Source organism: Emys orbicularis, chromosome 15, assembly GCF_028017835.1.
Source record: "Emys orbicularis isolate rEmyOrb1 chromosome 15, rEmyOrb1.hap1, whole genome shotgun sequence".
In the NCBI taxonomy this organism is placed as follows: Eukaryota; Metazoa; Chordata; order Testudines; family Emydidae; genus Emys; species Emys orbicularis.
The window spans coordinates 9,553,445-9,696,422 of NC_088697.1; the positions used below are offsets into that span (position 1 = coordinate 9,553,445).

Below are 142,978 nucleotides of genomic sequence, written 5' to 3' on the forward strand. Positions count from 1 at the left end.
GTCTTTGGATTCATGGGTAATAAGAGCTAAAGTTGCAGCTCAGGAACCAGAGGATCGGGTACGTCGCCCTGCATGCCACTCTAGCACCTTTCTCACATATAGGGAGACAGGTCAAAGCTGGCGCTGATGTTATGACTTCCTTCCCAGAGGGGATAAATCTCTCAATGGTTATGTCTCCACTTTAAATATTGGGAGTATTCTTCCAACGACCTAGCACTGTCTACACTGGGGCTCAGATCAATTTAACTACTTCTCTCAGGGAAGTGGATTTTCACACCCCTGAGACATGGCTATTCTATTATAACTTTTCAGCATAGACCCTGCCAACTGATGTGCCAAGGTTACTTCTGCCCCTGCTTTCCCTCTGCCAGCCTGGGAATCCAGCACCCTGTCTTGCTGAGCCAGACACACCCATCTGCTCCAACACAGACCCAGGGTCTGAACCAAGTGCCCAAAAGCTGCAGGCTTAACTGAAAGCAGCTCACAGAAGTGTTCTTGTCTTTAACACTCAGATGCCCAACTCCCAATGGGATCTAAACCCAAATAAATCCGTTTTACCCTGTATAAAGCTTGTACAGGGTAAACTCATAAATTGTTCACCCTCTATAACACTGATAGAGAGATATGCACAGCTGTTTGTCATCCCCTCTCAGGTATTAACACATACTCTGAGTTAATTAATGAGTAAAAAGTGATTTTATTAAATACAGAAAGTAGGATTTAAGTGGTTCCAAGTAGTAACAGACAGAACAAAGTGAATTACCCAGTAAAATAAAATAAAACACGTAAATCTAAACCTAATACAGTAATACAACTGAATACAGGTAAAATCTCACCCTTAGAGATGTTTCAATAAGTTTCTTTTCTCAGACTGGATGCCTTCCTAGCCTGGACACACTCCTTTCCCCGGTACAGCTCTTGTTCCAGCTCAGGTGGTAGCTAGGGGATTTCTTATGATGGCTCCCACTTTGTTCTATTCCACCCACTTATATATCTTTTGCATAAGGCGGGAATCCTTTGTCCCTCTGGGTTCCCACCCCCACCCCTCCTCACTGGAAAAGCACCAGGTTAAAGATGGATTCCAGTTCAGGTGACATGATCACATATCACTGTAAGACCCCAAGCCTTCATTCCTCCCAGCCTGACTCACAGCAAGGCCTGCCTGCAAACAGAGCCATCTACAGTCAGTCGTCCTGGTTAATAGGAGTCATCAAGATTCCAAACCACTATTAATGGCCCACACTTTGCATAATTACAATAGGCCCTCAGAGTTATATTTCATATTTCTAGGTTCAGATACAAGAGTGGTACATTTATACAAATAGGATGATCACACTCAGTAGATTATAAGCTTTTAATGATATCTTACAAGAGACCTTTTGAATGAAGCATATTCCAGTTACATTATATTCACTCATTAGCATATTTTTATAAAATCATATTGACTGCAACATCACAATGGCTATTCCATTGTAGCTTTTCAGCATAGACCAGCCCTTAGATGGCTTGTTGACCTGAAAGGCAATGGACTCCAGCCTTTTCCTTGACATTGATGGTTGATGATTCCAGCTTACCTACTTAATGGTGCCTTCCCTGAGATCTGTGGGCAAATCAGGTTTGAAGTGTGCCATGGATACAGACAATGTGGCCCAATCAAATTGGAATAAGGCAAACTTTGGCCTAAAGTCAGCTGTTTTACCCCAGAAGTTTTCTTAAAATATCTGTTATTTCAAACCACATTCAGTGTGGATGTGTGAACCCCCAAACTATCAAAATATCAAGAAAATATCAAAAATGAAAGAAAAAACATGGCCAGTTTTGAGGCGGTTTCCATAGCCTGTCCTGATGGTTAAATGGCCATGTTCTAAGAGCTGGCCTCCTCAAAAATTAAAAGGCATCTCAGCACCCATTAAAATAACTGGACACAAAAATTTGTGACAGAAAAACTGCATCATGCATCCATCACCATTCTTAAAAGTAAGTGGAGGCATCTTGTAACAGATGTCATGTCTCTTGTTTGCAAAAAAAGAAAAAAAGAAGAAGAAGTGGGGAACTCAGTGACTTTGCAGTCCAACTGGGTAAAAGGTTATACGACTCATCTCCTCAAGTAGATTTCTTAATAGAAATTGACTTTGAAGCTAATCAAAATAAGTTCCATTTGAAATACAAAAAAATTAATTCTATACTGGGTCAGTATTCTCATATACACAATTTCTCACACACATTCCCCCACCCCAACCTTTGGAGTGAGGTTTTACATCAGGACATTTTAGGCCAAAGGGGGTAAATTACATCAAATTATCTTTTAAGGATTAGTCACCATTTCCTATATTACTAACTAACTTAAAAAAAAAAAAGCAAAACTAAAAAACAATACAAGTTTTGTTCCAGTATAGTTCAGTTTATCACATAATTAGTCTCTCACTCTTTCATCCATAACTTCATGTTTAATTTCATTTTCATTAGTAAGAATAATATACCCAAAGATTTAAAAAAATCTTCTCATATATGTTAGTTTTCTTTTAATCCCCCCCTTCCACCAGTGAACGCTTGAGTATAGTTGTGTTTAGGGATTAAATACAATCCTAGATCTAAATGTCTGTAAGATAACAGACATGAGGTTTCTATTTAAAAATAGCTATTTTTCTGCAGCCATCCCAAACTCAACACTGATTTCATCTTACATACAATTATAGCACCTAAAATGGTGAGTTCAACCAAAACATCACTTCTATTTCCTCCATATCCGAATGGTTAGGGACACCATTTCTCAAATTTTAGGATTAATTTAAGAGACCTCTTGACTTCAAGGGTAGTGAAGCACTGGAATGGGTTACCTAGGGAGGTGGTGGAATCTCCTTCCTTAGAGGTTTTTAAGGTAAGGCTTGACAAAGCCCTGGCTGGGATGATTTAATTGGTGTTGGTCCTGCTTTGAGCAAGGGATTGGACTAGATGACCTCTGAGGTCCCTTCCAACCCTGATATTCTGTGATTCTATGATTCTATGAATTGAAGTATAGTGTGATCATTTGCACTTCAGTTAGTTGCACAGTTTGGGGTCTGCTGCTGTTCACCATTTCAAGTGGAAATTTAGAAACACAACTTTTTCTTTGATAATATGTCCAATAGCTTGGACTATTCTCTCCTGTTGATTGAACTGCACTTGAATTTTTTCCATGTCATCATGCAAGGTTAGGGGAAAAAACAAAACTAAAGTAAGAAATGATGATTGTAGCAAATGGTCATTTGTCTGAACGTTCCTAATAAATCTGAGCTACATTCTGTCAAACAAAACTAATATCCAGTTATACGACCAAACAGCTGTCATGAAAGATAGAAAAGCCATATGACTGTGAGGTAGAAGACACATTCATTTTCAAGTAAAGTGAAATTCCAGCGCCAGTTACATCTGATGACTCAGAATCAGGATGAGAGATTCCCCCATTGCAGTCTCCTCTGATCCATTGAAACCTGCTTCACTCTGTGCTGTCTCATTAGTGTTATTGACAAAAGTTTTAGCATCTTCATAACGTGGGGGAGGGGAACAGCCAACCTTCACAGAAATGGCTTTGCCAATACAGGGAAACTGGAATTTAAACTCTAAATGATCACACTGTACTTGGGATCAATTTTAAATCCCCTTACAGGTCTGTGACACTTCCATCTCCCACCCTAACGATTCTGATTTAGGATCAAAAACATTCAATCACCATTCCCAAGCACAGAGAGCTAAGGACACTACCTCATTGGACACTTTGGGAAGTGAAGGAAGGTAACAGTTATTGGGTGATGGGGAAGTAGTGAATCCCTCCAACACAACCCATCTCTTTGCAGCACCACAGAGGTTGAAATGCCATTTATTTTCCCATCCCTGTCCTGATCTTTATATTTAAATGTAAAAAACCCTCAAAAACCTGCTGTTCAGCACAATCCAGGATAACATGAGAACAATTGGGAATGAGTCAATCTGTCCTCAAAGAGGAACTTGGTGACTCTAACAATAACTTTGCAGTGGGAGAAAGAGTATAAATGTGATGCTCCAGGTTTGTTTAGGCTAGGTCTACACTACCCATCTGAATCGGCGGGTAGAAATCGATCTCTTGGGGATCGACTTATCGTGTCTCGTCAGGATGCGACAATCGATCCCCGAATCGACGCGCTTACTCCACCAGCGGAGGTGGGAGTAAGCGCCGTCGACTGGGAGTCGCAGCAGTCGATTTTACCCTCACAACAGGGTAAGTCGGATCTGATACGTCGAATTCAGCTACGCTATTCACGTAGCTGAATTTGCATATCTTAAATCGACCCCCCCCTGTAGTGTAGATGTAGCCTTAGACTAGGAAATATGATGGAGTTGAGGTCAGATCAGGAGGAAATGTGCTAGATAAACCCAGCCACTATACAGGGCCCATGTCTTTACTGCAAGAATAGTTGTCTTTTTACATCAGGAAAGTGAACTCAAGCTAGCTAACTCCATGGAAACCACAGTGATGAGGCCCAGGTAGATTTTACCTGGATGTAGATCATTGAAGACATGCCCTATCTCCCCCACCTGGAGTGATGGTCAGTCCTGGTAGAGAGGACACATACACCGATGACTCATAGGAAAATGGAGTTGATAGAAGGGACCACAGGAGTTACACCAAAGAAGGGTAAGATTCAAAAGGCAAAAGTGGGCAACTCATCTGTGGGAGTTGAGGGACTACAGTGTGCAAAAGATGCAAAGAGCCTTAAAGGCCACTTACCTGGGAATTGTCAAAAGAAAGACTTAAAAAAAATTGACAGCTCTAAACAAGGTTTTTATGGTGTTTAGCTCCGTTACAAATTCTCTGATGATAGATAAGGCATGAGCTCTGAGTGTAGCTTTTCCCACTCACAGCATTCATAGGGCCTCTCTCCAGTGTGGATTCTCTGATGTGCAGTAAGGTTTGATCGCTGAGTGAAGCTTTTCCCATGTTCACTGCATCCATAGGGTCTCTCCCCTCTGTGTATTCTCCGATGTCTAGTAAGGGCTGAGGTATGATTGAAACTTTTCCCACACACACGGCATTCATAGGGTCTCTCTCCTGTGTGGATTCTCTGATGCGCAATAAGGACTGAGCGCTGAGTGAACCTTTTCCCACAGTCACTGCATTATAGGGTCTCTCACCTGTGTGGATTCTCTGATGTACAATAAGGTTTGAGTTGTGAGTGAAACTTTTCCCACACTCACCACATTTATAGGGCCTCTCTCCTGTGTGGATTCTCTGATGTGCAGTAAGGTTTGAGTTCTGAGTGAAGCTTTTCCCACACACACAGCATGCATAGCGTTTCTCACCTGTGTGGATTCTCTGATGCGTAGTAAGGTCTGAGCGCTGAGTGAACCTTTTCCCGCACTCACCACATTCATAGGGTCTCTCTCCTCTGTGTATTTTCTGATGTGTAGTAAAGTGTGAATGCTGAGTGAAACTTTTCCCACACTCACCGCATTTATAGGGCCTCTCTCCTGTGTGGATTCTCTGATGTGCAGTAAGGTTTGAGTTCTGAGTGAAGCTTTTCCCACACACACAGCATGCATAGCGTTTCTCACCTGTGTGGATTCTCCGATGCGTAGTAAGTTCTGAGCATTGAGTGAACCTTTTCCTACACTCACCACATTTATAGGGTCTCTCTCTGTGTATTTTCTGATGTGTAGTAAGGTGTGAACGCTGAGTGAACCTTTTCCCACAGTCACTGCATTCATAGGGTCTCTCTTTCATGTGGATTTTCTGATGTATAGCAAGGTGTGAGCTACGAATGAAGCTTTTCCCACATTCACAGCATTTATAGGGTTTCTCACCTGTGTGTATTCTCTGATGAGTAATAAGCGTTGAGCTGTTAGTGAAGCTTTTCCCACATATACAGCACTGATAGGGTTTCTCACCTGTGTGGATTCTCTGGTGGATAATAAGCACTGAGCGCCGAGAGAACCTTTTCCCACAGTCACTGCATTGATAGGGTTTCTCGCCTGTGTGGATTCTCTGATGGATTATAAGCGCTGAGCTGTTAGTGAAGCTTTCCCCACACTCATAGCATTGATAGGGTTTCTCTCCTCTGTGTATTTTCTGATGCGTAATAAGGACTGTGCTCTGAGTGAAGCATTCATAAGGTCTGTCTTTTGTGTGCATGATCTTATGTCGAATGAGGGCTGAGCGGTATCTGAAGTTTTTCCCACACTCGCTGCATGTATTCTCTCTCTCTACCCTGAGGATTTTTGCCTGGGATGTGGTTTCTTTGAGTTCCCTGTGAGTTCCTTGAAAATTAATGGGTTCATCCAGTTTCTCCTGTGTCTGGTTTCCCTGATATCTCTCTGGCCTGTGGTGACTTTCACAGGCTCTCTCGCATTCATGACTACTGGACACATTCCCTTTGGATCTTTGTGATAATGCCCCACATGCTTCCACTTGCTCAGCATCTTCCTGCTGAGGATTCTGCACTTTGTTCTTGTCCACCATCCCATAACCTGCTAGAATAGAAAAGAAATCTCAGAATTAGGGATGGAAGGGCAGAGAGCAAACTAAAATAAGTATTGGAGAGACAGAAAATAAAAATAAAAATAAAAAGGGTAGGGGAGAGGGGAGGGGATGAATTTTGCCTCCACATCCCATCCAAACACTCAGTAGGAAAGGAGAACTAATGCCAGGTGTCAGTCATGATCTGTAGGAAGACATGAATGATATCTGCTGGGGACTCACAGAGCTCACAAAGTCTTTGCGGGTAATCCCAGCTGTTTCCCTTGGGCACTTACAGATTCTGGGTTGGTTTAATGTTTCCTCATCTGTGCAGGGATCTCTTAGGATCTTTTTTTCATCTGAACTCTGGAGATCTAGGACCCACAACTCTTCCCCTTCTTCCAGCTGGGAGACCACATCAGGTTTGGAAACAGGAAACCCTGTTCAGGGGTAAGAAAACAAGGGAGATCAGGGGAGTTAATGGGAAATTTGTAATAAAAAGCATTCTATTAGTTTAAGCCCAGTTCGTTTGAAACAAGTAAAATTGCAAGGCTACCTCCACTGATGCTCAACGGTGAAGAACATAAGCTCTGCTTATGAAGCATTTAACTACGCACATCTCTGCTAGGAAAATACACAGCCAGACACTCATTATCAAAGAGGTGCCTAAAACACAGAGAACGGAACTGCATATCCCAGAAATTGAAGACTCCAGACAGAGGACAAGTCCCCCTGGAACTGCACAACTGACAGAGAGATTCAGGGACAATGAGAGAATCCTATGGAAGCTGATAACAGTAAGCATGGGCTGGTGGGGTTCAGTGAAAAAAGGAACAGGAGAGGCAAGGATATCACAGAATGCTGAGCTCAGTGTGGTACAGCAGGGCCAGAGATCAGCAGGAGAGTGGTCCTATTGGGTTGTGAGAAGTGGGTGGGCACAGGCATGGGCTAAAGGACATTCCCCCAGCCTTCGGGGAGGATCCACAAGGTCCATGAACTCAAATAATTATGGGGGACAACCAAAAATATAACAGGGACAGGTGTGAAGGTCAAAGGGCCAAAACTAGGGAACCACAAGGGGACACCAAGTAGAGAACCCTGGACAGCACCCACTGCTCCTCAAAAGCATTGAAGGAGCCAGAGGATGCCACCCAGGGGAACTCTGCCCGGATGTGTGAATGGATAAAGGAATGAAAACAGGCCCCACAGTCGCAGTGCCCCCATCCTCAGCCAACCTCCTTTCCCTGGTGTTGTAAATGGCCACCTTGGCCATAGCTAGGAGGAGGTCGATTTTGTGGTGCCACAGATAGGGTGTGCATCAATAAAAAGGGGCAGAGAAAAGTGCATCCAGAACCTCAATAAGAGGTTCTGGAGCAGCCAGAAGAGTGGCTGCAAGATGGCTGCAGATAAACATGTGCCAGGGTCTCCCTCACACTGCAAAAAGGGCAGGCATCGGGAATGGGATGAACCACGCCAGGTACACGCCCATGCTCATGGCTCCATGAAGGAGCCACCAGCTAATATCCCCAGCAGGCCATGGAATCAAAATGGAGTAGAGGCTGGCACACTGGGGTCCCTCACCCTTTACAGCTGGAAGAAGGTCCCACCACTTGGTGTCGGGGCAGGACACGAGGGTGGTGAAGTGAAGAGTGTGGAGCATGAGTGTGTAAAGATGGTCCCATGGCACGGTTCAGAAGCAAACCAGCTGCAAATCACACAGCCGGCTCGGGGTACAAAGGTGTGGGGGCTGAGAGGGCTCACTGGGGCAGGGGACCAATGCAGAGATCCGGAGGGCCTGGGGTAAGGGGCAGGCAGGGATACCCTCTCGCAGGACCTGCTCGAGGAAAGACCAAGAAGTGGGCATTAAGGCTGCCTCCACCTCCTGAATTACATGCCGGGGGGTACCAAGGCCAGAGAGCCCCATTTGCCAGCCAAGTGCATAGGGATCCACCCAGTCTCCCCAGTCGTAGCCCAGGAGGTCTCCAATCCTGATAACTTCTGCCAGGACCAACTTGTGGTGCACCAAGGGTGACTCTGCCACCTGCACATGAAGATGAGGATTGTGTAGCAGGGGCTCCGCGAGGAGATCTACCCCCTCGGTGGCCACCATGGACGTGGTTGCCGAAACCAGCTTCCAGGTCTGGAGAAGGTCCTAGTAGAAGACTTGAAGCTCAGATGGAGATGAAAAAGCTGCCAGTCATATGAAAGCCCTGGGAGCCAGTGGAGGAAGGCATGTACCAACGTACTCCACGCCAAGCTACCTGAACCATAAAGGAGTCTCTGCAGGGCCTGGAGGTGGAAGACATGGACCTGAGCATGACCTCCAGGGGAAGATGCAGAACCCCCACAGAGACCCAGTGCAGCCCTGGCCAAAAGAACTCCAGAACCAGCTTCTGGAGCTGGGCCAGGAACCCCAGGGCTGGGCACAGGGTGTTGAGCCAGTGCCAGAGCATGGACAGGAATAGCTGATTGAGCACCAGTGCCCTCCCCTGAAGGGAGAGGCACCAGAGGAGTCCTGCCCACTGCCATAGCTGCTCAACTGTCATACCCCATGGCCCCCTCCCTCAGGGGGAGATAGCAACATGCAGTGCTGATGTAACGCTGTTGCAGGCATCGCAAAGCATTTTGGGGAGGGTCAAAGGTGTGAGTGTGCAGTGGAAGGTTCCTTTGCAGGCTGTGAGAGAGGAGCAAAGCAGAGAACAGGTTAACTCAACACTTCAGCTAGTTCAGCCCGAAGATAAGACACTGGCCCCAGTCCAAAGTCACGATGCCTGATGAGAAGTCTGCAGCTGTGCTCATATCTTACCCTACACCAGCAAGCCATGAGAAAAGGAGAACTAAGCTGAACAGGACTGCCAAGATTGCAAAAACAAGGAAGATGGCAAAGGCCAGCAGATGGGGGGTGTGACGTTATTCATATAATCTGGGACCATATAGATCATTGTTGCAACCAAGGTCCTGTAGTGGCACCCAAATCTTGTATAAAGGGGGTCAAATGGGGTGTCTAAGACAAGGTTATGGATTACTGGTTATAATTATGCTGTCTATATGTGTGTATCAGTGTTATAGTTGAAGTTATGAATATTGGCTCTATACTGTCTGTATTGCAAACTTATGCTATGCTTCTGGGTGACATCCCAGACAAGCTGGTGTTAGCTCTGCCTAGCCTGCTTGATGGCCCATTAAGAACCATCAGCTATACAATGTCCTCATTGAGAAAAGGCAAATATGCCTTGAGACTCAGCAAAGTATGCAGGGACTGGCCCATGTGACTCCAGACTCCATTTTGCTGTAATTTTCCACAGTAAGAACAAAGAGGTGTTCTTACACCTGGAAAAGACTATATAAGGCTGATGCCTCATCTCCATTTGGTCTTCAATCCTGCTTCATACCTCTGGAGGAACTTTGCTACAAGCTGAAGCTTTGAACAAAGGACTGAGGACCCATCCCAGCGGGGGATGTATTCCAGAGACTTGATTGGAACCTGCAGTTTGTTCTATCGCTGCTGCAAGCCTGAACCAAGAACTTTGCCATTACTGTATGTACTTGATTCCATTTAACCAATTCTAACTCCCATCCCTATCTTTTTCCTTTTATGAATAAACCTTTAGATTTTAGATTTTAAAGGATTGGCAACAGCGTGATTTGTGGGAAAGATCTGATTTGTATATTGACCTGGGTCTGGGGCTTGGTCCTTTGGGATCAGGAGAACCTTTTTCTTTTACTGGGGTCTTGGTTTTCATAACCATTTGTCCCCATAACGAGTGGCACTGGTGGTAATCTGGGAAACTGGAGTGTCCAAGGAGATTGCTTATGAGACTTGCGGTTAGCCAGTGGGGTGAGACCGAAGTCCTCTTAGTCTGGTTGGTTTGGTTTGCCTTAGAGGTGGGAAAACCCCAGCCTTGGGCTGTAACTGCCCTGTTTGAGCAATTTGTCCTGAGTTGGCACTCTCAGTTGGGTTCCGCCAGAACTGCATTGTCACAGTGGCGTAGTCGTGCTTGGATCCACAGAACCAGGTCAATTAAGCTTTGGGTCAGAACCCCACGCTATCCAAATTTGAATTTTGGGATTGAGAGTTTTGTTGGTTAAAGAGCTGCTGCAATGGCTGAGCAAAGAGCATATGAGGGACTTGGCAAAAAAGCCCTGGAAAATTTGTGTTCAGAAAAGAGGATAAGCTTTAGAAAGAAAGCTACAAATCAAGAACTGAGAAATCTGTTAATAGCCAGTGATCAGGGGGCAAGAGCACAGCCCTTACCTGAGGCTACAGAAGAGGCAGAAGAAATTAGGATGCAAAAGGTGACAAGTAAACTGCAATTTGAGCATGAACAGAAGCTAGCAGATCTTCGATTGCTGGAGAAGCAAAAAATAGCACAATTAGAGAAGGAGGCAGATGAGAGAGAAGAGAGAGCTCGTAAGGGGTGTCTAGAGCTGCTCGCTGCTGAACAGGAGACTCGCAGGATGGAACAGGAGACTCACAAGATGGAACAGGAGACGGCCAGACTTCAGCTCCGAGTAATGGAAGAGCGGAGAAAGTCATCCCCGCCTGGTACTCCACTTCCCCCCCGCCATGAGAAAAACTGGGAAAGGATGTGTCCCATTTACAACGATACTGAGGATATAGAGGAGTTTTTATCTACCTTTGAACGCCTCTGCAATCTGTACCAGATCCCCGAGGGTCAGCGAATGCCTGTCCTGCTGACCAGACTGACTGGAAAAGCCAGGGAGGTATTTAATGACTTGGGGGAACAAGAAGCCTTAGATTATGAGCGGTTTAAGGATTCTGTGTTAAGGCGGTTCAAGGTTACTCCTGAATCTTACAGAGTTAAGTTTAGAGAGTTTAAAATGTCTAAGGATTGTACTTTTGTAGAATGTGCTCATAAGCTGATGGGTTTTGTTAAAAAGTGGGTTGTGGGAGCCAAGGCGCATGGGAGTTTTGAAAAACTGCTGGATTTAATAACTTTGGAACAGTTCTTAAACATTGTGCCTGACAATGTGAGAGCAGCTGTGTGTGATAGGGACCCTGAGTCAGTCCTACGGGCAGCAGAGATTGCGGATGCCCATACCCAAAACAGGGCTCGAGAAGGGTGTAAAACCCCGGGGAAAACTAATCACCATTCTCCCCAGTTCAAGAGGAGGGAAGGATTTAAAAGTAAACCTGACTCTTCTAAAGGAGTTCAAGGGGGCCCGGAGGGTAGGAACTCACATCCCAGGACGGAACAGGTTACATGCTATCACTGTGGTATGCTGGGCCACGTGAGACCAGACTGCCCAACACTGAAGGGCAGCCCAAAACCAGCAACCCCAAATGCCACGGCAAATGCTAACCCTGTTGTTATAAACTCACAGGCAAGCTACACAGAGCCCAGCATTGGTGCCCTGTGTGCAAATGCTGTTTCTGTGGTCTCTGAAGAATTTGACCTTAAAACTCACATTAAAGCTAAATATGGGGGAAATAATGCAGAGTTTATTAGCAGTGCAGAAGTGAATGGAGTAAGGTGTATGGCATGGAGGGACACCGCAGCAGATATCAATTTGGTTAAAGCAAGTCTTGTCAGGAAGAAAGATTATTTGCCAGGTGAAGATGTGACTGTTGTAGCCTTTTCTGAGTATTTTGTCAGGGTGCCTTTGGCTAAAATCCACCTGAAATGGAAGGGATTTGAGGGCACCATGGTTGTGGGAGTAAAAGACACACTCCCTAAGGATATTATGATTGGAAATGATATTAAAGCTATGGTCAGTCAAGTTAACACAAACCAGGCACAGGAGAGGATTGATCCTAAGGTTGTGCCTATGGAGGGTTTCTCCAAAAGTTTGTCTTTGGAAAGTAGCTGTTTGGCTGTGAATGAAGTTTCTGAATGTCTATCTAATGTCTCAAAAGTAAATCTGGAATTAGATCAAGCGAAGGGAGAGGAGATTTTGGATGAGCCTAGGCAGTCTTGTGAGCTGATGGCTTTATCTAGTCAGCAGTTTGGGAAGGCAAGGAAAGTGGAAGATGAGTGTCCCCATACCTTACCTGTTTCCTGTGTAAAAAATAGTGACAGTGAAGGAAATGTGCCTGTGTCTGTCAGGGGTATTGACTTGCCTATGGAGGAAGCTACCCCAGTCTCCAAGCAGTTGTCTGTGAACAGCCCGGTGTGCTGGGACAAGGGAAATGAAATCCCAAACTGTGTGTCTAGTAAAGGAAAATGTGTCTCCAATTCTTTTTTGTATGTGGAGCAGACAGAAGGTGCCTTTCAGCCTGTGATGGTTGAGAGTAATTCAGTTGCCTCAGATTTGGTTCTGGATTCAACTAAAGCCCCGGCAGGGAATGGTCCTAAGTTTGTGTCTGCTGGGGAGAATGGCACTGTAACTAGGTTGCATCCAGTTAGTGTCTTAGCAAAATCCCAGAGACCAGACAATTCTAGTGCTTGTATCTTGCCTGTTGCTCATGTGTGGTTGGAGAAGGGGGTAACAACTCTGTCTAATCAGAGTGATACCCTAGCCAGGGCACAAGGAGAGCAGAAAGGTAATTTGGTTGTGGTACCTACGGACAGTTTAACAACTTGTAGCAAAAAGGACAAAATGCCTAAGCTTGTGTGTGGCAAAGGAAAGGAGAATGCTTCTGACCTTTCATCTAATGAGTCTATGGGTTTGCCTGAAAGGGGATTGTGTAGAAATCTGCCTGATGGGCCAAAGGTGATCCTAAATGTAAGTAAGACCCAGACAGAGTCTGTTGTTGCTCAGGAAAGTGTTCCTTTAGAGCAAGCCCTAGGTGAAGAGGGTAAGGGCAAAATCTCTGTGAGGGGAAATTTGCTGCTTAGAAAGGCTCCTGGGGAAAGGAATCCTCATGGTAATCTGTGCAAGCAGTTCACTGCAACTGAAGGGTGTGAGAGTGATTTAATCAAGGAAGTTTCAGTTCCTAACAGCCAGAAATTTTCTGTTGTGAATGGATCCCCTGACTTTCCTTTTGAAAGATCCAGTGTGGGTAGCTTTGAGAAGGTCTCAGATGAAGTAAGAGCTGTTAAGAAAGTTAAGCAGCCCTATAACCAGGTGGCTGTGTGTGGCCATCTTGTTGGGAAGACAATGGGGTTGGGACAGGACTGTCTCCATGCTAATTCGTTAAGGAAGCAGTTGGTGCTTCAGGGTCTGAGGACAGATTTGGTTACTGGTGTTTCAGAGCAGAACAGTTTTATGGCCAAATGCTTGAGGATGCAGGGGAGATCAAGCAAACTCTCACCCTCAGACTCTTTGAATTTGTGTGGTATCTCTTTAAGACAGAGTCCAGCCTTGGAAATGATAGCAGTTAAGGATATGAAAACTGGTGGACTGGCTCCTGTCTGTGGTAATGCAAATTACTTGCCTGGCTGGGAGAGGAAGGACTTGCTAATAGCTGTTAGCACAGAGAGCCCACCCCATCAGCCAGTGAATTCTGTTAAGCAAGAGAAATCAGGGTTTGATCCTGCAGGACAAGGAGGAAAGAGAAAACTAAATTTTGCAAAGGGAAGCCACAGGTTAACCCTAAATTGCCCAAACTCCAATGGTATTAAGCCAAAGGTGTGCCATGACAAACATGATTGTAAATGGACACTTGCAATGAATTTGTTATTATTGCTAATGGTAATTTTTGTAACAAATGTGTTGCTATTACCACAAACTGTAAAAATGTACAATGTGCCTAATCTTTTGGAAAATCCATTGAACAGGTTAAAAGGAATACATGAGAACACACTTTATGTTAAAAGGCCTTGTTATACTGGTGTTTCACAGTTAATGCCTGTAAACAGTATTGGAACTTTTCACAGGGGAAAAGACATTCCAGACCTAATGTGCTGTATAAAAAGGGAAACTGAGGCACACTACCATATTGCTTTCATGGCTAAAGGCCAAGATTCCTGTACTGTAAACAACCTTAATATCTACATTAACTTGATGTTAATTGGGTTCCAAATATTTGCCAGAGCTTGTATGCATAAAGTAGCTGTTTTCTTTAGCTCGTGGCAAAATCACATGAGACATACAGGAACCATGCTGCAAGAGCAGATCCAATCCACTATTGTTCTAACTAAGTTTTACCTTGAGTTTGTAAAGAGGTTCAATCATGTTATTGAACATGACTTTGATAAACCATTTCTGTTATACACTGGTATAACTTCTAACCCAATGATAGCTGTAGTGAGACAGACCCAAGGATGGGGAGCTCTTGGGATGCAGTCAGTGATGTTTGTGTCATCCCTTCCTGCATCAATTTTGCGTTGGGGGTGTGACGTTATTGATATAATCTGGGACCATATAGATCATTGTTGCAACCAAGGTCCTGTAGTGGCACCCAAATCTTGTATAAAGGGGGTCAAATGGGGTGTCTAAGACAAGGTTATGGATTACTGGTTATAATTATGCTGTCTATATGTGTGTATCAGTGTTATAGTTGAAGTTATGAATATTGGCTCTATACTGTCTGTATTGCAAACTTATGCTATGCTTCTGGGTGACATCCCAGACAAGCTGGTGTTAGCTCTGCCTAGCCTGCTTGATGGCCCATTAAGAACCATCAGCTATACAATGTCCTCATTGAGAAAAGGCAAATATGCCTTGAGACTCAGCAAAGTATGCAGGGACTGGCCCATGTGACTCCAGACTCCATTTTGCTGTAATTTTCCACAGTAAGAACAAAGAGGTGTTCTTACACCTGGAAAAGACTATATAAGGCTGATGCCTCATCTCCATTTGGTCTTCAATCCTGCTTCATACCTCTGGAGGAACTTTGCTACAAGCTGAAGCTTTGAACAAAGGACTGAGGACCCATCCCAGCGGGGGATGTATTCCAGAGACTTGATTGGAACCTGCAGTTTATTCTATCGCTGCTGCAAGCCTGAACCAAGAACTTTGCCATTACTGTATGTAATTGATTCCATTTAACCAATTCTAACTCCCATCCCTATCTTTTTCCTTTTATGAATAAACCTTTAGATTTTAGATTCTAAAGGATTGGCAACAGTGTGATTTGTGGGTAAGATCTGATTTGTATATTGACCTGGGTCTGGGGCTTGGTCCTTTGGGATCAGGAGAACCTTTTTCTTTTACTGGGGTCTTGGTTTTCATAACCATTTGTCCCCATAACGAGTGGCACTGGTGGTAATCTGGGAAACTGGAGTGTCCAAGGAGATTGCTTATGAGACTTGCGGTTAGCCAGTGGGGTGAGACCGAAGTCCTCTTAGTCTGGTTGGTTTGGTTTGCCTTAGAGGTGGGAAAACCCCAGCCTTGGGCTGTAACTGCCCTGTTTGAGCAATTTGTCCTGAGTTGGCACTCTCAGTTGGGTTCCGCCAGAACCGCATTGTCACAGGGGGGAAAACAAAGTTTTGCATCCCTGGAACCGGTGTGTTTTGTGAAAGCTGAGGAGGCCACAGAGACCCGGTTTGGACTGGTACAACAGAGGTCCCTGAACAAAATGCCCCTAAAGAACCCGGGACTTAAAAACCCTCCTGGTAGCCGGAGTAAGTTGGAGATCAACAGCAGACACTGGATGACCCATGCACGGGACCCATCCACCCCTCCCTGTCTTCTTCTTATGTTACACCCAGGCCAGCCTTGGGTAGTGCGGGTGTGAGTATGAAAGTGGGTTAGGGCTTTGGGCACTAACGCTTTCTTCCTTCCTCTGAGTGACGTGGGGAACCCCCAGTGCTCCCCGCTGTTATTTTATTTTATTATTTTAGTAGTAAAGCTTTAAAACTTAGACACTTGGTGTGCTCCGTCATCTCCTCCCCTAATGATCCTGCGGCCTCAGCCTCATCACCTGATGCCTCAGGCAGATTGGTAACAGAAATCTACCACACAACCACCCTGCCCCCCAAATCATGCCAGTTCTCCAGTGGAGAAGGATGTGTGGCAGAAAGATAGACGCCGAGATAGAGCAGTGGACCCACGCCCCACCGAATGGCCTGAAGAGCGGGTGGGAGGGAGCTCGCCTGCCATCCGTCCTTGACCACCAAGCCAGAGCTCTTGACCCAGTTGACCTGGGCAGAGGAGGCTGCCAAATAGATCACTTGGCAGGCCTCCACCCGCACCAGATCACCTGGGTCCTCGACCACGAGGAGCATGTCATCGGCATATGCCGACAGCAAAAGCCGCATCTCCGGCTCATGGAGCACCATTTCCGTCAACCTCCAATAGAGGAGACAAAGGAAGGGCTCAATGGCCACAGTATACAGCTGGCTTGACAGCAGACAGCCCTGCCATACCCCTCACTCAAAGTTGACAGGTGCGGTCAGGGTCCAGTTGAGCCTGATTAAACACTCTGTGGAGGCGTACAGCACCTGGCGAAAACCCATGAACTGGGGCCGGAAGCCGAAAGCCCGCAGTGTGCCCAGGAGATGCCTGTGGTCCATCTGGTCAAACGCCTTCTCCTGATCCAGAGACAGGAGGGCGAACGACAGACCATCCCTACACCCAAGCTCAAGGAGATCCCAAACCAAATAGAGGTTGTCAAAGATGGTCCGGCCCGGGACGATGTAGGTCTGGTCAGGATGGACCATGTCCGCCAGCATTGACCCCAGTCATAGCGAGATGGCCTTCGCCCTGACCTTATAGTCCGTGCTGAGGAGCGAGACGGAACGCCAATTCTGGAGGTCCCTCTTCTTCAGAAGCAAAGTGAGAACAGCTCACCAGCATGACAGAAGAAGGACCCCGCTCCCCAAGGACTTGGCCCAGATGATGGCAAGGTCCGGGCCAAGAACATCCCAGAACAGGCACTTATTGGTGGGCATGAGATGGAGGGCTTCCGAGAACTCAGCCAGAGTGAGAGGCAGCTTCAGACAGTCCTGGTCGCCCGCGCTGACCATTGGGAGTTCATTCCAGAGCACCTTACAAGTGTCGCTGTCGTTCGGATCCGGGGAGAAGAGGTTTGGTGTAGAAGGCCTTGGCCCTTCCATGCATCTCTTCTAGATCCGTGATGTGGGTGACGTCCTCTGCCAAAAGGCAGAAGACATGGTTCTTAGCCCCCCTCCTTTTCTCCAGGGCATAGAAGAAATGGGAGCCGCAATCCATCTCCCGGAGGAGACGGATGCAGGATCGAACAAACGCATCCAGGGCCCACCGGTCCTCGAGGGCTTGGAGCTCCTCCCCCTTCTCCCAGAATGCTCCACAGAGGGATGGATCCCCGGGGCTGGTGACCAGATGCCTCTCCAGCACCAAGACCTCCCGCTCCAACTGCTTTATTGCCGCATCCCTCCACTGGCTAGCGCCCCAGGTGTAGTCATGGCAGAAGAGCTGGGTGCGCACCTTCCACACATCCCACCACCATCACACTGAGGGAAAGACACACCTCTGCTCCTGCCAGGCCAGCCAGAAGTCCTGGAAGGACACTATAAAGCCCACATCCTCCAGCAGGTTATTATTGAAGTGCCAGTAGGCCAGCCCCGGCCTCTCAGAGGTAAGAGAGGCTGTCACAGCCACCAGATGGTGGTCCAAGAATGGGGCCGGCCAAATGCTGGAGGAGTGGGTTCACAAAAGATGATGACAAGAAAAATAAATGCAGTCCTACCAGGAGTGGTGTGACCGATTTTCCTCCACCTGGACATAGGTGAAGGTAGAATCATCATCCGGGTGGTGGTAGCACCAGACACCCACCAGAGAATGGTGATCTACAATCTCCTGGAGGCATCTGCAGCAGCCAGGCTTGACTCAGTCCCCGTGCAGTCCCACTTCTCGAGGATGCAGTTAAAATCCCTGCCCAGGACCAGGCACTCATGAGGATCCAAGGAGCCGAGGAAGGCGGACAACTGCTGGAAAAAAGTGTACCCATTCCAGGCCCGATGTCGGGGCATAGACATTAAGTAGGTTCAGTGTTAGCCCCTCCATATGGACCTGGAGATGCAGCAGGCAACCCAGCATGACTTCAGCAACCCCCAGCACCTCAGGCCGTAGGTCAGGGGAGAACAGGGTGGCCACTCCAGCCGTATTAACTGTGAGATAGCTTGAATACACCCTGTCCCCACACTCCAGCTAACAGAAAGCAATAGGCCTTATTCCCTGTGGACTAGGAAAAGGTTACTACAGGGTAATTGGAGTGCCTGGAGCCAATTAAGACCCTGCCCTAGACCTAATAAAAAACCCTGCTTCAGTCGGACAGGAGGAGGGAAGGACAGCTGACTAGAGTTTGGAGGAGTATTGCTGTTAACCAGAGGACCAGGGGAAGGGAAACCCTGCCCGAGCAGAGGGACTCCCTGGCACAGAAGACTAAGGGAAACCCTACCAAAGGGGAAAGAGGGTAAGAAGCCCGTGAAGCTGAAGGGGCTGGGACTCCGAGTAAGGGGGCAGACCTGGGTCCCTTCCCTGCTCCCCTTCTCTCCCCCACAAGGGCACTAGCAGAGCCCTCGACACTCAAGAATAGGGGCAAGGAGAGGCATCCTGACCTACCACACTACAATAGCTTCTGCTATTTGCCACATCAGCAATATCAGATATCGGGAAAGCCTATTTTGTAGAATTAGGGAGTTTAGTCAGTGAAGTGTAACGGGAGGCAATATGAAAACTCCAGTGTGTGGAGAAAGGTGGCAAATTACATGGTGTAGTTCAGGAGCCACAGACTAATTCCCCTGGAAAAGGAGAAAGTGAGAAATAAGAATCACGCCATATGACTTCAGGAGGGACAAATTCACTAGGTTGCCTCCCTCATTCAGTAAGGGGCCCACACTTTCCTTGACTTTCTTCTTGTTCCTAACATACCTGAAGAAACCCTTCTTGTTACTCTTAACATCTCTTGCTAGCTGCAACTCCAAGTGTGATTTGGCCTTCCTGATTTCACTCCTGCATGCCTGAGCAAAATTTTTATACTCCTCCCTGGTCATTTGTCCAATCTTCCACTTCTTGTAAGCTTCTTTTTTGCATTTAAGATCAGCAAGGATTTCACTGTTAAGCCAAGTTGGTCGCCTGCCATATTTACTATTCTTTCTACACATCGGGATGTTTTTTTCCTGGAACCAAAATAGCTGTTTTATTGCTGACGCTATTGAAATTTGGAAGGCACTGAGAGAGATCTTAAAAAGAGAAATGTGCAATGACAGTGTTAAATTCCAAGCATTTAAAAATGAATGGGACAAGCACTATCTCCAGCTCATTTTCTTGCAAATATTCTCAATACTCAGTACCAAGGTCAAACTTTAACTGCTGAAGAAAGGAGTTGGCTATGACATGGACATCCAGCAATCGTCCCTCCATAATGCCAACTATAATAAACTTCAGAGCTAAGGATGAACCATTCAAGAAATATATGTTTGCTGATGATGTTTTAAAGGAAGTCACACCAGTGAACTGGGGGAAGTAACTTAAGCACTTGGATTCAGAGACTACTGAAGAGATAATCTCACTTTTAACAGCAGTAGCTTCTTCTTCCAGTGTAGAAAGAATATTTTCTTCCTTTGGACTAATTCATTCCAAATTGAGAAATCATTTGGGACCTGAAAAAGCAGGAAAGCTTGTTTTTCTTTTCCAGATTATGAACAAACAGGAAAATAAAGATGAAGACAACTGAGTTAGCTGCAGAAGCCAATATTTTAAGTTTCTCATGTTGACCCAGCTGACATAGTCAGTTTAATTTTTTTTTTAAATATTTCATTTAACTATTTTAGTTAAAAACAATTTTAACAAAAACATACCTGATTTTTAAAAACTTGAATGTTTAACTAAATTCAAAAATTCATATGCTTGTTTTGTTAAAATATTATATATTTACTGTTGAAGAAAAAAATCCAGAATACATAACATTGTTGTTTTAGTTAAATAAAACAATTTAAAATGTCTGTCTGGTGATGTTCTCCTCCTAATACAGCATGGCAAGAAAATCCTCCAAATATTAATGATTAACCTGTTGAATTGGAGATCGTTCACCTCCCAATGAGTTCATAAATATCTGCTTCAATTACCTTTGGTAAATGAAATAACCAAACAATCATTCATTTTCTGATATAGCTGTAAGACTAATCTGAAAAGTTTTCAAAAGAAATCACTTAAAAAATGTATAGTGTGTACCTTCTAAAAATGAAACCTACATTTATCACTGAGTTGTGAAGAATATATATTAAGGTTATAAGAACCAACAAGAATCGAGTCTTCCTGACTATTGATTTAAATCATGATTCAAATAAATTTGATTTAAATTAAATCCGCCCTGTTTTAAAATCCTTTTTTCCGTTATCCTTTTTCCTACCACAAAACAAACACTACTGCCTGTGCCACTTCCCACAGCACTCATTGGCCGGGAACGGTGAACCGCAGCCAGTGGCCGTACCTGCAGACGCTCAGGTAAACAAAGCATCTCGCGGCCCGCCAGGGGCTTACCCTGAAGAAGCTGCGGCCCAAGTTTGAGAGCCCCTGGTTTAGAGGAGGCTGTTTTATCACTGTGCCCCACTGATCCCAGTCTGCTGAAAGGTGTCTGCACTCTCACCTGGCCTGATGGGTAAGCACAGTTGATACACAGGGCATCATGGCCCAGGGCCTGGTCTAGGAGCAGGATAATAGCAGAATTCCACTCCAGGAAAGGGAAAGACCTGATACCTGAGGGGTGCCCTGAGAGAGACCAGGAATGGAATAGGGTGCATCTGGCCCTGTCACTCACTATGACACCCACTCCCCTTCCTCCCATGGCTTTCAGCCCTCCCCTACCTTCTGGGGCCCTGTGATGCTGATCCAGCAGGGATTAACTCCACCCTATGGACCGAGGAGGCCATGCCCCCTCGGCTCTGCCGGGCATGCTCCAGCTGGAAATCAGATATAAAAGGGAGCAGCTCAGCTCAGTTGATGCTGCCTGCTGAAGAGGGAGGATGCAGGCCGACAGCTCCAGCCTGGAAGCCACAGACTCCCCAGACTGTGGAAGCCAGCCACACTGAGATGCAAGAAGATGCCCACGACCGCTGAGAACCACTGAGAACTGCCCGAACCAAGGAACCCTGAGACACCGGGGATGCTAGGACCACCACATAAGGAGACTGGGTAGGAAGTGGCTGTGGGGGTACGACCCATTAGGCCAGATGCTTGTCAGGGCCCTGGTGGAGCCAGGTTGGGTGGAGTGGGTTGGGCCCAGTTCCCCCTACCCCCTGCTGCCACCCCCACTCCCACTCCCACCCCTGGGGTGGGAACCTCCCCACCTTACGCCTAGAGGCTTGTGTTTGTCTGCCATTCACCAGAGTTAGAACACTAGATCAGTGGTTCTCAACCAGGTGTATGTGTACCTGTGAGGGTATGCAGAGGTCTTCCAGGGGGTACATCAACTCATCTAGATATTTGCCTAATTTTACAAAACACTACATAAAAAGTACAAACTAACATTTCATACAGATAATGACTTGCTTGTACTGCTCTATAGATTATACACAAATATAAGTACAGTATTTATATTCCAATTGATTTATTTTATAATTCTATGATAAAAATGAGAAAGTAAACAATTCAGTAATAGTATGCTGTGACACTTTTGTGGTTTTTTATGTCTGCTTTTTAAGCAAGTAGTTTTTTAAGTCAGGTGAAACTTGGGGTATGCAAGACAAATCAGACTCCTGAAAGGGGTACAGCAGTCTGGAAAGGTTGAGAGTCACTATGCTAGACTGTTTGGTGCTCTGACCTGTCTGAGGGCCTGAGCCCCCTGTTTGTTTGGTGCTCTGCCCTGCCTGAGCGCCTAAGTGTAGACTGTCTGATACTTTGCCCCGCCCTGAGGGAGAGGGCCACTATACAGATTCTGGTTGACAGGCCGCACAGTTCTGAGGGAGAGGACAGCCACATTGACTTTGACCACTAGGCCACACCAACCCAAGACTAAGGGTGATCGGGCAGACTTAGCTGTGGGGCTTTAACAACCCTTACCCTACCACAAAAGGGGACGGGGCACACTTGCTCCATGAGAGAGCCCAGGAGCACCCACTCCTTGTGTTCTCTCCTCCCTTCCCATTGCCCACAGCCTTCCTCACTAGAGGTTCCTCCAAATTTCCCACTTCCCAACCATTTTCCATCTCACCTTCCCACTCTCCCAAGTCGTCTTTGCTTCTGACTCCCAGGAATTTCTGCTTCCCTTTCTCCCATTGCTAGCTCCCCCAAATCCTACACAGTCCCTATCTCCCCTTTACTCCCACCACCACCCCTCCCAGCTCCTTAACCCAACTCCCTCCCATTTCTTCTGGTCCTGCATTGCACCCTAACTCTGATCTATGGCATCCCCTCTTCCCATTGCCCCCAGACCTCCCAGCTCCCAAACATGCTGTGCATCAGCGTACCACTGTGGAACCCAAATAGAAAGTTGGAGTGGGGATGAGGCAGATCATTCTAAGGACACACTAATGCCACAACTGGAGAAGGAGGAGGGTGTGACTTATGGACCTCTTGATGCCAACTGGCAGAGGGCAAAGGGTATCTATTGTATTACTGTGATTCCACAGACCAGATACATACATATTAGTTCACCTAAAGGTGGCATGTCAGGTCTCTGTCAAGACCAGTAGCCCACTGCTTATCACAATCATTGAGAAATCTGTGTAAGGAGAACATTTAAGAAGTTATGTAACTATACTGGAAATTATGTTCATAAAAACGGAAACAGATTCCTTTCAACCAGGAGGTAATAGACCTTTCTCTCTCTGTCTGGCCATGTGTGTACTGGGCATCGTACATCTCACAATGGGGGTCTGTTTGTACACTCAGCCAAATGCTAATGAGAACATGAAATCTTCAACAGAGGAAATTTACAGGGGGGAAAATAAAGAGTAGGATCCTGTTACAAGTGAAGACAATGGCATGTTGGGAGACATTTGGGGATGCAGCGGCAAACTCTGCATCTTCCACTGAAGAGGCAAGATGACAGCATGACTCTTATCTCATGAAAGGAAGATCACAGCCAAGCCTGGCTGTAAAATGCTGGAAAGACTTGCATGAGCTGTGCTCTATAACGTGAAAGGATCTAGTTATGTAAGTCTAGGTTCTAGAAAGCATGTTATGATTTTACTTGATGTGTAACCATTTGTTCCCAATACTTCTACTTCCTATCACTTGAATCTCTATTTTTGGTTGAATAAACTTTTACTTGTTTTCACTAGAAACATATCTGAATGTTGTGTGTTAAGCAGAGTGGTTGGCATGTACGGTCTATTGAGACCAGTAGCCCACTGGTTATCATAATCATTGAGAAATGTATGTAAAGAGGACATTTAAGTAGTTATGTATCTATACTGGAAATTATGTTCATAAGGCCTCATACAGGTTCCTTTCGAGGAAACAGACATTTATCTCTCTGTCTGGCCACGTGCATACTGGGCACTGTATGTCTCATAACGGGGGCCTGTTTGTACACTGAGCCAAATGCTAATAAAGAGATTGTGAAATCTTCAAGAGAAGAAATATACAGGGAAAAAAACATCCCAGGAGGATCCTGTTACAAGTGAAGATAATGGTATGCTGGGGTACATTTGGAGGAGCAGAGGTACACCCTGCATCTTCAACCACGGAGGTAAACTGACAGTGTGACTTGTCCCATGAATGGAAGATCACAACTGACCCTGGAAGGACTTCACAGGAGCATTGGTCTATGACATACGCAAGGATCCAGTTATGTAAGTCTAGGTTTTAGAATGCCTGTTTTGATTTTACTTGATGTGTAACGATTTGTTTCCCATACTTCTGCTTGCTATTACTTGAATCTATACATTTTTAAATAAGCTTTTTTACTTATGTTCCCTATAAACACATCTGAGTGGTGTGTGTTAAGCGGAGCAGTGATCTAAGGTGGAACTGGTAAGTTGAGATGAAATTCTTCTTTGAAGGCAGCGAATCTGTGAATACTATGAGTGTCCAGTGGAACGGTGGCTGGACACTCCAAGGAGACACTGGGGGGGGGGGGGGGGGCTCAGTGTGTTTGGAGTGTGTCTATCACTAACCTACTGAGAGAAAGCAGTGCCTGAGTAGGGTAAGATTGCAGGGACTTGTGCTGCTTCTGGCTGGTGGAGTCAGGCAGCTGATGCATGTCAGGCACAGACAAGGCTCCCTCACACTAAGGGCAGGTGGTAGTGAGGACCCTCACCGATCTGGGTAGCCCTGGGCAGCATCACAGAGGAGAGGACAATATTTCAAGAAGAGGAGCATGGTGACAGGCATCAACGAGAGTTGACAGGTCAAGGAGGACAAAGATGGAAGTATTGGGCTTTGGCTCAAAAGACGTCACTAGAAACTTTGACTAAAGCAGTCTCAGTGGAATGCCCCATATCTCTGCCTCCCTGAAACCTTCCCTTCCCACTCGCACAAGACCCTCCCTGCTCCCTAGAACAACCATTCCTCAACCCCATCCCTCCTCCTTCCCACTATCCCTAATGTTCCCCAGTCCCCGATAATCCAGATCTCCTACCTAATCCTCCCCCTCCTACAGAATCAATGCTGGGCCCGCCACCCCTTTTCCTCATTCCCAGTTTCCCACAACCTCTGTCCACCCTAATACCTGTCCCCAGGAGCTCCTGTCCCTGATTCCCTCCCTCCTCTTGCTTCCATTCTACCCAAGCCTGACTGATTCCCTATTGTCCTAATCCTCCAGACACACCTCCCCAGGAGCATCATGTCAGGAACTGGGGCATGAAAGGTGAGGTCCAGTGGTTAGAACCATAAGTGGTCAGACCTGCATGGTCAAGAAAAAATCAAGTGCCAGGGTCTGGCTCAAAACACCAGGAACCATAGAGCTGTGTGACAAGGCAGGGACCAGGAAAAAGGCATGGTCTATCTCAGCAATAGGTCAGGGATCTGCCTTCCTGCATAAACAGCTTCCTGGAATTTCCCAGTTTAAACAGGAAATCTGGATCAATCAGAGGTCATGGGAGGAGCTGCCAGTCATCTCTAGTGTGGATGGCACTTCCTGCAGTGACTGGTCTCCCAGGATGTGCATCGCCAGCAGCTCTGCGAAGGCTGCCCTGTGATGGAACAGAACCACCACGCACCTGGGACTTTATAGACACATATTCGTACCCCAGGAATCTTCATGCACCAGCCCCGCATCACCTTCTCCCAAGGAAGGAACCTCCCACTGTCTCCTATCCGATGAGCTCCCCTGAATGTCACACCCTTCATGCACTTGGGAAGCTATTACAGCAGAGCACCAGTTCTACCACAGTTAAAGTTCAACATTACGTTCTGTTTAAAGGTCAGCTATTCTAATGGCTCTAACATCCCTCTGCTTATGAAGAATCCCTTGAAATTTGTCATGGGGGTGCTGACCAGGGCTAGTGGCCCAAATATGGGGTGATTTGATTGAAAGGGTCCTGAGCTACAGCCCTCCCCAAAGCAGCTTTTCACATTATCAGCTGGCTCTTATAATATGTTCTGGGGCTGAAACCATGCTTCTGATTATCCACCAGCTGACCTCAGTCCCTTGGCCTTTATCTCTGCTGGTACATGGCACCCAGTGCCTCACTGGGGAAGCAGAATCATAAAAGCTAATTAACTGTAGAGGTTGGAATTTCAAATTGGTACAAGGAAAAGTGCCGTGTCAAAGAGACTGAAATGCTCATGAAGTGCAGCAGACTCTTGTTAACAGCCAGAGGATTTCCAGCAATCTACTCCCACAGGAATTGACTGGCTCCAGAGAAAATGTTGTGGCCATTGAACCCGAGCTCCACCCATGCCTTTGAGTTAGAGCTCTGCCATTGATACATTTCAGACAATGTGTGTTGTGCATTTTTCTTGCATTCTGCAGGAGTTCCTCTTGAAAGTTTTGCCCTCTGATACCAAAATTTCTGGTTAAGAGGAATATTTTCAAGTGTTCTAAAACCCACATGCAAACTCTGACCTGGTTTACTCTTAAAAAGTTTTGCCAGTCCAGCTCTGTTGTTTAAGGCTGTGAAAAAGCACATCCCTCTCCTGCCCCCCAACATAGCTCTGCTGGCAAAAGCTCAAGTGTAGGCACAATTATGGTAATAAAAGCATCCATTTTTTTTAAAAAGGAAACTAAATTCTCATAAACTACATTAATGTAGAGTTAAGGTTGCCCAGTGCTGTCTCCTGCCTTACACCGTATGGACGTTGGCTACACTTAAACCTCTCCAAACCAGGAAATGAAGAGTTATTGTACATCCCAACCCTGCAAGGCAACCTTAACTCTGCCCCCAACACATAACTATGCAGCTGGCAAGAACAATTGGGAATGGATACGTATGGGTGGTGCAAAGATTAACAATCTGCCACAGGAATTCAGCTCAGTGCAGCAGTAACGGGATGAAGTTCCATGGTGTGTGTTATACAGGACATCAGAGTAGATGACCTAATAGTCACATCTAGCCTTAAAATCTATGAACCTATAATCAATACAAGGAAGGACTAAGAGAATGTGCCAGTGTTTGTGTTGTGTTCACAGATCGGAATACCAGCATTTATCCGCATGCCCTCCAGCTGTGTGCACTGCCAGCTGTAGCTGTAATTGCATGATGGAGGGATTAGTTGGCAGAGCTGTTACTGTGGTATGCAGAGAGGTGCATGTGAACCTTGAAGGATCAAGTCTGACTCATTACTGTGCTGAGTGTGGCAGGTTGTGTCAGTGAAGTTGCACAAGGGTGTGTTCTTCCCACAGGGATTGTCAGCAGTCCGGTGGCATACATGCTAGTGGTCTGCAGGGCTTAGTGAGGGGCAAGTGAAGGCAATGACTCAGAAGGAATCCTCAAAGTGAGGGCAAAGGGGTGGCAACTTTTTGAAAGTTTCAGGTGGTTCAGTATTGGAGTGAAGGCCAGGACAGGCAGCTTCTGTTTGCTATGGTGGAAATAAACCCAAATATTACCTTAGCAAAGAGAAGTGGTTAAAGTTTGTGCAGTATTGCTCCTGTGCTCTGCTCCCAAAGTGTTCTGTAGCAGGGGAGGGCAGAGGGCTAGCATGTGAGTCCCTGGCATCTTGGGGATATGCTGAAACAGTGCAGAGTAGAGATGGCACTGTGGGGGTAATATGAACATTAACTCTTCATTTCCCCTTCTAAGAACTGAGGGGACAGGAATCCTTACCCAGTGAGGTCACATTCTCATAGTTCTCCTGCATGACGTCCCAGTAGAGGTCTCTCTGAGTGTGGTCCAGCAGAGCCCATTCTTCATTGGTGAAATACACAGCCACCTCCTCGAAGATCACCGGCCCCTGCAAGAGAAAGAGTCCAACACTCAGTACCTGCTACCCCACTCACAGCCCCACTGTTCATGGGGGAAAGGAGCCAATCAAATGGAAGCTCTGAGAGAGAGACAGTCAGCAGAGTCATATCCCCATATTGCCGAGAGCAGCCAGAAGGCATCTGGGTGAGGGAACAAAGAGAGAGCCCCTTGTCTCTCCCAGCAGATCCATCACACACCTACTAGCCAGAGGCTGATACAGGAGATGCGAGCCCCCAGTAGGGTCCAGGCACAGCCTCATGGTAGGAATCCCAGCACCCTCCTCACTGCCAGCAGCTGGATGTGAGGAGCCGGGGCATCTTCCCCACACCTCCCTGGTGGGTGCCCCCTTTCCATGTCACACCAGCCTCTGGCTAGCAGGTTGAGGGTTCAGCACTGGAAGTCTGGTCAATTTTCCCAGCCCTGCCCAGAGAGTTGGTTTCTCTGTTTCCTGTTTCACAAATTAGGGAATTTTCTCCCCCAACACCCAAGCATTTGTTCTGAGGATCTAGGCCCACGTTAAACAAGTCCCAGCAGGTTTGTCACACTCTGTCCCCCTCCCTTTCTTCACCCAGCATATTCCCTGCCCCCCTGCAGACCTAACTCCCCAGAAGTTGCCACCTTGTCAGTATTTACTGCCCCTCTCCCTCCAGCAGGAATCCACCAGCAGCCCCCTGACAATCCCTACCTGAGCTGGCTCCACTGCAGCCATTTCTCTTCCCTGTCCCATGGGAGGCTGGGATGAACTGGAGTGAAACATGGACATCATTCTGGCAGCCTGGCAGGGCGAGAAGGGCAGTTGTGGAGGTTTCAGAACAGGCTTTAGTTCATTTCATGTCACGATTCCCCCCAGGCTCTTTCCCTGCAGACACAGATTGTAGATTCTGCCATGGTGGGAACATGCTCAATCCCTATATTGCAGCACAGACCTTGCCCCTGTCCCCCCGTGCACTCCCCCAAGCAGTAGTAACAAACCAAGATATTTTCAAACCCTCCCAGCAACAGAGTGTGAATTAGGGTGACCAGATGAGGTAAAGCATCTTGGGGAGGATTAGAGGGGTGTGAGTGGAGAGTGGATGTTTCCTTTGTAGGTACAAGAGGCCGAAAGGGAAGGAGAAGAAGAGCAGAAAATGGGTTAATTCAACACTGTAGCTAACGAACTCAGTCCGAAGATTAGACGCTAGCTGCCGCCCAAGGACATTGCTCACAGCCAACACTTGCCTGACAGCTGAGAAAGACGGGGCTTGAAAGTTGTCTGGGCAACCATGAGAAAGGAAGATTCTCAACTGAACAGACACAGAGCTGTAGATAACAGCAAACACAGTGAAGGCCAAGACAGAAAGAAAAACAATCTCCAGAGCCGGGATTTTTTGGGAAACCGGGGAGGCCACAGCAACCCTGTTTGGACTGATAAATGAGCACCAGGAACAGAGGACCTGGGACAAAAACACCCCAAAAGACGCCCAGGACTTAAAACCCTCCCAAGAGCTGGAGCAACTTGGAGAGCACAACTGATTCTTGGACAGGCCTGGGCCCAGGACAGCACTCCCATCCACCTTCCCCCTCCCTTCTTCTGACGTTACACCCAGGCCTGGCCCGCCTGGGTAGAGTATGTGTAAGTATGAACGTGGGTTAGGGCTTGGGGTTCTAATGCTTTCTTTCTTCCCCTGAGTGATGTGGGAATGGTCCCAGCACTCTCTGCTGTTATTTTATTATTTTGTCAATAAAGCTTTTAAAATTTAGATCCTTGGTGCGCCTCGTCATCTCCTCCCCAAAAAATCCTGTGGCCCCAGCCTGATCAACTGACGTTCCAGGCAGATTGGTAATGAAAATCTCTCACAGTTTTGGTGGAGAATTGCGGAGGGGGGGAGCCCTGCGGCACGCGCCAACGGTTCTACCCTTGGTATTTCATGTTTGCTCTGTCTGGCACTGTTGGTATTTCATGTTGAGGATTTATGATTACAGGTGTGCCCACTCTCAGTTGTAGCATAGCTGAGAACCGGAGAGGGGTTTAGCATTCCGCTCTCCACCCTGGTCGGCGGGGAAAGGGTGCTGGTGGGTAAACCCCTGATCGTAGGAGTGCTGGGTAGAGGGGGACTTAGAGATCCTCGCTCCAGGAGAGAATCCTTGGTCCGTACGCCCTCAGTCACAGAAGGGCTGAGTGAAAGAGGAGAACTTAGGGTTTCTCGCTGTGCCCCTGGGAGGGGTTTGTGTATTTGGTGTGTGGACCCTCGGTGGTAGAAGGCCGAGCAATATGGAGGGAGGCTTAGCGTTTCTCCCTCTGGCTCAGTGGGGTAACATTGGAAGCCCCGGTGCCAGCGTGAGCTACATAAAATCTCAAGTAATTAAAAAAGTTTCAAGTTGTACTGAAAAACTGTAACAGCATGTTCAGAAAACAAAAGAGCACAGCTGTGGACTCGGAAGTCCCACAGTCATGGGTGATGGTATCACCGAGGGGTTCAAGCCTGGACATACGGGCATTAGGGAACATGGGCACGGTCCAGCTGCCCAGTTAGCTGGCGTCATGGGAGGCTGGTGAACCTAATGCTCGGGCCTTGGGAGAGGTGGCGCAGAGGGATGGGACCCTGCTTCCTCTTTCAAAAGGGGGGGATGATCTCTCCCGGCTGGAGAGGGCTCTCACCAGGGTGGGATACAATCCCTGGGCTTCCATGATGGAGTTTCAGAGGAGGGTACATTCTTGGCAAGATTTGTTAAATGTGTATACTAAGTATGAAAAGCAGAAGAGTAAAAACCTCGGGGCAGCTGTGGGAGTAATTTGGACTGCAGCTGCCATATGCTATCAAATGCTGTCAAAACAAAAAAATATTTGAGAAGAAGGGAGGAGGTGTGTACCTGACAGCTGGGGGGGGGGAAATAAAAATTAAGCAACTAAAAGCACAAAGTATTAACCAGGCTGCAACCCAAGCCTATGCCCAGGACAAGTTGCAAGCCTTAAGACAGGACTTCCAGGTGAAAAAGGCGAAATGCACCTGCCTGGAAGCACTGGTTAGCAAGTATTGGTCCTTCAGGGACTCATCAAAAATTTGACCATTCGTGCCCAGCATATGCTGCAGTGGCAGTGTGCTCACCATAAAAACAAAATCAAGCAGTTGAAATGTTAATTGGCCCTGTGTTCGGTCCAGGTGGTGAGTCTCACGGGGGATGAATCGGGTGACCCTTGTGAGGGCTTTGACCTCTCCCTTTGGAAGAATCCTCAATTTTGGGTGGAACGTTGTTGCACCCTGATAGCAGCCCTCATTAAGACTGAGGAGAGGTCCAGCGGGTGAAGGGGGGGAGAAGGTTGTATATACGGCACCCCCAACTATGAGGAAAGCACCCTGTGGGGTAATTACGAAAAGGAAAGGGACCAGGAGGGATGTGGGCTAGTTAAGGAGCCTACCCTCCTTGCTGAATTGGTAGTGGAACAAAGCCTGTGCCCATGGAAAGAGACAATACAGAAAAAAATTGGGCCCAAACAAGCAGGCAAGCAACAAATAAAAAAAAATTAAAAACAGACTTAAGAGCATAATGGCAAAAATAAAAAAAATTTAAAAAGTACTAACAAAAAAATTAAATCTCTAAAATAATACTTAAAATAGTAAAATCTAAGTTAATTAAAATGTCATCTTAAAAATAAGCAAGTAATTTAAAAAAGTTAACTCTGCAAAAGTTAAAAAACAAAGCAATAAAATGTTGTAAAAATGGTTTTAACAAAAATCCTTGGTTTCTTTGCAGCTATTCTAAAGGAAAATGGGCCCCAGGGTAGCACACTCCTGCAGCAGGGGAAACAGGGAGTCAGGGGCTGTTTTTTCCTCTCTCTGCTCCTCACCTTGTTCACAGGAAAGTGACCCTGTGCAGGGATGCTGCAGTGAGTGTGCCTGGGGGGTCAGAGATCTGGAAATCTGTTCCCACCCTCTCATTTCTCCTGACACCCTCTTCCTCCTCTTACCCCCCGGTTGGGAGACGTGGTCACCATCCCATTCTTGGGGGCTTTCTCTCTCCTGTGGCTGGCCCCACTGTGCACGTGTAGGGAAGGGGGTACCAGTCAGGAAGACCTGCTTTATCCACACAAGTTACTGGACACAACAGAGAGCCAGTGGGAGCAGGTCAGACTCGCTGATAGAAGGATCCCTTCTGGCCTTAATGATGGCAGCAGCTCTGGGATCTCGGACACCCCGGGAGCGGAGTGGGGGGGCACTGTGCAGAGTCAGTTACCTGCCCAGCCCCAGGGTCTCAGTCACCTGGAGTCTCAGCTCGGGAGTTGCCGTCAGCAGAATCCGGGGCGATTCTAGCCGGAGAAGGTCCCCCCCAGGCGGGCACGGAGGGGTTAATGCCGGGCTCTCCCCAGCACACACCCCGCTGGGGGAGCAGCAGCTGCTCAGCTCCCAGGTCACGATGGAGGCAGCAGCGTCTGGTCTCTCAGGAGCTGCCCGGGGTCTGATGCTCTCGGTTCTTTGTTCTCCCGGCTCCTGCCTCCTTCCTCCCGGCACCCACCGCTCCCAGCTACTCCAGCCCCTTCCTGTGCCCTGCAAACCCCACCCGGGCTGCAGCGCTCGCCGGGGCTGTCTGCAGTGGCTGGGACTCGCCCCCCAGGACAGCCCCGGGCTCTGCTGAGCCGGGTCCCCCGGGGGATGGAGAGAGAGCGGGGGGCGGGCGCGCTGGGGGCAGGCAGGGAAGTGACTCTGCACAAGCGACCCCTCCTCAGCCCGTTTCTGCTCCCCTGCGTCTGTTTCTCCCAGCGCTGCTGGCCTCACTGACACCCCCCCGGCTCTGGCTCCCCGCAGGAGGGGCCGATCCAGCTCCAGGAGAGCACGTGCCCCCGGGGAACGGGACAGGGATCAAGCCAGAGGGGGAAGGGGGCAAAACAGGAGTCTTCAGGCTGGGGGTTACAGTCCCCAGTTATGTGGGGGGTCACAAGCCCACCCAGCTCTGCAGGCAGCAGCAGCGTAGAAGTGAGGGTGGCAATGGAGCACGAAGTCTGCTGTGAAAAGTGATATTGACAAATGTCTTCGCACCCCCAGTATTAAACAGTAACTATTAAAAAAAACCTTTTCTGCTTCTAATAATAATTCAATTAAAGTGTGTTTTAGGCTTAATATAAAAGTGGTGAGAAAAGGTAAATTCATTTTAAAGAATAGATTAAAGAATAAATTAAGCATTTAAAATCAGGTTAAATATAAGAAAGGTGTTTTGAATTGATAAGGGGGGTCACACTCAGAGGTTTGCTTTGTGCAAAGGGTCACTGTCACGACTCACAGATCATGCCCACTCTTGGCCCCGTGTGGGGAACCCCCTTGAGTGAGACAGCCCTTCTCGGGGGTCCACTCTCTCACGGGGGTTAAGCCCCTCCACCTCCTGGAGCCACACCTCTCAGAGCCTTACCACGCCTGTTTCTGCCGTGGGCCTCCAGAGGGAGTCCACTTGCTCTGGACACCCAAGGCCTCCACTCCCAAAGGGAATAATGCAACCCTGATCTCTAGACTGGAGCTGCTGGCTGGTGGTACCTCAATTTCCCCCACCTTGGGATGGAGGCTTCGGCCCAGCCCTGTCGAGCGCTACCCTTGGTGCTTCGGTCCCCCCCTTCAGGAGGTCCTGCGTCCCTCGCTGGCTCTGGCTCCAGGTAAGGACTAGGGCGCTCTGAGTGCCATCCGGCCAGTTCTCCAAGTCATTACCTATTAGCACCTCAGTAGGCAGGTGATCATGCACTCTGACCTTTTTGGGTCCCTCCTTAGCCCCCCATTTCAGGTGTATCCTCGCTACAGGCACCTTGACCCCTCAGGGTCATGTAGGCAATGGGCACTAGCTGGTCTGGGCCCACCACCTCAGACCACACCAGTGTCACCTCTGCACCCATGTCCCATAACCCCTCAATGCATCTTCCCCCCACCTCAATGGGGATGATTTGGCAACTGTCCCCCGGGGCCTGTCCCATGCTCACCCAGCAGATTGAGTATGGGCGCTCTGGACCTGGAGCCCCACCATCCCCTGCTGGCCTGGCCTGGTGGTCCCCTCCCCCTAGCATAGCCCTATCGACTGTGGCCCCCTGGACCAGCAGTGCCCCCTCTCGGTGGTCTTCCACCCAGTTGACACCCCGCCAGGGCCGGCTCTAGGCACCAGCTAAACAAGCTGGTGCTTGGGGCGGCACATTTTTAGGGGCGGCATGGCCGGCGCCAGAATGCCGCCCCTAAAAATGTGCCCTGGCCGCCCTAGCTCACCTCCGCTGCTGCTGCCGCTCGCGCACCGCTACTCGGAGTCTCCCCCTCCCTCCCAGGCTCTCAAACCTGGGAGGGAGGGGGAGATCCCGAGCGGCCGTTTCGCACGCCGCTGCTCCCCCTCCCTCCCAGACTTGAGGGCCTGGGAGGGAGGGGGAGAAGCGGCGCCCGCGCCGCGGCCACTCGGAGTCTCCCCCTCCCTCCCAGGCTCTCAAACCTGGGAGGGAGGGGGAGATCCCAAGCGGCCGCGGCACGCGAAACAGCTGTTTCGCGCGCCGCTGCTCTCCCTCCCTCCCAGGCTTGAGAGCCTGGGGGGAGGAGGCAGGGCTGGGGATTTGGGGAAGGGGCGGAGTTGAGGCGGGGCCGGGGGTGGGGGTAATTAAAAAACGGGGGGGGGCGGCCAAAATTGTTTTTGCCTTGGGCGGCAAAAATCCTAGAGCCGGCCCTGCACCCCACAGGTTCTGCTTGGCCACCATTTCCTTTATCTTCAGGCATTGCACCACCTTCTGTCCCTTTTGGCCACAGTAATTACATTTCAGGTCCCTCAAGTCCCACAAGGGGGGTCGACCTGCCCTGGCATTCCCGGGCACCCCTGAGCTGGGCTTCCTGGAGTCCCACCTTTGACAGGTCTCTGAGTGACTCCCCTTCTGAGTCCCCGATATGGGTCTCCCTCCTGCCCCTGATCTGCTGTCCACAAACTCATCCACCAGTTCACCTGCACTGTGCAGATCTTTGGGCTTCTGGTCCATTAACCACCATCTTCAGGTCTACAGGGCAGATGTCATACAGCTGCTCCAACCCCACCAGGTTATACACGTCCTCTGTGGTAGTGGACCCTCTGCCCTTCCCCCACTTACAGAGATATTCCCCCAACAGGTTGGCGACCTCCTTGTAAGTGACACCTGAGGTCTTGCATACACCCCGGAATCATTTACTGTACCCCTCGGGGGTCAGTTCAATCTTCAGCAGCAAAGCCTGTTTGAACAGGTCATAGTCCCCCGTCTCAATACCATCCATTTGGCTGAATGCCTCTATGGCCTTGGGACCCAGCAGGGGGGTCAGACAGTGAAACCTGTCTGCGGGGTCAATCTGGTTCAGGTCACACGCCTTCTCAAAGGCTGTGAGGTAGACATCAATATCCCCCCCTCCTTAAACTGGGGCAGCAGTTTGGTGTCGAGATTCCTCACAGCACTGGCGTCTTGGGGCCCTTCCCCACTTACCCCCCGGCAGGCCCTCTTGGCCCGCTGCTCCTCCAACTCCAACTCATGCTTCTGCTGTTCTGCACAGTCCACCAGCCTCCACTCCTCCAGCTCCAGCACCTTCACTTTCAGCTTCAGCTCCAGCCTCTGCAGTTCCTCCAGGGAGAAACCTGACTTGGGTCCCCCTGTGCTGACTGGGGAGTCGGGTCTGATACACTCCCGGTTGCTACACAGTCTGCCCCCATGGCTACTCCCCAGCTCCCCAGGCACCCCAGGAGCCCCCCTGGGGTCTGGAGTCTGTTCCTCAGACTCATCAGTCTCTACAACCTGAGCAATCAGCTGCTCCTTAGTGAGCCTCCCCACGCTCAGCCCTCTCTCTCTGCACTGATGTGCCAGGTCCTTCTTACGGAGCTGGTTCTAGGCCATTTCCATGCTGGTTCTTTTCAATGCCCTAGTTTTATCACTGGCATCCACTCACTGCAAAGCACCTGCACTCGCAGCCAACCGTCTACAGGGTGCATCCACCAATTCTCCTCTGCTACCACGTTGTCATGGACTCTCCTCTGCTACCACGTTGTCACGGCTTGCCCACTCTTGGCCTTGTGTGGTCCGTGGGCGGAACACCCTTGAGTGAGACATCCCTTCTCGGGGGTGCACTCTCTCGTGGGGGTTAAGCCCCTCCACCTCCTGGAGCCGCACCTCTCTGAGCCTTAGCATGCCTGTCTCTCGCCGTGGGCCCCCTCAGGGAGTCTACTCACTCTGGACCCCCAGGACCTCCACTCCCAAAGGGAATAATGCAACCCTGTTCTCTAGACTGGAGTGACACTCAGCCAGCATAAAACAGAAGGGTTTATTGAGCGTTTGAACACAGCATAGGAAACTCTCCAGGCTCTCAGGCCTGTCCTCCTTCAGCACAGCACATCCAAGTCTCCCTTGCATCCAGGTGGGCTCTGCCTGCTCTGCCTCTCCAGCCCAGAGCCCCCCTGCTTCCCAGCTGGGCATCTGACATCACTGGCCCTAAGCCCCACCTCTGTCCATTGTCTTCTCTCCAGGTAAACAGAGTCGCCTAGGTCTCCTCTCCCCTCTTCTGTCCTCTGGCCCCCTCTGCCTGGAACCAGCTGGTTAGGTCACCGGGGTCCTCTCTTTGCAGCCCATTGTCCTCCCACGGGCTAGAACCAGTTGCAACTCCTGAGCTGGTCCTCCGGGTCACCAGGTCACCAATCGCTGGGGTCTCCATTGTCCAGGCCATTGGCTGGGGTCTCAAGTTCTCTTGTTGGTCCTCTGTAATGACAAACTCCCTCTCCCCTCACCTAATTAAACCAGTAATATTCAGCGAAACTGAGTCCCAACCCCCTGCATGAAAACCATTGGAAAAAAACAAGAAAATCCCCCACTTTGTCAAATCCAGGAAATACCACACTGCTCTTCCAGGAAAAAGACCCTGCTGCAGAAGAAACCTTGTGACTGGGGTCATAGTTAAGGCTATGATATAATTACAGGTATTTTTAGTAAAAGTCATGGACAGCTCATGGGCAAGAAACAAAAAATCATGGCCTCTGACCTATATCATATATACCCCTGATTGAATTTTGGGGGGGGGGGTGGAAGCCCAGGGGGCCCACAGCACCACCTGCTAGGTGGGGAGGGGGAAAGCCCCAAAGAGACAACTGTGCCACTGGGGAGGGGGAAGCCCTAGGGACCCACTGCCACTCTGGCCACTGCTGGGGGGGAAACCCTGTGGGGTAGGGCTCTGCTGGTGGGTTATTCCTTCCTTTAATCGCTGTGGAAGCACAAACAGTGAAAGAATTTGCTCCTCTTTTCTATGCAGAACAAATAAAGGCAGGCGGAATTATTTCCAGGGCTGTAAGTAATAAAACACAATTGAGCAGAGAATGGTTTTGATCTATCAACCTCTGGGTTATGGAACCAGCACGCTTCTGCTGCATGGTGTGATACTTGCAGGATCTATTCATAGGGCAGCTGAGTAGGTTTTACTCCTGAGGGGTTTCTGCACCAAAAAATAAAATAAAGTAAAATAAAAATCCTGTGCACAATATTTTAAAATTCTGCAAATTTTATTTGTCAATACATGAATATGGAGACTCCAGCATGGTAGTGGGGAGCACAGGCTACTGGATGCACGGAGATGGGAGATCACCCTGCAGCCCCCTCCCCCAGAACATGAACTCAGTGGTGAGGCTACACCTTTCTGCTGCCTACTCCAGGGGTCCAAAATGACATGTCTGCGCTGTTGGGGAGGGGTGCATGACCACTCTTGTGGCTTCCCTTTGTTTCCCCATAAGAAAGTCATTCTTTCTGCAGGGAAACAAATAACTCTGTGGGGGACATGAATTCTGTGCTTGTGCAGTAGTGCAGAATTTCCAAAGGAGTAAGATTTGAATCTTTCAGACGGCTTGTTTTAGTTGCAGAGTATTAATAAGGCTGCCTCTGCTCAGGAACTGTACTGCTCCTCCAGGAAAAAAAAGACCCTGCTGCAGAAGAAACTATGTGATTGGAGTCATAGCACATCTCTCGCCTTACAGGAGTGGACTCTGTGGGATAAGGCTCTGCTGGGGCTTTCTTACTTCCTTTAATCACTGTGGAAGGGTAAATAGCAAGAGAATTTGTTCTTTTTTTCTATGTGGAACAAATGAAGGAAGTCTGAACTATTTCCAGGGTTGTAATAAAACACAAGCTAGCATAGAATAGTTTTGATCCTTTGATCTCTGGGTGATGGGCCCAGCACGCTTCCCCTGCGCCATTCTGCTGGGGTAGGGGGGGGAGAAAGAAGCTTCCTGCAGGATGTATTCACAGTACAGCTCACAGGCTGTGCACTGGAGAGTTGTGCCCATGGGATTTAGACGCTTTAGCGGAAGGTGATTGAACATGTGTCACATCTCCAACGCTGAACTGAAATGTGGTCGCTGCAGTCTCAGCCGGGGTCTCCTTAGTCTAATGATTCAGCAAAACCAGCCCCTTCTCCCCTTGCTTTTCTCCTGGTAAGATCCAGCCAGTCTCCTGCCCCCCCTCCAGGCGGAGGAGGATTCCCCGAGTGTCACAAACCCCCTGCGAGGGGCCCGGCAGGGCAGGGCCAGGCCCGGGGAGGAGTCGCCCCTTCCTGCCCCCCCCCAGCCCGGCAGCCCGCCCCTTTGTGTTGGCAGCCGAGCCATGGCCGGGGCCGGGAGCGCAGCGCGGAGGCTGCTCCAGCCCTGCAGCCCGCGGGGCAGCGCGGTGGGTCCGGGGGCAGCGCGGAGTGGGCAGGGCCCGGGTGGGCGACAGAGACACGCGTGGGGCGGACACGCTCCTGCCGGGAGGGGGCGGGCCCGGCTGCCTGGTTCGCCTCCTGCCCGGGTGGGTCCCTGAGCTCCCCGCGGCCGGTGAGGGGCTGCGGGGGGCGAATGTCCCGGGCGGGGCGGAGCAGCCCCTGCTGCGGGGCCGGTGCGATGGAGCCCGGGAGCGGCTGGGCCGGGAGCTGCAGGAGGGGCCCGGAGCGCGGCTCGGCTGCAGAGCTCGGAGCCAAGGCTGGGCCCGGGAGCGAGGGGTTGGGGGAGTGGATCTGGGGTGTCAGAGCCGGGCTGTGGGGTGGGAGGAGCGGCTGGTGCTGGGGACTGTGGGGCTGCTGGGAGCTGGGAGTTTGGGATGTGCTGGGTGGTCAGGGCTGGGGATTGGGGGATATCTGTGGGGCTCCATGTTCAGATCTGGCCCTGCGGGAGCTTTGGGGGCTGGAGCTGGGGAAAGTGGGGGACTGTCTGAAGTTGGCTGCTTGGGATGTGGCTGAGGCCTGGGGATGTGGGGAGCTGGGGGTTGGGCTGCACCTCTGTCACTGCAACTTGGGGCCCTGCGTTTTCTCTGGAAAAGCTGCTCCCTGTTTCACCCTCTCCGCTCAGTCTGAGTCCCAGCGACTCTGCACAGGAGTCTGCAGGGCAGGATGGGCCCTGAAATCTGGCAGCTGGGAGGCCCGTTTACAGCAGTTTCTAACCCTCCCTCCCCTGCTTCTTCCAGGAGGTACCAGAAAAGCATCTGGCCCCTCTGGGAAAAGAGAGAGAAGCAGCCAAAGCGGGGGAGGAGCAGCAAAGTGAGGAGCTGCTGGTAGGTGCCCAGAGCTCCCCGCCACTTAGGTTTGCCTGGCATAAGAATGACATGGTGAATGCAGGGCCCACCCTGCCAGCCTCAGCCAGGGAACCATCTGCACTGGAGCCCAGGGAGAGGCAGGGTCAGACACGTGGGTAACATGATGCCCTTAGGATGCAGGAGGCTGCTGGGCAGGGAAGGGTCAGTCTGTGTTAGCCCAGAGACCTGCCCACAGGCTGTTTGGATGTCACAGTGACCAGGGATCCTTTCTAGCTTCAGAGCTGCCCGGAGGGGGGGCAAGTGGGGCAATTTGCCCCGGGCCCCACAGGGCCCCCCACGAGAGTTTTCGGTGGGTCTTCGGCGGCAGGTCCTTCAGTGCCGCTGAACACACCCGGAGCGAGTGAAGGACCCTCTGCCAAAGACCCAGAGCTTCTTCCACTCCGGGTCTTCGGCGGCAATTCGGCAGCGAGGGCTCCTTCCGCTCCGGGTCTTCAGTGGCAATTCGGCGGCGGGTCCTTCACTTGCTCTGGGACCCACCGCCAAAGTGCCCTGAAGACTCGGAGCGGAAGGGCCCCCGCCGCCGAAGACCCCAGCCCCCCTGAATCCACTGGGCATCACTGTCTAGCTCCTAGGGGGGACGGGGAGGAAGGAGATGAAATGTGGGCTGCAGAGATGGAGGATTTGGCTCAGTGCAAGTTGATGAGGTTTTGGGGAGAAGTGTCCCTCCTGGTGGTGATGTACAGCTCACCCCGGCCCTGAGCCCTCCTCCCTTCTCAGGATAAATGAACTTCCCATCACTCACCACAAGAGATCTTGTGTTCTGGTAAATAACTCTGCCATCGCCCTGAGGCGCATTTATGATTTTCTCCAGTTACCGAGCAGATGAATGTCAATGTTGATAAATGCAAAGTAATGCACATTGGAAAAGATAATATCAAATACACATAAAATGATGGGGTCTAAATTAGCAGTTACCACTCAAGAAAGAGATCTTGGAGTCATTGTGGATAGTTCTCTGGAAACATCCACTCAATGTGCAACAGTTGTCTAAAGAGCAAACAGAATGTTGGGAATCATTAAGAAAGGGATAGATAATAAGAGAGAAAATATCATATTGCCTCTATATAAATCCATGGTACATTCACATCTTGAATACTGTATGCGGATCTGGACACCCCATCTCAAAAAACTTATATTGGAATTGGAAAAGGTTCAGATTAGAGCAACAAAATGATGAAAGGTACGGAACAGCTTCCGTATGAGGTGAGATTAATAAGACTGAGGCTATGGCTACATTATGCAGCTTTTAGCAACATGGCTGTGCCGTTACAGCCGTGCTGCTAACAGGCACGCAGCATAGCTGCTGTTTGTTAGCAGGAGAGACGTTCCAGTGTAGACAAAGCCTGAGACTGTTCAGTTTGGAAAAGACACGACTAAGGGGGGATATGAGAGAGGTCTATAAAATCATGACTTGTGAGGTGAAAGTAAATAAGGAAGTGTTATTTACTCCTTCTCATAACACAAGAACTAGGGGTCACCCAATGAAATGAATAGGCAGCAGGTTTAAAACAAACAAAAGGAAATATTTCTTCACACAACGCACAGTCAACCTGTGAAACTCTTTGACAAAGGATGTTGTGAAGGCCAAGACACTTACTGGGTTCAAAAAAGAACTAGAGAAGTTCATGGGGGATAGGTCCATCAATAACCATTAGCCAGGATGGGCAGGGATGGTGTCCCTATCCTCTGTTTGCAAGAAGCTGGGAATGGGAAACAGGGAATGAATTACTTGATGATTCCCTGTTCTGTTCATTCCCTCTGGGGCACCTGTCAATGGCCACTGTCAGAAGACAGGACACTGGGCTAGATGGACCTTTGGTCTGACCCAGTATGTCCGTTCTTATGTTCTATGTTCCCCTGTTACCGACCCGCCCTCTCCCTGTTGCAGAAACAGACGGCAGCCGAGAGGCAGAAGATCGTCTGGGAGTGGCAGGAGCTGCGAGGGTTTCTGGAGGAGCAGGAGCAGCGGCTGCTGTCCCGGCTGGAAGAGCTCGAGAGAGACATTGTCCAGAGAAGGGATGAGGGCGTCTGCAGCCTGTCCCGGGAGATTTCCCTGCTCAGGGAGAGGGGAGGAGACGAAGGGGCAGCAGCCGCTGAGCCAACCGCTGCAGGTCAGGCTGTCATTGCAATGATCGTATGCAGCATTTATATAGGAGCGTCTGAGCCCTAGAGCTCAAAGCACTTTACAAAGTGGGTCAGGGGCATTATCTCTATGGGACAAATGGGGAAAGTGAGGCAGAGGGAGGGGCAGAGCCCTGCCCAAGGTCACACAGTGAGTCTGGCAGCGGCGCCAGGGATGGGTCCTGGATGCTGCAGCCCCAAGACCTTGTCTCCTGGAAATGTCTGTCTGCACTTGCACTTGGAGGGTGAAATCCCCTCCCCCACCATGCTGAGGTCCCGAGCCAGGCCTAAGGCCCCTCCCACTGCAGGTTTAATGGGTTTAGTGGGTCCAGGGGACTTCTGGGTCTCTCAGCACTGGGGGGAATTTGGTTCTCAATGCAGAGAAATATCTTCTGCCTGTAAAGTGCCTGGGGAGAAGATTTCCGCAGTGGCGACCTGCCTGCAGGGATTACTGGGGCTGCGTAGGGGAAAGTCCCTGGTAGGGGGCGGCAGCTGCTCTGGGAATGTAAACCTGAAATTCCCCTACTGCCCGAGGCTCCAATGGTGACTCCCCTGCAGAGCAGGAGGCCGCCCCACCCAGGGACACTCCCACTGACTGCCTCCTCTTTCTCTCCCTCTTTAGGGTGCTGGGAGCACTGGGGGCAGGTAATTCCTGGGCTCCATTTCACTCCCCCTCATAGGCCGTTAGGTTTGATAACTGCACTGAATAGGAAGCTGCCCCCTGCCCTTGGAGCCTGTGATTCTGTCTCCCCTAGTGGGTGAGTCAGGTAGGAGAAGAGCCGTTTACAGTGGAGTCGCATCATAGGTGCATTTAACTTACGCGATTTTAACTATACGTGCTCGGCAAAACAACAAAAAAAGAAAAATAATTTAAATACTGTACCTGTAGTGCAGGCGATTCCGCTTCCCATTCCACTCAAGCATTTGACTATACGCAATTTTTGCCTTACTTGCTGACTTTAGAACCTAATCCCCGCATAAGATGCAACTCCCCTGTACTGTCTGATCGCTAATGAGGTCACAGCAGGGCTGCTAGACCCAGGGCCGATGGGACAGACCTGGCCTGTCTCCCGGATTGATGTGGCCATGTCATGTATTCAGAGGGTGCAGAATCTCAGCTTTCACATTTTTTAAAGTGAGTTGCTGGCCCTCAGCACCTTCCCAGTGTAAACGGAGACAGTGTTGCCTTGCTGGGGCTGCCAGCATCCTGAAGCCGTAGCTCAGAGAGTGTGAACTCTCCTGTCCCCTGTTAATGTCATCGGAGTGTCAACTGAAATGACGACACTTCGATGTCAACATTCAAGTTCCCTGGCTGATCACTTGAGCAGGTGGAATGGGGAGGGAGTGAAGCCTTTGTGGGGTGGGAATAGGAGGTTGCTGTAGGGAGGGAAGAACAGAGGAGAGACACAATGACAAGGAAGCAAGAGAGAAATGGAGAAAGAAGAGTGGGAAAGGAAGGGAAACACAGGGAAGAACAAGCAGGGGCCCTACAGGGGTGTCCAGGAGGGGGCTGTTTTCCTCCTGAGTGACACTGAGTGTGACTGACAAAGACTTGGCAAAATAATAAGAAGTAAAATTTTATTTCCTATATGAGGGGCAGATTCTCCCCTTGTTCTTTGTACGTGGGTGTCCCATGGAGAGCAGTGGGTGTTCTGCTGTGAATGGAGCAGGGCACAGAGTCCTAAACTGATGCCCTGGGCCACTGGCCGTAAAGGACAGGGAAATATGGCCCTCTCTGCCAAATGAGCTGGATGCCCCAGAGTTACCGCTTCAGCTGAACATGGCATTAAAGGGCCCACGTTCATCCCCTGCTGAAGACCTGGACTCTGTCTGTGGCCACTGTCAGCATGTAGGTCCTGCCCACTCTTTGGTCTGTGTCTCCTTCCTTTCCACACAATCCCAGTACTGGTGCCCCTTGTTGCTGCAGTAATCCCACGTGGGAGGTGGCTCAGCACCCCACAGAACCAGAGCGTCCCTGAGAAAGCTACAGAACAATGTCTCCATTCCTTGCTCTAGTGTCTCCCCACTTCCCGTCTCGCTGGGGAGCACAGGGTTGAGGTGACTCACCATGATAATGACCATCTCAGGCTACAAAGCTCAGATCCAGGTTTCCTGGAGTTTCGGGGTTGCTGGCCTCACAAATTGGGGATCAGGCCTATTTCTCACCCCTCTTTTCCCCATCAGGGAGGACGGGATGTTTCAGAAGCCGGAGCTGGGGTTTGTAAAGCTGGAGAAGAGACTCAGGGATTTCTCTTTGAAAAGTGCCATGCTGCAGGAGGTGCTGCTGGGATTCAAAGGTGAATTGGAGTCTGGGGGTGGCATCTCCTCTGGTGAGAGCGACCCTGGCCCTGGGGAGGAGTCGGGAACTAGTGATGTCACTGATCCTCAGCTCCATCTCACAGCCCAGCTCAGCAAGTCGCCTTTCCCCATGAAGCAGCCCTGTGGGGCTGGCTCTGTCTGCAGCGGCTGCGTTATCGGCCTCTGATCTCTGTCACCATCTCATAGTTAACAGCAGTTACATTAATAACCAATGGGAACCTCCCCTGAATGCGAGGGCCTGAATTCTCACCTCTCCCATCCTCTCCTTCCCCTAGTGATGCTGCGACTGGAGCTGGGGAGTGACAAAGGTATGTGTCTGTCTCTGAGGGGTCACAGGGAGATTTCAGACCAATGACCCTGTTAGCAACAGGGGATTGCAGCCTCCAGCACTTGGAAGCTGTGGAACAATGTGAAGCGATGTTACTTTGTTCTTGCACCACTGTATTTTGAACTGACTTGTCTCTTAAGTGTTTTAGCTCATCAATGTCACTTAAGCATTAAAAGTTTTTTGCAGGTTTTTTTTGTAGTCTATTTTTTTTGCTTTAACTTTTTTTATTTATTGCATTTTTTACGGACTAAATTAATGTTAGTAATTTTATTTTGGCATTTTTAATTGCAGTAATATTAATAGTGTTTAGTAATTAAGTTTTCATCGTCTGATTTTAAAGCTTTTATTTTTTTTTAAACCGATGAGATTTTGACAACTTTTCCTGTTTTTGAATGTCTGCTTGATACTTTTTTTAAAAGATACAAAGGTTGAGCTTTTTTTAAACATGTATTTGAAAGTTGTTAGTATAGTTCAAGTTTTTTACCTCTATTGTGCTTTAAAAAAATATAGACTTTTTGTATTTGTTGTGCCTTTTTAAAATTGGTACTGTATTTACATTTGTAACATATTATTTTAGTGCACTTTTCACTCTTGTGATGGGTTGTAGCTGATTTTTACACTTTAATTTAATAAAACATCTATTAGCAGATAATTTTGTTAAAACAGCAATTCAATCTCTTTTTAGCATAACTTGTACTTCAAGTATGAATAGGTTTTTTCTAATAAATGTTTGCTCTAAGCTTCTTTTATGCTTAAATTTATTCCTTAAAATAATGTATATTTCTTGAAATTATTTTATACATTGAAGATAGAATCTTAATTCCCCCCCCCAATACATTCCTGTTCATCCCTGGGATAATTAACTTCTGGGGAACATCTTCAGCAAAGCTAGAATTATTGAAAGGCGTTGCACCGGAGAGTAAAGGCACAAAGGCAGTGACTTGTGGGAAACAGGGTAAGTTTCATTACTAATCCTGCTCTTTTGAGGGGTCCTTTTAGAAAATAATTTAACTTACAAGCACTTAGAGACTTTAAGAAAGTCACTAATCACTGGAGCAGTGGGTCTCTTTGGAACATATTTTAACTGACAAACCCTTACAGCCTTTCTGAGAAAGGAACAGGATATAACTATGCTCAACATTTAAAAAGTGCAAATTAAGGAACATGGATCATCGGGGAAAAAGAGGAAATACAAGTTAAAACATAATCAGAACAAAGCCTCTCAGTTTAGTTTGCTTCTTCTGACTTGGGTTGAGGAACATTGTGATGAGATACAGTCTTGCGAAGTTGATAGATGATTTTTATTCTTCCCTCTCCCCCCTTTTGAAAAAAAGTCCAAAAAGAAGTAAATGTGGATGACACAATTTATTTTTATTATTTTGTTTACTAATTATATCGATGTCCCTAAGGCCAAATTTGCCATAGGTAACTTTGTTCCCACGTTTTTTTGTTCACCAAGCATAGATCTTAGTACTGTCCCTGAACAACATCATTAACCTCCTATTGTTTGGACTTATTTAATTTTCTGTATTTGGTCTTCTTGCACCTGTGCATGGCATTCATTGCTGAAAATAATGTAACCTACTTTTCATCAACTTGTTTCTATAGGGTATTGTAAGATCTTGTGAACTTTTGTCTTCTTTTTACAGTGAAGAAAGGCAGAGAGTTCAAAATGTGGGTGTTATTGGAATTAGCAGTTCCCAGGGTTGGTCCATACATGCCATTGCACTTGGCTCATTCATGCTTTGTCCGGATACAATGTAGCACTCGCTTCCCATTCGTAATCCATGATGATATAAAAGAATGATCTAGGCTGGTGTTTCACAGCTGGTGGTTTGCGACCCCCGGGGGCTCAAGAAAGACAGTCAGGAGACTGTGAGATGTTGAGTGTTTCATTATGATCTAAAGCAAAGAAAATCTCACTCCCCCACTCCTGCACTCCCCTGTTCATTGTGGTCAAGTGTTCTCTGTCAGCCTCTAGAAATATACAAGTTATATATAGACTCAGCACAGATACATGTTGTATTCTTACTTTTATAGTAAATGTTCGGGGGTCAGGAAAGATTTGACTTCCAACAAGAGATACTTGCTTACTTATTTCAGCTGTGAAATTAGGCAGTTTGCAGCTGTGCACAGTAACCCTTTCATTGCCTGTATCAAAGCCAGCGAGACTGAAACCCCTGCGGTGGTTAGTAGAGATGGGGACGAGGCAGAAAGTTTGGATCCAAACAGGCATTCAGTGCTGTCAGCGATCGCAGGAGAGCAAAGGAACCCAGGGATAGTTGGTTACTAAGTCTCCCAGGCAGAGGGAGGGGAGAGGGGGAAAGAGAAGACAGAAAATGAAGGAGAAATAAGTGGGGGGTGGGAAGGTCACAAGCTCCCAAACCTGCCCACATCCAGTCATAGAGTCATAAAGTCTAAGGCCAGAAGGGACCACTGGATCATCTGGTCTGACCTCCTGCATAGCATTGGCTGCCAACACCACCCAGCACCTGCCCACTAAACCCAACAGCTGGAGTGAGACCAAAATCTCGCAGCCCACAGGAGACTAGACTCTTACATGCCCAGGCAGAGAATAGGAGGGACCGAGGTGCACCAGTGCCCCAGACCCCTGCAGTGGCAGGGAAATGGTTAAGTGAGATATTTCTGGGTAATCCTAGTGAGTGCCCCGCACCCCACGCTGCAGAGGAAGATGAAAACCCCCCAGGTCACCTACAACCTGACCCAGGGGGGACATTCCTTCCCCATCCTACTTATAGTGATCAGTTAGACTCTGAGCATGGGAGCACAAAGAGAGAGAGATAGAGAGATATCCACCCTGCCCAATATCCTGTCTTCTTCTCTGGGCGTTCCTGAAACTTCAGAGGAAGGAGATTTAAAAACCCTCTCAAAATACATTGGGGGAAAAAATCCCTTCCTGACCCCTGGCAGTGGTGGCTGAAACCCGGAAGCATGAGGGTGAGGAACATAATACATAAAATGGATGTGAGCCCCACTTAATGGTCCACTATGTGTCTCTATTGACAATGCCTCCCAGCTTCATTTCATTTACTGCACCTACACTGGGCAGACTTTGTCCTGTCCCTGCCTCCCCCTGGTCCCCACCATTGGGGGAGTTGCTCTCAGGGTTTTAAAACTAGTGCAGTGGGTTTAGTGCTGGTGGGAGGAGTTGGGTCTGGGCTGTGATAAAGTGATGGAATATTTTCCCAGCATGAGACTCAGAAACATCTTGTGCAGGGAAAGGGCTGGGGAAGATCATGATGTGACAGGAACTAAAGGTCCTTCTGAAATCTTCCCTGTCACCCTTCTCACCCTGACAAGTGGCAAAGTAACACCCACCTTTGGCTCCAGATTGTCCCAGCCTCCAACAGGACAGGGAAGGGAAATGGCTGTAGTGGAGCCAGTCCAGGTAGGGATTATTGTGGGGTTGCTAGTGAGTTCCTGCTGGAAGGAGAGGGGCAGGAAATACTGAGGGCCTGGGATCTTTGGGGGAGTTTAGTCTGGAGGTGGGAGGGGGGCAGGAAATACCCAGGATGGAGAAAGGGAGGGGGACAAGGTGTGTGACAAACTTGCTGGGAATTCTTTAAACCAAGTCCTGGATTCCGGGAACAGACTCATGGGGTTTGGGGAGGAAATTATCCTATTTGTAGAACAGGGCTGGTGGGGGAACACTGGACAGCACTGGGAAAATGTATCAGATTCCTAGTGCAAGAACATAAACGTACTCGCCAGAGGCTGCTATGAGATTCAAAGAAGGGGGGTGGGAGGTTACCCACCAGTGTGGCCTAGAGTAGATAAGCCCCTCCCCATCCTTCCAGCTGCTGGCAATGGGAAATCTGTTGGGATTCTTACTGGGGAGCCAACCCTGGAGCCTGCTGGGGACCCCATTTCCCATATCAGCCTCTGGCTTGTAGGTGTGTGATGAATGAGAAGACCCTTCCCCCTCTGTTTGCTGGGAGGGATGAGGGGATCTCTATCTCGCTTCCTGTTTTGCCTCCTGGTTGCTCTGAGCAGGGTAGGGGTGGGACTCTGCTGACTGTCTCTCTCTCAGAGCATCCGTTTGATTGGCTCCTTTTCCCCATGAATAGCTCTTGCTCTTTCAGGGGCCGGTGACTTTTGAGGAGGTGGCTGTGTACTTCACCAAGGAAGAGTGGGCTCTGCTGGACCCCCGTCAAAGAGCCCTCTGCAGAGACGTCATGCAGGAGAACGATGAGAATGTGGGTCAGGATTCCTGTCCCCTCCATTCTAAGAAGGGGAAATGAAGAGATAAGGTTCATGCCACTCCCACAATGCCACCTCTTATCTGCCCTGTCTCAGCAACAGCCCATTGAGTGCATTGAAATGGGGAAGACTAGGTCCCTCAGGGTTCACATGCACCTCTCTGCATACCACAGTAACAGCTCTGCCAAGCTGCTCCAACTACTCTCTCCACCATCCAGTTACAGCTGACCCAGTGCACAGAGCTGGAGGGCATGTCGATAAATGCTGGTATTCCCATCTCCAGAGGTGAAAGTAAGCCGGTGCGGGCCGGTACGGAGGACCGGTAAGAAAAGGAGACTGGCTGAGGAAGGGAGAAGCCTGCCCCCTGCATAAGAACAGTTTAATCTCAGCTGTTCCCCTGCGTGGTTCAGCCCCCGGGGTTAGGAGCGGTTTCTGGCATCCTTGTTAATTTCACTCACAGTTGCTGGGGGGAGGGTGTGTGTGACCATGGCAGGGGCAGTTCTTTTCTGCCCCCGGGATGAGGGGATCTCGCCAATACTAATATACACAACAAATACAAGCATTTGGCTGCACAGCTTAAATCCAGAGCTAATAAAAGCAGGTGGAAGGGGAAAACTCACTGTCACATTGGTTTCTCGTCTCCTCCCTCCTCCTCCAGCCACGCTGCAGACAGTAAGGCTCTGCATTCCTCCCCACCCCCCACTCAGCAGGGGCTCTCCTCTAGGGTCTAGCTTGCAGTGAGCAGGGAGAATGGCTGAGATGCCTGCTGCTGCTGCCTGCAATAGGGGGTGGCAGGTGGGGGCTGCAGCTCCAATGGGAACCACTACCCACAGCAAAGCCGCCCCAGCCCCCGGCTCAGTCCTGGCACGTGGAAGGTGTGAGTGGGCCAGCCCAGCGTGGGCAAGAAAGGGGCATCCATGGGAAGGACTGGATGGAGCAAAGCATCCTTATAGCAACTCCCACATTGGGCCATAGAGCTGCTCCTGCTGCTCTCCCTGTTGTCGTGCCATGCCTCGAGATGAATATGCTGCACGTCGGCCCTTTCCAAGCCACAATTTCACATATGGCATGGGATTCCACTGAATATAAGAAGGTCCCACACATGAAATGAATAGCAAGTCCGCTATTAGAGAAAGTTTTGTCAATTTCAGCCTCTGCACTCTGCAGGCAGGACAAAACGAAAAGAGATCTGAGATTGCACCCGATGTCCTAAGGACATTTCAGGTGTTCAAATCAATATATAAAGAGGGTGGAATGGAAACTACTATTTCTTTCAAAGGAGGCACAATGATTTCCCTGAATATCCAGTTTTCCCCTCCAATCCCTTTGTAGTTTTGTCTATGGGGGCTATTTGCTTTCCCTGTGAATCTTTAGTTGCTTTAGCAAAATTGATTTGCTCAAAATAAACCCTGATCATCATGACACATCTTTCCACCATGTTCTCCATGTTTTTTGTGTTTATTTTTAAACAGTAACATTTCAAAGAGGATCTGCAAGCAGTTTGGACATCACAACCATGATCCTCTGCTGGGGAGGCAATGGGATAGATTTGAACTTGGAAATGGTTCCTGATTTTGATTGTATTTTTTGTGTATAGGAGATCCCCTCATCCCGGGGGCAGAAAAGAACTGCCCCTGCCATGGTCACACACACCTTACTCCCCCCCCCCCCCCCCCCAACAACTGGGAGTGAAATTAACAAGGATGCCAGAAACGGCTCCTAACCCCGGGAGCTGAACCGTGCAGGGAACAGCTGAGTTTAAACTGTTTTTATGCTGGGGGCAGGCTTCTCCCTCCCTCAGCCAGTCTCCCTGCTGCAAGCTAGAGGGAAGCCCCTGCAGCCACTGCTGAGTGCCAGGCAGGAAGAAAACAGGGAGCCTAGCATTGGCAGCCTGGCTGGAGGAGGAGGGAAGACACGGAGAAAAATGTGACAGTGAGTTTTCACTTTTTCAGGCTTATTCCAATATGAAAGTTTTATTACAGACAGTATTTTTAGTAGCAGTAGCAGCTTTATTTTCTATATCTATGTCATGCAATGGGAGGGATCCATGAAGTACGTAGGAGAGGTGGGTTGCTTGCGATTGGACCATATGGGTAAGAAATGTAAATTACTTTCACCCCTGCCCAAACCCCAGGGCTCCCAGCCGCCTCTGCAGCTGGTAGCTCCGGGGGTGATTTAAAGGGCCCGGGATCCTATGTCTCTGTGAGAGGTTTTGCCGGCATAATTATGTCAATTAAGGATGTGGTTTTTCGCATCCCTAACAAACAGAGCTCTGCTGACAAAACTTTGCAGCTCAGAAGAGGCCAGAGTCTGCAAGTGGATTTTAAAACACTAAAATATTGCTCTCAGCCCTAAAATTTTGGAATCAGGAGGAAATTTGTAAGAGGAACTCCTTCAGAATACAAGCAAAGTGCACAGTGCACATAGTCTGAAAGTTAACAGTGGTATGGCTCCAACTCAGATGAATGAGTGTAGCGCAGAGGCAGTGGCCACAACATGTCCTCTAGGGAAGGCTGAGTGTAGTGGGAGGAAAGGGATAGGTATGTGGAAGACTAGAGGGAATCAGGGAGGGATGGGTACCATGGAAGGAAGAGGAGGTGAGGAATCAGAGACAGAAGCTCCTGGGAACAGGTAGTGTGGTGGGTTGGGGGAGTGGGAGACTGGGAATGGAGAAAAGGGTGTGGAGATCCCAATAGTAGTGCTATTGGAGGGGGAGGATTGGGTAGGAGATCTGGGATACTTGGAAGTGGAAAGACTGAGGATAGTGGGAAGGGGATGGGGAGTGGTTGCTCCAAGGAGCAGGAAGGGTCTGGTGGCAGTGGGAAGGGAACATTTCAGGGAGGCAGATATTTGGGGCCCTCCACTGAGAATGCTTTTGCCATAGTCTCTAATGACCTCTCCCTAAGCAAAGCTCAGAACCAGTACTCCATCCTTATTCTTCTTGACCCGTCAGCCGCCTTTAATACCACTGACTATGGTCGTCGTCTTGACATCTTGTCTTCTTCCTGGCTCTCCTCCTACCTCTGTAACAACTTCTTCAGCGTGTCCTTAGGAAGATCGTCCTCACCCCCACTCCGGTTTTCTGTGGGGGTTCTACAGAGCTCAATCCTTGGTCACCTCCTCTGCACTTTATCTCTGGGAAATCTCACCCCCAAACACAAATTCAGCTACTGTCCGTATGCTGATGAATCACAGATGTACTGCTCTGCTCCAGACCTGTCTCCTTCTGTCCAAACTGAAATCTCAGCCTCCCTCTGATGACTCCTCATGGATGGCTAGCCATCAACTCAAATGTTGATAACAGAGCTCTTAATCCCCCAAACCAGCTCCCTACCTCCTTTCTGGTTGTTCACTCCAGAATTAGCTGATGGAATCTCAGAGCCTCTGGCAATATTTCAAACTCAGATGACAGGAGAGGTTCCAGAAGATTGGAGAAGGGTTAACATAGTGCCCATCTTTACGAAGGGGAAAAAGGAGGAGCTGGGGAACTATAGACTAGTCAGCCTGACCTCAATACCAGGGAAGCTACTAGAGCAATGTACAAAACATTCAATTTGCAAATACCTGGAGGATGAAGGGGTAATTGATAGCAGCCAGCATGGATTTACTAAGAACATAGCATGACAAACCAGCTTGATATCCTTCTTTGATAGGGTAACTGGGTTGGTGGATAAAATAGACCTGGACTTCACAGGGATCTGTTATGGGTCCGGTGTTACAGTGGAGTCGCATCTTACGCGGGGGTTAGGTTCTAAAGTCAGTGCGTAAGGCAAAAATCGCGTATAGTCAAAATTACCATTGAGTGTAAAGGCGGGCAGAATCGCCCGCACTACAGGTACAGTATTAAAATTGTTGTTTTTCTCTTTTTTATTTTTTTTTTATTTTTTTGCTGAGCACATATAGTTAAACCCATGTAAGTTGAATCTGTGTATGATGCGACTCCCCTGTATTTAACATCTTCATTAATGACCTGGATGTAAGAATAGAGAGCATACTGATCACATTTGCAGATGACACAAAGCTGGGGGGGTTGTCAACAGTTTGGAGGATAGAACAAAACTTCAAAGGGATCATGATAAATTGGTGAACTGGGCTACAGACAACAGTGAAATTCAACAAAGACAAGTGAGAAGCGGCGCGGGCGAGCGATGTGCTGGCCGCGGCTTCTCGCCGCCCCCATTGGCCCGGGACGGCGAACCGCGGCCAGTGGGGGCCGCAATCGGCCGAACGTGCCGCATCAGCAGGTAAATAAAACTGGCCCGGCCCGCCAGGGTGCTTACCCTGGCGAGCCGCGTGCCGAACGTTGCCGACCCCTGATCTATGTGCAGACCTCTCATGGACATCACTGGTTTTGTGCAAAAATTTAGGATAGAATGTTAAAGACTTTTTTTTTTTAAAGAGAGAAATACTTTAGTGCACTCTTTTATACACAAAGTGTACTCATTTCCATGAGACCCAGAAGTGTGACAGATACTGTGGATCAGATACAGCAGGGGTCGGCAACCTTTCAGAAGTGGTGTGCCGAGTCTTCATTTATTCAGTCTAATTTAAGGTTTCGCATGCCAGCAATAAATTTTAACGTTTTTAGAAGGTCTCTTTCTATAAGTCTATAATATATAACTAAACTATTGTTGTATGTAAAGTAAACGTTGCCGACCCCTGACATAGATCAATGCCAGTATATAGTAGCCTCCAACTTTTTTACAGCTTTCCAGTGTTTTATAGTGAGACATTCCAGGACCGCCCAGAGGTTGTATTTTTTTTTGAACGTCCAAATTAAAGAAATTAAAGGGATAAGGAGGGTGAAAAGAGATTTTTTCCCCCAGCAAACTAGTTGAGAATAGGCCTTTGAAGATCAGAGAAAGCAGTGGGTCAGACATTCGCCAGGTTTTGTCTCACTATCATGCTTGATAAGAGGGAACTGCAAGGGGAGAAATAAATTTCACCCACTTTACCCGTTATGCCCTCACGCGGGAGCCTAAGGAGATACAGGGTGCATGTGCACCCCCAGACAATGCTGTTCAAAAAAAGCCTGACCTCACTCACAAGGCACATATGCACCTACAGTGGGATTCATACAGACACATACCCGAAGAAGAAACTAAAGTTCATTTTTAACTTTAATCATTATACTTTTTATAGATTGTGTCAGAAATAAAGCAAGTGTCCCTCAACTACGCATCAAAATATACGTGCAATATGATTTAACTGAACTATGCCTTGCCACAACCAGACATGCCACACTCAGTAAAGAAATAAACTCTATCACCCAGCACAGTGGCACTCAACCTTTCCAGACTACTGTATCCCTTTCAGGAGTCTGATTTGTCTTGCATACCCCCAAGTTTTGCCTCACTTAAAGACTACTTGCTTACAAAATCAGACATAAAAATACAAAAGTGTCATAGCACACTATTATTGAAAAATTGCTTACTTTCTCATTTTACCATATAATTCTAAAGTAAATCAATTGGAATATAAATATTGTACTTATTTTTCAGTGTATAGCATATAAATAATTATAAGCAAGTCACTATCTGTATGAAATTTTAGTTTGTACTGACTTTGCTACTGCTTTCTGTAGCCTGTTTTAAAACTAGGCAAATATCTAGATGATTTAATGTACCCCCTGGAAGACCTCTGCATACACCCAGTGGTACGTGCACTCCTGGTTGAGAGCCAGTGCCCTAACACACCACAAATATTGTATGTCTTTCTACCACTATATGAAGAGACCATCATAATATGGCAAATTTTAGCACCACCCAAAGTTGAAAGCTCGCAGAAGAATAAACTTTCCTGCCAAAAGAATCAAGTCTCTTGGTGTCTTTGTCCTTGGGGGTGGGTGCAGGCTGGCCATGGCGTTCCCAATGGTTGACTGACTCCACCACCAGGGAGTTAGGTGCTGGGTGGGAGTACAGGTACTCATGTCCCTTAGCCGGAACAAAGTACTTTTTTTCTGCTTTCTTGGAGATGGGCACCAAGGAAGCTGGGGTCTTCCACAGGGCAGTCGATATGTTGGCCACACCTTGGTGAAGGGGTAAGGCCACACGGCCCGGTGCCAAGGAGGACAGAACATTGAAAAGGGTGTCCGATGACTCCTCCATCTCCTCAGCCTAGAGTTGGAGACTCGAGGCTACCCTTTTGAGGAGCTCCTGGTGAGCTTTAAAGATCTCTTGTACAACGGACAGAGGTGCCGCTATGGTCTCCTCCGGTGCCGGCGAGGGGGCCTGTCCGGCTACCAGGGCATCGGGAGGTGCCGCTGGTTCGACTCCCAAGACCGAGTCTGGGCCCAGTGCCGCCGGTTCGGTGCCCGTCGACTTCTGACTCTGTCGAGGGGGGGACACCGAATGGGTCTGGGACGCCCTGGCTACCGAGCGGGGTCTCGCCTGGGCAGGCAATTGCGGCCACGGTGCCCATTGACACCATTGGCCCTGCCACGGCGCCCCTTGCCACTGACTGGCTTGGGTGCCGAGCAGTGCAGGCTGCTCTTGGGGCCTGGAGCGGCTCGGGGACAGGTGGCTGGGTGCCGAGGCCAAGGTCTCCGTTGACCGCACGGTGCCGTAGGAGCGACTGGAGCGTCTACGGTCGTGCCGGTGCCGACCTTGAGATCTGGACCTCGATGACGGTGAGGAGCGGTACTCGACCGAAGTGCTGCTCTCATAGTCATCCCGGCGATCGTAGCTTCGACGCTTCGGTGCCGGTAACGCCCGAGGAGAGCTCCGTCTATGGTGTCTAGCGGAGCGGGCACTCGAGCCCGAGCATCCATAACGATGGCATCGGAATCTGCTCCTGTAGCTCCTATCCAAAGAGGAGCGTCAACGCCGCTTGTCTCGGTGCCTGCGCTCCCGATGGGGAGTGGAGGACCTTCGAGGTTCCCGTGCAGGCGAATCAGCCAGTCTGATCGGAGTGGAGGACTGACGCGAGCTATGTGAGGACCTTGGCGAACGGGGTGCACGGTTCTTGGAGCACGGGCTGTCTCTTGCTGGGGAGGGCTGGTATGCTCCCGATGGCCACTTCCCTCAGGACCGGGGGCCTGTCTCGGGTGGCGCACCCAGCACCAGGAAGGAAAGGATGTCATGCGCGGCCTGTGCAGCCTCCGGCGTCGATGGCATTCTCACCGCGGGAGAGGCATGCGTGGACGGGACCGGACTACTCCACTCGGCACGAGTCAGAGGTCTGGGTCCCAGGCGGGAGGGGGGATCATGGGCTGCCCAGCGCGAGTCCGGCCTCAGCCCTGTCCTTTTGTCGGCGCCACTAAGTCTTCCCTTGCTTCGTAGCAGGTGAGCGGTGCCGACTGGTGGAGGGCGCCTCGCTCCGCACCGAGGATGAGGCACCCGGTGCCGAGTCCGATCGGCGTGCCGGTGCCGTGGCCAATGCAGATTCCATCAGCACGGCCCAGAGCTGGATATCTCTCTCATATTTCGTTCCAGGCTTGAACGACCGACAGATCTTACAGCGATCGGTTACGTGAGTCTCGCCCAAGCAGCGAAGACACTGAGTGTGCGGGTCGCTTCTTGGCATAGAACTGCGACAGGAGTCACACGACTTGAAGCCTGGGGCACGGGGCATGCCCCGCACCAGGCAACAAACTAAAGAACTTATCCAACTAAGGGGAAGTTGAGTACTACTAAGGCTACTGGAAGGGCTACAGCAAGGCTGGAGCACAAAGTTCCGACTACCTTCACTGGCGGCAAGAAGGAACTGAGGGTGGGGGGAGTGCGCAGCTCCCTTTATAGCGCGCTATAGAGGCGCCACTCCAGGGGTCGCAGCGGTGCTCCCCCACTACGGGTACTGCTAAGGGAAAAACTTCTGGCACCGGTGCACGTGGCGAGCATGCACACCTACTGTGGAATACACAGGAGCAATCACTCGAAGAAGAATAGCTAGTTCCACATTGTTCTTCAAACCTCAGATCATTGAAATGCAGCTGTGCATTTGAGATACTATATGACTGTAGTACATTTTGCACTGCCTGCATCTACACTGACATCAGGAGAGGAGAAGAGGACAAGACTGTCCCTAGCATATATGATTAAAAAAAAGGCGAGACACACCCACCCACTATCAATGCAACAAGGAGGGAGAACAGTAGCTGGGGCCAAGAGAGAAGATGCAATGAAACCCTTCTGTACCCACAACTGATGTCTGAAAAGCATCAGTCACTCTGCATATCAAAGAAAGAAAGAGCAGCCAGTATTCAGACAGACAGGATCCTTATGACCTATATAGGAGAAGTGCACTTTCCTAGTAAACTGTAGCAGTTTCCCAATAGAGTTTTCTTATGGACTTATTTATTAAGCAAAAATTAAGATTAGGAGTCTGATTTAAATTATGTAAATTTTCAGTTTTAGTTAACTGTGGAACTATTGCAGCTACTTTTATTTTACTCCTGCCTTCATAAAAAGCTACAGAGTTATAACAGATAATTACAGAGACTAAAGTACATGTTTTAATATAATTAGGACCAGGCCACCCAAGATGAAAACTACACCATGGAAGAGTCCTACCACCAGGTATTTGAGGCCAATCCCTTTATCAATAAGAAGACCAAGAAGACCAGCACCATTCATATTCTGGTTTTGGATAAAACACCTGATATTGCCTACATCATAGAAACCTTCCTCCCTCCAAGCCTACACCCCACTACCCCCTTTGGCAATAACGTAACCATTAAACAAGTTCTGAATCAGTCGTCTTTCTTCCCAATTTAGTTTTAACAAAAAAAGCTGCAATGTAAGTAGCTATGGGAGATAACAGTGCAACTACTAGGTATCGGTGGGGGAAAAGTGTGCTAGTAATGTCCTGGATATACTGGTCTGTTAAGTGTTATTGCTTTTAATATGCGAATGCAAACACTGTAGTAGAGTATTAATGTCCCAATGTACTGTAGCTTGTTTTAACTTACCGTAATACTAGAAGTGGTGCATGTGAAGCTCTCTTAAAAGCTGACACTGCAGCAGTGATATTCCCAAGCCAGCATGCGTAGGGCGGGGTGTGGGGAAGGGTAGTGCATCTAGGTATAAGTAACATCTCTCACACCAAACAGGAACTTTTCCACAGTTCACTGCAATTTGGGAAGTGTGATTATTATACCTTGTCTTACAAACACCAAACACCATTACATATGCACAAGGTCAATAATTCCCCCCATATATACAGAGTTGTGCTTCTGCATATAGTATCTGAGATGAATATTGAGGTCCCAGCTCTTCAGGAAGCAGTAAAGAGTCAGCAGCCAAGCCACAGGTTGAATCCTATTGCAAACAGTATGGGTGAGACACGAGGCATTCTGAAGCAAGAGGAGATTACTGGAAAACTTTAAATAAGAAACAGAAAACAAACTTTCCTAGGTTTTGTTTCTGTCGGATTTTTTGTATTATGTATAGTAAGTGTTTAATATAAAAATCAGGTAGTAAGGTTTACAATGCTTTAACAAGAGATTATGCTATTACCATTATCCAGTCAACTTGCACACTACTATTTTGAATTAGTGATAGTAGTATAAGGGCCCTACCGGAAGCAAGGTGTGTCATGTGACCCCTCTAAGAACTCCCCCCACCACCCTCTACCAATCAGGAGGGGTTTCGTCCCGATACGACCGCCCTGAGAGGAGATTTTGACCCATCAGGGGGACTTCCGGGGCGGGGGTGACCCGTCCGCAAGTGGGTCGTGTGACCCCTCTAAGAACTCCCCCCACCACCCTCTACCAATCAGGAGGGGTTTTGTGCCGAAAGGACCGCCCCGAGAGGAGATTTTGACCCATCAGGGGGCCTTCCGGGGCGGGGCCGACCCATCCGGAAGTGGGTCGTGTGACCCCTCTAAGAACTCCCCCCACCACCCTCTACCAATCAGGAGGGGTTTCGTCCCGACAGGACGTCCCCGAGAGGAGATTTTGACCAACCAGGGTGACTTCTGGGTTGGGGTGACCCCTCCGGAAGGGAGTCGTGTGACCCTACTAAGAACGCCTCCCAAGGCCCTCCGCCTATCAGAGTGCAGCACCATTACCCCATAAATCCCAGCGCCAGACAGAGGAGGTGGCCATCTCTTACCAAGGACACGTGTTTTCGAAAGCGCGGAAAGGCTGCTGAGAGGAAACATGGACTCCTTCACCACCCCCGTGAGAACTTCGGACTTTGTTTTAGCCCCGAGGGTCTTTGACCGTCCGCGGAGAAAGCGCTACATCAGCGACAGTTCCGAGGGGAGCCCTTTGGCCCAGCCGTTGCTGGATACGCCGGAACCCGACCCCGAAACCCTCGTGAGACACCCCGATGAGCATGGCGGTCTCTCTTTGTCCACCCCCTCAGAGGTGGAAGGCGATTGCGGCTCGGGGGAGTCACCGGCAGACAAGGCGAACGGAAAAGACGGCGCTCAGGTAAATGAATGCTTAAGAAGCGATGGTCGAGGAGGGGTTGGTAACTCTGAGGATGATGGCTATGAGGAGTTTAAGAGGCTTTGCATAGAAAGCGTGGAAAGGCTGCTGAGAGGAAACAGGACAAGGCGAATGGAAAAGACGGCGCTCAGGTAAATGAATGCTTAAGAAGCGGCGGTCGAGGAGGGGTGGGTAATGGGTTAGGAACCGGGGGTTGCGTAAATTAAAAAACAAGCAGTGAGGGGTGCTTACACGTTTTCTTTTCTGAAAATTTCTCAACAGCTCGACGATGCCTTTCTAGAGGACCCGGACAGCAATGCATCAAGCAGCGAAGATGAACTGGGCCCACCATGTTTTTGCTCAACGCCAATACGAGTTGTTGAAGAGGACTCTGAGGATGATGGCTATGAGGAGTTTAGGAGGCGGCTTGGCATAGAACTAACTGAGCCAGTGCCACATCGTGAGCGTAAAAAAGTCATGCGGACTATTGTACGCGTTGCTGTTTATGCTATCCTTAAACACTGCCTTAGGGAAAAAAGCTTTTTGAAGATTGTGAGGGCTGTGTCATAGATGCGCCAGGCCAAAGGCACCATGATTGTGTGACTTGGACTTCAGTGGATATAAACTGCAAGCTCCGGGGCCTGTGTGCTGAGCTGTGTTTGGAAAGCTTATTAAACACTGTTGTTGCCATAGGCTATGGTATGCAATGTCTGTGCCTAACCCAAGAACATTTAGCGCAAGGGGGGACCTTGATAAATGCTGTGCAATTCAGTGCAGACCCTGACCGTGTTCTAAGGGAAATGACCAAAACGGAAGATGCCTGCTTAGAGCATTATATTGACCGTCTAGTCCGCACAAAGAGTTACAGAACCCTGCTTAAGAAAAAAACTATTTGTAAGAAATCTAAAAGGATTAAGTTAGAGAATGGTGAGGGGACAAACATGCGATATAAAACTTGGTAGCTGTAAATTTTTTAAAAGGGGGGGAGGGGGTTTGTGACTATTGTGTTTTGTTAGAAGGCCTTTGGCCTTTAAGTGAGCTAAAAAGTTTTAATGAAGCATCTTGGTTTTGTTTTCAAGAAGCTGTATGTTTTTTAAATAAAAATAAATAAATTGTTTGTGAGAATTAGCTCTTGTGTTTTGTGTGTGTGTGTGTGTGTGTGTGTGTATAGCAAAAAGCTGAAATGTATGTTGTGGTGGGGAAGGGGAAAAAATCCTAAGAATGTGCTTACAATAAAAGAACCAAGGCTAGTTCAGACATGTGTCTGAGTACAATAGAGTTAATATGGAGATATACTTATCTCATAGAACTGCCTTTACTAGCAGGGCCAAATATTGATTTTGCCCCAGAGCCCTAAGTGGCCCTCTCAAGGGTTGAACTCACAACCCTGGGTTTAGCAAGCCAATGCTTAAACCACTGAGCTAGCCTTAGTCTGTTGAACTGAATGGGGTTTTAACCACACACACCCAGACAAAATGGTTTCACTATCCCAGATCACAAAAGGGAATGCTATGGAGGGGTGATTAAATTAACCTGTTAGCAACTATGTTGAAGTTTTGTTTGAAACAATGGGCTAAGAGGGTATAAAAACCTCAGGTATGCAGCAGTTTGTTCTTTTTCAACAGAAAACTTTCTTGGATAGCTGCTGGACTGCAAAAAGAGGTAAGACTTGCTGTCTTTAACTCTGAAACTATATATTATATAAGGCCACTCTTTGCCCATGCTGTCTTAGTAAATAATGGTGCCTATGTTTATTGCAGTGTGATCTGTTAGCATGGAACCAGTAACTTTAAACTGCATTTCACCACCAGGCCAAGGTAAAAAAAAAAAAAAAAAACACCATTTTAACTATAGTTGTGCTTAATACTGTTGAATTAAAAGAAAAGTATTACACAGGCTGCATAGGGATTTGGTGGTAATACTAACTAACATTTTTGCTTGTTCTTGAACGTGAAGGCTCAAGCACACATGAGGGGGAACAGAACAACCATGTGCCTGCAACACTTTATCCCATAGTGAAAGGTAACTTTATTTTTTTATTTTTTTTGCAACAGGCTTTTAAATGCATGTGGGGTTTTTGAAAAGTGTATGGCTGCAAACTTGGTTTGGTGTGTTTTATAAAGCTGCTGGTGTGTGTGTGTGTGTGTGTGAGGGGCCTGTGCAAGGCATAGGTTTTTTTTTTTTTAAAGTACTTGGCACAGGGTTTCTTTTTTTTTCTTTTCTTTTTTTTCTTTTTTTTACTGTGTATAATGTGATGGGTTTGAGGCACTGGTGGGGGTGGATGCTACTAACTAAACCAAAACCAAAGGCACATGGCTGGAGTCAGAACAAACCATGTGGCTTTTAAATGCATGTGGGGTTTTTGAAAAGTGTATGGCTGCAAACTTGGTTTGGTGTGTTTTATAAAGCTGCTGGGGTGTGTGTATGTGTGTGTGTGTGTGTGTGTGTGTGTGAGGGGCCTGTGCAAGACATAGGTGTTTTTTTTTTAAAGTACTTGGCACAGGGTTTTTTTTTTTTTTTTTTTTTTTTTACTGTGTATAATGTGATGGGTTTGAGGCACTTGTGGGGGTGGATGCTACTAACTAAACCTAAACCAAAGACACATGGCTGGGGTCAGAACATGCATGTGGGTTTTAAACTAACAAGGGTTTCTCTGCAAAATGGATTTTAAAAGCAGTTTTGGTTTTTATTCTGCAAAATGAGATGTATTTAAAAAACTTGTTTGTTGTACAGCCTGAAATGGATTATTTTGTTGTAAAGCTATGACTTTTTTAAATAGAAAAACACCCTAATGACGTAAGTGTGATGTATGTTTACAAGACGGTTTCATGAGTTTTATAATAATGTTGTTGTTTGCTCCACAGTACAGTCAAAACATGAGAGATCCTTAGACCAGAGGGAAAACAAGCTGAAAAGAAAAAGGAAAGAGACCGCTGAAAAGGAAAATTCACCAGTATCAGTGACTGATGGATGGATGAAGCCCTGTAAATATATTTTGCTTATTGGTTTGGCTGTTCTATGAGGTTTTGTATTTTAAGTAAATACATAGGTGTGGGTGAGAGAGGTGGTAAAGTTCAGTTTTTGTAAAATGTTGTTTTTCCCCCGTCATAGGCCTGGGCAACTTTTCTGACAATGCTGTAGTCAGAGATACAAGGACATCTCCTCCAGAACTGCCAACGAACCAGGAATCTGCTTTGAGACCTTTAACAACGCAAAACAGCGCAAGAGTGCAGCTGAAACATCCGGGCGGTCCAAACCTCATATACGTCAAACCCAAGGACAAAACAAAAGACTCTGGTAAAAAACAACCATGCCACCACAACTCCAGTTCCTCAGTGGCCACCACCACACCAAGCCCTGAGGAAACTGTGAGCGAAAACGCCCACATTCACAAACCCAGAGCACGCACTCTAGGGGTTCTGAATGTGCGCAAACCCAGAGCATGTGCTCTAGGGGCTGCGTTTAAAAAACCAAGGACTAAAAGCTTCTGCGATGCTGAGGTATTGCAATCACACAACCAGCACTCCAGTTCCTCAGCGGCCACCACCACCACACCAAGCCCTGAGGAAACTGTGAGCGAAAACACCCACATTCACGAACCCGGAGCATGCGCTCTAGGGGTTGTGAATAAAAAACCAAGAACTGACAAACCATTCTCCCAAAACCATAAGCTTGTCCCAGCTCCCCCATATTCTAGTAGTTGGGAAGGGCTTAAGGCTTCCCTCAGAAAAGTGGTGGAGGATATATCCTCGGGTAGGCTAAAAGAACGGGATTCTAGAAAGAAATGGGAAAAATATGATGCTTGGTTCAGAGCCATGCTGAAAAACATAAGGGATGGAAAGGGTGGCTCTGAGCAGGCATGACTAGTCGTGAAAAGGGGCCTGGGTAAAAGGGGCACCCTCCAGGGTACACATCAGTTCATGTGTAAACAAAAGGGGGGACAGCGCTTGGGGGATAAACAGATGGCTGCCAAAAAGTTCCAGGCCCGGGTTGTTGTAAAAATTTTAAAAAGGGCTAAAGAGGTAATGAGGAAAAAAAAACAAAAACAAAAAGAGATGCCCCCTACTGGAGGCTCTCAAACTGGCTTGTCTGAAAGTGGGGAGGCGGAATCAGACTCTGGTTTAGCAAATTCCCCAGAGGGCTCTCTAGACGGGTCCCGTTCTACTCCCAATGACCCTCATGGAGGCGCCTCAGAGTCTGACTCTCAATTAGCATCTGATGTAGAAGATGCCGCTAATGATCCCGTAGAGGAACTCCCAAGTAACCCCGAAAATGCCGAGGTGTATATGGAGAGAGTGAGAAGTTGGCAACATGAAGTATCCAGATTTGGGGGGTCAGTGTATTGTGAGGAATTTCGTTTTGTTAATCTTGAGCAAATAAATTCAGCTCAGCAGGTTGTTGAAGCCATACACCGGGGAATACAGTCAGTGCTCGATGACATTAGTGGTAGGGGAGGCCCTGATTATGTTCAGTTACGTTTAGAGAGCCGTAATTTAACTAACTCTTTGTTTTCGGCCAAAAGAACTAGGGGTGAGCTGTCTGCTGAGGATTTCTTAAATCAGACCTCAAAACTGCTACAGAGCAATAGAGAGTTGCATCTCGATGGGACGTTGCGCCTTGTGGTGACAGTTGTAAAAAACAGGGGTGGGGGCGCTCGTAGAGTTTTAAATACTATCCTTAATAGTCAAATTATTCATAAAAAGAGACAGTGTTTAGTAGACCTGACTTACACCGGTACCAATTTGTGTTTTGCGGGTGGGCTCTTGGCCGTTATGTCCGATCGTAAACCTACGGACACGGAATTGTTAGCGGAGGCGAGAAAGTTACATGAGAAACTGGGGTGGTCAGATCAAAAAAAGGTTATGCTTAGCGACGTAGCAAAGTTTGAACAGCATTTAGGAGTTAACATACAGGTGGTGCTGTATACGGCGAAAGGCGGCTGGGGCTTTTTTAAAACGGGGGGCACAGTGTACCCTAAGACTTATTTTATCCTGTTGCACGATGAGCATTACTATGGGGTTCTGGATGTAAAAAAGTTGTTCGGAGCGAAAAATTATTGTGAGTTTTGCCACATGGTGTACAGCCACGACCACTCTTGCAGGTATCATTGCCGCCTCTGCGGGATAGTGAAGCCATTTTGTCTGGGTGTGTGTGGTTAAAACCCCATTCAGTTCAACAGACTAAGGCTAGCTCAGTGGTTTAAGCATTGGCTTGCTAAGCCCAGGGTTGTGAGTTCAACCCTTGAGAGGGCCACTTAGGGCTCTGGGGCAAAATCAATATTTGGCCCTGCTAGTAAAGGCAGTTCTATGAGATAAGTATATCTCCATATTAACTCTATTGTACTCAGACACATGTCTGAACTAGCCTTGGTTCTTTTATTGTAAGCACATTTTTAGGATTTTTTCCCCTTCCCCACCACAACATACATTTCAGCTTTTTGCTATATACACACACACACACACACACACACACACACACACACACACACACACACACACACAAAACACAAGAGCTAATTCTCACAAACAATTTATTTTTTTTTATTTAAAAAACATACAGCTTCTTGAAAACAAAACCAAGATGCTTCATTAAAACTTTTTAGCTCACTTAAAGGCCAAAGGCCTTCTAACAAAACACAATAGTCACAAACCCCCTCCCTCCCTTTAAAAAAATTTACAGCTACCAAGTTTTATATCGCATGTTTGTCCCCTCACCATTCTCTAACTTAATCCTTTTAGATTTCTTACAAATAGTTTTTTTCTTAAGCAGGGTTCTGTAACTCTTTGTGCGGACTAGACGGTCAATATAATGCTCTAAGCAGGCATCTTCCGGTTTGGTCATTTTCCTTAGAACACGGTCAGGGTCTGCACTGAATTGCACAGCATTTATCAAGGTCCCCCCTTGCGCTAAATGTTCTTGGGTTAGGCACAGACATTGCATACCATAGCCTATGGCAACAACAGTGTTTAATAAGCTTTCCAAACACAGCTCAGCACACAGGCCCCGGAGCTTGCAGTTTATATCCACTGAAGTCCAAGTCACACAATCATGGTGCCTTTGGCCTGGCGCATCTATGACACAGCCCTCACAATCTTCAAAAAGCTTTTTTCCCTAAGGCAGTGTTTAAGGATAGCATAAACAGCAACGCGTACAATAGTCCGCATGACTTTTTTACGCTCACGATGTGGCACTGGCTCAGTTAGTTCTATGCCAAGCCGCCTCCTAAACTCCTCATAGCCATCATCCTCAGAGTCCTCTTCAACAACTCGTATTGGCGTTGAGCAAAAACATGGTGGGCCCAGTTCATCTTCGCTGCTTGATGCATCGCTGTCTGGGTCCTCTAGAAAGGCATCGTCGAGCTGTTGAGAAATTTTCAGAAAAGAAAACGTGTAAGCACCCCTCACTGCTTGTTTTTTAATTTACGCAACCCCCGGTTCCTAACCCATTACCCACCCCTCCTCGACCGCCGCTTCTTAAGCATTCATTTACCTGAGCGCCGTCTTTTCCGTTCGCCTTGTCCTGTTTCCTCTCAGCAGCCTTTCCACGCTTTCTATGCAAAGCCTCTTAAACTCCTCATAGCCATCATCCTCAGAGTTACCAACCCCTCCTCGACCACCGCTTCTTAAGCATTCATTTACCTGAGCGCCGTCTTTTCCGTTCGCCTTGTCCGCCGGTGACTCCCCCGAGCCGCAATCGCCTTCCACCTCTGAGGGGGTGGACAAAGAGAGACCGCCATGCTCATCGGGGTGTCTCACGAGGGTTTCGGGGTCGGGTTCCGGCGTATCCAGCAACGGCTGGGCCAAAGGGCTCCCCTCGGAACTGTCGCTGATGTAGCGCTTTCTCCGCGGACGGTCAAAGACCCTCGGGGCTAAAACAAAGTCCGAAGTTCTCACGGGGGTGGTGAAGGAGTCCATGTTTCCTCTCAGCAGCCTTTCCGCGCTTTCGAAAACACGTGTCCTTGGTAAGAGATGGCCACCTCCTCTGTCTGGCGCTGGGATTTATGGGGTAATGGTGCTGCACTCTGATAGGTGGAGGCCCTTGGGAGGCGTTCTTAGTGGGGTCACACGACTCCCTTCCGGAGGGGTCACCCCAACCCAGAAGTCACCCTGGTTGGTCAAAATCTCCTCTCGGGGAGGTCCTGTCGGGACGAAACCCCTCCTGATTGGTAGAGGGTGGTGGGGGGAGTTCTTAGAGGGGTCACACGACCCACTTGCGGACGGATCACCCCCGCCCCGGAAGTCCCCCTGATGGGTCAAAATCTCCTCTCGGGGCGGTCGTATCGGGACAAAACCCCTCCTGATTGGTAGAGGGTGGTGGGGGGAGTTCTTAGAGGGGTCACATGACACACCTTGCTTCCGGTAGGGCCCTTATACTACTATCACTAATTCAAAATAGTAGTGTGCAAGTTGACTGGATAATGGTAATAGCATAATCTCTTGTTAAAGCATTGTAAACCCTACTACCTGATTTTTATATTAAACACTTACTATACATAATACAAAAAATCCGACAGAAACAAAACCTAGGAAAGTTTGTTTTCTGTTTCTTATTTAAAGTTTTCCAGTAATCTCCTCTTGCTTCAGAATGCCTCGTGTCTCACCCATACTGTTTGCAATAGGATTCAACCTGTGGCTTGGCTGATGACTCTTTACTGCTTCCTGAAGAGCTGGGACCTCAATATTCATCTCAGATACTATATGCAGAAGCACAACTCTGTATATATGGGGGGAATTATTGACCTTGTGCATATGTAATGGTGTTTGGTGTTTGTAAGACAAGGTATAATAATCACACTTCCCAAATTGCAGTGAACTGTGGAAAAGTTCCTGTTTGGTGTGAGAGATGTTACTTATACCTAGATGCCCTCCCCTTCCCCACCCCCAGCCCTACGCACGCTGGCTTGGGAATATCACTGCTGCAGTGTCAGCTTTTAAGAGAGCTTCACATGCACCACTTCTAGTATTACGGTAAGTTAAAACAAGCTACAGTACATTGGGACATTAATACTCTACTACAGTGTTTGCATTCGCATATTAAAAGCAATAACACTTAACAGACCAGTATATCCAGGACATTACTAGCACACTTTTCCCCCACCGATACCTAGTAGTTGCACTGTTATCTCCCATAGCTACTTACATTGCAGCTTTTTTTGTTAAAACTAAATTGGGAAGAAAGACGACTGATTCAGAACTTGTTTAATGGTTACGTTATTGCCAAAGGGGGTAGTGGGGTGTAGGCTTGGAGGGAGGAAGGTTTCTATGATGTAGGCAATATCAGGTGTTTTATCCAAAACCAGAATATGAATGGTGCTGGTCTTCTTGGTCTTCTTATTGATAAAGGGATTGGCCTCAAATACCTGGTGGTAGGACTCTTCCATGGTGTAGTTTTCATCTTGGGTGGCCTGGTCCTAATTATATTAAAACATGTACTTTAGTCTCTGTAATTATCTGTTATAACTCTGTAGCTTTTTATGAAGGCAGGAGTAAAATAAAAGTAGCTGCAATAGTTCCACAGTTAACTAAAACTGAAAATTTACATAATTTAAATCAGACTCCTAATCTTAATTTTTGCTTAATAAATAAGTCCATAAGAAAACTCTATTGGGAAACTGCTACAGTTTACTAGGAAAGTGCACTTCTCCTATATAGGTCATAAGGATCCTGTCTGTCTGAATACTGGCTGCTCTTTCTTTCTTTGATATGCAGAGTGACTGATGCTTTTCAGACATCAGTTGTGGGTACAGAAGGGTTTCATTGCATCTTCTCTCTTGGCCCCAGCTACTGTTCTCCCTCCTTGTTGCATTGATAGTGGGTGGGTGTGTCTCGCCTTTTTTTTTAATCATATATGCTAGGGACAGTCTTGTCCTCTTCTCCTCTCCTGATGTCAGTGTAGATGCAGGCAGTGCAAAATGTACTACAGTCATATAGTATCTCAAATGCACAGCTGCATTTCAATGATCTGAGGTTTGAAGAACAATGTGGAACTAGCTATTCTTCTTCGAGTGATTGCTCCTGTGTATTCCACAGTAGGTGTGCATGCTCGCCACGTGCACCGGTGCCAGAAGTTTTTCCCTTAGCAGTACCCGTAGTGGGGGAGCACCGCTGCGACCCCTGGAGTGGCGCCTCTATAGCGCGCTATAAAGGGAGCTGCGCACTCCCCCCACCCTCAGTTCCTTCTTGCCGCCAGTGAAGGTAGTCGGAACTTTGTGCTTCAGCCTTGCTGTAGCCCTTCCAGTAGCCTTAGTAGTACTCAACTTCCCCTTAGTTGGATAAGTTCTTTAGTTTGTTGCCTGGTGCGGGGCATGCCCCGTGCCCCAGGCTTCAAGTCGTGTGACTCCTGTCGCAGTTCTATGCCAAGAAGCGACCCGCACACTCAGTGTCTTCGCTGCTTGGGCGAGACTCACGTAACCGATCGCTGTAAGATCTGTCGGTCGTTCAAGCCTGGAACGAAATATGAGAGAGAGATCCAGCTCTGGGCCGTGCTGATGGAATCTGCATTGGCCACGGCACCGGCACGCCGATCGGACTCGGCACGGGGTGCCTCATCCTCGGTGCGGAGCGAGGCGCCCTCCACCAGTCGGCACCGCTCACCTGCTACGAAGCAAGGGAAGACTCAGTGGCGCCGACAAACTCGCGCTGGGCAGCCCATGATCTTCCCCCCCCCCCCCCCCCCCGGGACCCAGACCTCTGACTCATGCCGAGTGGAGTAGTCCGGTCCCGTCCACGCGTGCCTCTCCCGCGGTGAGAATGCCATCGACGCCGGAGGCTGCATAGGCCGCGCATGACATCCTTTCCTTCCTGGTGCTGGGTGCGCCACCCGAGACAGGCCCCCGGTCCTGAAGGAAGTGGCCATCGGGAGCATACCAGCCCTCCCCAGCAAGAGACAGCCCGCGCTCCAAGAACCGTGCACCCCGTTCGCCAAGGTCCTCACATAGCTCGCGTCAGTCCTCCACTCCGATCAGACTGGCTGATTCGCCTGCACGGGAACCCCGCAGGTCCTCCACTCCCCATCGGGAGTGCAGGCACCGAGACAAGCGGCGTTGACGCTCCTCTTTGGATAGGAGCTACAGGAGCAGATTCCGACGCCATCGTTATGGACGCTCGGGCTCGAGTGCCCGCTCCGCTAGACACCATAGACGGAGCTCTCCTCGGGCGTTACCGGCACCGAAGCGTCGAAGCTACGATCGCCGGGACGACTATGAGAGCAGCACTTCGGTCGAGTACCGCTCCTCATCGTCATCGAGGTCCAGATCTCGAGGTCGGCACCGGCACGACCATAGACGCTCCAGTCGCTCCTACGGCACCGTGCGGTCAACGGCGACCTTGGCCTCGGCACCCAGCCACCTGTCCCCGAGCCGCTCCAGGCCCCAAGAGCAGCCTGCACTGCTCGGTACCCAAGCCAGTCAGTGGCAAGGGGCACCGTGGCAGGGCCAATGGTGTCAATGGGCACCGTGGCCGCAATTGCCTGCCCAGCAGAGACCCCGCTCGGTAGCCAGGGCGTCCCAGACCCATTCGGTGTCCCCCCCTCGACAGAGTCAGAAGTCGACGGGCACCGAACCGGTGGCACTGGGCCCAGACTCGGTCTTGGGAGTCGAACCAGCGGCACCTCCCGATGCCCTGGTAGCCGGACAGGCCCGCTCGCCGGCACCGGAGGAGACCATAGCGGCACCTCTGTCCATTGTACAAGAGATCTTTAAAGCTCACCAGGAGCTCCTCAAAAGGGTAGCCTCGAATCTCCAACTCTAGGCTGAGGAGATGGAGGAGTCATCGGACACCCTTTTCAATGTTCTGTCCTCCTTGGCACCGGGCCGTGTGGCCTTACCCCTTCACCAAGGTGTGGCCAACATATCGACTGCCCTGTGGCAGACCCCAGCTTCCTTGGTGCCCATCTCCAAGAAAGCAGAAAAAAAGTACTTTGTTCCGGCTAAGGGACATGAGTACCTGTACTCCCACCCAGCACCTAACTCCCTGGTGGTGGAGTCAGTCAACCATTGGGAACGCCATGGCCAGCCTGCACCCACCCCCAAGGACAAAGACGCCAAGAGACTTGATTCTTTTGGCAGGAAAGTTTATTCTTCTGCGAGCTTTCAACTTTGGGTGGTGCTAAAATTTGCCATATTATGATGGTCTCTTCATATAGTGGTAGAAAGACATACAATATTTGTGGTGTGTTAGGGCACTGGCTCTCAACCAGGAGTGCACGTACCACTGGGTGTATGCAGAGGTCTTCCAGGGGGTACATTAAATCATCTAGATATTTGCCTAGTTTTAAAACAGGCTACAGAAAGCAGTAGCAAAGTCAGTACAAACTAAAATTTCATACAGATAGTGACTTGCTTATACTTATGTATATGCTATACACTGAAACATAAGTACAATATTTATATTCCAATTGATTTACTTTAGAATTATATGGTAAAATGAGAAAGTAAGCAATTTTTCAATTATAGTGTGCTGTGACACTTTTGTATTTTTATGTCTGATTTTGTAAGCAAGTAGTCTTTAAGTGAGGCAAAACTTGGGGGTATGCAAGACAAATCAGACTCCTGAAAGGGATACAGTAGTCTGGAAAGGTTGAGTGCCACTGTGCTGGGTGATAGAGTTTATTTCTTTACTGAGTGTGGCATGTCTGGTTGTGGCAAGGCATAGTTCAGTTAAATCATATTGCACGTATATTTTGATGCGTAGTTGAGGGACACTTGCTTTATTTCTGACACAATCTATAAAAAGTATAATGATTAAAGTTAAAAATGAACTTTAGTTTCTTCTTCGGGTATGTGTCTGTATGAATCCCACTGTAGGTGCATATGTGCCTTGTGAGTGAGGTCAGGCTTTTTTTGAACAGCATTGTCTGGGGGTGCACATGCACCCTGTATCTCCTTAGGCTCCCGCGTGAGGGCATAACGGGTAGAGTGGGTGAAATTTATTTCTCCCCTTGCAGTTCCCTCTTATCAAACATGATAGTGAGACAAAACCTGGCGAATGTCTGACCCACTGCTTTCTCTGATCTTCAAAGGCATATTCTCAACTAGTTTGCTGGGGGGAAAAATTTCTTTTCACCCTCCTTATCCCTTTAATTTCTTTAATTTGGACGTTCAAAAAAAAATACAACCCCCCCCCCCGATAGAGGGGGGACAAGATGCTTCACGACAAACAGACTCTAAACCTTCAGGGTTTGAAACCTGCCTGACCTGTGAGATACTCATCCCCCCTGGTCAATGGGCAGAGCTGATGCCTGTTCTGTCTGGGGGAGGGTCAGATCCTTAATAAGTGTTCAATTTCTAAATCCTCTTCAGGGATTCACAAATTGAGGGCCATGCAGCTGAAACTGAACCTGCTTATGCAATGTATGTGCATCATCTCAGACCTGGCCTGCCCCAGGCCCCCTGAATCCTCTGGGCAGTCCTGGAATGTCTCACTATAAAACACTGGAAAGCTGTAAAAAAGTTGGAGGCTACTATATACTGGCATTGATCTATGTCAGGGGTCGGCAACATTCGGCACGCGGCTCGCCAGGGTAAGCACCCTGGCGGGCCGGGCCAGTTTTATTTACCTGCTGACGCGGCAGGTTCGGCCGATCGCGGCCCCCACTGGCCGCGGTTCGCCATCCCGGGCCAAAGGGGCCGCGAGAAGCCGTGGCCAGCACATCGCTCGCCCCCGCCGCTTCTCGCCGCCCCCATTGGCCCGGGACGGCGAACCGCAGCCAGTGGGGGCCGCGATCGGCTGAACCTGCAGCATCAGCAGGTAAATAAAACTGGCCCGGACCGCCAGGGTGCTTACCCTGACGAGCCGCGTGCCGAACGTTGCTGACCCCTGATCTATGTGCAGACCTCCCATGGACATCACTGGTTTTGTGCAAAAATTTAGGATAGAATGTTAAAGAGTTTTTTTTTTTTTTTTAAGAGAGAAATACTTTAGTGCACTCTTTTATACACAAAGTGTACTCATTTCCATGAGACCCAGAAGTGTGACAGATACTGTGGATCAGATACAGCAGGGGTCGGCAACCTTTCAGAAGTGGTGTGCCGAGTCTTCATTTATTCACTCTAATTTATGGTTTCGCATGCCAGCAATACATTTTAATGTTTTTAGAAGGTCTCTTTCTATAAGTCTATAATATATAACTAAACTATTGTTGTATGTAAAGTAAATAAGGTTTTTAAAATGTTTAAGAAGCTTCATTTAAAATTAAATTAAAATGCAGAGCCCCCCCGGACCAGTCGCCAGGACCAAGGCAGTGTTAGTGCCTCTGAAAATCAGCTTGCGTGCCGCCTTCGGCAGGCGTGTCATAGGTTGCCTACCCTACCCCTGAGATACCTAAACTGTGCTTAGTGCAGTTTGTGAAGGAAAGAGGAGTAAAGGTGCTTTAAGGTTCGAGTTATGTCTCCTGCGTCTCACTGCTGACTAGCTGCAGACCTAGTGCTCAGAATTAAGGAATGTTCTCAGGGCTAGCTACATAACTCTATACTAGTTTTCAATGGCCTGCTAAATGCTTCAGACATGCCACCTTTTCACTTAGCTATATCCTGAATAGCAGGGCCGCCCAGAGGGTTCAGGGGGCCTGGGGCAAAGCAATTTCAGGGTCCCCTTCAATAAATAAAAGTTGCAATACTACAGTAACATGTATTTGGAAATGTAAAAAATAACCAGTGAAATACATTCAAAAATTAATTTGTAATAATTTGAAAAAACACTAAATACATTATTTAAAAACATTAAATGCTTTAATGGTATGTATACATTTGCAATTACATAATGGGCTGTTGCTGGGTGATGGTGATGGTTGGGATGGGGTCGGGGGGGGGGTGCCCGGCCCCTCCCCTCCCCTCCCCTCCCTTACATGCCTCTTACCCCCTCTCCCAGAGCCTCAGCGCGCCGCATCCAGGACGCCGGGGGATGGGATGGGGGAAGACGGAGGCGGGGGGAGCCTCCGACATACTTGGGGCCTGTGGGGCCCCTGGGGCCTGGCGCAAATTGCCCCACTTGCCTCCCCCTCTGGGAGGCCCTGCTGAATAGTGGTGACTGGGAATGGGGGGGGGGGGGAGTGTAGCAGATGCCAATTTGAGGTGAATATTCTCTTGGCCAGATTCTACTGGGTTTATGGTACTTTGTGCTATGGACTGGAGCAAAGTGGCTGGTGAATAACTAAGAATCTGATTAATAATTATTCTCTAAATTCAGCTTTTTTCTTTCTCTCTCTCTGAATTATCACTAATTCAAAATAGTAGTGTGCAAGTTGACTGGATAATGGTAATACCATAATCTCTTGTTATAACATTGTAAACCTTACTACCTGATTTTTATATTAAACACTTACTATACATAATACAATAAATCCCTGATGTTAGAACCTGGCTATGCCGCTGCTGTAGAGGGCTCATCACCTAGCAGCTGGGGGCCACCATGTGGGCTCAGCAGGGCTGCTGGCCACGGGGCCAACGGGTGTGGGTGGGATCTCGGGAGTCATGTCCCAGGGATCTGCCCCACTCCCCAGCACTGCTCCAGCTCTGAGCTGTCTCCACTGCCTGGGACCTGTGGGGCCCCACCTGCCTCCCCAGGGAAAGAGCCACCTGGGACCGGTGCAGAGGCTGGGCCAGTCTCAGCCAGTCACAGGGGACGGCGGGGGGTGGTGGCTCAGCTGGGTCCTGCCAGGCATGTGGGTCCTGAGGGAGCCTGGCCCAGGTAGGCTCTGCTCCTGCTCCAGCCTGGCTGATTGCACCCCCAAGGGGCCGGAGTTATCCTGCCCCAGGACCAGCTCTGGCTGCGCTGCCGGCTCAGCCTGGCAGACACAGTCACCTCCCATCAGGGCCGGCTATTGTGGCTGGGGATTAGGGTGTGGGAGAGTAGGTCTCTAGTGGGTCTGGGGGGGGGGGTGCTGTGCAGTGGGGGTTGGGGAGATCTGTGTGTGTTGGGGGGCTGTGCAGTGGGGGAGATCTGTGTGTGTCGGGGTGCTGGGAAGTGTGGGGGGTCTGTGCGGGGCACTGTGCAGTTGTGGCAGTGGGGCAGTGGGGGCACTGGGCAGTGAGGGAATCTGTGGGGGGGCTCTGGGTGGGGAGGTGCAGGGCACTGTGCAGTTGTGGGAGGACTGTGGGGGGTCTCCAGCTAGGGGGCACTAGGCAGTGAGAGGATCTGTGGGGGGGGGTGGTCTGTGGGAGGGCACTGGGCATGGGGGGTTGTGGGGGTCGCTGGGTGGTGTGGCACTGGGCATAAGGAGTCAGAGGGGTGCTGGGAAGGGGGGTAGCATGGTGCAGCATGGGACTGCCCCGAAGGGGAAGAAGGATGATGGGAGCGTAAGGCCGGGCTGGCCAGTGTGCGTCTGGCAGCTTCCAGTTTGTAAACACTGCCCTTGTACTGCGCTGGGTGGAACGGGGCTGTCCCTGCCGTGCCATGACCCATCTCATCTCCCATTGCCCCCAGCCAGCCCGTCGCTCTGAGGACTCTGCCCCCCTGCCCCATGTCCCCATTTCCCCCATGGGGGCTCACAAATATGGTTAGCACCATGCCCACAAAAGGTTAATCCAGCCCTTTTTGGGGTGCAGGCTCTGGGATGCAGGAGGGTTGCAGGCTATGGGAGTTTGAGTGAGGGGTGCAGGCTCTGACCTGGGGCAGGGGATTGGGGTACAGGAGGGGGTGCGGATATGTGGGCTCTGGGCGGGACTTAGCAACTCAGCACGTTATATAAGAGAAATGAGCTGCAGTGATTTCATATAGACATAGAAACTGATAGAAGACACTTTTAAATATTCAAAATGTGAGAGGCAGAGTTTGAGGGAGGGAGTGTCTGTACAATATTTCACCACATTCAGTCTCCTGGCTGGAGCAGTAACGTAGCCCTGCACAGGGCTACCCAGAGGATTCAGCGTCCAGGAGCGGCCTCGGACAGCATTGGAGCCACGGCGCTGCAGCGCGCCAGGGCCGCTCCCGGACGCGGCGTGCTGAGACACAGGGGCTTGGGGGAAGACGGAGGCGGGGCAGCCTCCGATATACTCGTGGGGGCCCCTGTGGAAAATTGCCCCACTTGCCCCCCCCTCTGGGCAGCCCTGGCCCTGGTCCTGCAACACTTGTATAGGATAGAGAGGAGCTGCGGTGATTAAGCTTTGACAGGCTAGGAATTGGAGGCCTGTGCCTTTAAGACCCCAGTCCCAGGAACCCGCCCTCTGCTCCGGGGCTGACATGCAGCGTCCTGTGAGCAGAACGAAAACCTCCTCTGCCCCCCCCCACACCCCTAGATTAGCGAGCACAGTGGGTGGCTCATCCCACGGGGTCACTGTTCCCCCCCTCCCCCTCCCTAAACGGGGGTTTTGTCCCTGCACGGGGTCTGGCAGCGTCTCCCCCCACCCGGGCTTAACCCCGGCTACCGCCCCCCACCCCCGATTTTTCCCCTTCAGCCCCTCTTCTGCCACTAGCTACAGTAGCCCTTTGCTCTGGGGCTGACATGCAGCGTCCTATGAGCAGAAGGAAAACCTCCTCTGCCCCCCCCCCACACCCCTAGATTAGGGAGCACAGTGGGTGCCTCATCCCACGGGGTCACTGTTCCCCCCTCTCCCCCTCCCTAAACGGGGGTTTTGTCCCTGCACGGGGTCTGGCAGCGTCTCCCCCCCCCCCCCCGGCTTAACCCCGGCTCCCATCCCCCACCCCCGAGTTTTCCCTTCAGCCCCTCTTCTGCCGCTAGCTACAGTAGCTTGAGCCCCCCTGGCCAGTAACTTTCTGCCCCCTGCTCAGACCCTGACAGCTCCCGCTGCGATTTGCCCCCTTAATCCCCTCCACAGAGGAGGCAGCAAATCGTAAGCAGAAGTAAGGGCAGAGAGAGGGCAGTGGCTACAGCGAAGGTTACTGGGCATGCTCAGTTCGGGTGAGCATGCTCAGTACACCCAAAGTAGGGAATTGGGAGCAAGGTTTGTACCGCCCTGTGACCCGGGAGCCCGGGCTGAGCAGCTGCTGCTCTCCGGGGTCTGTGCGGGGGGGGGTAGCTCGGCATTAACCCCTCCGTGCCCGGCCGGGGGGGCTTTCTCCAGCTGGGACCCGCCCCCTGGGCAGCCCCGGGCTGTGCCCGCACTAGGCAGCCCCGGGCCGGAGCCCCCCGGTGAGTGAGAGTGGGGTGCGGGTGCCGGGCAGGGGGGGAGGGGTTTGAACTGTCTGTGCAGCCAGGAAATCCCCGGGGGAGAAGTGGCGGGCGGGGGAAGGGGGGAGGGGAGTTAACTGGATCCTGTCTCTGTTTGTGCAACTTGCCTCTCACCCCCGATACAAATTCTCTCCAGTTCTTCCCCTTTCCTCTCTCAGTATCTCACACGTGGCTATAAAATCCGGGGAGATTCCCCCCTTTCCCCTCAAATGATCAGCTCTCTTGTCTCCCCCGACTTCCCCCCGGTCTCTCCATAATTCTCAAATGTCAATTTAAAATCTTCTCTAATGAGGGGGATTTTCCCACCCATTTTATCTGCAGCGATTTGTCCTTGTCTAGGTGGGAAATTGTTGCCCTGAGTCATACCCCAAAACATGGCTGTCCCTGGAATAGGCATGGGATGAGATTCCCGTTCTCTGCCAGGGCGGGGAAGGGAGGAGCACCTGTCCCCCATGGGGACTGCCCAGACCTTGGTTTCCTAATCCCACTTGTTGCCCCCTAATTACCAACACTGTTGCCCACAGCCATCACCTGCCCATCCCCGACTGCTGCCCCTTCCCTCACCCAGGGACCCTTCCAGCTCCCCCTCCCTCTCTCTTACCCTCTTCAAGCAGCTCCTCAAAGGGCTCCCTGCTGCCCATGTGCATGGTGGCGGGAAGAGGGGGGTAACTGTCACTTTCTGTTTACGTATTGGACAGTGGTATAAAATCCAGTCAAACAGTCCCCCTTTTTCCAACTAGCAATATAAAATTCCCTCTTATCAGGGAAAGTGCTGGGGACTGGCATGAAAGTGACTGAACAAACAGCCCCCCCTCATTTTTCCTCTCATTAGCAATTGCCAGGAGAAAATTCAGCCATGGGAGAGCAAATAACCCAGGAATAGGACTTTTGCAGCCAGAGGGGGAGGGAGAGAGGACTGGGGAAGGAGAGACTGAAAGGGGCAGTGATAGAAATCAGTGGAGGGAGAGAGATTTCCTGCTCTCTAATCCACCCAGACACATGTATTGCAGAATGGGGGGGAGGGATAGCTCAGTGGTTTGAGCATTGGCCTCCTAAACCCAGGGTTGTGGGTTCAATCTTTTAGGGGTCCATTTGGGGCAAAAAATTGGGGATTGGCCCTGTTTTGAGCAGGGGGTTGGACTAGGTGATCTCCTGAGGTTCCTCCAACCATGATATTCTATGGATCTATGATCGCTGGGCAGAATCACTTTCCAGTGAACAAGAAAAAGATCAGACAGAGGAAAAGCCAGTTCCTCACTCCATATTTCAGCTACTGTGGGGTCAGTGTCCAAGAGAATCCCCCACAGTGACTCCTTTGGTTCTGCTCTTTTCTAGCATTGTGTTCAGAGACTTTATGATGAGATGTGGGGAGGGAGAAGGGAGGTTAAAAATGTCTCTGTGGGCTTAGCCTGGCAGTAGGGGCCAGGTCTACACTCTAATAAAGAGATCAAGCATTTTCCCAGCATGGCAGACTCTAGGATGTCTGTCTGCAGGGAAAGGGCCTGGGGGAATCATGATGTGAAATGAACTAAAGCCTGTTCTGAAACCCCCACAATTACCCTTCTCACCCTCCCAGGCTGCAGAATGACGTCCCTGTTTAGCTCCAGCTCATCCCATCCTCCCATGGGACAGGGGAGGAAAATGGCTGCAGTGGAGCAAGTTCAGGTAGGGATTATTGTGGGGGTTGCTGGTGGGTTCTTACTGGAGGGAGAGGGACACGAAGTACACCAGAGATGGGAAGGTTTGCACAGTCTGGTTTGAGGTTGGAGCGGGGCAGGAAATTCACAGGGTGGGAGAGGGAGGAGGACAGGGTGTGGCAAACCTGCTGGGAGTTGTTTAATAAGTGGCCTAGATTCTAGGAACAGACCCATGAGGTTAGGAGGTGGAAATGCTCTAATTTGTTCAACAGAAAATAACTCACCTTCATGGGGCTAAAATAATGCAGCTTCTCACAATGAGGAGGGTGTTGAGCTTCCTTCCACGGAACTCTCCCTGGACCCTGCTACGGGCTCCATACCCTGTATCAGTCTGTGGCTAGTAGGGGTGTGATGGATCTGCTGGGAGAGACAAGGGGCTCTCTCTTCATCCCCTTAACCTGGTGTTTCCAGGATGCTCTGAGCGGGGTGGGGGTGGGACTCTGTTGACTGCGATCTACCAGAGCTTCCATTTCGTTTGGAGTGTGAGTGGGGCAGCAGGTACTGAGTGTTGGACTCTTGCTATTTCAGGGGCCGGTGACCTTTGAGGAGGTGTCTGTGTATTTCACCAGGGAAGAGTGGGCTCTGCTGGACCCCGCTCAGAGAGCTCTCTACAGGGACGTCATGCAGGAGAACTATGAGAATGTGACCTCGCTGGGTAAGGACTCCTGTCCCCTCAGTTCTTGGAAGGGGAAATGAAGAGTTAAGGTTCATGCCACCTCCACAATTCCACCTCTACTCTGTCCTCTTTCAGCATCACCCCAATATGCCAGTGACACACACACTGCGAGAGCCCCTCCCCTGCTGCAGAGCACTTTGGGAACAGAGCACAGGAGCAGTATCACACAGTGTCAAATATCTCTTTGCTCAAGTAAAACGGGGAGTTAGGTCCAGCCTAACGAACAGAAGCTTCCTACCCCTGACCTTCTCTCAAACCCTGAGCCTACTCCACCCAGACCAGAATGTGCTTGGGGTGTAGCAAAGAAGTTGCTAGAGTCAGAGCTGCTGGTCCAGGGTTAATTATCACACAGACACTCAGTGTGTCCTTGAATGCTGGCTGGGAGTATCCAGACAAGGGAGCTCCAGCAGCAGAACATTGAATCTCACCCAGGATTACAGACGGCACAACTCCTCACTGCTCTGCATTTCACACCAGCATGTGAAAATGGTTTAGGTTGGTAATGAAACTTCTTGAGACATGGAGAGTCTTGCTCCCCCATCACCATGTGAAATAGCCACAATCTCTCTTCTCTGCAGGCTCCTTGGATTTTTGAGTCCCTCATTCCCGAAGTCACAAGACCCCGATTCTTATTTTTCACATTCTGCTTTTCCAGATTAATTAGTCTGTTGCTCCTGAATTATAGCTTCTAATTTCCCAGTGTTCTCCACACCCAGGGATTTTCCTACTCCCTCCCATTACACTGGACTCGCTCGATTCCCTAGTACATAAAAACAGGCACACTGGGTCTGTCCAAAGGTCCATCCAGCCCTGTATACGGACTTCAGACCGTGGCCAATGCCAGGTGCTCCAGAGGGAATGAACACAACATGTAATCATCAAATGATCCATCACCTGTCATGCTTTGCCAGCTTCTAGCAAGAAGAGGCTACAGACATCTTCCCTGCCCTTCCTGGCTAATGGCCATTGATGGGCCTATCCTCCATAAATTCATCATGTTCTTTTTTTGAACCCTGTTATAGTCTTAGCCTTCACAACCTCCTCTGGCAAAGAGTTCCACAAGTTGACTGTGCATTGTGTGAAGAAACACTTCCTTTTGTTTGTTTTATACCTGCTGCCTATACATTTTTTTGTGTGTGTGATTCCTAGTCCTTGTGTTATGAGAAGAAGTAAATAACTTCCTTATTTACTTTCTCCACGTCAGTCATGATTTTATAGACCTCTCTCTTCACCCTTCATCTCTTTTCCAAGCTGAAAAGTCCCAGTCTTTTTAATCTCTCCTCATACAGAAGCTGTTCCATACCCCTAATCATTTTTTTTGCCCTTTTCTAAACCCTTTTCAATTCCATGATATCTTCTTTGAGATGGGGCAACCACATCTGCATGCAGTATTTGAGATATGGGCATACAATGGATTCATATAGAGGCAATATGGTATTTTATGTCTTCTTATCTATCCCTTTCTTAATGATTCCCAACATTCTGTTCGCTTTTTGACTGCCGCTGAACATTGAGTGGATGTTTTCTAAGAACTATCCACAGTGAGTCCAAGATCCCTCTCTTGAGTGGAACCAGCTAATTTAGACCCCATCATTTTATATGTATAGTTGGGATTATGTTTTCCAATGGGCTGCACTATGTATTATCCTGACATCTAGTACTGCTGAGATCCTGCATTCAGTAATATCCCTGCCCTTCCTGTTCCCTTTCTCCGCTGAACCCCACCAGCCCATGCTTACTGTTCCCAGCTTCTCCAAGACTCTCTCATTGTCTCTGGACCTCTGTAAGCAAGAAGCAGTGCCAGGGAGACTTGCCCTCTCTCTGGAGACTTCGATTTCTGGGACACGTATTTAGTTTCTCGGTGTTTTAGGAACCTCTTTTGAAATTGAGTGTCAGTGACATTAATCACAGTACAATCTGGACTGTTGAACAGCTGTGTCCCCTCAGTTCCCCAGGCTGGGGTGCCTTTTACACTGCTTTACTGTGAGAGCAGCCACTCCTGGGCAGTTAACACACAGTCTCCAGCATGTAACTTTCTCCCAGCTACACAGTACTGTGGGCTGCTAGTCAGCCACTCACGAATTACAGTACCCCACAGGAGAACCCCAGAAAATTCTCTGGTCCCAGACTTCCCCCAGAAATGTTCATCTTGCACCGTCCAGCACACTACTGAACAACGCAAGCTCATATGAAGTCTGTCATTTAATGAGTGGAAAATGCCATGCACCAGCCTTGTTATCCCAAATGGAGTTTCCAACACACTTTCATCCAAACACACTGGTTAGATAGAACAATAAAACAAGATTGTTAAAATCTTTTTTTTTTTTTTTTTTTGGTAGTTAAGTGACTATGGGTAATGAGGCATTCAAGTCAGAATTGTTTACAAAAGAAATGCAAGATAAAACACAAACTAATGTTTAACTTAACAAGCTAAAACAGATTCAAAGCTAATGTTTCTCTCACCATGTGCTGAGACAGGCTGGCTTTCCTTTCAGCCAGGACTCCCCCTAACCCGCCCCTGCTACCCAAGTTCAGTTCTTCAGGAGTTGTCATGAGCAGAGGGAAAGGGGGGAGAGAGTCTCAAGCATTTTCCTCACCTCTTTATAATTCAGTCTTTTGTACTAGAAAAAACTTCAGTTCTCAGCTGAGTCATGGTGACAGTCTGTCTGTTGTAGATATGAGCTTCCAGTGGTCCCTATGAAGGAATGTAAAGGTCTTCTTCACACCTTCCCCCTCCAGAGAATGGCTATTTGACCAGCTGTTTGCCTTGCTGTCTCTGTGGATCTGGTCTGTGGGTGTTCCCCAGAATTGTAACTTTTACAGTAATATCTTACAGTAAAATCTCATCACTTTACATACAGTGTTGCTACACATTTTAAGAGGAGGATAATATTCAGTAGATTGTGTTTTCAAATGATACCTCACAAGCTAGAGAATTTTTTCACTTCAAGGTCCCAGAAACAAAGACAAGGTTTTCATCTCGAGGCCAAAAGACCAAAAACATCAAGACACTTGACCACGGCCTTGGATAGACCAAGAGACTACCTACGCTTGACCAGAGCTTGTACAAAATTGGTCATAATTTTCTTGAAGGGTCAACATGGGGTACAGACTGACACACTGTGGGTGTTCCCAGCAGATATAGGGGTATTTCAATCCCTCATAAGCAGAGTGTTTTGCATCTTCAAGGACCTGGGGAGCTGGTCCTGGGAATTCACTGGTTTACAAAGTGTGACACTGTATGGAATTGAGGCGCTTTATATTATTATTATTATTATTATTAATACCAATGAGATAAAATTACAATGAATCGTGCTAGATATGCCATGTAAAATATTTTTCCAAGTATGATAAATTTGTTTCTATGTTTGTATCACCTTTCTATTGTGAGTTATAGATATACTCTAAATATCTATATTTCTAGACTTGTGCAGTGTTTCTGGGTGACACCCCCAGACATATTGGCGTCAGCACTGCCTAGGCTGTTTGATGGCCCATTCAGGGTCATCAGCTGTACAATGAGCCCATGGAAAGGATCAAGGGCAGGGGTGGGCTAACTTTTTGGCCCAAGGGCCACATTGGGGTTGCAAAACTGTATGGAGGGCCAGGTAGGGAAGGCTCCCAAAACAGCTTGGCCCCACCCCCTCCGAATTCCCACCCCCGCGCTCCTTGTCCCCTGACCTCCCCCTCCCGAGACCAACCACCCTAACTGCCCTCCCAGGACCCCGACCCCTATCCACCCACCCAGCCCCTGACAGATCCTCGGCACTCCCACGCCTATCCAACCCCCACGTTCCCTGTCCCCTGACACCCCCCCGAACCTCAGCCCCATCCAACCGCCCCGTCCCCTGACTGCCCCCTGGGACTCCCTGCCCCTTATCCAACCCCCCGGCCTCTTACCATGCTGCTCAGAGCAGCATGTCTGGCAGCCGTGTGGCCCGCGTGGAGCCAGACATGCTGCCCCACAGGAGCGCGCAGCGCCCCCCAGAGCACTACCTGCACAGTGGCATGGCTGCAGGGAAGGGGGAACAGCAAGAGGGGGAGCTAGCCTCCCCGGCCGGGAGCTCAGGGACCGGGCAGGACCGTCCTGTGGGCCGGATGCGGCCCGTGGCCGTAGTTTGCCCTCCCGTGATCAAGGGGATACACCTATTGAGTCAGGAAGACATGCAGGGGTATGCCTGTGCACTGAGAACTCCAAGGCTTTTCCATGCCCTGTGCTGTGAAGCTTGTGTTTGGGACACAGGAAGTACAAGCCACATGGCAAAAGGAATATACAGGGCAGCTGCATCATCTCCATTTTGTCTTCAATCCCTCTTCCTACCTCCGGAGCAACTTCTCTACAAACTGAAGCCTTGAACAAAGGACTGGATGACCCATCCAAACTGTGGATGGGTTCCAGATGGACTTTCAAGCCAGCAACTCACCAATACCGCTAAGAACCCGATATATAGATTTTGGAATGTATATGACTGCTTTCCCATTTAACAACTCCCTTTTTCTTTCTATCTTTCCTTTATAATAAACCTTTAGTTTTGATGCTAAAGGTGTAACAATGCTGATTCTGGTGGGACCCAACTGAGAGTGCCAATTCAGAACAAATTGCTTCAAGCGGGGCGGTTACAGCCCAAGGCTGGGGGTTTTCCACCTCTAAGGCAAACCAAACCAGCCAAACACAGAGGACTTCGGTTTTACCACACTGGCTAACTACAAGTCATGTAAGCAATTCCCTTAGACACTCCAGTTTCCCAGTATCACCACCAGTGCCACTCGCTATGGGGACAAATGGTTATGAAAACCAATACCCCAGTAAAAGAAAAAGGTTCTTCTGATCCCAAAGGACCAAGCCCCAGACAAAGGTCAATATACAAATCAGATCTTACCCACAAATCACGCTGTTGCCAATCCTTTAGAATGTGAAACCTAAAGGTTTATTCATAAAAGGAAAAAGAGCTAGAATTGTTTAAATGGAATCAATTCCATACAGTAATGGCAAAGTTCTTGGTTCATCAAGCAGGCTAGGCAGAGCTGATACCAACTTGTGTGGGATGTCACCCAGAAGCACAGCATAATTTTGCAATACAGACAGTATAGAGCCAATATTCATAACTTCAACTACAAAAACGACACACACATACAGACAGCATAATCATAACCAGCAAACCATAACCTTGTCCTACACACCTCAAATGCCAGCCTTTGTACAATTTTTGCTGCAAATCTATAACAGTGGTTGCAACAGTGATTTACACGGTTACAGATTCTGTCAACAACGTCACAAAAGGATTAGCTGGCAGCAAGGTATTTTGGGTAAGGTCCAAACCTATAGTGACCCAGTAATGTGGCTGACCCTTTGGGGTCAGAAGAACACTTTGTTTGTGAGAAGAGTTTTTAAATAACCTCTAACTGTATTGTACCTAGGTGCTGATTGGGATTCAGAACTGGAATGCAATAAAGGGGGCTGTGTGGTTTCTTTTTTCAGCTTCTCAATAGTAGTGTGGGGGATCAGAAGTACAGTTTGTGACTGGTAGGTGAGTTTAACTTTAGTGTTAACCACTAGCTTTTGGAGCATCTGCTCTCCCTTTTTCAGCCTGCCCTGACCTTGGCATTTTCAGTATGGACTGGCCCAGGCACACCAGGTCACACTAAGCACTGAAGTTAAATTAATAGAATGTTTTTGATAACGTCTTATTAAATCAACTGAACTCCTTTGTTTTCTTTCATCTGAGCAGCATTTCCAGTTTTAAAACCTGATGTGAGCTCCCAGCTGGAACAAGGGGAAGAGTCATGGGTCCCAGACCTCCAGCGTTCAGAGGCAAGAGAGATCCTGAGAGCTCCCTGCACAGGTGAGGAAACATTAAACCAACTCAGAATCTGTAAGTGCCTGAAGGAAACATTTGGGATGCCCTACGAAGCCCTTGGAAGAGCTCTCAGTTCATTATTGTCCCTAGCAGGGGTCAGATCCTCAGGGTAAATATAGCTTATGACTTCCTGTAGATCCTAGCAGACACCAGGCAGTAGCTTCCCCTTCTCCCCCTGTGAATTTGGATGGGATGTAAAGGCCGAGTTGATCCCCTCCTCTCTCCTATTTGGGGGAAGGGTTTGGGAGAGTTCAGTTTCTCATCTTTATTTGACCTCTCTCCAGCACTTGTTTTATTTTGCTCTTCCCCTTTCCATCCCTGGTTGAGGTTTCTGTCTCTATCACAGCAGGTGATGCAATGATATGTGAGACTGAGGAGCAAAATTCTCATCAGGAATATGTTGAGCTAGTGGATAAACACAGAGAATTATCGCAAAGATCGGAAAGGAATGTGTCCAGGAGTCATGAGCTGGGAAAATCCTGTGAGATTCAGCACAGACCAGAAAGAGAACAAGGAAGCCAGCCACGGGAGAAAGTGGGTAAATGTATTTCCTGTCCAGGAACTCAGAAGGACCTTAAGGAAACCACAACACAGCAAGAAATCCTCAGGGGACAGAGAAAAAATACATTCACTGAGTGTGGGAAAAACTTACGTGACTATTCAGCCCTTATTAGTCATCAGAGAATCCACACAGGGAAGCGGCTCTATGAATGCAGTGAGTGTGGGAAAAGCTTCACTCACAGATCAGGTCTTTTTCAACATCAGAGAATCCACACAGGAGAGAGGCCCTATGAATGCAGTGAGTGTGGGAAAAGCTTCACTCACAGATCAGTGCTTTCTGAACATCAGAGAATCCACACAGGGGAGAGGCCCTACGAATGCAGTGAGTGTGGGAAAAGCTTCAGTCACAGATCAGTGCTTTCTGAACATCAGAGAATCCACACAGGGGAGAGGCCCTATGAATGCAGTGAGTGTGGGAAAAGCTTCACTCGGAGATCACACCTTATTAGGCATCAGATAATCCACACAGGGGGGAGGACCTATGAATGCAGTGAGTGTGGGAAAAGCTTCACTCAGAGATCACACCTTATTAGGCATCAGGTAATCCACACAGGGGAGAGGCCCTATGAATGCAGTGAGTGTGGGAAAAGCTTCACTCACAGATCAGGTCTTTTTCAACATCAGAGAATCCACACAGGGGAGAGGCCCTATGAATGCAGTGAGTGTGGGAAAAGCTTCACTCACAGATCAGTGCTTTCTGAACATCAGAGAATCCACACAGGGGAGAGGCCCTATGAATGCAGTGAGTGTGGGAAAAGCTTCACTCACAGATCAGTGCTTTCTGAACATCAGAGAATCCACACAGGGGAGAGGCCCTATGAATGCAGTGAGTGTGGGAAAAGCTTCACTCGGAGATCACACCTTATTAGGCATCAGATAATCCACACAGGGGAGAGGACCTATGAATGCAGTGAGTGTGGGAATAGCTTCACTCACAGCTCACACCTTATTACACATCAGAGAATCCACAGAGGGTAGAGGCCCTATGAATACAGTGATTGTGGAAAAAGCTTCACTCAAAGATAGGTCTTTTTCAACATCAGAGAATGCACTGAGTGTGGGAATACCTTCTCTTGGCACTCAAACAATGTTAGGCATCAGAGAATCTGCAAGGGAGATCAACACCATAAAAACCTCTAGGGTTACCATTATTTTTTTTTCTTTAATACTTTTCCTGATTCCCACATAGTAACTTTTAAAGCTGTTTGACTGTTATCCCTCAGTTTGTCCAGTTGATTGGCCATTTTTGCCTTTTGCAGTTCTCCCTGTTTTGAGGTGGACAAATAGGTCTCTAATTCGAGTGTGCCCTTCCTATCGGGAACCAGGGAGCATCATATTAATACCATTCCTCCTGTTTCAAAGTTATTGTTAGAATGTGACATTATTAATATGAACTGGGACTGCATAGATCCGTAGTGTCCAATAGAAATTCGATGCTAGCCACACTGCTAGCCCCACTTGTGGTTTTGAATTTTTATTAGCTACATTATAAAAAAGCCACATGCATTAGCCACAATTCAACAGCCTATTAGCCACATGTGGCTAGTGGCGAACGTATTGGACACCGCTGGTATAGATCATTGTTGCAGCTATAGTGGCACCAAATCTTGTATAAAGTGAGTCAAATAAGGTGTCTGAGACAAGGTTTTGATTTGCTGGTTATGGTTATGCTATCTCTATGCATGTATCATTTCTGTATTTAAAGTTATAAGTATTTGCTCTATACTGTCTGTATTTCAAGCTTGTGCTATGCTTCTGGGTGACACCCCAGACAATTTGTCATCAGCACTGCCTTGCCTCCTTGATGGCCCATTAAGGGCCATCAGCTATACAACTGACCCATTGAGAGAAGGCATATACATCTTGTGACTCAGCAAGGCATGCAGGGACATGCCTATGGATAGAACTCTAAGGTTTTTCCATGCCATGTGCTGGATAGCTTGTTTTTGGAACAAAGAAAGCAGAGGCCACATGGCAAGAGACTATAAAAGACTGCTGCATCTCCTCCATCTCGTGTTTAATCCTGCTTCTTGCCCATGGAGGGACTTTGCTACAAACTGAATCTCTGAACAAAGGACTGAGTGACCCATCCCAGCTGTGGATGTACTCCAGGGACTTGATTTGAACCAGCAGTTTATTCCATTACTGCTATAAGTCTGAACCAAGAAGTTTGCTATTACTGTATATAATTGATTCCATTTAACCAATTCTAGCTCTCATCTATATATTTTTTTTCTTTTTATGAATAAACCTTTAGATTTTAGATTCTAAAGGATTGGCAACAGCGTGATTTGTGCATAGTATCTGATTTGTATATTGACCTGGGTTTGGGGCTTGGTCCTTGGTCCTTTTGGATCGGGAGAACCTTTTTTCTTTTACTGGGGTATTGGTTTTCATAACCATTCATCCCCATAACGAGTGGCACTGGTGGTGATACTGGGAAACTGGAGTGTCTAAGGAAATTACTTGTATAACTTATGGTTAGCCAGTGGGTTGAGACCAAAGTCTTCTCTGTTTGGCTGGTTTGGTGTGCCTTAATAATACAGGAAACCCACCCTTGGGCTGTAACTGCCCTGCTCTAAGCAATTTGTCCTGAATTGATACTCTGTTGTGTCCCGCCAAAGGCAGCATCATTCCAGAGAGTCACCAATGATACAGATTGTATCATTGCCTGTTGTTCTTATGTTGCTCTGGGTTGTGCTGAAGAGCCGTTATATTGGGAACTTTTCAAATTGTATTTAAATGAAGAGGCGCAGGGGCAGGAAAAAAAGTGTTATTTCAGCCTCTGTGACACTGGAAGGAGATGGGCTGACTCAGATTCCCTCCTTACTCATCATTGCAGAACTGTTACCTTTTGTCTGAGATGTGCAGAGTTTATCTTTATCACATTCTATCCCTCCACTTCTGAGAGTGTCATGTGATGAAGAGTTCTCAGCTGTCTGTGTTTGGAGATGACGCTTTGACTTGTTTAATCCTATACCAGAGTCGCTCTGACTGGAGATGAAAGTGTCAAAGACCTGGAAGGGGAATTCAAATAGATTCCAAACACAGTGTGATCATTTGGAGTTTAAATCCCAGGTTCCATCTATTGGTAAAGCCACTTCTGACAAGGTGGCTGTTCTGTCCCCCATTATTTGGATGCTAGGATACTAAAAATATTGTAAATAAAATAACTGACTATTGAGACAGTGCTGAGTGAAGTATGTTCGAATGGATCAGAGGAGAATGTGATGGGAGAATGTCTTGTCCTGATTCTGAATAATCAGATGTAACCTGCTCTGGAATTTCACTTGACACTTCCATTGTCATATATTCTGTCTCTCTGTGGTATGGGTTTCTATCTTTCCTGAAGGCTCTTTTGTCATCCAGTTGGATATTAGTTCACTTTGATAGAATGTAGCTCAGATTTATTGGAGAACTTAAGACAAATGACCATTTGCTAAAGTCACCATTTCTCACTTCAGCTTTGCTTTTTTCCCCATCCCTCCATGATGATATGGAGAAAGATCAAGTGCAGTTCTGTCAACAGGAGAGAACTCTCCAATTTACTGGACATGCTAACAAACAGCAGTGATTTTAAATGTCCACTCGGAAATGGTGAACAACAGCAGAACCCTAACTAACTGAAGGAAGTGTATATGATCACAGTGTAGTTCAATTGTTGAAGTGAATATTGTCTCTGATGATCTGGGGAGAGAATTCCACGGTAAGTGGTTTTGAACTAGGCAAAATCTCTATGTATTTGGTTCCCAAAGCATTTGTAACCCAGGCCCTACAGAAGATCTCTCCTAGCTAATCCTGTGGTATGGGAAATGCTGCCCTTTGTGACACAGATGTTGAGGAAATAGAAGTGGGGGGTTTGTTGAATTTATCCTTCGTAGGGGCTAAAAATACGTATAAAATTAAATCAGTGCTGGAAATCTAATAGCTGCAGAAACATAGCTATTTTTTAATAGAAACTCCAGCTCTGGTAACTAACAGGGATTCTGATCCAGGCCTGTATCCAGTCCCGTGACTGGAACTGTGCCACCAAGTTAAAAAAAGCTGGGCATGTTTTGAGAAGCCATTCCTCACTAACTCTGCTGAGGTTTGGAGTGGTTTTGTAAAGGATTCTACTTCATAGAACTGTAAATTTACCTTAACCAAGGCCAAAGATTTGGAAAGAATTGGTGTTTCATAGAATATCAGGGTTGGAAGGGACCTCAGGAGGTCATCTAGTCCAACCCTCTGCTTAAAGCAGGACCAATTCCCAGACAGATTTTTTCTTGAGATTCCCTAAATGACCCCCTCAAGGATTGAACTGACAATCCTGGGTTTAGCAGGCTAATGCTCAAACCACTGAGCTCTCCCTCCCCAAAAGAGTACACCCCCAATTCTTGCTTTCCACCCCAGTAAAGGAAGCTATGGTGACCAATGACCAAAGGAAAATTGTTTGTACATCTCCACTTCCTACTTCAGTGTGTCTGATTACAGTTCCAAAGGATGCCAGGGTTAGATTGAGAGCAATCATCTTTCACCGTTTGGATCCAAAGTGAGAGAGCTTCATAGGACATTCCTTCCCTGTGGATGCCAAACTGTTATGGCCTCTGTCCTTCATGCCCTTTGAGACTTTTTCTAATGTTTTGGCGTTAAAATTAAGGAGCTAAGGCAAGCCTACCACAAAACCAGAAAGGCAAACGGTAGGTCCGGGGCAGAGCCGCAAACATGCCACTTTTACGCTGAGCTGCATGCCATGCTAGGGGGTGCAGCCACCACTACCCCAACCCTGTGCTTTGACTCAGTCAATGGAGAAGCATGAAACACGGAAGCGGGTTTTGGGGACAAGGAAGATAGCTTACAGCAAGGAAGCGGAGAAACCGGTTTCCCCAACAGCCAGGATATGTTTTTCACCCTGGACCTGGAACCAGTAACCCCTGAACCCACCCAAGGCGTGCTCCCAGACCTTGAGGGCACACAAGGCACCTCTGGTGAGTGTACCTTTGTAAATATTACACATGGTTTAAAAGCAAGCGTGTTTAATGATTAATTTGCCCTGGCATTCGCGGCCAGTGCAGCTACTGGAAAAGTCTGTTAATGTGTATGGGGATGGAGCGGAAATCCTCCAGGGACATCTCCGGAAAGCTCTCCTTCATGTACTCCCAAAGCCTTTGCAAAAGGTTTCTGGGGAGGACTGCCTTATCCCGTCCGCCATTGTAGGACACTTTACTACGCCAGGCCAATAGCACGTAGTCTGGAATCATTGCATAACAAAGCATGGCAGCGTGTAGTCCCGGTGTTTGCTGGCATGCAGACAACATCCATTCCTTATCTCTCTTTGTTATCCTCAGGAGAGTGATATCATTCACGGTCACCTGGTTGAAATGGGGTGATTTTATTAAGGCGACATTCAGAGGTGCCCGTTCCTGCTCTGTTTGTACTGCACGTTAACCTGGAAACCGCAGCCCCTCCTTTTAAATTGCAAACCCATTTTAAATGGCCAACCCAACGGCCGCTTGGTATGGGAAATGAGGACGCTTCCGTTTGAAACCATTCCCACATGTTAAGAAGGTTAAATAAGCGAAAAGACTGTGGCTTACCATGGCTGCCATAAATGTCTCCCCCTAACACAGATATTGTGGAGCGCACAGCAAGCAGTAATAACAATGGGAATACTGGTTTTGCTGAGGTCTATCCGAGTCAGTAAACTGCGCCAGCGCACTTTTAAACGTCCAAATGCACATTCTACCACCATTCTGCACTTGCTCAGCCTATAGTTGAACAAGTCCTGACTACTGTCCAGGCTGCCTGTTTATGGCTTCATGAGCCATGGGAGCAAGGGGTAGGGTGGGTCCCCAAGGATAACTATAGGCATTTCAACATCCCCAATGATTATTTTCTGGTCTGGGAAGAAAGTCCCTTCCTGCAGCTTTTGAAACAGACCAGAGTTCCTGAAGACGTGAGCATCATGTACCTTTCCCGGCCATCCCACGTTCATGTTAGTGAAACGTCCCTTGTGATCCACCAGTGCTTGCAGCAGCATTGAAAAGTACCCCTTGCGGTTTATGTACTCGGTGGCTTGGTGCTCCGGTGCCAAGATAGGGATATGGGTTCCATCTATCGCCCCACCACAGTTAGGGAATCCCATTGCAGCAAAGCCATCCACTATGACCTGGACGTTTCCCAGAGTCACTACCCTTCATACCAGCAGCTCTTTGATTGCATTGGCTACTTGGATCACAGCAGCCCCCACAGTAGATTTACCCACTCCAAATTGATTCCCGACTGACCGGTAGCTGTCTGGCATTGCAAGCTTCCACAGGGCTATCGCCACTTGCTTCTCAACTGTGAGGGCTGCTCTCATCTTGGTATTCTGGTGCTCCAGGGCAAGGGAAAGCAAGTCACAAAGATCCATGAAAGTGCCCTTATGCATGCAAAAGTTTCGCAGCCACTGGGAATTGTCCCACACCTGCAACACTATACGGTCCCACCAATCTGTGCTTGTTTCCCTGGCCCTGAATCGGTGTTCCACGGCATGAACCTGCCCCATTAACACCATGATTTGCACATTGCTGGGGCCCATACTTTGTGAGAGGTCTATGTCCATGTCTATTTCCTCATCATTCTCGGCGCCGCGCTGCCATCGCCTCCTCGCCTGGTTTTGCCTTGGCAGGTTCTGGTTCTGCATATACTCCAGGATAATGCGCGTGGTGTTTAAAGTGCTCATAATTGCCGCGGTGATCTGAGCGGGCTCCATGATCCCAGTGCTATGGCATCTGGGCTGAAAAAAGGCGCGAAATGATTGTCTGCCGTTGATTTCACGGCAGGGAGGGTGGATCCTGACGACATGTACCCAGTATCACCCGCGACACTGTTTTTGCCCCATCAGGCACTGGGATCTCAACCCAGAATTCCAATGGGCAGCAGAGACTGCGGAAACTGTGGGATAGCTACCACAGTGCAACGCTCTGGAAGTCGACACTAGCCTCGGTACTGTGGACGCAGTCCGCCGACTTAATGCACTTAGAGCATTTTGTGTGGGGACACACACAATCGACCTTATAAAAACAATTTCTAAACAACCGACTTCTATAAATTCGACCTAATTTTGTACTGTAGACATACCCTTAGAAAGATTGATCCCCTATGGGAATCAAGTCATGATATCAATTCCAATTTTGACCCATCTACCTGTATATGAGAAAGCTGCTAGTACGGATGGCTGAGCCAGCTGTCCAATCACCTGGTTCCTCAACTGTAGCTACAGCTCTTAGTGCCCATCAATCCAAAGACAGGGAGAAATGAAGAGTTCCAACCATTGTCATTTAAATATCTTATTGTTCCTTTCCCTCTCTTTTGTGCTGGCCTTTCTGTTATATCAGGGTGTGACTGTACAGTTCAGTGCATGTGTGACAAAAGCTCATTGGTGCCAATTCCCATTCTCTGAGGGCCAATCATGCTCTCGTGTAGACTACTGGTTCATAGGGGTAACTTTGAAGCAGGGCCAGATTCTATGTGTGGGGCAGAGAGAGTGCATGCCTTGGACTCAGGGTGCAGAGATACAATCAGCCCTCTCCCCTGCATTGGGTGGGGGGTGCTGCAATCCCCTGCTGGAAGGTAATGGTGGTGGGGGGCGCTGTGAGTAGCTCAACACCTGACCCTGGTGGCAAAAGTGGGGTGGGAAGCTCCAGGTGTTTCTAGGATCTGCGATTTCCACCTGCCGGTAAAGTCCAGCTTTCCCCAGCATATTCATTGTGGTGCAATTGGGTCACTGTTTCCATAGCTGTACAGGAAAGAATTACTCCCAGTTTCCCTTCTGGCTGCAGCATGATTAGCTTCGGTCAGTGGTTAATGAGGTGGATCTAGTTGTAGATAGTTATACATTCCCCACCTTGACAATTTAGACAGTCCCTTTCCCATGCAGATCTCCAGCACCTCAGTGTTCCTGGTAGCAGAGGTTGGGTTTTCCCTGAGGCCCTGAGATTTTCAGAGTTCTTCTCCCTCAACCTGAAGTGAACTCAGCCTTTTCCCCCATCCCACACATTCCATGAAATAACAACAACAGCATAAAGAAAAAGGGGAGGGAACATCTCACTGCCACGGCTGGATGTGCCCAGGGACCCCTGCTTGTCCATTGTCTCCATTGCAGAAGAGGAAGGTTCCATGGAATTTGACATCCTGCTTAGCTCAAGGGACAGAGAAAGATCTTGCTGTTCCTGTGTCTGTGCAAAGAAAATTGTGCTTCATTTTAAAAGAGAGGTGAGAAATGGCCCCTTGGTGGGACAATATCCTCAGGATTAAGAGCAAAGACTCAGGCTGAGAACCAATTTAACTCCACTCATCTGGGGTTTAAAAAATTGTCTTTCTGGGAGAGATTGCAAACTTGTGACATTAATCCAGATTCTGGGGGTTTGGGCTGCTTTAACTCTTGGTAAAAACATGAACTTGATTCCAAGAAGGGAGAGAGGAGAAGCCTGAAGTTGCCTTTGGTCCAAGTCTGGCGTCTCCTGGATGGTGGGAAACATCCTTTGCAGCTGCCAGGGGATAGCAGGCAACTGCTGACATATGAGATGTAGCATGGACTTTATCATACATGCTCTATCCTACTTCTCAGAGCCCATAGGAGAGAATCTAGAGAAGAGTGAGTCATTTCTCATCTACATTCTCAGGAGAAGCCAGTAGCTGTCCTTGAACAGACACCCAGGAGAGTAACCACGGTAATTCTGCAGAGACATCTGATTGCCAGGAGATCCAGATAGGGGAGAGAGTGCTGGGGGATCTGCAATTTTGCAGTGGTGAGAAGGGCCAGGCCAGTGGGGCTGTCTCAGGAGTCACAGGCGGCTTTGCTAGTGGGGAGGCTCTAGGTCACTTGTTGCAGGTAGGGTGGGGCATTAGGGACTACAGGATGTGAGGCTGGTTAACATGGAACTGCACAAAAAACCTTCCCCTTTGCTCCAGTAAAGGCCCTACTTTTGGCCTGTCCCCATTTCATGAAAATCTCCATCTCTACCCCGGCTCTCAGAAACCCCCTCTCTCCCAGGGGTATTTTCACAGTTTCTTCTTTTTATCATGGTATTGTAGAAATATTTTTCCCATGGAAATGGAAAGTACATTTAAAATGAGAAAAATAGTCAAACAACACATGTATCTCCTTCACCAGACATAGTGCTGTGTCTGATTTTTTTCTACTGAAAAGTCTAGGCAGGCAGAGTCACCACTACGTTTACTTCACATCAGGCCCAGGACTTGCACCCAGCAGTTCTTGGGGAGTCCCTCAATTGGGGTATTCCAAGCACAGTTCTTCTGCCCTCGATTCACACAACAAGGATAACAACACTTTATTACTCCTGCCCCAATAACAAGGAGACTGGGAATCCAACACCAGCCAAAAGTGATCATTTCAGCAAGGAATCCCATCACACTGAGCACCTAGACAGGGTGGGTGGTCCCGTGCCTAAGGGGTCCCCGCTCCGGGGGTCTTTGGCGGCATTTCAGCAGCGGGGGGTCTTTCGGTGCTGCGGAAAACCCGGAGCGGACCCCGCGCTGCCGAAGTGCTGCCGAAGCCCCGGACCACCGCCGAGTATTCCAATCAGGCCCCGCGGGTCATAAAGCTGGCCCTGGCGGCAGCTGCTGTTCCAGCTCCTCGGGGACAGGCCCTGTCAGTCAACAGACACTTCTTACTCACCACAGCTAAGGGCGTCCGGTTCCTCCGGTGGGAGGGTGGAGCAGCCATTCGTTTTCCTGTTCGCACTCCTCTGCGGTGTGAAAATCGGGGAGGGGAGACAGAAGCCCAACTTCCCTCCCTAAATGACGTCCGGGGGGGAAGCCAGGACAACAGGGTGGGGCGGCAAGTGGTGGCCAGACTCTCACTGCCAGGGTCTAATCTAGCTCAGGGTCCAGCTCAACTTCCTCCCCATGCTACTAGCCCCCAGTTCCCTTCCACCACCAGGTCAACCTGGGAACTAAGGCAGGAACGGGGTGAGGAAGCAAGTCAAGCTGAGCAAGGCAGGCAAAAGCGAGTTTTGCCTTCATGGGCCGCTCACAATGATGACCTTTTTGTGTGCCATGGCTGTTTTACCCCAAGGGGAATAAGGTAACGCTTCAGAGAGAAAATACTAGAAAAAATGGTAGGGGGAAAGATAGAAAAGGAAAGCCCCTTTTCTCAGAAGAGCAGACTCGGCTCCCTTCCATGTCTGTCACCGGTGGATGTAGCTTACCCTGTGTGATATAATAAAAACAAAGAGAGACAAGGTAATATGGTGCAAACAAGGGTAAGTATATTAAGGGCAAAGGTACAGAAAACTGGGGCAAATGGGTGGAGGGGGGGAAAGAAACACAAACGTAACCATACAGTGATTCAGTGACTGACTTTAGTAGCTTGAAGCTCAGACCCACAAAACCTCCCTTGGCATTTAGAAAACAATAAAAGAAACCCCAGTACAGAAACCTTTCCTATGATTGAGGTGCAGTGGACACAGCGTGCAGGTGTGAAGCCCGGGACCTTCTACTCTCCAGCTGATTTAGAGCCTTTGAGGAGGACCACTGGGAGTCCCGACGACTGCTGGACTTTGTCGCAGGTGGGGAGACCCTCTGGGAAGAGGGACCCTCCACAGGTAAAATGGATTCAGTTCGCTGTGACGGGGATAGTGATGACAGGCCTCTCCTTCCTCAACCTCGCTGTGGGATAGATGGTGCTCTTCTCTCTAGCTCTGGAGTGTTAGGAAGACCCAACCATGCACGCGCTACTGCTGGAATGGACAGCCCCACGCAGGCACCGAGCAGGCTCTTATAAGGACTTTTTAGCAGGAAAAACTGGTTCTGTCCGGTTTGAGCCAGAGGACTCCAATGTCTAAGTTGTAACCAAGTTTGCTTACAAGGATGGAGTCCAAAGGTCATAGTTCATATACTCCATATTAAATTCTATTAAAGCTAGTGATTCACTTATCATTACTTTAGAAATACATTATTAAAACAACTAATTGAATATATTAAACAACACCAACATTTCTTACTTCTTTATGCCTAACAGCTGACAAAAACCTCCCGGACAGAGAAGCAACAGGCCAAAAGGTGCCATGCAGCTGCTGAAGTAGCTCAGTTGGGAGAGCATTAGACTGAAGATCTGAAGGTCCCTGATTCAATCCCGGGCTTCAGCGGCCTTTTCATCCGTCTTTGTGCAGGGGTGGCTTGTTTTCTGGGAGCGCAGCGGCACCTTAACCTGACACAAGTCCCTGATCTTGAGCTCCCCAGTAGGACAACAGAACGTGGGCTTCTGCCCCTAGTTGCCCCACCTGACCTTTAACAATGAGGGACAGGAGCTGACTCTTCCACAGGACTTATTGGTCAAGCCAATATGGCAGGAAGAGAGTGAGGCAGGGCAGCCCTCGGAGATGGTGCCAGAGGGGGCAGGGACCGGGGACGAAAGCTCCTCTGCGCAGGTGAGCAAGGGCAGTACTGGGGAAGGGGCATCTGTAAAAGCGTCCATGTGCAGTGGGGCAGGGATTCGGGGGCCCAGGAAGAGGCACTTGATGTTCAGTGCCTTAGAGCAGCTGGACTTGGACATGGTGGGTGTTCAGGAAATGCACATTAATGGCTTTAGGGTAGCTTGATGGGCGAGGGTGATTGGAGGTCCAATCCCAGGCCAGGGAAGAACGATGGGGTTGGGGTCTTGTTCTTCATATTCGCGGTGCGATTACAGAGGTGGTGGAGCTCTAACTAGGGAGCTAATTACTGGTGGACTTTGTGCTCCGTGTGATACCAGTCAGCTCTGTGTTCTTGGGGAACCATTGCGCAGTATCCAGCCTGTCTGACTCATGAAAGATACCCCCCCCCCAGCCTCTGCTTAAACGAAAACCTATGAGAGAAAAGACTTGCAGAGAGCAATGAAGGGCGCTGGGAGACACACCTCGACCCCTCCTGACAAGAGTGACAAGATTAAGACATCTCCATTAGCATAAAAAATGGAGAGCAGAGACAACTCCCCTAGCCTCATCTGCATGAGAGATGGGACAGGGAGACATCTCAATTTGCATACAGATTGGAGAACAGAGAACCACACTGAACTCTGGGATGAGAAAAGCAGGGAAGCACTGCATCATGGGAATCTCTGCTCCAGATGCTAATGAACCTACGCCTGCCCACACCCAGCTCAGCAGTTATCAGACCAATTCTAGTAAGGAATCCTTGATTGAGATCCAAACTACTGAAGCAGCCTAGTTGGATTGTGAGCTTCCTGGAAGAAAACACCACCCATAGCTAGGAGTGATCAGCTCCTATTGTCTAGCCTAAAGAAACCCCTTGAGTCATCAGTTTACCCATAAACAAATCTAGTGTTTTCCCTTGGACCATTGTATTTTCTCTACAAAAATCCCTACTCACCCTCCAGTCAGTTTTCTGATGCTTAGATCCAAACTATGCATCAATCCCACTGGGACTCCATCTTCTCCTGACTGATCGTGCTGGGGGCTCTGCTTGTCTCTTGCCCTCAGGATCCGGAGCTACCACCATCACCTGGGAACCCCGACCAGTTCAAGCTTCAGGGAGTGGTGAGATCCCCTTCTCTCTCTCTTTCTCTCTCTCTGTTTTCCTTTCTACCTTAGGTATTAACCTTTAATAATGTATGTTATGTTGGTTTAGAGCTCCATATAAAAACACAAGTGACACAAGAAGTACATTGATAGAATTACAGAACACCCCCCCTGAAGAGTAACCCGAATAAATGAGCATATACCAAAGTAACAGGCAAATCTGGTAACATGTGGCACTGGTTACCGCTATATTAGTGTTTATGGTCCCCAGTTAAGGTGTGAAAGGAAAGATCAATGGAAGAAACTGGCTCCCTTCCTTTGGACCTCATGATGTTTGGTGTTGGGGGGGATTTTAATTGTGTCAGCCATCCAGAGGACCACTGGTCCCGTTTTCCCGACTGTCAGAGGAAACGTTTTTACAATGAGCACTACCTGGCACAGGTCTGTAGCGAGATCGGCTTAGAGGACATGTTTCTCCATAGTGGAACCAGTGGAGGGCGGGCGGTAGCCTCCTATTCCTCTGCCTCGAGCTCACACCAGCTGCAGATGGGTTACACCTTTCTGCGGGGACAGGCCAGGAGTCGCATTGACCGGATTTACGTAAAGGAGAGCATGTCGACAGCCCAGTGCAGGGTGGTGCCAATGGACTGTTTAGATCACGCAGCTCTCACCGTGTGCTCAATGTGGGCAATTCCCTGACCCATAGCAGAGGATATTGGAAGATGAACCTCCAGAGCTTGTAAGATAAAGGGGTAGGGGGGTGAGGCCTGGTGCTGTTGGCAGAACGGGAAAGCATCAGAGGGTTCTATGGCAACCAGGCGGATTGGTGGGAGTCGGTGAGGGAGGAGTTGCGGCTTTGTTCCAGCGGTTGGGCAAACACCACAACATTAAAGAAACCAACGGTGCCAAGTCCTGCAGCGTTGCCTGTGGGATTTCCACAAGAGCATCCAGGCAGGGGAGCCAATCAGCATGTGACTGTACGACCGGTCAAGTGACAGCTGGCTCAGTTCTGGTAGATGAGACTGCAGCTGGCTGATATGAACAGGACCACCGAGTGAAGGGAGGGGCGGCCTCCCCTGATATTTTTGAGGCCTGCAGGGAATGGAGACAAAGCAGGGGGATGCAGGGACTCAGGGCAGGACCCGCGGATCCGGCAGAGCAGGACTATAGTCGCTGAAGGAGGAGAGAGAATCCTGCGAGAGGAAGCCACTGGTGGGAAGCAGTAAGTGCAGAGTGCAAGTCAACCAGCTGAGAGTCAAAGTGGTCCAGAAAAAGAAAGAACAGCAGGTCTCATGGCACTCAAGATGCTGAATCCTGCAATCTGAGTTCAAATCTTAGTGGGACCTCCTAGAAATATGTTGGTTTGCTGCAAAGCCTTGGAGTTCAATGTGCTTGGCTACCCTTTCTCTGGGTGAACCAGGATGATTTTTTCCCCTCCTGCTGGGTGACTGATGCCCACTGGAGATAGGTCTTTGGTCCAGCTGGTTCAACAGGATGGCCGCTATAGGTTGGGGTCCTAGAACTTAACAGTCTGGCTAGAGATTCCTGCGGGTTGATCTGATGATTGTGTTTCTCACTGCTTCACCTGATGCCCACAACTTTGGCCCTTGTGCTTCCTGCCACACTTTTCCTCTTGCCCACATGACGCTTGAAGAAAGCAGTGCCAGGGCCAGGCTTAATAGGCAGGAATAGGCAGGAGGGAGGAAGAGTCCCAGGCTGGAGCCCAGCACACCTTTCCTCCTCTGGGCACCTAGAGCAGAGGTGCCTGGTGCTGACAGCTCCAAGGGAAGCTTATAAGCCACACAGCAATTGAGCGCAGGGCAAGAGGAGGGGAGGACCATGTCTATGCGTGGCCAGCAGACAGCTACAAAGACACCCAGCCAGGCTGCTCCCTGCCATGACAAACACCCACTGAAATCCACCTGCAGGCCAGCATGCGGGGCGGCTGCTGATGCTCTGTGGCCAACATCAGAAGACAGTAGGAAAGCAGGGCCAGCCCCCCTAGTGGGGCCTCTGACCGTTCCCACTCACGATGCTCACTTTTGCAGTGGGACAGGAGATTTTACCCCAAGAGGCTTTTCCCCAGATGGCGAGAAGTGGAGAAACACGCAGGCTACCAAGGCGCTATTTAGCAACACCCTCAAGCACAGGGACAGGCGCACACTTGGAAGAGGGAAACTGCTCTACACGCTAGCCCGGGCAGCCGCCCATTTTCGTTGGCAAATTAGGAATGGCAAAGGCTAGACTGGAAGCACCTGGGGCTCACGCCCCAGCCTTTGTGATGCCCAACCCCCAACTCCTTCCCAGGGCTCTAGCTGAAACCAGAGCATTGGCCTGAGCAGCCAAGAAGAAGTTACAGCCCTGAGGGGAGCAGGAGTTTCAGCACAAATGTAAAACTGCACACGCACAACCATGAAGGGACTTGAACCCTTAATCTCCTGATCCAAAAACCAGATGCCTTATCCATTAGGTCACGTGGTCACAGAAGAAAAGCTACTCCCAGCACTTCTTTGGAAAAGGCGGACACTGTGTTTCTCGGGTCATCTACTGAGGGGGTCAAGACTCTCTGGGCACAAGAAGTAGAGTTCCCAGTGAGATGTGAGACTTAATTCTATGGAGCCCCACGCCCCAATCCCCTGCCCCAGCCCTGAGCCCTCCCACACCCGGAGCCCCTTCCTGCACCCCAAACCGCTCATCTCTAGCCCCAGTGCAGAGCCTGCACCCCCAGGCCAGAGGCCTGACACCTTCCTGCACCCCAATCCCCTGCCCCAACCCTGAGCCCCTCCCACACCCCAAACCCCTCATCCCCAGCTCCGCTGGGTCATGGGCATCAACAATTTTCTTCAGCTGGGTCGCCAGAAAAAAAGTTTGAAAACCGCTGGCCTAAGGAATGTGGGTGAAGTCCTGAGGCTGAGACCTGAATGAAAAACTATTGGCTTTATGGTGTTAAATGTGTTTCATGTCCACCAAGTAGGAGATAATTATGTTGCTGTCAGTAACATAATTTTTGGTTCCCAACTCTAAGCTGAAACCTGTCCCACGCATCTTGGTCTTTTTTCTTCTTCAAACGCTTTGTCACCAACTGTGTCTGTGTTCTAAAGCCTTGTTGCTGCGAACCATGCCCAAGGAGGGAGCGGCAGCATCTCTCAGTGCCACTGAATGTGTTTCCCTCTGCTCAGTGTGCAGTGTGCATATTGCCAGCCTCAGGAGAGGGGATCTCTGAGAAGGCCAGTGCCTATCTGTCAGCAGCAATGTGTCCACTCTGCAGCACAGTCACTGGCTAGGGAGGCACCTTCAGCCTGGTAACGCCTTGCAGAGGGGTTGATGTAATTCCACTCCCTTTCCCTACCCGGGGCAGGATTCCACTCCGCCTTTTCTAATGATCAATGATATTTCAAACCACACCCCTCATTCCAGCCAGAGCATCACGTTCTCTGCTCCTGCCGGCCAGATGGTCCATTCCATTTGTGGCATCACCAGAATCTCCATGGTGATGTCAGACTAACTCAATAAGATTCCACTCCAGGACCAAGGAGACAGAGAAGCTTCCTCCAGCCCCAAGTGTTGGTCACAAGAGCAGAAGGGAAGAGAGGACACATCAGAGATCACATCACAGCCACAGGACTTGGGGCCAGTTCCAGGTACACACTGTTACAAAGTCCCCATGTGCTTTACATCTCTAGAGCCTGACGTATTTGGGAGGTGTGTTAATGAGCCGCTGTCATTGTGTGTCTAAGTCCCACTTTTGGGTGCCCTCCTATCCTAGCACAAGGCCGCTGGGTGGCACGGAGGGCACGAATAGCCCATCCACAGCGACTTGAATTCAGAGCAAGGTAAGTAGTTAACCCGCCGTTCAGCAAGATACTTCAATACAGGCTTAACTTTAAGCAAATTCTTAAACCCTGTTGGCTGCAACAGGACTCAAGCACCTGTAAGTGCTTTGTTGAATGCAGGGGGATAATTCCATGCTAAACTCCCATGCTGAACTAGGGCCTGTAGCGGGGCGGTGACCCCACTCCGGTTAAGAAAGGGTAAAAGCAGCCCTTGGAGAGGGCTGGGGCCGAGGAAAAGGCTGGGCTGATTGGGAAGACAGCCACAGCTGGGGCCATGCCCCAATCAGAGCCCAGCTGGCCCTGATAAGAGGGCAGTGAGCCAGGAGCTATTCAGTCTCTCTATGCCTGGCTGCTTAGGAGCTCACAGGGTCCCTAGAGTGGAGCAGGGCTGGGGGAAGGCCAGAGGAGCTGGCGAGCTCTGGCCTGGAAACCCCGAACGCTGCAGGCCTTGTTAAAGGCCCAGAAGGGTACTGGGGTTGCGGAGGGCAGCACAGGGGTAGGCCAAGGCAGCAGGTCCAAACCCCCCTGGCCTGTGATGAGTGGCATTTAGACTGCAGTCTGCCACAGTGAGTGGGGGCTAGATGGTGACTGGCAGTAGCCACTGAGGCGAGGTGGGGATAGGGGTTTGGGGGTTCCCCTGAGTGGGGAAACCCAGATTTGGGGGCTGCTGCAGTGGGCAGAACCCCTGGGTAAAGGGCACCGGGGTCCGGAAGGGACACGGGGGCCAGCGGCAAGTGGGACACCGGCCTGCAGAGGGCACTCTGGAGCTGGTGAAGAGCTAATTCCCAGGACACCAGCAGGAGGCGCCACAGGGGTGAGTCCTGCCCCGTGACAGGGTCTTACTGAATAACTTGGAGTCAAGGCTGATTCCCCACTCTGGCACTTCGAGTGCAGAAGTCGGGGGCCTGCAAGGATTCTAAAAATTAATACTGGCCACTCCAGGCTGGTATTAAACTCCCAAGGTTACAACTTCTCTCTGACCTTGGATGGGTTGATGCTGCCACCACCCAAGTGCAGAAGCCCTTTGAGAGCCCAGGAAGGTGCACTTGGGAATTCCTTCCTGGGGGGAACCCTCAAGCCCTTTCACACACACCCCTCCGGGGAGGAGCTGAGAAAGGGGGAAAAAAATGGAAATTAGCTGTTGCCATCAGCTAATTAAACAACATGTGCACAAACCTCTTAGGACACAAAAATCCAATCCTGTTCTTAAAAAAGGTAAATTTTATTAAAAATAAAAAGGAAAAACTTACATCTGGAACTTAGGCTTTTGCTATATTTTGCACATGCTATTCGAAAAATCAAGCACCCAAAATAGCTTTCTTGGGGGTTCAACTTAAAGGTTACAAGGAAACAAAAGTATCTGGGGTTAGCCCAGAGGAGATCCACAAGCCAAAATAAAAAATAAATCTGATTGTGTCGAACTAAACATTCCCTATCCAAATAATTTTTTCTACGTATGGAAGAAGAATTTTCATACCTAGTTCAAGCCTTACACAGCATTGCTGCTCCGTCCCTACAGCCCAGAGAACTACAGACAAAGGGAAAGTTTCTTTCCCAATTTAAAAAAGTTCTACCTTCCCATTGGCTCTTTTGGTCAGGTGCCCGCTTCCTTTCCCTTTACCTGTGGGCTTGTTAACCCTTTACAGGTAAAGTAAGTAGAGAACAGACCAAGAGGGATTTTACAGCTAACTGGGTGTCCATCAAAGGGAGCTACTCCCCCGCCCCCCATCCTTCATGGATCACAAAGTGGAAGGTGACATTTCTGGGGGATTGTTCCTAAGATCCAAGACTTGGTGTTCAAACATCTCCCAGCTTCCTCGGTGAAAATAAGACCAAGGTTTCATTGCAATATACAGGATGAAAGTAGTTTTTCACCCAGGGTGGGACTTGAACCTGCAATTTTTGGCTTAGAAAGCCCATGCCTTATCCATTAAGCCACTGAAGTGCAATTAAAATTAAAATAGAAATTCCCTCTCATAATTGCACATTCCTCACTAGCTTGGAAGCCAAATAGCCTCGTTATGCACCTTACAGAAATGTCTGCATCCCCTGGCAGCGAGGCAACTGGGCAGGTCCCTGACAGAGCTGAGCATCACTTTTCTGCCAGCCATCTTTAGAGAAGAACCACACCCTAGAGTCCCCCCTCCCTCCATCAGCACCTCCACGTGTGTGGCTCTGAGTGGCAGTAGGATGATTAGGGGGCGAATCCAGGGCTGGAAGGGGGTAACGTCAGCCTGTTAGGAGTAACCAGGTGGAGCAGACCCAGGGGGAGGCTGTGGGCTGCTGGTCGGTTGTTGGGATCCGAGTTCTAGATCAAAGCTGCACAGCGACCTGACACCCAGGGTTATAGGGCCGACATAGTGACCCCCTTACTGGCCTCGGTGAAACCCAAACCCTTGTTACTAAGGGCATTGAGGCGTCTCTGTCCCTTAATAACTTCTGGGAGCTCCCCAGCAGGCTGCGGGCGTCAGCAGCCGCCCAGTGGCGTAGCCAGCTTCTAAGAGGAGGGGGAGCAAACATAAAAAAGGCGCCACCCGCTTGGCTCCTCCTCTGGCTGCTCTGCGCCTCCCCCCTTGGCTCCTCCTCCAGCCGCTCCACCCCTCCCCCCTTGGCTCCTTCTCCAGCCCTGCCATGCCACCCCCATGGTGCCCCCCCCACTCCTCCGGCCGGGCCCACCGCCCCCCCATTGCTGCTGGCCGCGCTGCGGGCCGCCAGCCTGCACCCCCCGTCGCTCCTCCGGCCGCTTTTGGAAAGGCGCCGCTTACGGAACATGTGCTGAGAGGAAGCGGCTGCTTCCCCTGCACTCCGCTAGCTACGCTACTGCGCAGGTTAGACTCTTGGTGCTGTGCCAACCACCCAGTGTAAGAAGAAGGAGGCCCGGTGCTGGCAGAAAAGGGTTTTGATGAATTGACCTGTCTGTTATGGGCCCAGCACGCTGCCGCTGTGTCACTCTGCTGGTTCTTCAGCCACAGCCTCCAGCATCCACACTAGCGCCTTGTGAGCTCTAGTGCTGGCAGGCAGCTGTGCAGGCTGCTCGGCAGCAGCCTTGGTAACAACAGACATGTGTCTCTGTGGCCCAACGGGTCAGTGCGTTTAGCTGTTAACCAAAAGGATAGTGGTTCAAGCTCACCCAGGGATTCCAATAACCCCTTGCCCCTCAAGACCTGCTGAGAGCCACAAAGGCCCCCTTTTGCCACCTCAAAACCGTCCCTCTTGGCCTCGGTGGTTTCAGCTGAGGCCCAAAGAGTGCACTGGATGTGACTCAGAAACCCATCTCCCATGCCAGAGGCTCAGGCTTAATCTTCAAGGCTGAGTGCAAAACCTTCAGCCGGGCACGTTTTGCTCCCTTCCCGCCTCCGCCCAAGCGGCAAGGGAGAAACTGACAAGACACGCCGGCTAGAAGACGCCTCCGTCCCACTTCTCTGTAGGCTGCTGTGACGTTATTAATATGAACTGGGACTGTATAGATCATTGTTGCCACCACTGTTATATATTTGCAGCAAATATTGTACAAAGGTTGTTGTGTGAGGTGTCTATGACAAGGTTATGATTTGCTGATTATAGTTATACTAGCTGTATGTGTGTATCAATTTCATATTTGAAGTCATGTATATGGGCTATGTACTTGTATCTCTAATGTATTTGATTCCAAGTAGCCTCAGTGATGCATTTGGTCAGCTTCTTGAGAAAGGACTATTCTCAGTAAGTGCCCAATCAAGAAACACTTAACTGACAATGGACTTTGGGAGACGCCAATCCACATCTGAACTTTTCTGGGAACGTTAAACTAACATGTAAACAATGGCGCCGGCCTGCAAACTGAGTCATGCGTGGACATGTGATTTGCCCATGTGACTCCAGACTCCATCTTGCTGCTGTGATTTCCCAAGGTCAGTCCTAGGACCAATCCTATTCAACTTATTCATAAATGATCTGGAGAAAGGGGTATACGGTGAGGTGGCAAAGTTCGCAGACGATACTAAACTGCTCAAGATAGCTAAGACCAAAGCAGACTGTGAAGAACTTCAAAAAGATCTCACAAAATTAAATGATCAGACAACAAAATGACAAATGAAATTTAATGTGGATGAATGTAAAGTAATGTACATTGGAAAAAATAACCCCAACTATACATAAAATATGATGGGGGTTAATTTAGCTGCAACTAATCAGGAAACTAGTCTCAGTGAGACCAGAAACATGGCTCAGGAGGGATTAGGCCAGAGTCCTTTCCTCCTCCCTCATTCCCTCCCCTTCTTTTGAGAAGGATTCACAGCAACAGTTTTCCCTCCAAAACCTGAACTTCCTCCAGTTTTGAAAAGGGGGAGAGAAGCAAAGTCTGTCGTGATTTCATATCAGTAATGGATAAATGGATAGAAAGTTCTCAGCAGCCCCTGCCAGCCTTTCACAAAGGGGGGGGGAGCCCTGGGCGATGCTTCTTTAACAGGAGAATGGATGGCATGGAGGAGCCAAATTTTGTAAGAAATTTCCATGCCCAGTGACTGGCAGATAATAGCCAATAGGGACCCAGCCTAGAGACGACTACATCTCAGCACCGGGCGAAACAAACCCTCATGGAGACCATTCGTCATGGGGGTTTGGGATACTGCTGGTGAACATGGTGAGGGGAAAGTGAGGGGCTAATACAGTAGCATGGAGATTCTCAGCCACTCTGGGGACAGCCTGGGCAGCAAGGAGCCAGGCACAGACTGAGCCCTCATCCTGTGCCCCCTGAGGAAAAGAAAAGGGTCCAGCCAACTGTCCTGTGAGCAGCTGGGAGACACTGTCATAGAAATTCCTGTCCGTTCCAGCTGAGGAATAAGGAGAGGCAGACACAGCTAATCAAGCAAGGAGCCCCGGGAGGGGCGATCCGTTTATTTCAATTGCAATTGGGTTCGAGCTCATAAGTCAGCAAGAACAAAGAAAACACTTACACCAAAGCATTATATGCAGTTGACTATGATAATCTATTGCTCTATGATTGGCCAAAATTTGCTATCATTACCATACATAATTAGCAAGCTACATGTATCTGCCCTTCTTATGACCCTCTATTGTTCATCTACTTGCCCCCCCCCTTGCGTTATTTTGTAAACCAAGCAGTTAGTTATCTACAGGACGCAGACACAGAAAGTTCCATTGTCTCCAGGTTTGGAGTTTGGCTACATTTCCTCTCGAAGAAACTTCCTGAGTTAAGATATAGCATAGCTGTGCTGTATATCTTCCATGTGTACGTGACAAATTTGCCCCCTGGCAGTTAAGCAGAATAATTTTATATCAACACCGTTCCCCCAAACAAGGGGAGGCCTCTGGCTTTGGTGTGTATTAAATATGGGGCAAGTCACTTTCATCAACAAACATTTTAATGACGATAAAGGGGGAAAGAAATGAGTCTCAAATGAGAGGAGAAAGTTGACCATTTAACTCCCTGCAACTGACAGGATGGAGAATGACTAAGGCAACACATTCCCTCCAAAATAGGAGGACTTGCTGCAACTAAACATGGGAACGTCTCCAAACACGAGATGCTTTTGAACAGACATTTAATAACGACAAGGAAAAAGACAAAATCTGACAGCTGATGTCTATGTCTATCACTTAGAAAAGTTAGATGCCTGCAAGTCACCAGGGCCTGATGAAATGCATCCTAGAATACTCAAGGAGCTAATAGAGGAGGTATCTGAGCCTCTAGCTATTATCTTTGGAAAATCATGGGAGACAGGAGAGATTCCAGAAGACTGGAAAAGGGCAAATATAGTGCCCATCTATAAAAAGGGAAATAAAAACAACCCAGGAAACTACAGACCAGTTAGTTTAACTTCTGTGCCAGGGAAGATAATGGAACAAGTAATTAAGGAAATCATCTGCAAACACTTGGAAGGTAATAAGGTGATAGGGAATAGAACAAATCATGTCAAACCAATCTGGTGGCTTTCTTTGATAGGATAACGAGTCTTGTGGCTAAGGGAGAAGCGGTGGATGTGGTATACCTGGACTTTAGTAAGGCATTTGATACGGTCTCGCATGATATTCTTATCGATAAACTAGGCAAATACAACTTAGATGGGGCTACTATAAGGTGGGTGCATAACTGGCTGGATAACCGTACTCAGAGAGAAGTTATTAATAGTTCTCAATCCTGCTGAAAAGGTATAACAAGTGGGGTTCCGCAGGGGTCTGTTTTGGGACCGGCTCTGTTCAATATCTTCATTAACGACTTAGATATTGGCATAGAAAGTACACTTATTAAGTTTGCAGATGATACTAAACTGGGAGGGATTGCATCTGCTTTGGAGGATAGGGTCATAATTCAAAATGATCTGGACAAATTGGAGAAATGGTCTGAGGTAAACAGGATGAAGTTTAACAAAGACAAATGCAAAGTGCTCCACTTAGGAAGGAACAATCAGTTTCACACATACAGAATGGGAAGAGACTGTCTAGGAAGGAGTATGGCAGAAAGGGATCTAGGGGTTATAGTGGACCACAAGCTAAATATGAGTCAACAGTGTGATGCTGTTGCAAAAAAAGCAAACATGATTCTGGGATGCATTAACAGGTGTGTTGTGAACAAGACACGAGAAGTCATTCTTCCGCTCTACTCTGCTCTGGTTAGGCCTCAGCTGGAGTATTGTGGGCACCGCATTTCAAGAAAGATGTGGAGAAATTGGAGAGGGTCCAGAGAAGAACAACAAGAATGATTAAAGGTCTTGAGAACATGACCTATGAAGGAAGGCTGAAAGAATTGGGTTGGTTTAGTTTGGAAAAGAGAAGACTGAGAGGGGACATGATAGCAATTTTCAGGTATCTAAAAGGATGTCATAAGGAGGTGGGAGAAAACTTGTTCATCTTAGCCTCTAAGGATAGAACAAGAAGCAATGGACTTAAACTGCAGCAAGGGAGGTTTAGGTTGGACATTAGGAAAAAGTTCCTAACTGTCAGGGTGGTTAAACACTGGAATAAATTGCCTAGGGAGGTTGTGGAATCTCCATCTCTGGAGATATTTAAGAGCAGGTTAGATAAATGTCTATCAGGGATGGTCTAGACAATATTTGGTGCTGCCATGCGGGCAGGAGACTGGAATCGATGACCTCTTGAAGTCCCTTCCAGGCCTAGAATCTATGAATCTATGAATAAATTGCAGTGGGGGAGGTTTAGGTTGAATATTAGGAAAAACTTTTTCACTAGGAGGGTGGTGAAGCACTGGAATGGGTTACCTAGGGAGGTGGTGGAATCTCCTTCCTTAGAGGTTTTTAAGGTCAGGCTTTACAAAGCCCTGGCTGGGTTGATTTAGTTGGGGATTGGTCCTGCTTTGAGCAGGGGGTTGGACTAGATGACCTCCTGAGGTCCCTTCCAACCCTGATATTCTATGATTCTATGATTTCCCTTCTGTCTGGAGCATGATTTGAGTGTGTCTGTGGTTAGTGATATTGCTGTAGATTGTTCATTCCCTGTCACGATGATTCAGACAGTCCCTTTCCCAGTCATATCTCCAGCACATCAGTGATTCCAATAGGGCCTTCTCTACACTATAGAGTTTTGTCGACAGTCAGAAAGCGCTATAAGAAAATCGGTTTTGCATGTTCATATGACGCTCCTGCGGTCGGCAGCTTTTGGCTGGTGCACTACCTGCAATGCCACATCTGGCGACAAAACTGCCCTGGTTAGGTGACAAAATAAAACCACCTCGACGAGAGGCCTAGAGCTTTTTGCGGCAAACTTAAAGCAAGAAAGTATCAGCGTAGACGCTGCTGGTCATTATAGCACCATAACTGGCCTCCGCCAGTATCCCACAATGCTCGCCGTGAACTGCCTGCCCTGCATTCCTGCTACAGAGGCTGGGCCCCTCCCCTTTCATAGCTCCGGGAAGTTCTGACAGCTGAGCCTGCTGCTCTGCTCCGGCAGCCAGGAGCAAATCACTGCCGTGGAATGCGGCTATCTCCTGCACTGCGAACACAGAGCTGGGGCGGAAGCTTCCTTACAGTGGGGGGGCCACCGGCGTCTGAACTGCGGCCCCACCCCCTCACAATGCCCCTTTCTCCAAGGTCCCTCACTCACTCCACCCCTTCACCCTGAGGTCCCAACCCCATACCACCCCTTCTCCCTGAGACCCCACCCCTCCCCTCCCCCGAGGCCACACCCACAGAACGCCTCTTCCCCCCTAGACTCCGCTTTGTCCCCCCTTCCGTCATTCATCCTTACAGCTGCTATAAAGTGTTGGGGGCATGGCCCTCTAAACCCCCCATTTCCAGCACCCCAGAGCTAGGCAGGCAGCAGTGTGTGTGTGAGAGAGAGAGAGACTGCTGTGCTGTGCCATTGAGGGAAGCGGGGGCTGATGTCGGGGCTGTCCCCCTCCCCTACCTCAGGACTGGTTCCTTCCAGCAGCTGTCTGAACGTAGAGACAGCGTGCCAACAGACTCCCTCTTCCCCAGCACACACACGGTCTCTGCCCCATCACGCACACTGCAGTTGAAAAGCAGCTGCAATCTAGTAGGAGGGCCATGGAACAATGCGATAGGGAAACCTGCATCATGTGATGCTGTACCAGCCCATGAGGCATTGCAAACCTTTCTCAAAGCACCCTGCGGCCAGTTGCACAGCAGGATAGCTACCCACAGTGCACTGCTCTCTGTGGCAATGCAAGAGCTGCTAGCAGGGATATGCTCTGGTGACACAAGAAGTAGAGTGTGGACTTGCAACAGCGGTTTAATTAAAATGCTTTAACTAGAGTGGCATAGCTCTGTGGTGTAGACATAGCCTGACAGTGAGACAAGACCTAGCTTCCGTTAACACCAAAGATGCTCAGGCACTGAAACTAAAGAACCACCAGCTCCTCCATAGTTGGCAGGATTTGCACCTGCGCGGGGCGACCCCAATGGATTTCTAGTCCATCGCCTTAACCACTTGGCCACACCTACCTGCTTTAGACAGATTTCTCACTACACTCTAGTTCTGTTCTCACTGATCATTTCCAATTGTTTCCTCAGACCAGCTTCCACAACACACTCACTGCCGTGCCATTGTGTAAGGGTGTTCATGGCTGAACAGCGAGAATTCCTGCCCATTTCCCTTCTGGCTGGAGCAGGATGAGAGTGTGTTTGTGTTAATGATGTTGCTGTAGATTGTTGTTCATTTCCTGCCTTGATAATTCAGACAGTCCCTTTCCCGTCGTATCGCCAGCACATCAGTGATTGCAATAGCAGGGGCAGGTTTTCTCTGGGGCACTGAGCTTTGCCAGGGGGTTGGTGGCTCCTTTCTTTCCTCTCCCTGGAGTAAACTCAGCTTTTTATTCCATCCTTGATGTTTCATGGACTAACAACAGCAGCAGAAAGAAAGAGCCGAGCCAATATCTCCCTGGCAGGGATGCAGGTGCCACGTCCCCTCTGTCGGACCATCACCATTGCAGGAGAGAAGGTTCACTGGAATCGAACGCCCTGGCTCAGACCAGAGACACAGGGAGATTTTGCTGTTCATGGATCTGTGCAAAGGAAATTGTGTCTCTGTGTGAAACTAGGGACGGAAATGAAACGCCCACAGGGTGGCGCTATGCCCTAGTGCAGTGGTTTTCAAACTGCGGGTCGTGACCCAGTCCTGGGTTGCGGAATGGAAAGCACTGGGTCGCAGCGGTTCTGGTCAGCACCGTCAACCAGGCCATTAAAAGTCCGGTCGGCGGCGCTGCCCGGCTAAGGCAGGCTAGTCCCTACCTGTTCTGACACCGTGCTGCGAATGGGAGCTGGGGGGCGGTGCCTGTGGGCAAGAGCCGCGCAGAGCCGCTTGTGCACCTCCACCTAGGAGCTGGATCTGCTGCTGGCCGCTTCCTGGGCACAGTGCGCGGTGCCAGGACAGCCAGGAAGCCTGCGTTAGCACCCCCGCTGCACCGCTGACCGGGAGCCCCCAATCCCCTGCCCCAGCCCTGAGCCCCCTTCAAACCCAGAGCCCCTTCCTTCACCCCAAACCCCTCATCCCTGGACCCACCCCAGAGCCTGCACCCAGAGCCCTGACCCCCTCCCGCACCCCAACCCCTGCCCCAGCCCTGAGCCCCCCTCAAACCCAGAGCCCCTTCCTTCACCCCAAACCCCTCATCCCTGGCCCCCGCCCAGAGCCTGCACCCAGAGCCCTGACCCCCTCCCGCACCCCAACCCCTGCCCCAGCACAGAGCCCCCTCTCACACCGAGTCCCTCATTCCCATCCCACCTCCCAGCCCTCACCGCTGCACCACAACCCTCTGCCCCAGCCCAGAGCCCCCCCACACCCCTCATGAAGAAGTGGGTTTTTTATCCATGAAAGCTTATGCCCAAGTAAATCTGTTAGTCTTTAAGGTGCCACTGGACTCCTGGACTCCTTGTTGTATTAATGAAGTGTCAATAGAAGGTGAGAATCTGATCGTGTCAGTGTCACACTAGAGGGTGCTGTGATGGTTTTAAATTTGTCATCTAAACCCAGCCACCACCTAGCAGGTGTTTTAACCTCTTCTTCTCTTACCATTGCTCATTATCAGAGAAGGGGGGAGAGAGAGTGAGGAATAGAAACAGAGACCCAGTGACTGAAGCAAACATTTATTTGCTCCTTGCTTGGCTCTGTCAGTTATTTGGGTACAAACTCACCCACCACCCACTGTCTCTCCGGGGCTCAATGGGGAGGAAGAGCTCAGCTGTCAGTGGTAGTTGGGGAGCCCGGGACATTACTGTGAGCTGGGACCCCAGACTCACTCCCCATCCAGCTCCATCCTGTCCTGTGCACCCCAAACCCTTCCCCTGTGTGATTCCTGCTGCAGCTCACATTCCCCAAGACCTTCCCCCACCCCAGACCCCTCTCCTACATTCCCCATCTGGACCCTCAATGCCCCTCAGACACTTTCTAAGGGCAGGTCTTCACTACGGGGGGGGAGTCAATTTAAGATACGCAAATTCAGCTACGCGAATAGCGTAGCTGAATTCGACGTATCGCAGGCGACTTACCCCGCTGTAGGGACGGCGGCAAAATCGACCTCTGCGGCTTTCCGTCGACGGCTCTTACTCCCACCTTTGCTGGTGGAGTAAGAGCGTCGATTCGGGGATCGATTGTTGCGTCCCGACGGGACGCAATAAATCGATCACCGAGAGGTCGATTTCTACCCGCTGATTCAGGCGGGTAGTGTAGACCTAGCCTTAGAACAGAAGAACGGCCAGACTGGGTCATACCAGTGGTCCATCTAGCCCAGTGTCCAGTCTTCTGACAGTGGCCAATGCCAGGTGCCCCAGAGGGAATGAACAGAACAGGTGATCATGAAGTGATCCATCTCCTGTTGCCCATTCCCAGAATCTGGCAGACAGGGGCTAGGGACACCTCAGAGCATGGTTTTGCATCCCTGCCCATTCTGGAAGCTAATAGCCATTGATGGACCTATCTGCCATGAACTTATCTCGTTTTTTAAAAACCCTGTTATAGTCTTGGTCTTCACAACATCCTCTGGCAAGGAGTTCCACAGGTTGACTGTGCGTTGTGTGAAGAAATACTTCCTTTTGTTTCTTTTAAACCTGCTGCCTATTATTTTCATTTGGTGACCCCTAGTTCTTGTGTTATAAGGATTATATAACACTTTGTTATTTACTTCCTCTACATCAGTCATAATTTTATAGACCTCTAGCATATCCACCATTAGTCATCTGTTTTCCAAGCAGAAAAGTCCCTGTCTTATTAATCTCTCCTCATATGGAAGCTGTTCCATGCCCTAATTATTTCTGTTGTCCTTATCTCTACCTTTTCCAATTTCAATATATCTTCTTTGAGACAAGGCGACCAGATCTGCATGCAGTATTCAAGATGTGGGTGTGTGTAGGGATGGGGCGTGGCCTCCCTCCCAGGTGGATGGAGGGTCAGCTACACCCTCCCCCCCACACAGTGGGCAGAGCCAGGACCCCCATGCCTGCCCCGCCGGAAGCAGAGGGGCGGAACAGGAACCGGAAGCATAAAAGGCAGAACTTCCAGCTCAGTTGGAGATGAGCCACTGGAGGGGAAGGACGTGTCCCACCTGCTGTTGGAGCTCAGACCTGACAGTGACTGAGACCTGGAGGGACTGCCAGAGCTGCCGGTTGCCGGAGACACTGAGGAGTCACTGGGGCTGCCCTTAGCTCATTACCCCAGCGAGATGAATGACGACCCCGGGACCCAGGTAACACCCCCCTCCCCTCCAAACGGGAGTGTAGGAAGTAGCCCAGGGGAGCCGAATATAGTTTGGTTGTGTTGCTGACTGCTGGTGGCCAGCATGTTGCGGCCAGATTTCCCCGCTCACCCAGTGGTGGAATACTCCCTCCCCCACTCTTAGGGCCCTGGGCTGGGATGTGGTCAGTTGGGTGGGCCTGCATCCCCCTACCCCTGCCATCCCACCCCTGGGGTGGCAGCATCCCCAGCATAGGCCAAGAGACCTCTGTTTGTCGGCAGTCTGCCAGAGCCAGGTCCCCCGTCTGTTTGCTGCTGCGCCCTGTTTGAGGGTCTGGGCATATAGACTCGTTACGGCTCTGTCCTGAATACAGGCCAGAATCTCCTAACTGTTTGCTGCTCCGCCCTGCCTGAGGGCCAGGGCTTATCGATATTGCTGCCTGTCATAACTAAAAGGGAAGGGTAACAGCCCTCCTGTGTACAATACTATAATCCCTCCTGGCCAGAGACACCAAAATCCTTTTACCTGTAAAGGGTTAAGAAGCTCGGGTAACCTGGCTGACATCTGACCCAAAGGACCAATAAGGGGACAAGATACTTTCAAATCTTGGTGGGGGGAAGGCTTTTGTTTGTGCTATTTGTTTGGGGGGTTGTTTGCTCTTGGGACTAAGAGGGACCAGACATCAATCCATGCTCTCCAAATCTTCTGAACAAGTCTCTCATATTTCAAACTTGTAAGTAAACAGCCAGGCAAGACGTGTTAGTTTTATCTTTGTTTTCTCAACTTGTAAATGTTCCTTTGGCTAGAGTGTTTATCTCTGTTTGCTGTAACTTTGAACCTAAGGCTAGAGGGGGTTCCTCTGGGCTCTTTAAATTGGATTACCCTGTAAAGTTATTTTCCATCCTGATTTTACAGAGATGATTTTTACCTTTCTTTCTTTAATTAAAAACCTTCTTTTTAAGAACCTGATTGATTTTTCCTTGTTTTAAGATCCAAGGGGATTGATCTGGACTCACCAGGAATTGGTCGGGGGGGAAAGGGAAGGGGGGAGAAATGATTAATTCCTCCTTGTTTTAAGATCCAAGGGGTTTTGGATCAGTGTTCACCAGGGAATTGGCGGAGGAGTCTTTCAAGGCTACCCAGGGAAGGGAGTTAGCACCTTGGGAGTGGTGGCAGCAAAAGCAAATCTAAGCTGGTAGAGAAGCTTAGAGGTTTTCATGCAGGTCCCCACATCTGTACCCTGAAGTTCAGAGTGGGGAAGGAACCTTGACACTGCCCTACCCTGATTGTAGGCCAGAGCCCTCCAACTGTTTGGTAGCCCACCCTGTGAACAGGCCAGGGCCTCCTAGACTCAGTACTGTGCTACCCCGCAGAGTGGGGGAGACCCCAGTGCTAATTCCCCCCTGAACTGTGCCCTTTCAGAGGACTTGTTGCAAGGGGCGTGGCCTCCCTCCCAGACAGATGGAGGGACAGCTGCAAACACCTTACAGCATACCATGGATTGATATAGAGGCAATCAGATCTTTTCTGTCTTCTTAGCTATCCCTTTCCTGATGATTCCCAGCATTCTGTTATCTTCCTAGCAACCTGACCTGTCTCCCCAGGTCCATCTCCCCAGGAACTATGAGATTCTCTGCTGCATCTTTGTGAGCAAGCAATGTTTTCTGCTACGAGAAACCCCCCTGAGTTGCTGGGGGTTCCCTCCTCCACTCTACAGTGTTGACCTAATTTGGTAGTGTAGACAAGCCCTGTCACAGGGAGAAGACAAAGCAGTTGGTTTTTTTGCTAGAACTGGTGGTGTGGCTGAGCAGTCTAAGGTGCTGGCTTAAGGCTCTAGTCTCTTTGGCGGTATGGGTTTGAATCCTGCCACTCTGAACTTGCTATGAATGCAGAATGGAGCTTCACTCCCATTTTGGGGGCTTCCTTGATCCTTTAAACCCAAATCCTCCTGATCAGTTTTCTTGTCCTCTCTTCCATCTATGCATCCCTCTAGTTTAAAACTGACAGCCAGCACCCTAGTACTGGAGCATCTGTCACATCACTAGCAAAGTCCAGCACTGGAGTTCATGGAGGATCTGGCCCCTCTCCCTTATGGGGAAACAGAGAGCTGGGCTGGAAGGGGAGTTAGATTTGGGGGGGGAGGAGGAAACAGGAAGGACTTAGACAGTGAGAGATGGGGAGAAAAGGTCATTTCAGTTACTGACACTACAGTCCTTCACCCTCACTGATTGTCTGTGCTCCTTGCTGTGTGAAATTTATCATGCAAAATCGACCAGTATGTGCCCGGTTGGGTTTAAGTGAGTTCAGCCCATTCCCGCTCCAGCACTGAGCTCAGCTCGTCCATTTCAGGCACCCGCGTGGTTCCATTTCTCTTCATTCCTGGGTTTTCCCAGGACATTTGTGCATTGGGCATTTATTTTCGCTGGAAAGGCCCTGCTTGCTGCTGCCGTGCAGCACTTAGGACTGGGTGTCCCCCTCCCCCAACTTCTCTCGGGTCCCTTTAAAAACGTTGGTGCCTTTTAGATTTGTAATAAACACAGACGTGAGCTGCACTCCCTGCTGTCAAGATTTTACATCAGCACAACTCTGCTTTGCAGCGCATGACACTGACTTTGGAGACCACCCCCTGCATTACGGAGCATTTTCAGTATTGTTTGACCAAAGATTTTAGAGGAATCTTTATGGGATAAACCATTGGAAAAGAAATTAATAGAATTCCCTTCCCAAAACAGTCATGGGGAGCTTGATACCCTGGGTGTCTGAAAACCGATGTCCCATTACCTGGTAGCTGATAGTGGTATAAACACCTTAGATTTCACCGTCTAGATAAGATCTCAGCTTTATATCAGACATAGAATCGTAGGACTGGAAGGGACCTCGCGAGGTCGTCTAGTCCAGTCCCCTGCACTCATGGCAGGACTAAGTATTATCTAGACCATCCCTGACAGGTGTTTGTTCAACCTGCTCTGAAAAATCTCCAGTGATGGAGATTCCACAACCTCCCCAGGCAATTTATTCCAGTGCTTAACCACCCTGACAGTTAGGACATTTTTCCTAATGTCCAACCTAAACCTCCCTTGCTGCAATTTACACCCATTGTCAATGCCAGGGAGCCCTGATCTGCCCCCAAGACATTTACAGTCTGAGAATATTTCTACATCTGCCTCGGCCCATTGGAAATGAATTAACAGGCAGGGTGCTACAGTCCCTTGCTAGCGTTACAGACACACTGTCGTTGCATTCCACTCACTGAAGCCAACTTTGGAATGACATGGGCCGCTCAAGCGTCATCCCCATGGTCCTACCCACGGTACTGCTGGTTGTGGCAGAAAAGCTACGTTGAAAATTTGCTTTTTACAATGTCCGGGGGGGGGGGGGGTGCGGAGCCAGGGCTGCCAAGGAGACAAGAGACTCCTGCACACTCTGGGCTGCTCTCATGAAAGGGCTGCAAATTCAAATGCAGTGGCAGGAAAGCTCCAGTTGGTGGGATCATCAATGTAAGCCGTGGTCACAGCATAACTCCTAGCCAGACAGGGCTCAGTTAAACCTCACTGGTTAGACAAACAGTGCGTGGGGTTAATCACCCAAAGCTGTGGGTTTGAGCCCCCTAAGGACTCCCATGATGGGACATACATTGTAGATGCTGAAATTGTAACTCATCCTTGGTTTTATTTTCAGACAGTTACTCAACTCAAGGTCACTACAGTCTCTCATGGAAACAGGGTATAACAAAGCGACTGCTGTTGGTGACCCAAATACCGAAGTGCATAACTCTAGCTCATTTGGTTTTCTTTAATCATAATGTGCTAACTGTTAACCACAACTTTACCTTCATTTTAAAAATCTCTCTGAATACATTTGCTAGAGAAAGCTGTGGCCCGGTGCGGGGAAGGGCACTTTTTAGTCAGTGCTGAGTCCAAAACATATTTTGACAAAACATCTTTTTAGTTTATTTCATGAGCAGAACAAAACCTGCGCAGCAGCCACCCCTCCTGGCTCTGGCTTCTGGCCTCTGGCCTGGGCAGGGGGCGGGGTCTCAGAGGGGAGGAGGCGGGGCTGACACTTCACTGAGGAGCTGCAGGGGGTGGGGCCACAGAGAGTGGCAGGGACTCATGGTGAGAGGGGAGCGCAGAAGCCACAATCTTCTATCTACTCCACCTCAGCACCCCCCGCCCAACTGGGAAGAGGCTGGTGCTGCCCCTGCTGGCCACAGCTTATCACTTCTCCTCTCTGGGAAACACTCTTTGTGTATTACCCCGACTGGCCACAGGGTGTCACTGCTGCTCCAGGGCGGATGCACTCTGTGCCCAGAATACCCCCATCCCCCGTTTCTTCCAGTACTGCATCCCTACGGCACTACCCTGGCCCCCAGTAGGAAAAATTCCTGTAATAAATAATTGGTTGAAACTTAATTCTGTGTATTTGTTAATTGGTGGGAGTGGCCCTGTGGCTGCCAGCCCTCATGACTACGGGTAACAGTACATGCGTATCCTTGAAGTGTTTTCAGCGTCAGGGCTAGAACATAAGAATGGCCAGACTGAGTCAGACCAAAGGTCCATCCAGCCCACTGTCCTGTCTGCCGACAGTGGCCAATGCCAGGTGCCCCAGAGGGAGTGAACCTAACAGGTAACGATCAAGTGATCTCTCTCCTGCCATCCATCTCCACCCTCTGACAAACAGAGGCTAGGGACACCATTCCTTACCCATCCCGGCTAATAGCCATTAATGGACTTAACCTCCATGAATTTATTCAGTTCTCTTTTCAACCCTTTTATAGTCCTAGCCTTCACAACCTCCTCAAGCAAGGAGTTCCACAGGTTGACTGTGCGCTGTGTGAAGAAGAACATCCTTTTATTTGTTTTAAACCTGCTGCCCATTAATTTCATTTGGTGGCCCCTAGTTCTTATATTAGGGAAACAAGTAAATACATTTTCCTTATTCACTTTCTTCACATCACTCATGATTTTATATACCTCTATCTCAAGCTGAAAAGTCCTAGCCTCTTTAATCTCTCCTCATATGCGACACGTTCGAAACCCCGAATCATTTTAGTTGCCCTTCTCTGAACCTTTTCTAAAGCCAGTATATCTTTTTTGAGATGAGGAGACCACATCTGTATGCAGTATTCAAGATGTGGACATCCCATGGATTTATATAAGGGCAATAAGATATTCTCCGACTTATTCTTTATCCCTTTTTTAATGATTCCTAACATTCTGTTTGCTTTTTTGCCTGCCGCTGCACACTGCGTGGACGTCTTCAGAGAACTATCCACGATGACTCCAAGACTCCAAGAGTGTTGGCAACAATGATCTCTACATTCCCAGTTCATATTAATAACGTCACAGCAGCTTACAGAAAAGTCTCGTCCGTTTCTCCCTTGCCGCTTCGGCGGATTGAGGATTAAGCCCGAGCCCCCAGCATGCCTAGGTCGGGGTTGTCTTGGGCTCTGTGGGGGGAGGGCTCAGAAGGGGCAGACTAGGGGAGTTTGTCTCTGATATATAAGGGCTTTGTCAGCAGGAAGCTGTAGGTCACATGCTCGTGGTGACAGTGGGGTTTGAGCTGGGGCAGCAGCAGCAGGGGAGCAATGTGTGGGGGAGTCACTTGGTAAAAATGAAATTGCCAAGCCTCTCCCTCTGCTGCAGCAAAAACCTCTCATTTATCCCCTAAACTCCCCTCCATGAAAATCTCCACCCCTCCCCCGCGCCGAGAGACCCCCTCACTCCCATGGGGATTTGTAATTGCTCTAACTCTTCCTTGGCCTTGTCCAAACAGTTTTCCCAGACAAATTATCAAGGACATTTCAAATGAGAAAAACAAATGAAACCAAATGAAAACCAGAGAAACCCCCACCCCACACAGTTTGGGTCTGAATTTTTCTACTGAAATTGGAGACAATAAAACTCATCCCTCTGTTGGCCAGAAACCAAAGCTAGATCTCCCCCGCTGTGTCTGTGACTTCTGCTACTGAACCACCAATGCGCTAACTCCTCTTGGGAGACATTTCTCTGCACAATACTGCGGCTATTCCAGTTATTGACTCCAGGAAACATTCTCCTTAGCCTGGCTCCGTGTGTCACTGGTTTCTCTAGCAAAGGCCAATCCCTGGCCCTGTGGTCCAGACGTCCTCATTTACATCAAGCTTCCAGTTCAGAATCATTTCCCATTCCCGCTTTGTGGGAGGGGAGACTTTTCAAAGTGCTCTCTGTGCGACTGCACATGGCTAAGCAAAGAGAACAAACCCCAAATCCCCCCTGTGCTTTGGGAGCCAGGTTTCCTGTGTGAATTCTGGATTTCAGATGATTTCAAGCCTGGGCATTGTGATTATTCACCAATTTCTGTGGCATTGTGGCATTGAAGCAGTGTTGTTTTCACAGTTGTGAGGGCCGAGTGGTTAAGTTGTTAGACTTGAAATCCATTAGGGTTCCCCTGCACAGGTTTGAATCTTGCTCACAGCAAGGCCTGTGTTTTAGCCAGTCTCTAACCCGGGCAATACCTCTCTATAACCCCCTGAGACACTCTCAATTCTCTCCCCACCCCAAGTAAATCCTGTTCTGCTCCTTTCATAGAGATCCCTGGGACACCACCTCACACTGTGTCCCTGAGGTGTCAGGCAAACTCTCAGCACCTGAAGCCTCTGCCACTCACCTAGCGCCCCATGCCCCATAGATCAGCTATAGCCCTGGCTGCTGCTCCTCTCTCTAGAGTGTGAAAGTAGCCAAATCAGTGACTCCATGGGAGCTATGGGGCTGCAGCACCAACGGAAAAAAAATAGTTGCCCAGCGCCCACTGGCAGCCAGCTCCGACCCCCCCCCCCGTGCCTCCCACTGGCTAGCAGGCCTGGCTGACAAGCTCCTCCTCTTCTTCAGCGCCTCCTGCCTGCCATTGATCGGGTGTGCTGGAGGAGTGGGGAGAGAAAGAAATGGGGCAGGGTGGGGTGGGAAGAGACTGGATGGGGTGGGGGTTTGGGGGCAGGGCCTGAGGTGGAGCAGGCGTTGAGACCGCCTGGGAACTCTTAAAGTCGGCGCCTCTGAGTGCAGACGCCTTCCCTGAGTCTGAGCTACCAGGATCCCAGCGACAGAGCAGGCGCCACAAGTCTCAGCCTCCCGGTCCCACACATGGCTCTGGGCACCACCAGGAATCGTTTGGCTCCTGGCACACAAGGCAACTTAAAAGCTGAGTCCCTGGACAGCAGCTCAAACCCTGGCCCCTCCCATTAAGAGCCTGGTGCTCTACGGACTGAGCTAGCCCGGCTTGCTAAGAGCCTCCCCCCCTCCTCTTTTTCTCCATGGCCACTACCAATTCCTCCTCCTCTTCCTCCCTCCTGCGCCTCAGGGTCACTAAATCTCTGCACCTAGACAGCCGGGCCCCCCGCTGCACCCCAATCCCCCATGCCTAACCCTCCCTGCCAATGACCTGCACCTGGCTCCAGAGAATTAAGTCTCACATGTCTCTTGTGCAAAGAGAGTCTTGGCCCCCCTCATTGGGTGACCTGAGTCTGAGAAACACAGTGTCCATCCTCTCTAAAGAAGTACTTGGAGAGATTTTTCTTGTGTGGCCTAATGGATAAGGCATCTGACTTTAGATCAGGAGATTGAGGGATTGAGTCCCTTCATGGTTGTGCTTGTGCTATTTCACCTTTGTGCTGAAAGTCCTGCTCCCTTCAGGGCTGGAACCTCTTCTTGGCTGCTTAGGCCAATGTTCTGGCTTCAGCTACAGCCTGGGGAAGGAGTTGGGGGTTGGGCATCACAAAGGCTGGGGCATGAGCCCCAGGTGCTTCCAGTCTAGCCTTTGCCCATCCTGACTTGACAAAGAAAATGGGCGGCTGCCCAGGCTAGTGTGTAGAGCAGTTTCCCTCTTCCAAATGTGCTCCTGTCCCTGTGCTTGAGGGGACTTGCTAAATAGCGCCTTGGGAACCTGGGTGTTTCTCCATTTCTTGCCAGCTGGGGAAAAGCCTCTTGAGATAAAATCTCCTGCCCCACTGCCAAAGTGAGCACCATGAGTGGGAACGGTAAGAGGCCCCACCAGGGGGCTGGCCCTGCTTTCATACCATCTTCTGATGTTGCCCACAGAGCATCAGCAGCTGCTCCACATGCTGGTTTCTGGGTGGCCTTCAGTGGGTGTTTGGCATGGCAGGGAGCAGCCTGGCCGGGGGTCTTGTTGCCTGTCTGCTGGCCACACATAGGCATGGTCCTCCCCTCGCCTTGCCCCTCCCTCAGTTGCTCTGTGGCTTATAAACCTTCCCTTGGAGCTGTCAGCACCAGCCACCTCTGCTCTAGATACCCAAAGGAGGAAAGGTGTGTGGGCTCCAGCCTGGGACTCTTCCTCCCTCCTGACTATCCCTGACTATTAAGCCTGGCCCTGGCACTGCTTTCTTCAAGCGCCATGTGGGCAAGAGGAAAAGCGTGGCAGGAAGCACAAGGGCCAAACTTGTGGGCATCAGGTGAAGCAGTGAGAATCCCAGCCACCAGGTCTAAACCGCAGGACTGCGGGCAGCAGTAGCCACTTCTAGACCCCATCCCAACCAAAGGCCTGGCTCCAGTGGGCGTGAGTCACCCAGCAGAAGGGAAACAACTTGCTCTTGCACAGCTGGAAACAGGAAAATGAAGCACTTTGAGCTCCAGGGGTTTACCACAAGGTCCCACTGAGATTTGAACTCAGATTGTAGGATTCAGAGTCCTGAGTGCTGTCCGTTACACCATGGGACCAGCTTGTGCTGCCTTTTCTGGACATTGGTGACCCTCACGGGGCTGACTTGTGTACGGGGACTGTTGGCCCTTCACTAAAACGTAGTGGGGTTTTTTGGTTGGCTAGTTCCCAGTCCCAATAGAGGGGGGAAGGGTCAGTGGGAAATCAGGACCTTGAGACTGACAGTCCCCTGGGGCAATGGTCACCAACTGGTAGGGAACAAGTGAGAATTTGCTGATGGAGAAAAATTCCTGGTGAAAATTGGCAAAGCTCTGGATATTTTGAAAAGTTCCAGTGAATTTACACAGGAAGATAGAAACAGAGAGACAAACACACACAGAGAAAGAGAAAATTACACACTGCACAGGCCCACACAGACATAAACAAAAACCAAACCTACACACACACACACAGCACACAGAGCCATATACACAAAAGGGAACACCACACAAAATATAGAAAGAACAAATCCACACTAAAAAACAGCAAAAGCACACAACAAGAAAGCACAAAAACCACATACCAAAAGCTAAAAACAATATACGTGCAAAAATCATACACACACGCACACAAAACTATGCAAGGCGTCCACAAAAATCACACAGGACCCACATGCGCATCAACACAACAGACAAAAGACACACCAACATACAGAAAGCCAGGCAGGGTTTGAGTCTCACTGCGAAGAGGGTGGCACAAAGGTGGTTTGGGGAGCAAAGACTGAGGGGGAGTCGGGGGGTGAAGAATCACAGGATGGGCCGTGCTCTGGGCTCTGCATGACCCCTCCTGACACAGGCGGCTGGTGGAGAGCAGAGCCTGGTCGATCTGAGGAATCTGCCCATCTCTCTGTAAAGCAAGGGGACCTCGGTGTCTTCTGAGCTGCAATTGTATTTTCCGCAGGGCAAAATGACCGGCAGAAGCCATTTGCTTAAAGAAAACTAGTGCTCCAGGTGAGGTTTGAACTCACAACCTCAGCATCACTCCACACAACACTGCTCTATAAGTACTGTGCGCTAACCCATTGCGCCACTGGAGCCCACATTTAGGGTTTTCTCTCCTTGTTTCATGGCTGGATTAGGGGGTGAGGGGGTTGCATTAGCTAAAACAAATCCATATTAAAGGCTGCAGGATGGCAGCAACAGAGGTGGGAAGCCTCCTTCTATGTGATAGAGCTGGGTCCCCCCTTCCACTGCTGAGGGGAAGGTCGGTGCTTTGAGCCCACCCGGTGCTGGAACGTCTCATGGGTGAGATTAACGAGACTCTTGAGAAAAGAAGGGAAGTCTTTTCTATTCCTGCCGAGCTCCATTGGTCTCCTGTGGCCCTTTCGGCTCTCTGCTCCCCTGCTGGGGAGATGCAGAGACAAGCCCCCATCTGGGTGAGTCACCGAGAGGCTGTAGCCCATGGAGTGTGTGTGGGGGAGGGGGAGGGTTGGACTGGGCTCAAGGGGAGAAGGTTGTGTGTGATAGTGTGTGGGGGAGGGGAAGGGTGTGTTTCTTAGGATAGAAATGATGGAAAACACAGGGGTAGTGACAGTGAAGCCCCGTGTCTGAGTGTTATGACCCTGTGTGGCGCTGCCGTTCACCTTCCCCTCCTATGGTCTCATCTTTCATTGAATTCAACATTTTTTCACCTGTCATCATCCCAGAGGTGTCCCACATGCCTCAAATACAGAGTGCCCCTCCTAGAGACGCCGAGGACTGGGACTGATTTCAGCTGCTGGACAGCTCTGCTCGGTTTTTATACATTTGCATAGGAAAATGCTGAGTGTTTAAATTCATTTCAAGCCCACCCCCACCATTCAGCGAACTCCTGAACACACTGGAGATGGGTCTGGAAATCGATTTTCATTTGAAAAAGTTTTTAAAGGGAATCACTTGGAGTTGAATTAGGAACCCATCACCCTGCAGGCAAATATTCAACCAGGGAGCTGTACTCTCAGCAAAGAAGGCCCTGTACAGCCCAGAGCAGAAACAGCTTTGAACCTGGGGGTTAGTAAACTTTATCTCTATACAAACACCACAGCTAACAAAATCCCCACCCCCGCTCTGTGTCACCAGAGCCCAACAACTCTCCTTGGTGCACACACGGCTCCCCAGCTCCGTGCCCGTCCGTCTCTCCAGCATTGCTCCAATCCCTGAAAGGGACAGGGCACGGGTAACTAGAACCCCTTCATCCCCATAGAATTAATGCCCAAATAATTCCATTTCGACCAGAGACGCAGAGGTCCTCTGAGCGTCAGCTCTGTCCCTGTGTAGCTCCCCAGCAGTGAGTGTGGTCTACAATGCAGAGGTCACGTTTTTATAGTTTGAACATTTGTGGTTCTCTGGTAGAATTATTGTGTCTCATACGGCAGACCTGGTTTTCATTCATGGCCAGTGAAGAGCTGAGTATTATTGTCCAATGTAGAAGTTACAGAATTTAAACTAGGAAGAAGGGCCAATTTTCCAATCATTTCACCCCTTTACATCCAAACACGCTGACTTTCTGAATGACCCGTCCTCGTTCAACCAGAAGATGTTGGGGGGGGATGTAGGAATCACTGGGGGAATTCTCTGGGCTCTGTTATGAATCAGGTCAGAGCGGATGTGCATAGTGATCTAGTCTGGCTGTAAAATCAATGAACCAACTCCAAATATGGTGTTAAATTAATCCTCAAAATGGCTGTTCCCCATCCAGACCCCAGCAAAGGGCTCTCCAAGGAAGGGGGCTGGTCAGGAAGGAAAGAAGGAAGATGTCCTCCTCTCCCTGGAGGAATTGGGCTCTGCGCTTTGGACAGGAAGGAGGGAAGGAAATGGCCACACGATGGCACCAGAGCCGGAACAATGGCACTAAGAAATGAAACACAACAGGCTGCTTCTGTGCACATTGATTCTGGACAGTGAAGGACCCTGACTCCTGTATCATGAAAAGCCAAAACGCCGTTTCTTTCTACGGCAGGGAAGACCAGGAGAAAAGAATTGCAATAACTGCTGCCTGGTTACTTGTGAATTCTTTCATATTATAAAGAAAATTGTAACAAAATTCATCTGAACTTGAGCTGCCTGTTATTAAAAGCTGGTTCCCCAGTTCAGTTCCAACGGCTCTGCTAGAAACACCCCCAGGTCCCTGCTCACCCCAGCGGGAGCAAAAGAGAAACCCCCAGTGGGCGCTGCCCTTAGCCCCAGGCTGCTGTCACGGGGGTGGGGGAGGGGACTGATTGTTCGGTGCTGAGGAGGGAGCCAGTATAGGCCTCTGGTGTCTGCTCCTAGCATCTGCCCAGCCCAGTCTGTCCTCTGCCTCCGCTGCTGCCCCCTCCACGCTCTAGAGTCAAACCTGCAGGGCCCCCAGGGGACAGAGGCTGGGGCAGGGCAGCAGCCTGGGTTGGGCTGGGAAGATGCTGGGAGTTCTCGTTCCCCCACAACTGGCCTGGCTCCCTTCTCACCAGCGAGCCAATCAATTCCACCCCCCTCCCCGGAAACATCAGCCTGGAGCTAAGGGCAGCACGGGACGATTCCCTTTAGTTCCCACCGAGGCATGAGGGAACCCAGGGCTTTTCTGACCTGGGGAAACCAGCCGTTAATAACAGGCAGCTCAAGTTGAAGCTAAGTGTTTTTAATATTTTTTACAACACTAAATAACCCTTGAATCCTAGTGTCACCATCCATAAAATTGCTTCAGCCTTGTAGTTTCCCAAGTGTGAAACTAACCATCTCTTCAAACACAAGGGAGTGGGGATCAGTCAATGTTCAAAGTCATCCCACATAAAAGAACCATGTTGAGGTTCATGGTCGTCCCATCATGTGCCCATCACCTTTCCCTCCTCTCCCTTAAAAGTTTTGGTATTTTGCACAGAAACTTTCTTCCCTCAGGAGAGACCTGGGAACCAGGGCTGCCAGCCAGACAAACACCTTTAAGAGGAGGCGTCCCTCTCCCTGTCACAAAATGATCTCCCTCCTTCAGTTCAGTGACAGCCTGAATTGTTCCTTATCCAAGCAGAGCCGGAAGATTGAAAACAGCAACATCAAACCCTGTGTAGCTCGCAGGAATGAACACAAACACTCCCTGGTATCTGAGGAGATGTTTAGTTTTACCCTTGGTCAACTACAAGGCCAAAGGGAAAGGAGGTGGCACCAGATATAGAGTGAAAGACGACACATCATAGTTATGCCCATAGTGACTGCAAAATCTTTTTATATACTTCTTATTGTCATCAATGTATTATTTTCTCTGGAGTCTAGATCTTGACTATACCTTGACCAAGAAATTTGTATCTTGATAAAAATAATCTACTACCCCTGGTTAACGCAATGGACTTGACACCCACTGGGGTGTCCCTACACAGGTACAAGTACTAACAACAATGGCTGCCTTTTAGCCATAGTTTTTAATCAGGGAAATACATTGATACAAACCCCTGTTAAATCATTTCTCAGCCCGAGTCCTTCACCCACATTCCTTAGGGCATTTCGCCACCATGTGGACGGTTAATTTCCCTCAATTTCACACAGAGACACAATTTCCTTTGCACAGATCCATGATCAGCAAAATCTTCCTGTGTCTCTGGTCTGAGCCAGGGCGTTCGATTCCAGTGAACCCTTCTCTCCTGCAATGGCGATGGTCAGACAGAGGGGACATGGCACCTGCATCCCTGCTAGGGAGATATTGGCTCGGCTCTTTCTTTATGCTGCTGATGTTAGTCCATGAAACATCAAGGGTGGAATGCAAGGCTGAGTTCACGCACCAACCCCCTGAAATATTTCAGTGCCCCAGAGAAATCCTGCCCCCTGCTATTGGAATGATGTGCTGGAGATTTGAATGGGAAAGGGACTGTCTGAATTGTCAGAGTGGGGAATGAACAACAATCTACAGCAATGTCGTTAACACAAACACACTCTTATCCTGCTCCAGCCGGAAGGGAAATGGGCAGGAATTCTCGCTGTTCAGCCATGGACACACTTACACTGATGCGCAGCCGTGAGTGTGCTGGGGAAGCTGGTCTGAGCAAACACTCTAAAGTGACAATTCTGTGAGAATCATCATGTAGTAAAACAACCATACATCAAGTAGTTGTGGCCGAGTGGTTAAGGCGATGGACTAGAAATCCATTGGGGTCGCCCCGCGCAGGTTCAAATCCTGCCAACTACGGAAGCACTGGACTGTTATTATTGTTTTAGTGCCTGAGCATCCACAGTGTGAACTGGAGCGAGATCTAGTTTCACTCTGTCTACACTTAAAACACTGCTATAGCACTTTGGAGTAGACAGTCTGGAGGGGTTTTCCCATCCCTGTAATAGCTGCATTGACAGAACAATTCTTCCTTTTATTTAGCACTATCTAACCAGGGCTTAGATCACCTTAACTATACTGGTTTGGTGTGTGGGGGGGAATTTTTCACACCCTGAGAGATGTCGCTCTGCCAGTTAAGTGCCCAGCGTACACCAGCGCTTAGATCCCTCTTGGTATTTCAATGTAGGCACTGACCTGTGTGAGGAAAACATCAGCTCACAAACACAGAGACTGAATTCCCCACATTTAATCTCTGCACTTTCCAGAAAGTCACAAAATTCAATTCATTCTTGCTAGGACAGGAAAAAAAATAAGAGACGCTAAGTTTTTGGCTTGGTTAAATAAAGTTAAGTGTTTAATTAATAGAGTACAAATCTGTACTGATTCCTCTAAATAACACCATAACGTGAAATAAGAACAGAGACAAATCTTGTCAGAGACGACTAATTTCACAAACGCTCTTCCCATTATTAATTTCCACGCCGCCCCCAGTGGAGGTCTGGGCACCTCCAGTGTCACTGCTCTGCATCCGCCTTCCCCTTAGAATTGTTCTCGGCCATTCCCAAATGTGGAACATTGGGCAGTTCAGAATGTGACTAGTGGAACAGGACAGGTTCCTGTCCTGTTCACCAGCATGTTGTGGCCCTGGGTGTCACAGGGAAGTAGCCTGGGGTAATTATGAATCTTTTGATTTAAAATGGGCACTTGTAGTTACAGACAAAGGAGAACTTTTCAAATCCGCTCTATTACACTGTGCACAGAGATGGTCTGTACACTTCACTATTGACTCTGACCATCGGGCCACACAGCCCTGAGGCTAAGTGCCCGAAGGTCTAGGCCAGAAGCCGCCAATCTCTGGAGCTCAATGTTTGGCTGGATCCAGAGCTGGGACAAGGCGCTTGCGGGTGTGGCACTCTGTAATTCATGAGTGACTAGTCCGAGTGCTCCTGTACTGAGCAGGGCGTGATTGCACATGCTAAAGGCTGTGTGACCAGACCAGGAGTGGATGTCCTGACAGCAGAGCAGTGTCAAAGGCGCGCCAGGCTAGAGAACTAAGGGGCCATGGCAGTTCAACAGCCCAGACCGGGATTGTACCCTGGGGATGTCCTGGTGGCGCAGCCATTAGCAGGGTGTTCGCACAGCTTGTTCTTCGGAATGAAGTTTGCACTTTAAGCGCTGGTGGAGTGATTTGAAGTGACGCTTAAGTGTGGTGGCTGAAAACAGTCCGAGAGTTTACAGTTTTATTCTTTCTGTTTGCTTCTTTTGGGAGAGGGAAATAGAAACAGAAAAACAGAAAAATGAGCGATGTTTTGCAGAAATCATGTCCTGAGAGCGGGATTGTGGGCAGGCCGGGCTGGCTGGGTCCCCGGGGATATATGGGGCAGGTCGGGCTGGCTGGGCTCAGGGGTATCCCATTCACCCTGCAGTGTCCACCGGTGCTCACGGGCTTGGGGCTTTGACACCCCCACCAGGGCCGGCTGTAGGCCGATTCAGCCGATTCGGCTGAATTGGGCCCCGCGCTGCGAGGGCCCTGCGCTGCAACTCTCCACCCCGCCCTCAGCTCACTTCCCCCTCCTCCCCTGAACGCTCCGCCCCCTGCTCCTCCCCTGCTTCCCACGAATCAGAGGTTCACGGGAAGTCTGAAAAGAAGCAGGGGTGGGCAGGCAGCACCAGGTAAGCTGGGGTGGCGGGGGGCGCGAGAAGGGCTCCGGGGAGGCGCGGCCCAGTCCGGCCCCGGTTCCGGCCGAGCACACAGGCCCCAGCGGCTCTGGCCCGGCTTGGCTCCAGCCCGGCCCCCGCGGCGCGGCTCAGGTCCGGCGCGGCCCCGGCCCGGCCGCTGCAGCGCGGCACGGCTCCGGCCTGGCCTGGCCCAGCCCCCGCGGCGCAGCGCGGCCCCCGCGGCACGGCTCCGGCCCGGCTCCGGCGCGGCTCCGGCCCGGCCCCCATGGCTCTGGCCCGGCCCGGCCCCCGCGGCGCGGCTCCGGCGCCTCCGGCTCGGCCCGGCCCGGCCCCTGCGGTGCGGCACGCCTCCGGCTCGGCCCCCACGGCGCGGCTCCGGCGCGGCTCCGGCCCGGCCCCCGTGGCGCAGCGCGGCTCCGGCCCGGCCCCCGTGGCTCTGGCCCGGCCCAGCCCCCGCAGCGCGGCTCCGGGCCGGACCCAAGCCCGGCAACCCCGGCCGGAGCGCGGCTCGATTCCTGGGGGCGGGGCTTGCAGCAAGCCCCGCCCCCAGGAATCGGGCCCCGCTCTTGCTAAAGCCGGCCCTGACCCCCACTGTCATGGGACAGGCCCATATCTGGCCCTAATGGGGCTGCTCACAACCCTGTCAGCCTGGACCGGTCCCACCCCATCCCAGGCAGGGACCGAGGGCCCGTCCCGCGCTGCCCAGCCCCGCTGGCACACCGGGTGTTGGCTGGTGGTTGGGCCATTGCTGGATCCTTCCCTGTGGTCTGTGGCAGGCTGCTCTCCCCGGGACGGGTGGGGGGACCCTGCACACCCAGGGGCAGTTTTACAGCCCTGGGGCCCGTGGGCTGAGGCTGGAGAAAGTGGTGGAGGGACAGGACTTGGGGGTATCTGACTAGGTGGGAAAATTTTCCGCCCAAGGTGCCTTAGAGCTGAGGGAGGCAATGGGAAATATTCCAGCAGAATGCACCCAGGCACAGAGCTGTGTGTCCTGGCAAGATGAGAGCACCCACCAGGGGCTCCTCGCATCTCCCTGTTTCCCCCAAGCTCCGTGGGTGCCCCAGCCCCCTCTACTTCGGGTCCCCTGCATCTCCCCCCAGTCTCTTCCCTGCCAGGGTCTCCCACTGCCCTCTCTACAGACCAGGGTCCCCAACTCGCCCTCATGCCAGGGGCTGTGTGCACCTCTATTCCTGCTTTTTTCCCCACACCAGGGGGTGACACTTCCCCGGGGTGCCCAGGGCCGTGAGCTACCCCTGCCCTTAGCGGGAGGGTCTGCGCCAGCCAGGGGCAGCTCCCCGGCTCTGCCAGGCACGGGTGACACAAATCCTCCCCTCTCTGCCACACGGACACCGCTGTCCCTCTGCGGGTGGGCAGAAGCCAGAAGCCAGGCCTGGTCAGCAGGGGACAGGTCACTCGATAATTGCCCTGGCCTGTACATTCCCCCAAGCCATCTGGCACCGGCTGCTGTCAGAGATGGGCCACTGGCCCGTGGGTCTGACCCGGCATGGCCGTCCTTCTGGAGCAACAGGCACACACCACGCCCCCCCTCCGAGTGTCCCCCTGCGGTGCCCAGCCCCCGCTCCACAGCACACGCTGCATTCACAGACCTGCTGCTGGCAGAGGGACGGGGCCCCCAGCTCCCCCGGTCCCTCTCCGTTCACGCCCCCCGGACGCACCGCACCAGCGTGGGTTACACTGAAATCCAGGGGCAGTTTATTTCACAGCGATTTGGGACGTCCCAAGGAAAAGTCCTGGGAGCCAATGGCTCCCTGGGAACTAACCCCAGAGCCCAAGTGGGAGAGCCGAGAGCGAGCGACGAGGACACGTTCCTGGCTAAGGAAGTTTCCCACCCGCAGCCTTTGCAGCGATGTCCAGCCAGGCTGGCTGGGAGCCTCCTTCCAAAGAGAGGCCAAGCTGAGGTTTGTCTCCTTGGGGAAGGACCAGGGTGTGTCTCAGTCCCCTCGTGACATCCCCTGACCCCATTGTCCGTCCCCTAAACAGGACACCCCACCCACCCCCTGCGGGTTTTGTTTCTTCCTGGAGCTTTTCCATGCGACTTGACACCTCCTGGCTCAGCGTCAGGCTCAGCAAGGCAAATAGGCCCCATTGAAAGCCCGAAAATGCCCCTAGCCCCCAAACACAGCGACTCGTTCTGCATTGGCAGGAAAGTGTTTTATTGCAGGAAGCAGCAAGAAAACAAACCTCAGTGACAGGTTCCAGGCACCTCCCCCTGCGACAATCTTCTCCCCACAACCTGCCCCCGATACCCCATGGATGTGGGGGGGAGGGGCGGCTGTACTGTATGGTGGGCACCCAGCGAGGCGGGCACCGGGCTCAGGCTGAGGGTCTCAGTGCCAGCTTGGGGGGCTGGGCACCCGGATTTTCACTCATGTGGATGGGAACTGGGGGCCCAGGGTGGGAAATCCCACCCCAGGCCCCAAGCTGCCGGCATGTGGGATAAGGGGAGACGCTGAATGTCCCTGTGGAGGTGCTTGGTGGGCGCTGCCCAGGAGGGGCAGGGATGGGGCAGGAGAGCCCCCAGCGACGGGGCTGCCCCGGAGCCAAAGGGGGGAGTAGAGGACCCCCTGCTCCCAGATCATGGCCAGCGCCTGGGCTCTACAGGGCTGTGTCAAAGCGCACGGGCCTTCCCTGGCCTCAGGTCACGTGGATCCAGCTGCTCTGGGCTCTGCCTCGGTGCGTGGGGCTGGATGAGGGTGTGGGGGGGTTGCAGAAAGGGCCAGTCAGGTTCTGGCACCGCAGCAGGAGGTTGCCGTAGCGATGGTCATTGGTGGCGCTGGTCTTGGGGAAATCAACACATTCTCTCACGAAACGCTCATAGGCGTCACGTGGTCTGAAATGGGCCAGGCCGGCGGCCAGCAGGACAGGGGTCAGGAAGAGCCAGGGGCAGGGTCCCCTCGGGACCAGGGCTGTGTCTGTCACTGGATCGACCTGCAGTGGGGAGAGGGGGGAGATGGGTGGAGACAGCACGGGGTGGGGATCTGCCTCCTCCATGGAGCCTCCTGAGCCCAAACTCCTCCCCCTGCCAGCCCATTATACCCCTAAAGCCTCATTACCCCGTGTGACGTTATTGATATAATCTGGGACCATATAGATCATTGTTGCAACCAAGGTCCTGTAGTGGCACCCAAATCTTGTATAAAGGGGGTCAAATGGGGTGTCTAAGACAAGGTTATGGATTACTGGTTATAATTATGCTGTCTATATGTGTGTATCAGTTTTATAGTTGAAGTTATGAATATTGGCTCTATACTGTCTGTATTGCAAACTTATGCTATGCTTCTGGGTGACATCCCAGACAAGCTGGTGTTAGCTCTGCCTAGCCTGCTTGATGGCCCATTAAGAACCATCAGCTATACAATGGACCCATTGAGAGAAGGCAAATATGCCTTGAGACTCAGCAAAGTATGCAGGAACTGGCCCATATGACTCCAGACTCCATTTTGCTGTAATTTTCCACAGTAAGAACAAAGGGGTGTTCTTACACCTGGAAAAGACTATATAAGGCTGATGCCTCATCTCCATTTGGTCTTCAATCCTGCTTCATACCTCTGGAGGAACTTTGCTACAAGCTGAAGCTTTGAACAAAGGACTGAGGACCCATCCCAGCGGGGGATGTATTCCAGAGACTTGATTTGAACCTGCAGTTTATTCTATCGCGGCTGCAAGCCTGAACCAAGAACTTTGCCATTACTGTATGTAATTGATTCCATTTAACCAATTCTAACTCTCATCTCTATCTTTTTCCTTTTATGAATAAACCTTTAGATTTTAGATTCTAAAGGATTGGCAACAGCGTGATTTGTGGGTAAGATCTGATTTGTATATTGACCTGGGTCTGGGGCTTGGTCCTTTGGGATCAGGAGAACCTTTTTTCTTTTACTGGGGTATTGGTTTTCATAACCATTTGTCCCCATAACGAGTGGCACTGGTGGTAATACTGGGAAACTGGAGTGCCTAAGGAGATTGCTTGTGAGACTTGCGGTTAGCCAGTGGGGTGAGACCGAAGTCCTCCTAGTCTGGCTGGTTCGGTTTGCCTTAGAGGTGGGAAAACCCCAGCCTTGGGCTGTAACTGCCCTGTTTGAGCAATTTGTCCTGAGTTGGCACTCTCAGTTGGGTTCCGCCAGAACCGCATTGTCACACCCCGACTCAGATAAGGACCCCATTGTGCCGGGCGGTGCCTAGACCCCGCCTGAGATCAGGGCCCCATTGGGCCGGGAGCTGTCCTGACCCCAACCGAGATAAGGGCCCCGTTGTGTCAGGGAAACTGAGCAGAAAAAAGTTAAAGTTGGGGTCTCCATCTCCCTCGGGGGTGCCTGTTGGGTCTGTTCTCGGCTCACCCAACGCCTCGGGCTCCCCTCAGAGATGGATCCAGCTGCTGGCAGAGCTGAGAATCCCTGAGTCTCCTTCCCCTTCGGGTGTCATTATGTGGAGCCCGGCCAGGCAGTTTGGGTGCAGGGGGTGAGGGGGTGGAGGATTTGGGGTGGGGCAGCTCCTCCCACCGAGGGCCCCAGAGATGCTGGGGGGGCTGGGTGGGCACAGGGCAGGGTCCTGAGATACTGAGAACCCCACAGCCCCAGTGCCTGGTGCACCTGCCCCTGTGATTCTCAACCCGGTGTTTCCCCATGGATGGGAATGGAACCCAGGAGTCCTGACTCCCCACTCCCTCTAACCGCACAGCCCTGGTGCCCCAGTGAATCTACCCCCTTACTGGTGCCCTGGATACCCCGTAACCACAACCCCGTCCCAGTCAGTCCCTGCCCAGGTTCTCTGCCCTGGTCCCTGGGCATCGCAAGGGGCAGCAACCCAGCCAGGGAAGGGGCAGGCCTGGCTGCTGGAGACGCCCAGGCCCAGCAGAGCCAGAGGGAGCCAGGGCCTGCCCCCCACCCCGCCCAGCACCACCTGAGCCCCAGGGCCTGGGGGAAGGGCGAGGGCTCGAGGGGAGATTGGGAGCAGTGTGTATCTGGGCAGTGTCTGACCAATGTGTATAAGTGTGTGTGCGGTTGTGTATTTGTGTGAGCAGTGTGTATGGGTGTGCAAGAATGTATGTCTGTAGTGTGTGTGTGCAGTGTGTATATGACAGCAGCATGCATCAATGTGTGTGAGCAGTGTGTCAAAATGTATCTGAGCAGTGCATGTATGTTTGAGCAGTGTGTAGGAGTGCCTTTGTCTGACAAATGTGTGTGTTGGGTGTGTATCTGTGAGCAGTGTGTCTGTGTGTTTGTGTGTCTGTGACGGGTGTGTGTCTGTGACGGGTGCATATGTATGTGAGCGTGCATGTTTGCAAAGTGCATGTGTATGTGTGTGTGAATGCACCTGTGTGTGGAGTTTGTTCATGTGCGTTGTGCTCTGTCAGCGCGTTTGTGTCACTCTGGGCCCGGGGTGCATTTGTCCCTGTGTCTGGCTGATCTGGGGCTTTCTCACCAGCTGAGCTTGTTGCCATCTGATCTCCTGATCTGTCCTGTTGGAGTAGGGCAGCCGGGCTGGCTGGGCTTAGGGGGATCTGGGGCAGGCCAGGCTGGCTGGGCCCAGGGGAGATCTAGGGTTGCAGGTGTCGGGTTTTTGACCAGAAAGAGACCCTGGCGGCTCCGATCAGCACTGCTGCCCGGGCCGTTAAAAGTCCGGTTAGCACAACATTCACAACACAAAATTTCTGGCTGTTAGGAACTGAAACTTCCTTGATTAAATCACTCTCACACCCTTCAGTTGCAGTGAACTGCTTGCACAGATTACCATGAGGATTCCTTTCCCCAGGAGCTTTTCTAAGCAGCAAATCACCCCTCACAGAAATTTTGCCCTTACCCTCTTCACCTAGGGCTTGCTTTAAAGGAACACTTTTCTGAGCAACAACAGACTCTGTCTGGGTCTTACTTACATTTAGGATCACCTTTGGCCCATCAGGCAGATTTCTACACAATCCCCTTTCAGGCAAACCCATAGACTCATTAGATGAAAGGTCAAAAGCATTCTCCTTTCCTTTGCCACACACAAGCTTAGGAATTTTGTCCTTTTTGCTACAAGTTGTTAAACTGTCCGTAGGTACCACAACCAAATTACCTTTCTGCTCTCCTTGTGCCCTGGCTAGGGTATCACCCTGATTAGACAGAGTTGTTACCCCCTTCTCCAACCACACATGAGCAACAGGCAAGATACAAGCACCAGAATTGTCTGGTCTCTGGGATTTTGCTAAAACACTAACTGGATGCAACCTAGTTACAGTGCCATTCTCCCCAGCAGACACAAACTTAGGACCATTCCCTTCCTGGGCTTTAGTTGAATCCAGAACCAACTCTGAGACAACTGAATTACCCTCAACCATCACAGGCTGAAAGGCACCTTCTGTCTGCTCCACAGACAAAAAAGAGTTGGAGACACATTTTCCTTTACTAGACACACAGTTTGGGATTTCATTTCCCTTGTCCCAGCACACCGGGCTGTTCACAGACAACTGCTTGGAGACTGGGGTAGCTTCCTCCATAGGCAAGTCAATACCCCTGACAGACACAGGCACATTTCCTTCACTGTCACTATTCTTCACACAGGAAACAGGTAAGGTATGGGGACACTCATCTTCCACTCTCCTTGCCTTCCCAAACTGCTGACTAGATAAAGCCATCAGCTCACAAGACTGCCTAGGCTCATCCAAAATCTCCTTGTTCTCCTCTCCCTTCGCTTGATCTAATTCCAGATTTACTTTTGAGACATTAGATAGACATTCAGAAACTTCATTCACAGCCAAACAGCTACTTTCCAAAGACAAACTTTTGGAGAAACCCTCCATAGGCACAACCTTAGGATCAATCCTCTCCTGTGCCTGGTTTGTGTTAACTTGACTGACCATAGCTTTAATATCATTCCCAATCATAATATCCGTAGGGAGTGTGTCTTTTACTCCCACAACCATGGTGCCCTCAAATCCCTTCCATTTCAGGTGGATTTTAGCCAAAGGCACCCTGACAAAATACTCAGAAAAGGCTACAACAGTCACATCTTCACCTGGCAAATAATCTTCCTTCCTGACAAGACTTGCTTTAACCAAAGTGATATCTGCTGCAGTGTCCCTCCATGCCATACACCTTACTCCATTCACTTCTGCACTGCTAATAAACTCTGCATTATTTCCCCCATATTTAGCTTTAATGTGAGTTTTAAGGTCAAATTCTTCAGAGACCACAGAAACAGCATTTGCACACAGGGCACCAATGCTGGGCTCTGTGTAGCTTGCCTGTGAGTTTATAACAACAGGGTTAGCATTTGCCATGGCATTTGGGGTTGCTGGTTTTGGGCTGCCCTTCAGTGTCAGGCAGTCTGGTCTCATGTGGCCCAGCATACCACAGTGATAGCATGTAACCTGTTCCGTCCTGGGATGTGAGTTCCTACCCTCCGGGCCCCCTTGAACTCCTTTAGAAGAGTCAGGTTTACTTTTAAATCCTTCCCTCCTCTTGAACTGGGGAGAATGGTGATTAGTTTTCCCCGGGGTTTTACACCCTTCTCGAGCCCTGTTTTGGGTATGGGCATCCGCAATCTCTGCTGCCCGGGCCGTTAAAAGTCCGGTTAGCAGTGCAGCGGGGCTAAGGCAGGTTCCCTCCTCCTCTCCTCCAACTGCCCCCACCTGCACCAGGTCAAACCCCTCCCGGAGCCAGCGCCCCACAACCCCTCATCCCTGCCCCCACCCTGGAACCTGCACCCCCAGCCGGAGCCCCCCTCCCCAACGCAGAGGGGGAATGCAGGTCCAGGGCGGGAATTTGGGGAAGGGGTTGGAATGGGGGCGGGGCAGGGGAAAGGGTGGAGTTGGGGCGGGGCCGGGGGGGACGCGAATGTTACCGAAATATCGGGTCCACCTAGCTGAGAGCCAATAACAGCCAGACAGGGATAAGGAGGAGTTGCTTTATTCTGCAGAAGAAAGGAGAGCTTTGCACCTTGGTACAAAAACTTTGTCTTACATACATTTTACAGATTTTTTATACACATTCAGACAAAGGTCCTTGCAGTGTTAACACTTGATTGGTGGTGGTTAGACCCGTGCTTTTGCTATTTGGTTAGTGAAAACCGGCTTGGGACCAGCTTCAACTATCTTAAGGCCTTGAAGGGAAAATAGTTGAAAAGTTCAGGCTACTGTGTACTTGAAGTGTCTGCTTCCCCCTAATGGCCACTCATTGACATAAAGGCTGCTTTGTTAAGGGGGGGTCATTAGTAACTTTTACAGTCCCCCCTTCGGGCCTGACAAATTTAAAAATTGTCAGGCCCGTTACGCAATTTGCGATTAAGCTGGAGGGACAGATACTGGGTTTTTTTATGGACAGCAGAGCTTTTGATTATAGCATTACACAGGCATTTGGCACATTGTATCATTATTTAGATAACACATAGAAAGAAAAGAAAAGAATTTATTTAACAATTGTTTGAAAGAGCCCCATAAACCATGACCCAAGGTTTGGAAGGAGGTCCTTAAAACTAAAGGTGTGATTAAGAGATAGAGCACGGAAAACAACAACAGCATTTTTAATGGCTTGTAAATTTTGCTTAATTAAGCCAGAATGATTAATATAGAAACAACATTTTTTTTTTATGCGAGCACAAGTTTTTTCCTAATTGGTTTATATGCTTGGAAGGAGCATTGAGAATGTTTGCACTTTTATTTAGAAAGTTTTTAAGTATGTTTTTATGGCCACAGATCAGATGGTACTCCTGATGTGTCTGTAAGGGCAGTGGGCTAAGCCTGATGCTTTAGATTATTTTGAATGGCCATTAGCTGGTTATTTAGGAAATCCTGAATTTTTGAACATGCTAGATTTTACTGTAATGCCTTTTTAGCTTTAGTGATATTTAATACTATTTTTGTTAGCAATTTTTGGGTCATAGAACTAAGGGCGGAGATAACATGTAACTTATTAATTTTAGCTTGTACCTGGGTTAGCTGTGCCCCAATTTTTTATTATGTTTTGGTTTTTAAAAATATTTTAAACTGCTGCTGCACTATTGGCCCCATCCCATAGGGATTCGGTCAAGTTACTTTATTTTTTAGAGGAAATAACCCAAGCCCTCTGTTGTGCTAATTTAATGGCAGCCCCCTGTGAGCAATTTGGGTATGTAGAGGTGATTTGGAAACTGGATAAGGGTAATGAAAATTTAACAGTTTTTAGTGTAGTGTTAATTACAGTTCATTGATATTTTAATACATTTCTTTTTGGTGTAGTACTATACCACATTTTTAAGCATGGGTTCCACAAGTGTTTTTTTGCCAGTGTATAATTTTTTGTTTTTTTACCAGGGTTAGTTTTTAATGTTTTTTGTAGGCAGGAATCCCTGGACTTTGGTGGTTCCAATGAAGCAAGTGTTCCTTCTTCTCTTTTCCTGAAACAGTTATGGTTTAGCATTATACAGGGGAGAGGTTACTAGCACATCACCCTGTAATAGTTTTGCGTCTTCTAAAAAAATTTAAAGGCACAGTAGGTTTGTTAGTGGACAAGGGAGAGGTTACTAGCACTTCACCTTGTCTTTTTTTTTTTTTTTTTTTTGCTGTCCAGAAGGCACAGCAGAGCTAGAAGGAGAAATAGGCTTATTAGTCGGAGAGCCCTTCCGAGGTGGAGGGTTTTTTTTACAGTGAGAAGCATGGGTCCAGGTAGGCAGTTCTTGGCACTTCACAGCGGTGTTGGTGGTTAACAGCACTTGGAAAGGGCCTTTCCAGCATGGAGCCAAAGCAGTCTTTTGTTGATGGACTTTACATAGACTTAGTCTTTTTGTTTTAATGAACGGCAGGGCTGCTAGGTAGCAGTCTTTGGGTAGCACTTCTTTTATCTGTGAGAAAAGAAACCTAACATATTTTATTAATACCTGGCAGTGTTTTGCAGATTTTATAGTTGCTTGGGCACATTTAGGCCCCCCTTTTCTTGGCTGTCAGCCAAGTCTTATTTGTGGGCAGTGTTCTTGGATGGGCTCAGCATCTTATCTTTGGATTGAGCTTGCTAGCTATTTTTTTTTTTAGTTAACTTGTTTTTTTTGGGGGGGGGGGTTAATTTACAAAGGAAACTTTTACTTTTTACTTATACACCTTTTTTTTAATAATGAACATATACACATTGCTATTATACAGTACATTAGTTTTATTACTTAATGTATGCTATGTACACCCTTTCAGTAAAATAACTTTTATACAGAGCTTTGGAGCAACAAACCAGGACAAGCACACCCACTTTTGAGGAGTTTACTTGGTACAACCTCTGGTGTCCAATAGCTTTTTTTTTTTTTTAGCCCTCTGGCTAGAAATCTAGGTAGCCAGAAGGATCCCATGGGCAATATGGGGAGTGGGTTAACCTTTCATGTCCTTGCTTCCAAAGACTGTTGGTATGCAAATTTTAACAATAATTTTTTTTAATTAAAAAAAATCTGGCCAATGAAGTTTTTTTTTTTTACTTAAGCAAATGTATTAGACTTTAGTATATTACATTTTTTTGATTTATTTAAACATTTTGTATTTTAAGTTGAATAAAACAAGTATCTGCTTTTTGATTTAACCCTTTTATTTAATTTTGAACTAGACTGTTTTATGAAAATATTAAACACAACAATTCTGGCCACAAGACAAACCCCAAAAGACAGGACATAGAACATAAAAATAATTTTTATTGTGCCAGTAAATGCATGGTACATTGAATGCTATTTAGCTGGCATCCGTTTTCTCTGATGATCTGAAAGACAAAAGAACAGAGGTCTACCCCTTCTGAGCAGTCAGTTATTGCTTAAAATATTTTTTTATATACACATACTTTTGTTGATTTTAGGCAAAACAGAATTACCCCATATTTTTTTGTTTTTGTTTTATAGGCAGTCCAGGTTTTAGTGGCTTCTACCTTATTAGTTAGAAAATTGCATTAATATAGATGCTTTGTGGCTTGCTTTTAGATTTAAAGCTATTTACAGCTTAAAGATTTTTACTTAAAAATAAAAGGACACAATTAACTTTTTTAGACTTTTGATTGCCTTTTTACTTCTAACTCCTGCTTTCAAACACACAGTGATCTGAAAAAGACAACACAACCTATATTAGTAGGTTTGCATTTCTTTTACCTCTGCTACAATATACACTGCACATGTTCTGGGGAAAATGCATATCCTCTCCACAATTTAATTTCCACAACACTAGCCACATTAATTTTTACACAAGGTGTAACTATTTCTTTTTGAACACCGGGTAAAGACCATTTACTTAACATATAATTTAAAGGGCTATTCTCAGAGGGTTTTACCAGAGACCCACCCATTTGCCTGCTGACACTCTAACAGAGAATTACACAGAGAACAGAGGGAATTATGGCCTAATAGGATTCTATTACAGGAATTTTTATTAATACTGACCGCTACAGGGGATGGGACAGAAGGATCCCAATTCGACCTCAGAGCTTCATTGCACGCGATGGCTTCCACTCTGAGGAATTACGAATGAGAGGCTTAGTTTCGTTCACACACCTAATGCCCAATGTATAAGACAGAAATTTATTAACCGGTTAACCAGACCAGAACCAGATAGTATCTCCTTATCCTATTAGGACTCACCTTATCGGAGCACGAACCCCAGGGGCTGTGGTGAAGCAGAGAAAAGGGGCAAAACACCCCGTTGGTGCCGTTTCCAGTTCGCCGCAGCCGTCCTGAGTCCAATGTCCGAGCTAGGAGAGTCCCGGCGGAGTCGCCAGAAACTGTTACCGAAATATCGGGTCCACCTAGCTGAGAGCCAATAACAGCCAGACAGGGATAAGGAAGAGTTGCTTTATTCTGCAGAAGAAAGGAGAGCTTTGCACCTTGGTACAAAAACTTTGTCTTACATACATTTTATAGATTTTTTATACACATTCAGACAAAGGTCCTCGCAGTGTTAACACTTGATTGGTGGTGGTCAGACCCGTGCTTTTGCTATCTGGTCAGTGAAAACCGGCTTGGGACCAGCTCCAACTACCTTAAGGCCTTGAAGGGAAAACAGTTGAAAAGTTCAGGCTACTGTGTCCTTGAAGTGTCTGCTTCCCCCTAATGGCCACTCGTTGACATAAAGGCTGCTCTGTTAAGGGGGGGTCATTAGTAACTTTTACACGAAGGAACAACCGGCACCAGGGAAAGTTTCAACCCCCCCTGCCCCAGCCCGGAGCCCCCCTCCTGTGCCCCACCCCCCGCCCCAGTGCCAGCGAGGAGGACCGGGGGAGGGGGGGTGGAGTGAGCGGGGCTCGGGGAAGGGGCGGGGCCTCGGAGAGCCCCCCCACTGCGGGGTCAGACACCAGCTGGCGCCGGCGGGGGGAGGGTAACAAGAGCCGCGGTGGCTGCTGGGAGATGTGTGTGCCCGGCCCGCAGCTCCCATCAGCCACCGCAGCGCCAGCGGCACCGCGCGCCGGGCTGGTCCCGAGACCGCTTCTCCCAGCAGCCAGTGCGGGCCGGGCCCTGTCTGTTCGGGCGGGGGGGGCTTCTGGTGTGCAGCGCCTGGCCAGAAGCGGAAGTTGGGGACAGGAAGTGAGTGCAGCGCTCAGGACGCCATGAGGAGAAGGTCGGGGCCCGGAGATGGGGCTGAACAGGGGGGAGGAGCGTGTCCCTCACCCGTCCTCAGGCACGTGTCGCCCTCGCGCCGCCAGGAGCAGCCCGGCCCCGCCCCCCCCATCCGACTCTGCGCCCCAGGGCACCTTCAGCCCCTCCCCCACCCGCCCCCTCCCTGGGTTCACCCCAGTGTCCGCTGTGACCCTCCCCCCAGGCCCCCTCCCCCACCCGCCTCCTGCTCCGTAGATCCCCGACACCCCCTTCAGCCCCCCGCAACCTGCCTCATTCCTGGGGCCCCTCAACCCCTCCCCCGTCTGTGGGGCCTTCCCCTCCTCCTCCCTCCCAACGTCCCTCCCAACCCGCAAACTCCCCCCAGTTCACCCCAGTGTGTGAGGTTCCTCATCTCCAGTCTCTGCTACCCCCAACCTGCCGGGTTCCCCTTTTCAGCCACCGTGGGGCCTCCAACCCGCCCCCGCCCGTCCTCTCTGGGGTCTCTAAATCCCCCATCCCCACAGTGCACCCTGGTAACCCCACCCTCCTCTCCCCCTAATCCCCCTAGTCCCTTCCCTTGGGTCCTGCTGGACACCCCAACCCCACAGTCCAGCCCCCCCACATATATCCCAGTCACTCATTCACACGCTGAGCTAGTCCTTCAGGGGCCCCCAGTGCCCACCAAACTTCTCCATCCATGAGCCCCGTGGACCTGTGGTCAGGAAGTGGGGGCAAGCGCCCAATGTGGCTGGGCTGGGTGTGGGTGTGAATCTTTTCCTGGCTTTTGTGTGTGCTGGGCTCACGAGGGCTTTTTGCTCCCTTGGGGTGGGGTGTGGTTTTTGGATGAAGGTGACATGGTTTGGTAGCCCTGTGGATGCTGTGTGGTGTCTGGAATGGGGCGTGTGTGTTCCCATGATGCCCCTTCCCCTCTGCCTGCAGAGCTGAGGAAAGGCAGGTCTGAGGAGCAGAGCAGGAGCTCTGGGAAGGAGAAGAGCAATATGAAGATGGAGTCTAAGACGAGGCCAGGTGACTTCTGTGGAGGGAGACATGCTGGACAACGCCAAGGATTGGGGAGACAACCAGGTGTGAGCCCAGGGTGCAGATTTCTAATTGTAACTGTGATGGCAAAATGGAAGGAGGGTTGAAGCCAGGGCCCTGGGGTGCGGGAGTAGCGAGAAGAGGAGCCTCGCCACCATTGCTTTTTCTTTTCCTCTTGTCTTGTGTTTCATACCAAGGGAAAAGAAGTCACGGGGATGGAGTCCAGCCCCGAGGTGAGATGGAAAGTGAGCGAGAGCAGTGACAGTGTGAATCCTGTTGATGCCAGGCAAGACCTGCCCAGCTGGGACGAGAGTAGCTGTCTCTGTCGGTGAGATCAGTGTCTGGTTTGGGGAGGGCTCTGGTCACAGCCCTCCTGGCTCCAGGCAGGGACGTCCCGTTACCTGGGTGTGGGTTTCCTGACTAGCTGTGGCTTCAAGGGAGATGATGTTGCCGTTTGCGGGGGCTGATCATCTCTCTAGCCAGGAGTGGTGTGTGCTCCCTTGCAGAAGGTTGGATCCATGAGGGTGACTCCCTGTTCTGAGTTTCTTTCCTTCCTCCTAGGTTTCTCTCTCTCTCTGTCTTCTCTACTGCGTTGGCCAACTCACACTCACACTCTGTCTCTCCTTCCATGAACGCCTGTCATGTTCAGTTGCCTGCATCCTCTTCCTCTGCTCCACTCCCCGCAGTCTCCTATGGGCTAGGCTGGGTCTATCTGCCTATGGGCATGGTCTCTGCCCTACTGGGAAGGATGCGTACTGCCTGCCAGGCCAAAGGGGTTGCTCCTCCCACCCCCTATCTTCCTAGAGAGTTTGGGGAGACTTTATTGCTGTAACATGCTCCAAAGGGGTCCCAGCCCAACCCCCTCCACTTGCGATGCGCCCCGAGGCCCCCCTGCCCGCTGGCTCCTCT

General features: G+C 49.5%; 2 protein-coding genes and 4 non-coding genes across 6 annotated transcripts; 4 read left to right on the top strand and 2 right to left on the bottom strand.

Annotated features, from left to right (window-relative positions):
- Window positions 1-38,152: 38,152 nt before the first annotated feature.
- LOC135889545 (E3 ubiquitin-protein ligase TRIM7-like) lies at window positions 38,153-41,294 on the top strand. Its single transcript, XM_065417408.1, has 3 exons — window positions 38,153-38,224; window positions 38,996-39,082; window positions 41,013-41,294. The coding sequence occupies exons 1-3, from the start codon at window positions 38,162-38,164 to the stop codon at window positions 41,292-41,294; spliced, it is 432 nt and encodes a 143-aa protein (XP_065273480.1). The 5' UTR covers window positions 38,153-38,161.
- A 3,456-nt stretch (window positions 41,295-44,750) lies between these two features.
- Window positions 44,751-86,618, top strand: LOC135889546 (zinc finger protein 3-like; the record flags this gene model as incomplete). Its single annotated transcript, XM_065417409.1, has 5 exons — window positions 44,751-44,851; window positions 47,214-47,301; window positions 77,835-77,961; window positions 84,187-84,811; window positions 85,445-86,618. Coding segments are annotated over 5 exons (1,038 nt in total), but the record flags the coding sequence as incomplete, so codon positions are not given.
- Window positions 86,619-95,460: 8,842 nt separating this feature from the next.
- On the top strand, window positions 95,461-95,533 carry TRNAF-GAA (transfer RNA phenylalanine (anticodon GAA)). The gene has a single exon. It is a non-coding gene; the product is annotated as a tRNA-Phe (tRNA).
- Window positions 95,534-109,573: 14,040 nt separating this feature from the next.
- Window positions 109,574-109,655, bottom strand: TRNAS-AGA (transfer RNA serine (anticodon AGA)). The gene has a single exon. It is a non-coding gene; the product is annotated as a tRNA-Ser (tRNA).
- A 12,851-nt stretch (window positions 109,656-122,506) lies between these two features.
- On the bottom strand, window positions 122,507-122,600 carry TRNAI-UAU (transfer RNA isoleucine (anticodon UAU)). Its single transcript has 2 exons — window positions 122,563-122,600; window positions 122,507-122,542 (listed from the first exon to the last, which is right to left on the bottom strand). It is a non-coding gene; the product is annotated as a tRNA-Ile (tRNA).
- Window positions 122,601-126,606: 4,006 nt separating this feature from the next.
- Window positions 126,607-126,688, top strand: TRNAS-AGA (transfer RNA serine (anticodon AGA)). Its single transcript has one exon. It is a non-coding gene; the product is annotated as a tRNA-Ser (tRNA).
- Window positions 126,689-142,978: the final 16,290 nt, after the last annotated feature.

Excerpts from the sequence above, each read along its gene's own strand:
- LOC135889545 (XM_065417408.1), top strand. The coding sequence starts at position 38,162 with ATGGCCGGGGCCGGGAGCGCAGCGCGGAGGCTGCTCCAGCCCTGCAGC. Across the intron at positions 38,225-38,995 it reads GCAGCCCGCGGGGCAGCGCG|GAGGTACCAGAAAAGCATCT; the intron begins GTGGGTCCGGGG and ends TGCTTCTTCCAG. Across the intron at positions 39,083-41,012 it reads AGCAAAGTGAGGAGCTGCTG|AAACAGACGGCAGCCGAGAG; the intron begins GTAGGTGCCCAG and ends TCCCTGTTGCAG.